This window comes from Pleurodeles waltl, chromosome 1_2 (assembly GCF_031143425.1).
Source record: "Pleurodeles waltl isolate 20211129_DDA chromosome 1_2, aPleWal1.hap1.20221129, whole genome shotgun sequence".
Classification (NCBI taxonomy): domain Eukaryota; kingdom Metazoa; phylum Chordata; class Amphibia; order Caudata; family Salamandridae; genus Pleurodeles; species Pleurodeles waltl.
In genome coordinates, this window is record NC_090437.1 from 322807244 (window position 1) to 322951422 (window position 144179).

Here is a 144179-nt window from a genome sequence, read left to right on the forward strand (position 1 = left end):
ATAAGCCTAATCTGCCCTTTGGGTTTCCCCCCTGGGTGCACACCATCTCTCATATTTGGAGTGATAAGCCTGTGGTCTAGAAAGACATTGGGGGTCATTACAACCCTGGTGGACGGTGTTAAAGGTGCGGTAATATCGCAAACAGGCCGGCGGACAAAAAAAGGGAATCATGACCCTGGCAGAAACCGCCAACAAAGACAGCCACTTTAACACACCGCCTGCCACGGCGGTACAGACAAGCAGCGCGGCGGTTACCGCCAACAGACAGGCGGGAGACAATGTACCGCCCACACTATTACAACCCGCCAATCCGCCACCTTTTCCGGGGTGGATGCACCGCGGATAAAAACATGGCGGAAACAGCTTTTGCTATGGCAAAACACTCACCTCAACACATCCCACGAGGAAGGAGGACACCATGGAGCCGGAATTACAAATCCTACATGCCCTTGTTTTTCTGCTCTTTTATGAACAACAGCTACGTAGGCGCAGAAGATACCAGTGAGTACTGCACCTACGACACAGGGAGGGGGGAGGCAAAAGTTAGGGGGACACCCACCAAACACCCCCACCCCCACCCTCGCATATCACAACATACACACCAATGCAGTCACAAAAATCACAGTAACAACCCACAATCCCCCCGGAAGAATGCAAAGACAATGCGGAATTCGGGCAAACATTGTAATGTGCCAATATACATGTCAATAAAAAATATACAGATATATATATCTCAAAATCACTCTTATTTACACATACAGTCCGAGAAGTAGTGCAGATATGTACACAACAATGTCCGTGCACCAACAGTCCAAAAATGCATGGGCGAGGCCCACAATAGATACCTGACCAAAATCGGAGAGAACACTGCCGGGGCAACAGATAGAAACACTACAGGCACCTCAGGGGGAAGGGAAGGGGGGCACCTCAGCCAGATGAATGCGAAGCCAGATCCACGACGGGGCTCCATGCCCATTGATGTATCCTGGGGAGTGCAAAGCCACAGTCTCTCAAGTCACTACAGTGAGTGGTTTGCCCACTGTGCCATCCTGGGGAGTGCAAAGCCACAGTCTCTCAAGTCTCTACAGTGGGTGGTTTGCCCACTGTGCCATCCTGGGGAGTGCAAAGCCACAGTCTCTCAAGTCACTACAGTGGGTGGGTTGCCCACTGTGCCATCCTGGGGAGTGCAAAGCCACAGTCTCTCAAGTCTCTACAGTTGGTGGGTTGCCCACTGTGCCATCCTGGGGAGGTCAAAGCCACAGTCTCTCAAGTCTCTACAGTGGGTGGTTTGCCCACTGTGCCATCCTGGGGAGTGCAAAGCCACAGTCTCTCAAGTCACTACAGTGGGTGGTTTGCCCACTGTGCCATCCTGGGGAGTGCAAAGCCACAGTCACTCAAGTAGATGCAGGTCTCCACTGGTTCTGGAGGGGGACTGGTGCCCAGACTGTGAAAGTAACTGTCCTGTCACTGTCCCAGCTGCACATGGGATAAGGATGCCTGATGTGGCAGTCCATTCATTCCTACATGGTGCATGCCCTGTTCAGCGGTGCTTTGCCATGGCGGTCTTTGCCCTGTTCAGCGGTGCTTTGCCATGGCGGTCTTTGCCCTGTTCAGCGGTGCTTTGCCATGGCGGTCTTTGCCCTGTTCAGCGGTGCTTTGCCATGGCGGTCTTTGCCCTGTTCAGCGGTGCTTTGACATGGGGGTCTTTGCCCTGTTCAGCGGTGCTTTGACATGGCGGCCTTTGCCCTGTTCAGCGGTGCTTTGCCATGGCATTTCAGGACTGTTCAGCTGTGCTTTGACATGGTGTTTCAGGACTGTTCAGCGGTGCTTTGACATGGCGTTTCAGGACTGTTCAGCGGTGCTTTGCCATGGCGGTCTTTGCCCTGTTCAGCGGTGCTTTGCCATGGCGGTCTTTGCCCTGTTCAGCGGTGCTTTGACATGGCGGTTATGATACTGACATTAGTGTGTGGCATGACGATCTCTACACTTGTGCCCTCCTGGGCTGTGACTCCGGCGGTGGTCTCTGGACCAGTGACGATACTTGTGCCCTCCTGGGCTGTGACTCCGGCGGTGGTCTCTGGACCAGTGATGACGGTGCTGGCGGTTGTGTCTGGACCGCCGGAAATGATGGCGCACTTCTCTGCCGTGACACTCACAACAGGCTGGGCAGGCTTCCTCTGGACCTTCCCCACCTTTGTTGGAGTTACAGCTGAATCACCAATTGCCTTCGATCCCCTGTCATTTGTTGTCCCACCAGGAGTCTTAAGACGGTCCTGTCGTCCACTCTCCATTTTCAGAGCCTTTACAGGGGGTGGGCTGCCAGTGCCTTGGCTCCGGGTCCTACTGCCTGCCCTGGTGGCCGGTGCACTCCAAAAACCTGGAACACGCACCACTGGTACTAGAGGCTTTTTGGCTGAGGCGCAACGACGGGACTGATGAATTGGAGGGGGGGTGGGGGCAAAAAGGTCAATTTGACAAAGGGACAGTTTCTGACGAACACTGGGATGGGTAGCTGGAGGGGGTCTGGGAGTGGAGGAAGAGGTGGTGGTTGTAGGAGGTGTAACTTTAGGTGTTTTGGGTGCAGGTACTGGAGGCTGTCGTGAGGTGGATGGATGTTGGGTGAGTGATTGCCTGCGTTTGTGTACTTTGGGAGGGGGCGTCACAGACACATTGGGAGAGGACACAGGGGACGTGTAAATGGCAGTGGAGGTGGTGAGTGCAGGTGAGCGGCTTGTGTGCTGGGTGTCCTGGTGCAAGTCCTAGTGCCTGTAGATGTGGTGCATGCAGGTGTGTGTGTAGACGAGACTGGGAGGGAGGAGGGAGAAGAGGAGGAGAGGGACACAGTGGAGACAGTGGATGTTGCTGTGTCTGTATGTGGGTGAGGCTTGCGTGAGTGCCTGTGGTGTGTGTGGTGCCTATGTTTGCTTGAGCTACTTGTGTGTGTTGACTTGTGTGCATGCTGGTCTGTAGGTGTGCTTGGGATGGGCTGGGGTACAGGAGATTGTGTCTGGGTGGAGGAAGTTGGAGGGGGAGGCTAGACACAGGGACAATGGCTGCCATCAGTGCTGAGGCCAGAGATTGCAGGGTTCGCTGAAGGACAGCCTGACCAGAATGAATGCCCTCCAGGAATGCATTACCGTGTTGCAACTCCCTTTCTACACCCTGGATGGCATTCACAATGGTAGACTGCCCAACAGTGAGTGACCTGAGGAGGTCAATGGCCTCCTCACTGAGGGCAGCAGGGGTGACTGGGGCAGGGCCTGAGGTACATGGGGCGAATGTGATGCCCACCCTCCTGGGTGAGCGGGCATGGGGCGAATGCTGAGGGGCTGCTGGGAGGGCGGTGCTGGTAGGGGGGGTGGCGGCTGTACCTGTAGAAGTGGGGCGCACAGGTGGTGCCGCCACCACAGGGGAGATCCTATCGGCGGACGAGTCCATGTCGCTGGTTGGTGATCTGGTGGCCGACGTGAAGCTCCCCTCGCCCTCCATCCCACTGGTGCATTCAGAGTCTGTGGTGTGGCCCTCCATGGCCATGTGGGATGCAGCTCCCTCATGCTCCGGTGCCACTGTACCTCCGCCTGATCATGCTGATGTACAAAAGGACAGGGAGAGCAGGAAAAGGGGGGGAGACAGAACAAAGAGAGTTTTAGTGCATGGCATGCCGCTACCGTTGGCGGACAAGACAGACGCAGCAGCCCCCTGCATTACGCCGTGCTCCTGACCTCTGCACATGCAATTTCTGGGACATGGCCTACATGGCAATGGTGGAAATCTGCGCACATGGATGCCACAGGGGCAACTATACCTCAACTTGGCACTCTGCTGAGGTGGGGTTGAGTGCCACATGGCCTACATTATGGAGGGGCCTTGCCTACCTAACTCGCCCTGGCCTAGGGACACCCACAGCCCACCTCCCCCACCCAGACCCCTCCACTGCACGCAAAGTCCGCTGAATGAGGTTGTACTCACCCCCTTGTGTCTGCTGTGATGTCCTCAAGTGCCCATCCAACTCCGGGTAGGCCACCGCCAGGATCCGGAACATCAGGGGGGTCATGGTGCGACGGGCACCCCTCCCACGTTGGGAGGCCATCCCCAGCTGAGCCTCCGCCGTCTTCTTGCTGCAGCGGCAAATGTCCTCCCATCTCTTACGGCAGTGGGTTTCCCCGTCTCTGGTGGGCCCCCAGGGTCCGGACCTCCTTGGCGATGGCACGCCAAATGTCCCTCTTCTGGTGGGCGCTGACCTACATGACATGCACAAGGAAAGAGTACCAGTCATTACCAACTGCACCGTCAATGTGAGTGGCCCCCTCCCTACTCTGACCATGTGGCCCATTCATTCCCATGCATAACTGTTCTATGTACTCTGCCCCCTTCCCTCTTCCACCCAGCCCTCTCCACCCAGGCCTAGCCCATACAACGTGCTCCCTGTGTACTAACCTGTTGGTCTGGAGGACCGTAGAGTAGCGTGTACTGGGGGAGGACCCCATCCACAAGTTTCTCCAAATCCTGTGCAGTGAAGGCAGGGGCCCTTTCCCCAGACGCAGCAGCCATCGTCGCTTCCAGACCGAGGTCACAGCAGCACTAGCAGTGTAGGTCCTCTCCTGTCGAAGGTCAGGTATCTAGTGAGTGAACAGATAGAAAATGGCAGTGACGTCCGCAGCGGTGACGTCCGCGGAGGTGCGCATCATCACCGCCGGCGCACCTGTTCATTGGCTCCTGGGACCCATAGGGTCCAATGTTAACCAATGCAGCATTGCGCCGCGGTCTACGACCGCCTACCGCGACAGTGTGCAACGCCAGCGCAGTTACCCCACAATCCCATTGTCCCAGTTTAGAGGTCAGGCAGCCACCATTTCAGGGGCTCACATGGCTTCATTTACTACTGCGTCACGCATAGCTAGGCCTATACTCAACACACATACAGGAAGGGTTTTTTGTCTGGTGTAGTCTTGTGTGTAACTTTGGGTACATACCTGGAGGAATAGTGACTGGTTCTTCGCTGTTGTCCTTCTTAGGCACCGTCAGCTGGGACATATGAGAAGATGGCGGAATCCTCCGGTGTACGGACCGCTGGTGGACCTGTTGACAATGGAAGAAAGACATATCATCGTCACCTACCGGTTTGACCGTGCCACAATCCAGGAACTATGTACCCAGTTGGAGCCAGACCTGATGTCACCAATCCGCCATCCGACTGGAATCCCCCCTGACGTGCAGGTGCTGTCAGTGCTCCATTTCCTTGCAAGTGGATCATTTCAGACAACAGTGGCCATGGCATCAGGGATGTCCCAGCCTATGTTTTCCAACGTGCTGTCCAGAGTGTTGTCTGCCCTGCTGAAACACGTAAGGAGATACATCATTTTCCCTGAGGTGGAGGATTTGCCTACAGTGAAAGGTGACTTCTATGCCCTTGGACATATCCCGAACGTCATAGGTGCCACTGATGGGACCCCTGTAGCTCTGGTCCCCCCGCAGGAGTGAACAGGTGTACAGGAACAGGAAGAATTATGATTTCATGAATGTCCAGATGGTCTGTTTGGCAGACCAATACATCTCGCAGGTAAATGCAATGTTCCCTGGCTCTGTGCATGACGCCTACATCCTGCGGAATAGCAGCATCCCTGATATGATGGGTCAACTCCAGAGGCACCGTGTATGGCTATTGGGGGACTCTGGTTACCCCAACCTTTCCTGGCTATTGACCCCAGTGAGGAATCCCAGGACCAGGGCAGAGGAACGCTACAATGATGCCCATGGGCGGACTAGGTGGGTAATCGAACACACCTTCGGCCTTCTTAAGGCCAGGTTCAGGTGCCTCCATATGACAGGTGGATCCCTATTCTACTCACCGAAGAAGGTGTGCGACATCATCATCGCCTGTTCCATGCTCCATAATTTGGCATTGCGACGCCAGGTGCCTTTTCTGCAGGAGGATGATCCAGATGACGGTGTTGTGGCAGCTGTGGAGCCTGTGGAGCCAGTGGACAGTGATGAGGATGAAGCTGAGGATGAAGAAAACGACAACAGGGAGTCAGTCATACAGCAATATTTCCAGTGACACACAGGTGAGAACATTTTCTGGTTTAACATTACATTAACTTTCACACGTCTACCTCTATCCTGTACCTACATTTCACTCACTATTTGTTAATTGAGTTGTACCCTTCCATTTCAGTTTCACAAGTGTGGAAACCTACGTGTCAACTGCTTGCATCCTTCAAGGGCTTCTGATGTGTGACATTGGTATGTTAGCCTTACAATGGGTAACCCATTATGACACTGTAATTGATAATACAAAGTTCCAAATCATAGACTGACTCAAGATTTTTTTGGCTTTCAATGGTGTTTATTTAAGTGCTAAAAAAATCAAGGAAGGTTGTAAAATGGGGATGGATGATGGTGGAGGAATGTCCATGGCAGAGTCCAGTCTATTAGTCTCACAGGTGCATTGCCCATCTGGGCATTAGAAGTGGAGCTGGGGAAGTTCCAATCTGGACAGGGTGACAAAGTGGGACAGTGGGGGGACAATCAGGGTGGTCTTATTTCCTGGCGGGGTCTTGCCATCTTGCTCTGTCCTGTTCCTGGATCTCAGGGACCACTTGCGTGGTGTTTGTCCGTCTGCAGGGGGTGGGGTGCTGGTGTGGTGGTCCTGTGGTGGGGCGTCCTGTCCACTAGCGCCGACGGGGGTGGTGGGCAGTGTGTCAGGGGCGCCTTGGAGTGCCACGGTGTCCCTCAAGGTCTTTTGAATGTCCGTCAGCACCCCTACGATGGTGCCCAGGGCGGAGCTGATGGTCCTGAGCTCCTCCCTGTATCCCAAATACAGTTCGTCCTGCAGACGCAGGGTCTCCTGCAACTTGTCCAGGACCGTCGCCATCGTCTCCTGGGAGTGGTGGTATGCTCCCATGATGGAGGATAGGGCCTCGTGGAGAGTTGGTTTCCTTAGCCTGTCCTCCCTCTGTCGCACAGCAGCCCTCCCAGTTCCCCGGTGTTCCTGTTCCTCCGTCCCCTGGACCGTGTGCCCACTACCACTGCACCCAGGTCCCTGTTGTTGTTGGGGTGGTGGGTTAGCCTGGGTGCCCTGTAGTGGTGGACACACCGCTGATTGACGTGTCCTGGGCAGGGAGGTTTGGGCCCGCTGGGTGGGTGCTGTGCTGGTGTTACCAGAGGGTGGCAGTTCGGGGTTGGGCTGTGGCTGGGCAAGGGGAACCGACTGTCCTGGTGCCCACGATGGTCCGGGCTGGTCATCAGAATCCAGTGGGGCAGAGCTGCTGTCGTCACTGTGGGCCTCTTCTGGGGGTGGAATGGTGTTGTCTGGACCCTCTGGTGTGGTGACGTTCCTTCGGGTTCCTGCAGGGGTATAAGAACATGATTATTGCATCTGTGTGTGTAATGGTGTGCAATGGTTGGGTGTGCGTGATCCCCAGTGCAGGCATTCCTGTGTGGGGGCTTGTGTGGTGATGGTTGGGGGGGTGTTCTGGGTATGTGCAGTGGGTATGCTTTAGTGAGGAGTGCCCATGCTTAGTTGTGTCATGCAGGGCTTGGTGTTGGGATGGGTGCTTGGTGTCATGGGTAGATTAGTGAGGATTTGCGGTGATAGGGGAGGGTGTGAGGGTGGGGGTGTGTGATAGCATGCAGGTAGGGTGGGGTTGTGATAGTTAAGATTTGACTTACCAGTGTCCCATCCTCCACTGACTCCTGCGAGGCCCTCAGGATGCAAGATGGTCAGGACTTGCTCCTCCCATGTTGTTAGTTGTGGGGGAGGAGGTGGGGGTCCGCCGCCAGTCCGCTGCACCGCGATGTTGTGCCTGGAGACCGTTGAACGCACCTTCCCCCGTAGGTCGTTCCACCTCTTCCTGATGTCCTCCCTATTTCGTGGGTGCTGTCCCACGGCGTTGACCCTGTCCACTATTCTTTGCCATAGCTCCATCTTCCTGGCTATTGATGTGTGCTGTACCTGTGAGCCAAATAGCTGTGGCTCTACCCGTAGGATTTCCTCCACCATGACCCTGAGTTCCTCCTCGGAGAAGCAGGGGTGTCTTTGGCGTGACATGGGGTGTTGTGTGTGATGTGTGGGGTGGTGTATGTGTTGATGAGTGTGGTGAGTGTAGTGGTATGTGGTGTTTTGTGCGTGGATGTTGTGTGGGTGATGGTGTTGTGTGCCTCTGTGTGATGGGGTTGTCAATAGCTGTGCTGTCTCTCTGGCCTTCTCTCAGAATTTCTGGTTGTAGGGGTTTGTGTGTGATGTGGGTATGTATTTTATGTTGTGTTGGGTGTGTGGGAGTGGTGTGTGTATGTGTATCAGGTGTGTGTATTTTGAATTGTCCAATGTGGTGGTGTTTTGTATATGTGTGTGTATTTTGAGCGCGGCGGTGTGTACCACCAATGGAATACCGCGGTTGAAAGACCGCCGCGTGGATTCCTGGGTCGTAATAGCATGGGCGTGTTTCTGTTGGCGTGGAGGTGGAGGATTTGTTTCCGCCAGTTTATCGCTGACCTTTGGTGTGGCGGTGTTGTGTGGGTGTCTGAATTTTGGCGGATTCCGTGATGTGTTTCATAATAGCTGTGGCGGTCTACCGCGGCGGTGTATTGGCGGTCTTCTGCACGGCGGTAAGCGCCTTATACCGCCAATGTTGTAATGACCCCCTTTGTCCCCATGTGGATCAGGGGTCCGGCATCTAAGCAAGTAGCTGCAGCGAAACAATCAGCAATCAGCATACAGTTGTGGTCATCTGGCTAGAATCTCCCTCTAACGTGTCTGGGACAAAAAGGTGTTTTTATAATAAAACAGCTGACATTCTAAGAAATAGTCCTCACATATGAGTGTGTGTTTGTTTTCTGTGAATGTTGGAGACGCAGGATACCACATTTGTCGGCAACCCTATCTGGCTGTGGCCTTGGAGAAAGCACAAAGGGAAATAAAGGTCCTACTAAGAACATAATGCTTTCCTAGGCAAAAGTATAAGGAGATAAAGAAAATAAACAGCACCGCAAATATTGCTATTGCTAGAAAAACAAAGTCATGCTGAATAGAATGTAACAGGGTTAAAGTGCACAGCAGCAGGCCTAGTTAACATAAAACAATGTGTCTAAAACACAGCTGAAATAGCTATACAACAGTTCCTAACCCTGAACATTCAAGAAAGGTCTATTAATACCAATGGTCTCCCCACTTGTTACAAGTGCTCAGTGCTGGTGTTAAAGCTATCTGCCTGAGATGTGACACAGTTCAGTACCTATGTTTCTTATGCACAATTTGGAAACAGCCCCTACTGTATATACGCCCCCCCTTGCACACATGTTGCCAGGCATGGGGATGATGTGAGGAAAGGGGTAGGTATTTTCACAATGGACTCTTAACGCCAAATATTTTGTGTGGTATATGGATCTAGGTCTACGAGAGACACATGCTTGTGAGTTATGTGACACTGATGTGTGGCATGGAGGCGCATACCTTGTTACATCCCAACCTATGTTCCAACCATCTTTGTTACTGTTGTCTTTCTTTCCTTGTCTCTGAGGTATGAACAACATTTCAATGGTATATGTAGTGGAGAAAGAGAAGACCATGGACAATCAGGTGCAAATTATTTATTGGTGATAATTACAAATATATATTATTTGTACAGTATCTAGGTGTAAAGTTCTGTATAATTTGTTGTCTCCTGCGAACTCCAGCAACAGTGTTTTGTTGTTCCCCCTGCACCTATGCTGCACCATTGTCATCCTCCTCCTAATTGGGGACATGTACCAGTTCATCCCAGGGAACATTGGTCCGAATACATATGTTATGCAAGATTGCACATACAAGTGTCATCTTGCATATCAGGCACCTGTTCCTTGACTTCAGGAGACCAAATGTCCCCTCCACTACATTTTGTATCCTTCTGTGCCCTTTATTGTATGCCCGCTCTTTCACTGTTGTCGGGTTGCCAAATGGATTCATCACTCATGGCTGTATGCCATAACCTTGGTTAGCTGCAAAGGAATGAAAGAATGAAAGAACATGTTTTGGTAATGCATATTTGTGGTTTTGTATGTTCCATGGCTGCTGTTAGTTTTAGATGGAGTAGTGACTCCAATTTGCTTCTGGTATTGTGTGTGTTCCTGTTTTGTAGTATGGTTCCATTGGTTGTGCTGATGTGGCTCAAGGACCTGGTGACTGTCAAATTAATCCAAGCTGACAGTTAAACCATGACAAATATGTGTTGTTTTGTATATAATTGAGGCTGTGTCTTATTGGTTTTGGGACCTAACACCTCCATGCTCCACAATAGTGTCATTTGTTTTGACACCATGGTAGCACTACAAAGCCAAACTCAGGTCACCATGTTACCATGTGGCACTATGCATGCAGTGCGACACTTTGTGATCCTCTGTGGCATATGATGGCTGTGCCAGCCATCATGTGCACAAGGGTGTGATTCACACATGTTTTCTTACAGACACTTTCAACATATGCACAGTGCTGGCGTTGGGAGTGGGTACAACATATTTTTGCATATGTACGGTGCATGAAATATCAGGTATCGTCACAGTACTCCTACACAGTCCTACAAAGGCATCCATTATCTTTACAGTATTGCACCTACTGTGCCCCATGGTGGCCCGTTACTTGCATACGGTGCAAACATGGTGGGGTTACAGGACACTAAGGGACACATGTGAAGTGGCACTGGACTAGGTGCAGCATCACTACTCATTTATCTGCTGCATAGTCTTTCATGGCTGGTGATGTTGTATTCCTATGTCTGCGGCACAATGCGGCAGACAGGTGAAGGTGCTCACAACACGTATGTCAGGTATGTGTAGGTGATATGTAGATGACAAATGTTGGGCTGTGCCTATGTGTTACTTTCTTTACATTGACATGGCCTATGCCACTCACATGACTGAGCTGTTCATTGTTTGGTGTTATGTGTGTGGAATCAATATTTAGGGGGTTATTACAACTTTGGAGGAGGTGTTAATCCGTCCCAAAAGTGACAGTAAAGTGACGGATATACCACCAGCTGTATTACGAGTTCCATAGGAAATAATGGACTTGTAATAGGGCTGGTGGTATATCCGTCACTTTACCGTCACTTTTGGGACGGATTAACACCACCTCCAAAGTTGTAATAACCCCCTTAGTTGTGAACCAGTGGACACTTGTAGTGGTTTGAGCTCAGCTTCTGTATGCAAAGGCGACATAGCTCCACCTGTCCTTCACTAGTGTGCCAGTCAGGTTGTGGCTGCATTACGTACATATGTGTGTACGTGTGTGTGATGCGCAATGAATGTGGTGTAGTGTGGTATGTGGCATATGTGTTGTTGTTTGTACATCTGTGGTCCTCTGCCCATGTGTGTTTAGTGTGGTGTATGTCTTGATTGTGCTTCAAGGTTGGTGTGTTGTATGTGTACTGGTTGGTAATGTGGTTTATCTACAAGTAGGCCATTGCCATGTTGCCCATCCTGGAACCGCTCGTTGATGGTGGTATGCAGGAATATGTAGGCATCATGGACGCTGCTGGGATATTTGGCTAGGATGTTTGTGAAGAGCCCACGGTGGTCCACAATGGCCTGCACATTTATGGAATGGGTGTGTTTGCGGTTCCTGAAGAGGTGTTCTGTTGCAGCAGGTGGCACAAGTTGGACATGGGTGCAGTCCATTGCACCAAGCACGTGCGGAACCCAGCAATTTGGTAGTAACCTTGCTTGGTTTCGGGCTGCACTTGCTGGGTGTTGGGGAAGCAGATGTAGTAGGGTGTGAGGCGGCTGATTGCATTCACAACCTTTGGTAGGAAGGCCGAGAAGGATGGCTGGGAGATACCAGTCAATTGTGCACCCGTTGTCTGGAATGATCCTGACGCCAGCATATGGAGTACTGCGAGGAGTTTGGTCATGGGTGGTATATTAATTGGAGTTTCCACCCTTGCAGTGATGTCTGGAGCTATGTGGTGCAGCAGGCGTACAATAGACTCCCGCTTCAGACGGTAGGTTCTGATGACATCTTGTTCCCTGAGCCCAAGAATAGTTATGCACTGTTGGAATATCCTCTCCCACCTTTTGCTGTGCCTTTGGGGCTGCTGCAGTGGTGTTTAGGGTTGCTGTGGTGGTGCTGGCGGGACCTGTTATCGTCACTGTCATCTGCGGCGTGTGCCAAGCTGGAGCATTAACAGTTCTATGTTGTCTAGGAGGTGGCCATTGCTTTTTCTGTGTGTTTTCCCTGAGTTGTGGTGTGTTGGCCTCATTTTAACGCCTGGTCTGACCAGGCATTAAAATTTTACGCAAATTGGGCTTTGCATCATTTTTTGTGACCAATTCCTTCTTGTGCGGCGTTTTTGCATCGGGCAATAAATATGTCTCTAGAGGGCTAGCATCATTTTTTGGAAGGGAACGCTTACCTTGCAGATTATTGTCGCAAAATGACCCAAGGTGGGTTGACGCTCCTAAAAAATGACATTAACTCAGATATTTTTACGCTGGACAGGTCTAGCATCAAAATATAAATATGGCAGTAGGTTTGCACAGCTTTTGCGTAATAAAATGACACCAAGCCGGCACAAACTTTTCATGAATATGGCCATATGTTTTGAGCTACTGAGCGCTCTAAAAAGTAATCCAAAAGAAATTAGAAAAAATGGACAGGAAGGGACAGAGAAGAAATCACCAACGTTTTAGATTGTTTTCAATTTATCACTTCTAGATGAGAACTTCCAAAATTGGAAAGGATTTAAATATATAGCAAAAGGAGCCTCTGTTTCATGTTTACTTCTACATGCCTTGTGACACATACGTGAGTATACGTAATGATGGTGGACCCAGTCATGCCAGCTTTATTGTGCCAATGCAGTTTGGCATTGATAGCAACCCTTCTATTTTTTACCAATGCTATTCAGCATCTGCAACAAGCAAAGGCAAGCCAAAAGGTCAGCTAACACCTTTCAAAAGCGAGACGTATTGGCATTGCCAATGCTTATTACATCAGGTATGGAAAGCGATGAGGAGAAAGCCATCTGCTCAGTATGCGTTTCTCACGCTCTATCTGCAGCTACCATTCTTCCTCCCGCCTACCTCGCAAAAAAGATCACATTTATTTTTCACCCCAGTACCGGTTTTATGGGTTGTTTTTATTGAGGCGCCTGCTATGCCCATACTAGCCTCTCACACCTGATCTAATTTTAACTCCGCTCGTCATTTCAACATACCTGGGCTCCAGATCAGAACATCTGGTCCAGCTTTTCTTCTCTCGAGGAATAACAGCGTGGAGCGCCTTTTTATACAGCAATTACTTATTACAGTCCAGGGAAAGAAAATAGAAAACAGAAGAAACGATTTTATAGCTACTAACTATGCCGTGGAGCAATCTTTAGATAATGGGGTATGTTGTGCATTCAGCATGTTTAAAAGTCCCATAGCATGGTCTATAACCTTCAGAAATAGTATTATTTTATACAAAACAACTGTTCCTTATTCATTGCATAACTTAGGGCCTCTCCTGCATTGTGTGCTTTCCTTTACTCTCAATTGTCTGGTGTATTGTGACTGTTCTGCTGACAGTGCAGGCACAAATTTCCAAAAAATAATTTCTAAGACTAAACCAAAACAGATGAATACATAACATTTTTCAACATTTTGATTGAATTTCAAGCTTGGAAAAAGCTTGGAAGCTTATAGAACTGAAATGGAATGTCCTGTCCAAAATGAAACTATATAGAGTAGTTAGAAAACGTTGGGCCAGATTTGAGAAAAGTGCAGCACCATTTTTCTTGCACCTTTAAGCGCCCCCCTAACACCACCATGTGTGTGCCATATCTAAGATACAGTGCACCATGGCAGTAGTTAGGGAACTAGCATCAAAATATTTGAACTTAGTTCAGAGCTTTGCAGGATTAGCGTCAAAACTTTTAACGCTAATCCTGCAAAGCCCATTGAGGCTCATTGTAAACAATGGTGTGCCTCCTTTTAATGCCTGCTCTGAGCAAGGATTAAAAGTGGCAAAAAGAAGGATGCAAAGAAATCTTTTAGATTTCTTTGCAAAAAAATGTCGGTCCCCCTAATGAGGGAACTCCTCCTTTGCATACAGTATGCCTGGCACAAGCATAATATAGTGCACAGTGTTACAAAGTGGTGAAGTGCATGCATTGCGCCACTTAGTAAATTTGGCGCTGCAATATTGGTCTTGCTGAGCCACGTTAGCGCAAAACAATCATGCTAATGTGGCGTTAGGAGGGGCTAGGGGATCTTAAATCTACCCCTTAGTTGCAAAAAATGTGTATGCATCAACATATTACATTCAGGATATTATGAGATACTGCCAGCAACCACATGAGCGTTACATTATATTGTTTTACACCATATTTGCAGAATAGGTTTTTAGCAATAAAAAAAGGTACAGCTAACCATTTGGGAGCCAGAACCTTCAAAGACATCAACAAAATAGAAGAGAATATCAAAATAATGACTGGGGCCTCTCAAGAACTGAGTTATATGAGGAAATTAAAAGTCTCCCTCAAACTGACAGAGTTCCATGATGAAAAATAGTAGTCACCACCAGTAATATAAAACCAGGAGTTTTTATACATATTTTATGTATAAACAATGAGAGAAAACTGCAGATTCAACATAGAAAGATCATCAACATGCATTTTGGACAAATCTGAAACTGGATCATCATAATAAGGTACTTAGCACTAGTTCATCTCTAAGAATAATGAAAAATCTTCCACTACCTTCCACAGCAAGATCAATCTGGAGATGCAGACACAATATGAAACATTCTCAAAGACTAATGCACAAATGTGCTTGCAATCTGGCAACAGAACTTCCAGCAGAGGTGTCCTTCAAAAAGTTACATCAGGAACAGGATGGAAACTTTCATTCACAATAGGTTCTCTCTAAAAGAGATATTTAGCTACGTCATGTACTGTGCTCATCGGAAGCTTTGGGGATAGAGGACTTGCACAGGGACATTGATTGGGAGGGGGGAATGAGCAGGAGCAGAATGAACACAATACTAGACACTGCATCCATTTTAATAAAATCATGTCTTCAAAAAATGTAGCATACCCAAACTATGTTATTACTCACACTTCTAGGCATTTCCATTACTTTCTTTTATTAAGTGCAACACCACTAATCCATTGGTTACAACTATATTCTGCAAACAACTATTGATATGCCAACTTTGGGGGTCATTCTGACCCTGGCGGTCACCGACCGCCAGGGCCAACGACCGCGGAAGCACCGCCAACAGGCTGGCGGTGCTTCCTGGGCCATTCTGGCCGCAGCGGTAAAGCCGCGGTCAGAAAAGGGGCGCCGGTTTTCCCCTCGCCCAGGGAATCCGCCATGGCGGCGCTGCTTGCAGCGCCGCCATGGGGATTCCGACCCCCTTCCCGCCATCCCGTTCCTGGCGGTTTCTACCGCCAGGAACAGGATGGCGGGAACGGGTGTTGTGGGGCCCCCTAACAGGGCCCCATAATGATTTTCAGTGTCTGCTTTGCACCCGTTGCACCCGTCGAACCCCAGCAACTCTGCCGGCTCCATTCGGAGCCGGCTTCATCATTGCTGGGTCTTTCCCGCTGGGCCGGCGGGCGGCCTTTTGGCGGTCGCCCGCCGGCCCAGCGGGAAAGTCAGAATGACCGCCGCGGTCATTTGACCGCGGTGCGGTCTTTTGGCGGTCTCCGCCCGCCGGGGTCGGAATGACCCCCTTTGTTTGTTACTCAAAATTGCACTTATGAAAAAACTTTTAACAGTCCCCCCTGATTATTTTCAAATAATCATTCATAACTCATTAGTAAGCTTAATTAATCAGTCATCAATTAGTAGACATCTTCATGGTTTCAGTTGTGAAATATTCTCCTCCACCATCTTTAGCTTGTTGTAAATACAAACTTTAAAATCCTCCATTTCCATTGATCTTATTTGTTTCCTTGATTGATTTTCACCTTTTCTTCATTAATCTTATACCCTCTAATCATAAACTTGACCACTTTTAGCAAAAGAAAAAGGAACATTTCACAAATCATTAAGACTATTACAGGAGTTAGAATTGACTGAAAAACATCACCACCTACATTACTTAACCACTCACCAACCTTGCCAGACCTCACTCTTTTTTTCTCTAAACAAAGAACCTATAGCTTCCCATAAGCTTGGTTCCTCAAGAGATCTAATTACATGAGTTCAAATAGTAAAATTACTAACAAAAGAACTAATATGCTTACTTTGTCAGGTCTATATGCGGAACACCTTTTTGCCTTAGTCACTCTGCAGACTCCACCCTCTTTCAAAAAAGAGATATCTAAAGCAAAACAATTTTGTATTACCATAGCCCTAATTGCTACCATTTCTTCATTTACTAGTGTAAAAGGCCCTGCTGTGCCTACAGCAAGTCTGTCTACTTCTGTAGACAAATGTCTAATTTTCACATCATTCATTGCCACTCCAATACAAGAAATAATAGCACCTAATATATCTAAAATGATGAGTCCAAAACTATGTTTGACCCTTCCCAAACCCGGTTCATCATTCAGTTCATCCATATGATAAACTATAGGAAACGCTAATGCTAAATAGCATGAGCCAACCCAATTTCATGGCAAATTAAAATAAGCAATCTTCCCACATACATAATAATTTCACTTCTGAATAGGTTCTACACAAAGCAAATAATCTCTGCTAACTTCATAAATTTTATTGCACTCTCTCTCCTGCAAAATCTACCTTACTGCTTTCTGATAAGCCTCCCCTTACAATACACAATTCACCTCTCCTCTATTGCTCCATTTTCAATCTAAGATGCAAACCTGAAAATTGAAATTCTATTTCTTACTTTATTTCCTCCATTGAAATCTTCTGTTTCTTCCCAGCTTCTCAACACGTTTAGTCCACTTTTATTATATTCTGTTATAAAATCATGCCCCTCTTTACTCAAAAGACACATAACTTTTAACAGGGTTAATATCATATCTATGTAGTGCAATCATTCTTGAATTCTTGCCATATTTAATTTCACTGTTATCTTCCCCAGTAGTCAAATTCTCTAAAGACACATTAAAATCAATCAGGTATGGAGAAAGAAATTCATCATGATTAAAAACTGTAACAAAAATATTACATGAGAAAGAATGTGAAATTGGAAACAGCATATAGGTGAATTCCCCACTCCCCCCCAGAAGATGTCGGAATGTCGGCGTGCACATATTATACACTAAACTGCATTATATCTACATACTCCCTAATCTTTTTAGTATAAACATTATCTTTCAAACCACTAACTAACTAATCCCTATGTACTGGTACATCATGTTTAAAGTATGTTCTGTAGTAGTCAATTCAACATTTGCATGAAGACAGTTGGAAATATACCCCACGGGAGTTCGTAAGCAAAACAGTCCCACCAAAAATATTAATACTATTATTAGTATGATTAGCCCTACAATTTTACAGAATTTGCTGTGATCCATCTTCTACTGAGGCCAAATGTCTTATTGTGGTGAAAATTCTAAAACAATAAACAAGTTGAATTCAAAACAATAATGTTACCACTTTTCTTCGTAGTTAATTAAAACAATAATCAAAAACAAAAAAAAAATCTCAGTTCTTCTTTTTATTGTTTTACAAGATTTACTCCCACAGTTCATTGATTCCACCTAGTAAAAGAACTTTCTGACTTGCTCAAAATTAGGACAATTTAAAAATGCCAAAATTCATAAGTCTTTATTCAGAAAAGTGTCTTCTGGCATGTCAAATTCTATTATCAAAGTGGCTTAATCATCAGTATGAATTCATTTTGATTCAACATTTAGATTTTTTGCATTCAAGGTGGTTCTTCTGTTTCTAGCTCAGTCTCTGATTAACTCTCAAATGTATACTGACACTGATTCACCAATGAATAGTTGTCTAGAATTTCATCTTCTTCTTCTTCAGAAACAGTGGGTAGATAAATCCTTTCAGTAAGGACATATTTTGATTTAGAACTCTCCTTGTCAGCCTTTTAGCAACTGGAGATTCCGTCCCACTAGTTTAAGAATCTAGTGGTCTCTCAAATTTTCTTTCTGGCTCACAATGCATCCTTTTGCAAGTTCCTTTCTTTGGAAAATCTCCCTTAGTTTTTTCTTTTTTAGGAATGTCATTTGTTTCTTCATTGTGAACAGAATTCTGCCTTGAGAACTAACTCTGATCAGCTTTGTCTTTAGCTCTCACTCTCTCTATTTGCGCTGTTCACAGTGAAATTCCTTCCTTTGGGAGTTTTTGTAATTCTAATTTTCAACTACAACTTCTCATTGCTCAGAGACTACTTCTTGCTGCCAGTCATGCTTTTGTCTTCTGCAGTGTAACAGCTCTTCACTCTGATCACTGTTTTGAAACTGGTCTTCAAGAGTTTCAGGTTCTTAATCAGAACTTGTACTAACCTAAAACTCCACTTTTTCAGATTGATTTTATTTGTCTGCACCAGTTTCAAAATGAAAATCTCCACCCTCCCCCCTCCTGATTCACGCTGCAAACTTGAGCTTGCGTTTCTACCTGACTCTGAACAGTTGGTGTGCTCTTTGCCAGATCACTCGACTCATTCACTGCGTCAGTTGCTCTCACTCTGTTTGTGTGGGCAGCTTGAATCCACTGCAGCTCATTCACACACTTTATTGCAGTATTCATTGTCAGAATCACTTGATGTGGACCTTTCCAGCACTCGTCGTGGCACCTTTTTGGATGTGCTTTCAGATTACTATCAATTACACTGGACTCAATCAATGGCATCAATGCATCAATCTTTGTAGTCTTTTGCTGGTACATTCACCTGATGAGAAACTGATTTCACAACATCAGCCAGACCTTCTCAATAATCTAGCACAATGGCATCAGTTGTTTTAACTATTGTGGCTAAATGTACAAAGCCAGTTTCATTGCTCTTGTATCTTCAGCTGCAACCTAGTTTATCGACCCGTGATGACTTCATGGGGCGAGAAACCAGTCCTTTTATCAGGAGTACCTCTCATGCTCATCAAAATAAGAGGTATGGCATCAGGCCATTTGAAATCATTTACAGCACACCTTTGCCAGCTTATTCTAAAGAGTTACATTTGCTCATTCCACAAGACTAGAAGGCTGAGGCCTGAAACTACAATAGAATATCTGATTGAAGTTGATCACTTTACAGGTTATCTGCAAAATCCAATTTTTAAAATGGGTTCCATGATCTGCCTCAATAGAAGTTGGACAAATCATGTTATCAACTCACTCTACAACAATTTGGCAACTGTAAGGCTATCTGGCCTCCTTGTGAGAAATACCTCCACCCATTTAGAAAACAAGCAAATAATTACCAACACATACGTTAAGCCATTTCAATAAAATCTGCTTGGAGTCTTGTAAATAAGCATTCTGATTTGCCAATATGATTCATAACTGTAGCTGTTCTTTTTCAATGATTGTTTAAATGGCACGTCAAATATTGGCCTACTGTTTGAAAATCATCTGCATGTGTTTGAATGTGCAGATACTTGTATACTGGATGTAACATTGAAGCAGGGAGTATATACTTTTATTCTGCATTGACATACAAATCCTGATAATTCTATGTGTAACCTAGTTGCTCCAATTTTCAGGGGCGTCTTCCTCAAATCCCTCAACTCACTCAAAGCTGCTTGCCTTGAATCTATAAAGAAACAATTTACATTGTTTGCGCTGTGGAATCCAATAATTCCTGACTCTTTGTTTTCATTTTCCTGCACAACTCTTTTCGTAATGCACAATATTGACATATTTATTTTCAAGAGTAATCCGATCTTTGCCAGATTTATGAGCTGTATACTTCACAACAGCTACTTGCTATGGCTTCCAAATGGCATTTAGTAAATCCAACATATACACATTATTTTTGTGGGAGATCCTGAAGGATTGACGATTACTTTTTGCGACCATAGCTGTCTGTGTAATCATCAGCAACATTAAAACCATGTATGTTGTCAAATTTTGTGATAGGCAGTAAGCTCTTGTAAACAATTCTGCCACTTGTGCTTAAGTCACATTCGGTTTAGGGAGGCTTCTAATGTTTTAATAGTAGTACATACTGCACATGCAGCTCTCAGTGCTCCATGTTGGTCTTTTAAAAAGGAGCCATCAACAAATAATATAAGGTCAGCCATTTCTAATAGTGTTTCGTTAATACCTAGTCTTGGTTTTGTGCATAATTTGGTCATCTAGAGACAATCTGTCAGGATCAAGGCTGCGCGCGGTCCAGGTTCCACCTGAAGGTCCACTGTGCGGATTTGCGGCGCGTTATGTGGTAAAGCTCACATAGCTGCAGGTTCAGGCCATTGGTGGTCAAGATGCACTTATCAGTGCTATACTATGAAGGGGCTACATTTCCCATGTTTTTAGAGGCAGCAGCCATCTTGATTGTCGACTTAGTACCTGGCGCTAATATACCAAATTGTAGAATCTATGCTTTATCTGAGAAAGAAAATCAAGTCCTACGAGAATATCTTGATCAATGCTTGGCCAACAAGTTAATTCGGCCATCACGATCTCCAGCAGCTTCTCCCCTATTCTTTGTACCCAAAGCTTATGGTGATTTGAGGCCTTGTATTGACTTTAGAGCAATCAATAAGATCACAGTCAAAAACAAATATCCACTGCCTCTTATTCCAGTCTTGTTAGACCAAGTAAAATCCGCAATTATCTATACCAAACTTGACTTACGAGGTGCTTATCACTTAGTTCAAATTCGAGAGGGAGATGAGTGGAAAACGGCTTTCAAAACTCGTTATGGCCTCTTCGAGTATCTAGTGATGCCGTTTGGTCTATGTAATGCTCCAGCAGCCTTTCAATACTTCCTAAATGATGTCCTGAGAGAGTATTTAGACATCTTTGTTATCGTTTATATAGACGATATATTGATTTATTCAGACTCAGAGGAAATAGATGAAGAACATGTGAAAAAGGTATTAAAAACCCTGCAAAAGCACAATTTATTCTGTAAATTAAGTAAATGTGAATTTTATTCCAAAGAAGTTGAATTTCTAAGAGTCATCTTAACACCAAATGGCATGCAAATGACTGAAAGAAAGATTCAAGCAGTATCTGAATGGCCCACACCAAAATCAGTACGTGATGTTCAATGCTTTTTGGGCTTTGCAAATTTTTATCAATGTTTCATCCATCATTTCTCCCAAAAGGTAGCACCAATCACTAAATTGCTGAGAAAAAAGGCCATTTTCAACTGGTCCCAAGAAACTGAGGACGCATTTCAAGAATTAAAAAAGGCCTTTACTACAGCTCCCATCCTAGCTCACCTCAATGTGGAGGAACCATTCATAGTGGAAGCTGATGCATCAGATGTTGCTGTGGGAGCCATCTTATCTCAACGTCATAGAGAAACAGGACAGTTGCACCCCGTCGCTTATGCATCAAGGAAATTGAATGAAGAGGAACAGAACTACACCATAGCTGAAAAAGAATTATTAGCAATTTGCAATGCTTTTAAGGAATGGAGACATTGGGCCTGATTCTAACTTTGGAGGACGGTGTTAAACCATCCCAAAAGTGGCGGATATACCACCTACCGTATTACGAGTTCCATAGGATATAATGGACTCGTAATACGGTAGGTGGTATATCCGCCACTTTTGGGACGGTTTAACACCATCCTCCAAAGTTAGAATCAGGCCCATTATCTGTTGGGAGCACAGCACACCATAACTGTATATTCTGATCATAGAAATTCACAATTTATGAGTTCTGCCAGACTATTGACTTCCAGACAATTGAGATGGATGCTATTCTTCGCAGAATTTGATTTCATAGTCACCTTTAGACGATAATCGAAAGGCAGATGCTTTGTCTAGGCAAGATTCTTCGATTACTCATATCGAACAAAAACCCATGCCTATTATAACGCCTTCAAAGGTATTGTGTTTAATAGCAGTTGAGACATTCTTTGATCTTACTCGTAAAAATGTTCATATCGCCAAGTGGCAAGAGTGGTTACAACAAGACACCAAAAGGTCCATTCAACAAGGTTTACAGCTACATGAATTTCGAGTTTTCCTGCCTACAGAGGAGTTAAGAGAAACAGCTTTTCATTGGTTACATAGTCATGCTCTGGCAGGTCATCCAGGTCCTCAAAAAACAATAGAACTCATAAAGAGGTATTTTTGGTGGCCTACATTAATTCACAATCTTAAGCAAATGTTACAATCATGTGAGGTATGTGCAAGATGCAAAAGCAAAGATAGCAAACCTAAAGGTCTACTAATACCTCTACCTGTTCCCAATCATCCAGGGGGATATATTTCAATGGACTTCATTACTGGTCTTCCGCAAATAAAACAATTTACAACCATTTTAGTGGTAGTGGACAGCCTTACTAAATATGCTCATTCCATCGCTTGCAAAGGGCTCCCAACCTCTGACACCTTAGCAACTATTATCCTAGAAAACATTGAAGGTACATTCACAACTTCAAACAAATCTCCATGAAGCTAAGAAAAAATATAAAATACAATATGACAAGAAACACCAGCCTGGTCCTCAATATACAGACAAAGATAGAGTTTGGTTGTCCACAAAAAACTTTGTATTAAAAAAATAAAAATATGTCCCATCCAAAATTCATAGGGTCCTATGAAGTTTTACGACAAGTGAATCCAGTAATATATAAACTGAAGTTACCATCGTCTTTGAAAATCCACCCAGTATTTCACACTTCACTTCCTAAACTAGCTTCGCCCTCAAGTGTCACACAACCTGCTCCTCTCTTATTCCAAGGGCACTGGGAATATGAAATGGGAGCTATCTTAGACTCCAAATATTGGGGTCTTCTCTTTGGTACCTGGTGTCCTAGACAGGATATGGACCGGAAAATGACTCTTGGGAACCTGCAAAAAATTTCCATGCACCACATTTGGTGCGGCGATTTCATCTCCTCCATCCTGAAAAACCATGCCCTGGACCTCGCTTGGGAGAGGGGTGTAATGTCAGGATCAAGGCTGCGTGCGGTCCAGGTTCCACCCGAGGGTCCGCTGCGTGGATTTGCGGCGCGTTATGCGCACCACTGGTCATCCCTGCTTGTTCCAAGAATGGCCAGCAGCGTCGTTTGCCCTGTGGTAAAGCTCACATAGCTGCAGGTTCAGGCCATTGGTGGTCAAGATGCACTTATCAGTGCTATTCTATGAAGGGACTACATTTCCCATGTCTTTAGAGGCAGCAGCCATCTTGGGGTGTGGCTGGCCTATGAAGCCCAGCCACACCCAAACTCGTGGCTCACTATTTTGAAGACTTCGAAGCAGTCAGACCCCAAGGGACCTTCCTCTGGAGCAAAGCAGAATTTCTTCAAAGGCAGCCTGGCAGAAACTCAAAGGTTCCTGTTATTCCATTTGGGAATTCAGACACGAGTAGGTCGTACTCGTGGGCGGTAAGGTCGTGAAGAGCCCAAGTTAGAAGGGAGTTGATTCTTCCTAACTTTCAGCATTCCCCTAGCCTAACGAGCATAGCGTTTTAGGCCACTTCAGTAAAGCGCTTCAGTTCACGGCAGCAAATGCGCTCAGTAAAGCGCTTCAGTTCACGGCAGCAAACGCGCTCTGTAAAGCGGTTCAGTTCACGGCAGCAAACGCGCTCAGTAAATCGCTTCAGTTCATGGCAGCAAACGCGGTCCGTAAAGCGCATCAGTTCACGGCAGCCACCGCGCTCGGTAAAGTGCTTCAGTTCACGGCAGCCAGCACACTCAGTAAAGCGCTTCAGTTCATGGCAGCCAACGCGTTCAGTAAAGCGCTTCAGTTCATGGCAGCAAATGCACTCCATAAAGCGCTTCAGTTCATGGTAGCAAACGCGCTCAGTAAAGCGCTTCAGTGCACAGCAGCAAACGCGCTCAGTAAAGCGCTTCAGTTCACGGCAGCAAAAGCGCTCAGTAAAACACTTCAATTCACGGCAGCGACGCGCTATCGATAAAGCACTTCAGTTCACAATAATAATGCGCATTGACGTAGCGCTTCAATCAAAAGGAACAAACGCACTTTGGCATAGCGCTTCAGGTCCAGAGGAGAATAAGGCGCTTTGGTCACAATATTTGAAAGCACTTCAGTTCACAGAAAGAAAAGCGCCCTTGGCTCAATACTTAAAGCGCTTTTCATGTACAGGAGAACATTTATCCAAAAAGGGTTTCAAAGATAAATAAATCACAGTTTCATTGTTTTAGGATGCATGATATGTGAGATACATATTAAAATGCTATATATATTGTTTGAATATACTTCTTTAAGTGTTTTAGTAGTCTTCTAAACTGAGATCTAATGTTTAGAGTTTTATCAATGCATAAGTGGTTTTATGATTGATATTAAAGAGAGTGTCCATGGTCTAAAACTCTGGTCTTCTTGGGGCTCTGAGGTCTCAGTTCATTCTGGTGTTGTGATTTACAGAAGGGGCTATTGCCCAACTACAAAGAGTATCAATCTGGTATTATGGAGATGCATGTACGCAAAGGCTCTAATGGTGAATTAGATTGTCATTAATGAGTATATGCATGCTTGTTCTAACCTTTTCCTTTTCAGATCTCTCTCCCAGCTGTTCCCTACCTAAATTCCCTTCCCCCCGCCTGGCTTCATCATAACTCTGTGCTATTAAAGCTTTCTGAGTCAATGACGCCGGGAGGTGGGCCTTCTTGTTCAGCAGCGTGCAGATCCCGAGGAAAAGACACCGTGACACAATCATGGTCTAATTCATTATCAATTTTATTTTAATTTTGCCTGCCTTCACAATTCATGTCTGAAATAGGAAACAGTGGTGCTGGATTAAAAATGTTACATCTCCGAATTGAAATGTTCTCTGCAACAAATATGATCTGCTCATAATGAGTCAGTATGCTGTTTATCATTTGCTAAGTTCTTATACTTGTTAAACAGATCTCAACCGAATGTGGGACGTAAACAATTAAAGTATGATCCATCACAATTTCTTCACTCTATTCAAAAGCTAACCAAAGAGCAGCAAGTGATTTCAAATAACATGGAAGACTCATAGCTACTGGATCCAGGTCAGCAGAAAGATATGCTACTGGATGCATTAGTCTTTCATGGTTTTGGGTAAGAATCAAAAGTGTACACGTATTCTTTTCATGACAGAACAAATAAGATTACATTGTAATCAGGCATCCTCAGTGTGGGCACATGACACAAACTCTCTTTCAGTTTTTTAAATGCATCAATGCATTCACCATCAAATGGTAGTGGATCTTGGACATCATTGCAAGTTAACCTCACTAAAGGCTTTGCAATCAAGGAAAAGTTTATAATCCACTGACACCAGTATCCAAAAATTCTGAGAAACATCCGAACCTCCCTTTGGGTGGCTGGCAGACTAAATTTCAGAATAACAGAAACAGACTCTTTCAAGACTTTTCTCACACCCATTTCAATTTGGTGTCTGAAACAGTTGACTTCCTCCTTACAATACTGCATTTTAGTGTGTGAAACCTTACTTTCAATATCAGCTAGACTTAACAATGCAATTGTATCAAGCTTTTGGTAATCCTTTGTCTTAGATCCAACGAGGAGGACATCAATATACTGCACCAAGACTGAATTGCATGGTAATTTCAAACTCTCTAGATCTTTCTTCAGTATTTGTGAGAAGATTGACGGACTTTCAATATATGGGATACTACACCCCACAAGAACTTTATAAGAAATTGGAATGCAAAAAAGGAATTGTGACTCTTTCTGAAGGGAAATTGAAAAAAATCAATGATATATACCACTCTGCTGCTGATGGAATGTGGAACATGCTCACAGATGGATTCAGTTCCATTGGACAACATGGGGCAACAATTTTGTTAATCATGCAGGGATCTTGTTTGATTCTCCATTTGCCATTCAACTTTTTAATTCTCACCACAGGAAAGTTACAAGAACTACCAAGTACTGTTAGACTTGACAGCCTTAGAGTGGTCATCCCCCAAATTTTTGCCTGTCGGCCTCCCTCCACTTTTCTGACACTGTTATTGCTAGTTTGAGGACTCTACGCACTTTGCCACTGCTAACCAGTGCTAAAGTGCATCTGCTCTCTCCCTTAAACATGGTAACATTGTTCATTCCCAATTGGCATATTTGATTTACTTGTAAGCCCCTAGTAAAGTGCACCACATGTGCCCAGAGCCTGTAAATTGAATGCTATTAGTGGGCCTGCATAACTGGTTGTGCCACCCACATAAGTAGCCCCTTAACCATGTCACAGGCCTGCCGTTGCAAGGAATGTGTTTGCAGTTCCACTGTCACTTCGACTTGGCATTTAAAAGAACTTGCCAAGCCTTAATCTCCCCTTTTTCTACATACAAGTCACCCCAAAGGGAGGGCCTAGGTAACCCATAGAGCAGGGTGCTATGTAGGTAAAAGGCGGGAAAGGAACATGTGTGTTTTATCTATCCTGGTAGTGGAAAGCTCTTAAATTTGTGTTCCACTACTGTGAGGCCTGCTCCTTTCATAGGATAGCATTGGGGATACCCATATATACTGTTTGAGTGGTAGATTCTCATCAGAAAGAGGTAACCATGTCATAGTTAGTATGGCCAGAATGGTAATAGAAAGTCATGCTTATTGGTGAGGTTGGATTTTATATTACTATTTTAGAAATGCCACTTTTAGAAAGTGAGCATTTCTCTGCACTTAAAATCCATCTGTGCCTTACAGCCCGTCTCTAATCAACATCTAGGCTGGGCTGGTTGACAGCTTTGTTGTGCATTTCACCCAGACTACCACAAACACAGGATACTCAGTCACACCTGCACTCATCTGCATACTAAATAGGTCTTCCTGAGCTGGAATGGTGAAGGGACTGACACTTACATTTGAAAGGCTAGTGGCCTGCCCTCATATAATGGACTGCCTAACTCCCTACTGGGAACCTGGCAGACAGACCTGTACTGAAAGGGGTTCTTGTGCACTTCAAAACCACTCTTTGAAGTTTCCCCCACTTCAAAGGCACTTTTAGGTATCTGAACTGGGTACCTGACCCCACCAAATCAGACAATTCTGGCCCTGAACCTGTAACCTGTGAAGAGGAACTGCCTGGCTGCCCACAGGACTCACCTGGACTGCTGTGCTGTAAAGGACTCCTGCCTTGCTTTTGACCTGAGGCCTTGCTGACCTCTGTCTCTGCTGAGAAGTGCTCTCCAAGGGCTTGGATTGAGCTTGCCTCCTGTTTCCTGGTCTCAGAGCCAAAAAGACTTTGGCCCTCATTACAACCCTGGCAGTCGGTGTTAGAGCGGCGGTAATACCGCCAAAAGGTGGGTGGTAATAAAAATGGAATCATGACCACGGCGGAAACCGCCAACACAGACAGCCACTTTAACACTCCGACCGCTACAGCGGTAGCAACAAACACCGCAGTGGTAACCGCCAACAGCCAGGCGGAAGACAATGTACCGCCCACTGAATTACAACCCGCCCATCCCCCAGGTTTTCCGGGGCGGTACCAACGTCATCAAAAGCACAGTGGAAACAGTACTTTAAAGGGAGACCACTCACCTCTCTACACTCAAGGAAGAACCAGGACGCCATGGAGCCCGAGCTGCAGGTCCTTCCCATGCTGGTGTATCTGCTCATATACCAGGAGCACCAATGCCGGCGACGACGACCACAGTGAGTACTGCACCTAGCACACAAGGGAGGGAGGAGAAAAAAAGAGAGTGACACACATATGCAACACCCCCAACCCCACCCTCACCCCCAACACCATACACACAAACACATGCAACAACATTACATACACACCCGTAACCCTCAGGAATAACACAAGGACAAAAGGACTGGAGTCAAATGAGTGTAATATTAGAAATACTTAGAAATACATACATAAATGAATGAACAGTATGTACAACATATACATTATAAACAAAATGAGGGACATTGTCCACACAAAAATAGTCCGTGGCCCCTGGGCCATAACACATAGGCCAAGCCGACACTTGACTCCTGCCTCAAAATGGAGAGAACACTGCAGGGGCATCAGGTCAAAAACACACAGGCACCTCAGTGGGATGGGGATGTGGGGGGCACCTCAGCCGGAAGATGGTACTATACCACTGCTCCTGGATGGGGTCCATGCCCACTGGTTGGTCCTGGGGAGTGCAAGGCCACAGTCTCTCAAGTGGGTGGTTTGCCCACTGCTTGGTCCTGGGGAGTGCAAAGCCACAGTCTCTCAAGTTGGTGGTTTTCCCACTGCTTGGTCCTGGGGAGTGAAAAGCCACAGTTTCTCAAGTGGGTGGTTTGCCCACTGCTTGGTCCTGGGGAGTGCAATGCCACAGTCTCTCAAGTGGGTGGTTTGCCCACTGCTTGGTCCTGGGGCGTGCAAGGCCACAGTCTCTCAAGTGGGTGGTTTGCCCACTGCTTGGTCCTGGGGATTGCAAGGCCACAGTCTTTCAAGTGGGTGGTTTGCCCACTGCTTGGTCCTGGGAAGTGCAAGGCCACACTCTCTCAAGTGGGTGGTTTGCCCACTGCTTGGTCCTGGGGAGTGCAAAGCCACAGTCTCTCAAGTGGGTGGTTTGCCCACTGCTTGGTCCTGGGGCGTGCAAAGCCACAGTCTCTCAAGTGGGTGGTTTGCCCACTGCTTGGTCCTGGGGAGTGCAAGGCCACAGTCTTTCAAGTGGGTGGTTTGCCCACTGCTTGGTCCTGGGGAGTGCAAGGCCACAGTCTCTCAAGTGGGTGGTTTGCCCACTGCTTGGTCCTGGGGAGTGCAAAGCCACAGTCTCTCAAGTGGGTGGTTTGCCCACTGCTTGGTCCTGGGGAGTGCAAGGCACCAGTCTCTCAAGTGGGTGGCTCCTCCACTGGTTCTGGAGGGGACCTTGTGCCCAGTGTGCTTCATCCTGCCAAGGATAGGGTGAGTGGATGCCTTCATCCTGCCAGGGATAGGGTGAGTGGATGCCTTCTTCCACTGGTCTTGGAGGGGGCTTTGTGAACAGTGTGCTTAATCCTACCAAGGATAGGGTGAGTGGATGCCTTCTTCTACTGGTTCTGGAGGGGACTTTGTGCCCAGTGTGCTTCATCCTGCCAAGGATAGGGTGAGTGGAAGCCTTCTTCCACTGGTTCTGGAAGGGTGCTTTGTGCCCAGTGATGCAGAACTTGGGGGGTGCCAGGTCACAGTCCCTCACCTGGGTGTCAGAGCCACGAGATTTGCAGTGGTCAGGATACATGATACTCCATGGAGGCAGGACTAAGTCCATCTGCCGGCAGCTACGGCTGCACAGTGGTGGTAGTGCCGGTGCTGGTGGGGGTGCTGCCACTGGTGGGGGGAGGCTCCAGCCCTTCCCTGCAGCCTCGGACGGCTGCCCACTGGGGCTGCTGCTGGTGGCAGTGGTGCTACTTTCAGTGGTGCAGGTGGAGGTGCTGGCTGCAGTGGAGGTGCCGATGCTGCCAGTGGTGGGGGGAGGCTCCAGCCTTTCCCCAGCAGCCTTGGGCGGCTGCCCACTGTGGCTGCTGCTGCTGACAGTAGTGGTGCTTGAGGTGGTGCAGGTGGTGGTGCAGGTAGCGGTGCTTGCGGCGGTGCAGGTGGCGGTGCTGGCGGTTGTGCTGGTAGCCACGAGGCCTTCACCTGCAGGCTCGGACAACTGAAGTGCCTTGGCCGGTGTTCTGTGCCCCTTCCTGCCCTTGGCAGATGGTGGTGTCACCTTGGGTCTGCCAGCTGGAGTCTTTGATGTGGCCTTCCCTGGTGGTTGTGGCTCCTTCTCCTTGCTGGATGCTGTCCCCTTCTTGACCTTGCCAGGTGGCAGAATCTTCTTGGCCTTGGCAGGGGTTGTGGCACGCTGGCTGGGCTGACGGGTGCCCCCTTAGAGCCTCTGACAGCTGCAGAAACCACAGCAGATGTGGACTTGGTGGCTGAGGTGCTGGGCTGGGTTCTGGCCACCGTGGCCTGAGGTGAAGGACGGGTGGGGGTGGGGAAGAGGTCAATGTTGGCTAGGAAAAGCTTCTTAGGGACATTGGGGCGGTAAGAGGGTGAAGGTTTGGGAGTGGAGGAAGAGGGAGTGGTTGTAGGAGGTATTAGTCTGCTGTGTTTGGGTGCAGGTGCATGAGCTGGATGCTGTTGTGAGGTGGATGACTTTTGGGTGGGTGTGTGCTTGTGTTTGTGTACTTTGGGAGGAGGGGTCACAAACACAGTGGAAGAGGACAGAGGGGATGTGTGCATGGATGTGGGAGTGGTGACTGCCAGTGATGGGTGTGTAGTGATAGGCGTGCTGGCGATGGAGGTAGTGGATGAGGATGTAGTGCATGCAGGTGTGAGTGGAGACGCTACTGGGAGGGAGGTGGACGATGAGGAGGAGGGGGACACAGTAGAGGCAGTGGATGTTGGTGTGTCTGAATGGGGATGGTGCTTGTGTGAGTGCCTGTGAGATAAAGTGTGGTGCTTGTGTTTGCCTGAGCCACTTCTGTGTGTGATTTGGGTGAATGGTTGTCTGAATGTGTTTGGGATAGGCTTTGGTTGAGGGGATTGGAACTGGGTAGAGGAAGTTGGAGGGAGGAGGCTGGAGACGGACAATGGCTGCCATCAGTGCGGAGGCCAGAGCCTGAACTGCTCTCTGTTGGGCCGCCTCGCCGGGGTGAATACCCTCCAGGTATGCATTTGTTTGTTGCAAATGCCTCTCGACACCCTGGATGGTATTCAGTATGGTTGACTGCCCAACAGTGAGGGATCTCAGGAGGTCAATAGCCTCCTCACTGAGGGCAGCAGGGCTGACTGGGGCAGGGCCTGAGGTGCCTGGGGCGAAGGAGATGCCCACCCTTCTGGGTGAGCGGGCACGGGAAACACGCTGAGGGGCTGCTGGGAGGGTGTTGCTGGTACGGGGGTGGTGGCTGTATCTGTTGTTGGGGTGGGCACAGAGGTGTCCGCAACTGCCAGGGAGCTTCCATCGCACACCTGAATCCAACAGGACCCTGCCCAGTAGTAGAAGCCCACTAATACTATTGGGGTTGGAGTGCTTCAGAGCCTGCCCAACCAGGGACCTACCCTGCCATGTTCGCCCTGGCCTAGGGGCACCCACAGCCCACATCCCCCACCCAGGTAAAACCTTAACGCATGCAAAGTAATGAATCTGAAACTGTACTCAGCCCCTTGTGACTGCTGTGATGCCTTCACGCGCCCATCCAACTCGGGATAGGCCACCGCCAGGATGCGGAATATCAAGGGGGTCAGGGTACGACGGTCACCCCTTCCTCATTGGGAGGCCAGCGCCAGCTGGGCCTCCGCCGTTTTCCTTGCCCAGCGGCACAGGTCCTCCCACCGTTTGCGGCACTGGGTGCTCTGCCTGTCAAAGACCCCCAGGATCCGCACCTCCTTGGCGATGGCACGCCAAATACCCTTTTTCTGATGGGCAATGACCTGCAGGGAAAAAACAGCAGAAAAAGGATTAGTCATCCTATCGGGACTGTCATACTAATGGCCCACCATATCCCTCCCATCCCCTTATGCACATACATTGACCACCATACATGCAGCACTCTGCCCAGGACCCCTCAGACCCCCCTACATGAGAGTGACACACACAGCACTCCATACATTCATGGCCCACGCATCATGCTCACAGTGTACTCACCTGTTTGTCTGGAGGACCATAGAGTAAAGTGTACTGGGGTAGGACCCCATCTACCAGTCTCTCCAACTCCTCTGAAGTGAAGACAGAGGCCCTTTCCCCAGACACTTGAGCCATTGTCTCTTCCAGACACAGGTCACAGCAGCACTTGCAGTGTAGGTCCTCTCCTGTTGAAGGTCAGGTAGCAAGTGAGTGAACTGATAGAAAATGGCAGTCACGTCTGCGGCGGTGCGTACCGTCACCGCCGGCGTACATCGCCGTTGGCTACTGGAACCCATAGGGCCTAATGTGAACCAATGCGAAGTTGTGCTGCGGTCATTGACCGCTGACCGCTACGGCGCACAACGCCAGTGGAATTACCTCATTTTCACTTGTCTCTCCTCAGAGGTCAGGCAGCTGCCATTTCAGGGGGGCACAGGCCATGGCATCTAACTGCCTCACAAACAATACAGAAGATTGGTCTATTAGTAGGAAAAAATCTGTCACATAAATTCCGATACAGTGAGGGTATTAGTCCCTCATTGGCAATGAAAGTAAATTTCAACATTTATTCAATTCATTAATTTGAACAACAAGGATGAAAAATCAATAAAAAACAAAGAACATTCCAGCATTTCTAGACAAACAAATATTATTGAAAATCCATAATCTCACACAGAATTCGCCATTGCTCTCCTAATTTACAAGTAATGTGGTTATGTCCATAAATAATATTATAATCTACATTAATGCGATGGTTCTACTTAAAACCACAATTTGAGTTCTTAATCATAAAGAAATGTGTTCCACAATCCTTTGATGGTATATTAAACCTTCCTTACAACCTTGCAACACCTCAAAAACAGTTGACGCGTTTCGGCCTCTTCAAATTCGGGCCTCATCAGGACTAAGGGAGACTACAATGCCTATCAAACTTCGCTAATCTTTAAAGCTGTCTCTACTGATAACACCAACTTTTCCCGTATTTAAAGGAAGATTTCTATAAGAACAATAATCCTATCACCTTGAACCTTCACTATCAGACAAGGTCTCGTACAAAATTAATTACATTTTCAGATACTTCTTCTGACTCAGAACAGGAATTTCAGGGACAACCTCTTCCTAATCCCCAGTATCCAGTGGCTCAACCTTTTTTGGGCAGAGGCATCTGACGAGGAAGGGGAGAAGGCACCCCGAGGGGACAATATCAGGAACAAGGGATCTTCCAGACTCGGAGGATATCACACAGACGATAGACATTTCCAATGATCCTATCCCTGTATACAATTTGTCTTCACACCCACTCACATCTGCTGAAATTCAAATCATGAGTAAAGGGTTATCTTTTGTACCCTTAAAAAATCCAGATCCTGTGGACAGTAAGATAGAAGTCTTAAGATTCCTACGTAAATTTAGGCTTCAAGTCTTTTTTAGTAATTCTCCCATAGAGATTGAGGAAAATACTAGTGGATCGAGACCTAAATCATCTTTTTGTCCTGATAAAAATGAAATGCCTAAGGAAATTATGGTTTTCGAAGATGTAGTATTGAAAGAATTAGATAACCTCAGTTCTAAGAGAATTTTCTTTAGAAGTAACTGTTCAAAGGCTGAAAAGGAAGCTATGTTCGTCTTAGCCAACAAACAGGATATTAAGATTAAACAGCAGACAAAGTAGGGGGAATAGTGATTTGGGATATAGATCAGTATGATCAGGAAGTGATGAGACAGTTAAACAATACAGATCACTACCGTAGCATTTGCTCAGATGAAATAATGGATTTGCAGTCCCGCATTGAGCTCATTACAAGAGAAGCATTGGACAGTAACTGGATATGTAAAAAGGAATATGAATTCCTCAATCAAAATGAGGGGAGAATACCCTGTTTTTACATTTTTCCTAAAATTCATAAAAATACAGAGAACCCTCCGGGTAGACCCATTATTTCAGCATATGTTTCGATTTTAGAAACTCTGGCTCAATTTGTTGATGTGTTTTTGAAACCTTTTGTGGTTCAAACTAAGGCCTATGTCCGAGATTCTATGGACATAATTAACAAAATGGAAAATGTACCTTTTGATGAGGAGAAGCAACTTTTGGTCACCTTTGACATAGAGGCCCTGTATACCAATATTCCACAAGACGATGCCATTGAAGTAATTAGGCATACATTAGATGCACAAGGGTTTCCGATAAACACTCTGACAGAATTTCTAGTGACTTTAGCAGCCCTATGTATTAAAAAGAACTTCTTCAGATACAAGGAGACCATGTATTTTCAAATTAAAGGAGTAGCTATGGGGTGTAGCCTTGCACCCGAAATAGCAAATTTGGTTATGGACTACTTTGAGAAAAAGTGGGTATATGCTGATCTGAACCCTTTTAGCAAGAATACTAGAAAATGGATTAGATTCATTGATGACATATTGATGATTTGGGAAGGAGACCAGGAAATGTTGACATCCTTCCATGAATGGCTTAATCAACGGACACCAGATTTCAAGTTCACAATGAATAGTGATGCCCAAAAAATTAACTTCTTAGATCTATGGATAGTTTCCAAAGAAGGACATCTAGAAGTTAGCTTATATAAAAAAACGACAGATCGCAACACTCTGTTACACTTTTCCAGTGGCCATCCAAGAACCCTGAGAGAGAACTTACCGTACGGTCAGTTCCTCCGGATCAGAAGAAACTGTAGCAATAAAGATGATTATTTTGAGAACGCATGGGAATTGATTAATAAGATGATTAATAGAGGGTATCCAAGGAAATTAGTAAAAGCTGCGTCTAAAAGAGCCTGGTACACTCCCAGAGAATCACTACTAACTCCCAAACAAAGAGCAGGGGACACCCATTTGACATGTGTCATTACCTATAGCCCCAAAGCTAATAAGAGTAGATCCATCATTGAAAGAAACTGGAAAATAGAGAGAGATCTAGGCATAGAAAAACCACTGTTTTCTTTCAAAAAAGCACAAAACCTGTGGGACTATTGGGTAAAAGCAGCCTTTCCGACGGAGCAAAGGAAAGGCTTGAGAATGATGCTATAACTCCCCCAGTTAGGGGAACACTATAGATGTACAAATTGTGTGGCATGTCAATTCACTAATGACACTAAGGACATTTTGTTGAATGGAATGGTACACCAACAAAATTATTTTTTCGAACTGCAACACCAAGAATGGTGTTTATTGTATTAGGGCCCATATTTATACTTTTTGATGCAAAACTGCGCTAACGCAGTTTTGCGTCAAAAAAATTAGCGCCGGGTAACGCCATTCTGAAGCGCCATGCGGGCGCCGTATTTATTGAATGACGTTAGCCGGCGTTAGCCGCCGGGGCCGTCTGGTGTGCGTTAAAAAAACGACGTACACCAGGCAGCGCCGGCGTAGGGGGATATCGGGCTTGGGCGTCAAGAAATGGGGCAAGTCAGGTTGAGGCAATTTTTGCGCCTCAACCCGATTTGCGCCATTTTTTTTTCACTCCCAACCCCCATAGAAATGACTCCTGTCTTAGAAAAGGCAGGAGTCATGCCCCCTTGCCCAATGGCCATGCCCAGGGTACTTCTGTCCCCTGGGCATGGTCATTGGGCATAGTGGCATGTAGGGGGGCACAAATCAGGCCCCCTATGCCACAAAAAAAAAAAAAAAAAAACACTTACCTGAACTTACCTTAAAGTCCCTGGGATGGGTCCCTCCAGCCTTGGGTGTCCTCCTGGGGTGGTCAAGGGTGACAGGGGGTGTCCCTGGGTGCATGGGAGGGCACCTCTGGGCTCCTTCAGAGCCCACAGGTCCTTTAACGCCTGCCTTTTGCAGGCGCTAAAAAACGGCGCAAAAGCGGGCGTACGTCATTTTTTTTGACCCGCCCACTCCCGGGCGTGATTTTTGCCCGGGAGTATAAATCCGACGCACATGCCTCGGAGTAGATTTTTTAGACGGGAACGCCTACCTTGCATCTCATTAACGCAAAGTAGGTGTCCACGCTAAAAAATGACGCTAACTCCATGGACTTTGGCGCTAGATGCGTCTAACGCCAAAGTATAAATATGGAGTTAGTTTTGCGTCGAAATTGCGTCAAAAAAAACGACGCAATTCCGGAGCAAACGGAGTATAAATATGCCCCTAGGTGTCCATGTGAACAGGTGTATATTGGACAAACGACACAATTAGTTAAGTCAAGAATCTTGCAACATAGATCAAGGATTAAATGTACAATTCGAGGAGCACCAATGGTATAGCATTTTAGTGAATTTAATCATAAATCAGATGACATTTGGTAGACTGTACTAGCAGTGATACTAAGAATAGAAGCAAGATTTATTGAGAAGTACGGAACAGCTAGACAAGGTTTGAATGACATGGATGAACTGTGGTCCTTGATCTAGAATCTGATCGGTGGTTATTACTCAGAACATTTGACTTCCTAGAATGGTGACTGGGACCAATGTTTTTTCAATGTTTATACAATGTTTATATAATACTTTGAATGTTGATTATACAGAATTGAGAATGAATGAAGGCATTACGCTCAGCAGCAAAAGTAATCTGTATAGATAGCTTTTTGTAAATTCTGGTTTGAACCTCGCAAGTATGTTTCAAGATTGCATAGATTAAGTGGTTCCAATTAAGTGACTTGACTGAAATGTGCTGAGAAGTAGTCATAAAAAGTATAGAATATTGCTGTAAAGTAAGCGCAAGGTCATTTTGAACTTGAGATGTACTGGCATCCCCAGAATAAATAGCAACCTCTTTATGAGAACATAGAATGAAGTTCACTAATATATAGGGTCGAACGAAGAAATGTTAAACAAGTATAACCATTGTGCCTTTTTGATACGATGACTGCTGCCCCCCCTTTTTTAATTTGTATTTATTTATTTATTTAATACAGAATGTATTTAGTTCTAGTGCGACATTTTGAGGATTAATTAGGTTGTAATAGCTCCAGTTTTATAATCAAGAAGGTGTTTTCACCGCTCGAGTTCAGTATGAGACACATTATGGTTTACTACTAATATTTGACACAGTTTCAGATAAAATATCTGTTCCAAGATGGCGGCCATTATTTGCACAGCTATAGTTTATCTGCAATATGGCTGAAACTTCCTGACGCGATCAGTTACGAATGCGGTTGGGTTTTGTAACCGTAACCGCGTTTCGCGTCGCGGAAGCAGTTCCTGTAACGCCCTGCACGCTGGAATCAGAAGTGCTTCGATTTCCTCAGTGTTGCGACATCGCAGCATATATGCCCGAGCGCGAGACCATGATGGTCACTGCAGAAAGAATTTTGTGACTAATCCAGTAAGTACGCAAAGAAAGGTTTACCTTGGGTTTAATACTGAAGGAATTATGCTGGTCTTCTTAATAGTATATAAATATTACTTCCTAGAATTTGAAAACACAGTTCGTGGAGATGAGTTGAGCAGTGAATAAGGTGACCATCTTTGATTTGCCATCTGGAGGCACTGTGTGTGGTCACTATATAGCTAATTTTAAGACACAATGAGCTGTAAATTAGGAGTTTAATTTTCACATTCACACTCAAATTAACAGAACATGTGAACCACTTTGACACCTTTTTGGTGTGATGGATTTGGCAATTTACAGTGGGGTTTCCGTTTTTCTTTTGCTTGTCTTTTCACTTGGAAGTAGTATATATTTTTTTAGTTTGCATATGGTGGAGGGATTAAAGAGACTGTTTTAGTGTCAAAAAAATATTTTTAATCTGTCATTTTGGATTTTTTTATGTTTGATAGGCATTGTAGTCTCCATTAGTTCTGATGAGGCCCAATTTGAAGAGGCCGAAATGCGTCAACTGTTTTTGATGTATTGCGAGGTTGTAAGGAAGGTTTAACATACCTTCAAAGGATTGTGGAACACATTTCTTTATGATTAAGATGAAGTGGCTTTAGAACTCAGAATGTGGTTTTAAGTACAACCATTGCATTAATGTGGATTATAATATTATTTATGGACATAACCACATTACTTGTAAATTAGGACAGCAATGGCGAATTCTGTGTGAGATTATACATTTTCAATAATATTTGTTGGTCTAGAAATGCTGGAATGCTCTTTGGGTTTTTATTGATTTTTCATCCTTGTTGTTCAAATTAATGAATTGAATAAATATTGAAATTTATTTTCATTGCCAATGAGGGACTAATAGCCTAACTGTGTCTGAATTTATGTGACAGATTTTTTCCTACTAATAGACCAATCGTCTATATTGTTTGTACTTCCTACCCAGGACTAGTAGGGTTATATGGGTAGACCTCTGTTTTTGAGTAATACCTAACTGCGTCACAGCAGACATTGGCACATCAACTGACTCTCAAATTCACATACTGTTTCTGTAAAGGAAGAGATGCATCATTATTTCAATAGATGTGTGAATATGACCCTCTGCTCACCGTTTTTCTCCCTAGAGTTCAACCGCTGAGGATGAATATGAGATGGAGACATCCTCCAGTGTACAGACCCCTGGTGGACCTGGTGACAATGGAGGACAGACACATGATCCTAACCTACAGACTTGAAATGGCCACAATCCAAGAACTGTGTGCCCAATTGGAGCCAGACCTGATTTCAGCTATCCGCCAGCCCACAGGTATCCCCCTTCTTGTGCAGGTCCTGTTAGTGCTCGATTTCCTGGAAAGTGGTATATTCCAAGCAACAGTGTCCATGGCATCAGGGATGTCACAGCCTATGTTCTCAAACGTGTTGACCAGAGTGTTGTCTGCCCTGCTGAAACACATGCGCAGCTACATCGTATTCCCCAAGGTGGAGGATTTGGCCACAGTGAAAGCTGACTTCTATGCCCTAGGACATATCCCCAACATCATTGGTGCCATTGATGGTACACATGTAGCATTTGTGCCTCCCCAGAGGAATGAACAAGTGTTCGGGAATTAAAAAAGCTATCCCTCTCTGAATGTGTAGATGGTGTGTCTGGCGGACCAGTACATCTCCCATGTGAATACCATGTATCCTGGCTCTGTGCATGATACCTTCATCTTTAGGAACAGCAGCATTCCATATGTGATGTCTCAACTCCATAGGCACCGGGTGTGGCTAATAGGTGAGCCCATGGTCCCCACCCAGTTGATGTAGGTATATGGGTGTGGGGTTATCCCTAAGGGTGAGTGTATGTCTAACTGGTATCCCTCGAATATTTGCAGGTGATTCTGGTTACCCCAACCTCTCATGGCTACTGACCCCAGTGAGGAATACCAGGACAAGGTCTGAGGAACGTTACAATGAGGCACATGGGTGAACAAGGAGGATCATTAAAAGAACCTTTGGCCTCCGAATGCCAGGTCCCGTTGCCTCCATCTGACAGGTGGATCCCTGTACTACTCACACAAGAAGGTGTGCCAAATCATCGTTGCATGTTGCATGTTGCACAACCTGGCATTGAGACACCAGGTGCCTTTTCTGCAGGAAGGTGAGCCTGGAGATGGCCTTGTGGCAGTGGTGAAGCCTGTGGACAATGAGGAAGAGGAGGCAGAGGAAGAAGATGTGGACAGCAGAATATCACTCATACAACAGTACTTCCAGTGACACACAGGTAAGGCACTGTAACTTCACTTTCCATTGCAGTTTTGTGTTGGACATTGTACATGGCAGCCTGATTTTCCATATTGTGTGGCCACTTACTGTACCCTTTGGCATCTCTATTTTCAGATCTATGTGCCCCACGCTGGCTCCTTGTGTGTTCCCTGCTGCCCACTACAGGTCATAACTATGTATACATGACTGTACAATTGAATTGAAATGTTTACAGCTTGTTAAACGAATACATATTTGAATCAATTGACAGACTCCATACTTGTATTAGTTCCAAGGGTGTTTTTTTATGTGCAAATAAGAGGAGGGGGTATTGCAATGGGCTGGGTTGATGATGGAGGAAAGTCCAGGGTAGAGTCCAGTCTATTGGTATCACTGGTGTATTGTCCAATGGGGCATAGGAAGGGGAGCAATAGCAGTTCAAGGTGGACAGGGTAACAAAGTGGGACAGAAGGGTGACAATCAGGAGAGTCTTATTTGCTGGCATGGGTCTTGGCAATGTTCTCTGGTTTCAGCCTGGATAGCAGGGACCATTTGTGGGGTGCTTCTCCTTCTGCAGGGGGTGGGGTGCTGGTGGCCTGTTGGTCCTGTGGCGGGGCCTCCTGTCCACTAGCGCTGGCGGAGGTGGAGGGCTGTTCATCGGTGTGGCTAGTGTCAGGGGCCCATTGTTATGCCACTGCCTCCCTCATGGTGTTGGCCATGTCAGCCAGCACCCCTGCAATGGTGACCAGGATGGTGTGGATATGTTTGAGGTCCTCCCTGATCCCCCAGGTACTCTCCCTCCTGCATCCACTTGTACAGTATCTGGCCCAAGGTCTCCTTTGAATGTTGGTATGCTCCCAGGATCCCTGCAAATGCCTCGTGGACAGTAGGTTCCCTGGGCCTGTCCTCCCCCTGTCGCACAGCAGTCCTCCCAGCTTCCCTGTTGTCCTGTGCCTCTGTCCCCTGAACCATGTGGCCACTGCCACTGACCCCAGGTCCCTGATCGTCCTTTGTTTGTGGGGATGCCCGGGGTCCCTGTAGTGGTGGACACACTGCTGATTGACGTGTCCTGGGGACAGAGGGATGGGCCCGCTGGGCAGGTGCTGTGCTGATGTTTCCTGAGGGGGGAGGCTCAGTGGTGGTATGGGACTGTGTCAGGGTAACCGACTGTCCAGAGGTCCCTGATGGGCCAGGTTGGTCATCGTGATCCAGGCATGCAGAGCTGCTGTCATCACTGTGGGCCTCTTCTGGGGGAGGGGGACTGGATGTTGGTGGCACCTCACTCTCTGGTGACATTGAGTGGGGGTCCTGTGGGGATGAAATGCAGTGTTATTGTATCTGCGTGTGCCATCTTGTGCATGGGTATGTTTCCCTCTATGGTTGTTATTGGCAAGGCAGCTTTGGCTTGTGCTAGTTGTGATTTGTTTGGCTAAGTGATGGTCACTAGTGTTCATGCTGTGGTGATGGATGTCCATGCAGGTCTGTGATGGGTGTCCATGCATTGTTGTTGCATACAGGGCTTGGTATTGGGATGTGTGGGTCGTGATGGTGAGGTATATGTGAGGTGGTGGAGTGATGGGGTGAGGGTAGGGGTGGGAGTTAGTAATGGCATGCGGTAGGTTGGGGGGGGGATAAAGTGGTAAATATTTGACTTACATGAGGCCAGTCCTCCTGCAACTCCTGCGAGGCCCTCAGGATGCATTATCGCCAAGACTTGCTCCTCCCATGTTGTTAGTTGTGGGGGAGGAGGTGGGGGTCCACCGCCAGTCCTCTGTACTGCTACCTGGTGTCTTGCTACCACGGAACGCACCTTTCCCGTAGGTTGTTCCACCTCTTCCTGATGTCATCCCTTGTTTTAGGGTGCTGTCCCACGGCATTGACCCTGTCCACGACTCTCAGCCATAGCTCCATCTTCCTTGCAATGGACATCTGCTGCACCTGTGATCCGAATAGCTGTGGCTCTACCCAGATGATTTCCTCCACCATGACCCTTAGCTCCTCCTCCGAGAACCTGGGGTGTCATTGTGGTGCCATGGGTGTAGTGTGAGTGGTATGTGTGAGGGTGTGTGGGGTGATGTGTTGGGGTGTGTGCTGTGAGGTGCGTTGATGATGTATTGGTGATGGTGTTATGTGGCTCAGATTGGGTGGGTGCTCCCAGCTTGTCCCTCTCTCAGTTGGCAATATATTTTTTCATTGTAAGCGATTGTGGGTATTGTGGGTGCGTGTTTTATATTGGATTGGGTGTTTGGGTGTGGTATTTTGAATTGGCCAATGTGGTGTAGTTTTGTTAGTGTGTGTTTTTTGAGCGCAGGGGTGTGTACTGCCAATGGTTTACCGTGGTTGAAAGACCGGTGCTGTGATTCGTGGGTCCTGATACTGTGGGTGTATTTCTGTTGGCATAACGGTGTGGCTTTTGGTAACGCCAATTTATCACTGATATTTGGGCTGTCGGACTTGTGTGGGTGTCTGTATAGCGGCGGATTTCTCTGTGTGGGTCATAATACAAGTAGCGGTATACCGCTGCGGTCACAGTATGTTGGCGGCCATCAGCACGGCGGTCGGCGGCATTTACCACCAAGGTTGTAATAAGGGCCTTTATCTATGCAAAGAACTCCTTGTTTGACGAAATATCGACTCACAGCCTGACGGAAACGACGCACAGCCTACTTATTGGGTTAAGAATCCCCGCATCGCTGAACTGGAACAACGCACCCTGGCTCCCTGAGTGGCAATCGACGCAGCACCAGCATTGCAACCGGAACTTCGATGCACAGCCCACTGGGTCGACGCATCGCCGAGACGGACCGACGCAGCCCGACTTCCTGTAAGAGGAATCGACGCAGCACCTGCCATGCGACATGAACTCTGGCGCAACACCCACTGGATTGACGCAACACCTGTGACTTCACCCTGTGCTTCCCGGATCTCCACGCATCATCCCTGGGCATCGAAAGACCCCGCATCACAAAGAGGACTCAAGCCTGCGTTCCGGAATTCAATGCAAAGCCCTTGCCGCATGGAAAAGAATCAACGCACTTACCATTTTCAACGCATTTCCTCCTCTGCGGTCTTCGTGTGTGTAATTTTGACGCAGACCAGGTATTTTGTGCTTGTAAGAGACCATTGTTGCTTTTAAGAACTTAAACTTCATCTTATCATTACAAAAGTGATATTTCAACATGTATTTATCAAATCTTAATCATTTTGACCTTAATTTACTCAGATAAATATTCTACATTTTTCTAAACCTGTGTGGTGTATTTTTCTGGTGTTTGCACTGTGTTATTGCATGATTTATTGCACAAATACTTTACACATTGCCTTCTAGGTTAAGCCTGACTGCTCAGTGTCAAGCTTCCAGATGGTGGCCACAGGATAATTTGGATTGTGTGTGATTTACCCTGACTAGAGTGAGGGTCCTTGCTTGGACAGGGGGTAACCTGACTGCCAATCAAAGACCCCATTTCTAACAAGTAGTTTTGGCAGAATTATAATTTTGAGCACATTACACCTCCCCACCAATGATAAGTGCAAATAGTTAATTCTTCTAAGTTCCTGACTTATAGTGCTGGGCAGTGCCGTCAAATTTAATGCAACTAGTTGTCCTAGATCTGCTGTTATCTGCCCCCGATACGTGGACTACTCAACCCATGGAGAATCCCTATGCTCAATCTCCTTAGTACATACCACCTGTGTTTTGGCAACACTCAGCTTATAGCATGAGACCATCCCAAAGGCTTTGTGGGGTCTGAGGTAACTACCATTATGTTGTCTGCATTAGCCAGCACCTTGTACTACACAACAGAGTTGAGACTTCCCTTCCAGAAGTGTGAGAGGGGGAATCAATGTAAGAGGCAAATAACAATGGCAAAGGACAGCCTTGCAGCGTCCCTCTCAAGATGTTTCCCAGCCACAATCACATAATTTGTAGCCTCACAGTGGGAGTTTGATACAATGCTTAAACAGGTTTACAAAAAACCAAGGGCCAAGCCTCTGCTGATCCTGGACTGCCCATAAATAGTCCCAAGTTGTCCGATCAAATGTTTTCTCGGTGTCAAATAGTACTAACCCCATTTTTGTTACAGTGTCTTTAGAGATATCAGATTAGGTAATCACCTTTCTAAGATGATCCACCATTCCTCTCCCTGGTATAAACCCATGTTTTGGGAAGGACACCAGAGTAGGGATGCCTCTACCCAAATGATTGGCCAAAACAGTTGCATAAATCTTTGTGTCACAGTTTATTAGAGAAATTGGTTTATAATACCCTGGATCCAAAGAGGGTTTGCCTTTCTTACTAAAAATTACAATATTAGTTTCCTCCCACAAAGAAAGGAATCTCCCGCCTTAGCTTTTAAAAAAGACTGAGGTTCCCATTATGAGTTTGGCGGTCAGCGGAGGCTGCCCGCCAAACTCATGCCACCATCAGGCCACCTGTGCATCCTGAACACCACTGGCCCTATTAGGAGTTCACCCCAGGGCCTTAACATTGCCACTGGCTCGTAATCAAGCTGGAGCCAAAGTGGCGGTGCGGCGGGTGCAGCAGCACCCGTCGCACCTTCCACTGCCCGTAATTCGGTGACCGCCAGGGTCATACTTAGGCCCTGAGTGTAGATCTAGACAAATTTCATGCCCAAAGCAACACCCATTACACGTCAATTCCACGCAAAGGGCTGTGTGTGAAGGGGTTGTACTATCAAGGTGGCATTGAGCCACAAAAAGTGGCTTAATGCCACGTTGTAAATACAGCACAAGGCATAGCACCACCGGAGCGTCACGATAAGTGATGCTTCGGTGGTGCTAGAGGCTCATAAATATGGCCCTAGATCTAGCTTCATCAGCCTTAAGGCTAGTGTCACTCGACCCCTCTTATCCCTATCATTCAGGCCACAGACATTGATAGTAAGTATATTTAGTCTGCTATCTTGCATTATAGGGTATTTTAGGAACAAAGGTATTTATAAAACACCAATTGATGGCAACTGCAGTATCCAAACAGCAGGATTGTCTTGCCACGATACCATAATACAAGAGAAAACAAAAAAGAAAAAGGCATCCAGCAATCCTACTGCTACACATCAAAAGCACCATCCTTGTCTGCTGTACCAAAATCCCGTGCCCTGTCCCTTATCAACCCCCACTACCATCTCCCTTCCCACATCCACCACCACTCCTCTGTCCTCCCCAGCCCTTCCCCTACCTCCTTATCTCCTACCCTGCCCCCTACACAGACATCCAGGGAAATTGGATCACCCAAGTCTGTAGATGGTAGAATGCCCTCCTCCCTACCTCTGATTCGCTATTGCTGCTCAAAGCAAAAACATGCCTCAACATTAAGCCTGTTCTAACCATACCCACTCAAAATAATCAGAATACTCTATAATCAGCGATCCATACCTAAAAGAAAAAAATGGATCAGAACTTGACAGTACCCTATATGTGCATAAGCCATCCAAAAACAATTATAGATCAGCAATATTTGTCAAGAGTCAAACAACCTTTGACCTCTTAGACAAAATCATCCTACAGTCAATCTGTTAAGGAACTCATCCACTTTATTTTCTGAAGTCAAGAAATTTTCCCTATCGTGAATAATACCTTTCAATTTTGCTGGGCTCAGCACAAACACTTAAGCCCCTTTATGCTGAAAAGGTTGGATCATCTTTCCTAACCACCACGGCCTCTCCACTGTAGCACAACAGAAATCTGGTCTGACAAAGAATGAGTACCCTTAATAGGTGTGCTTCTGATCTGGGCGGACAAGATCAAATATTGCCTGTCTAAGCAAAACTTTCCCAAAGTACACCAGGACTGCTCTTGGTTTGCCATCATCTTGTCACTGTTGGGTCAGTTGTTTAAACAAAAATCTGTGGGCTTTTGAACCTACTCCCAGTTCCAGTGGGCTAGTTCCAGGAAGGCACCTTTATACAATTAACAATCCTACTACATAGTTACAGGAATCAGCTCCTTATACTTCCTCTACCATCCGCAATACTCTGAGGCTATTGCGTCTAAGTCTATTCTTAAACTCTTCCAGCTGCCAGTGGATGTCAGTAATTTGACAAAAATTTGTCACAGCTTTTTGACGATGAGTTTAAACCTCCCTCTCCTGGACAGCCACTCTGCTCTCCACCTCCGTCATTCTTTGGGAAAACTCCACACAGGCCTTGGCAGCCATTGGGATGGCCCCCTGTAATTTCCTATAAGAAGTTTGAGGACTACGACTATCTGCCTAGGTTTGCTCCAAGTGGGCCATGGTGCCTTGATATATTGCCAATGTGGCACTGTCCGTATGATTAAACACCCCAGAGACCTTTTCCTCCCGCAAATGCCCTTCGATGCCAGGAATAGCAATATAATCCCATTTTAGACTAGCCATGGCACTACCCTCAGCTGGGGCCTCTTTTTCTTAACCATCAGGGAAATGTCTGTCACAGGGTTTCAGAGACTAGAATTTCACTCCCTTCATCCAGGCTGTTTACATCACTTAAGATGCTACCCAGTGATCCTCTCCTCTGGCTTCTCCCCAGAGATTCTGAATCCTCATCAGCCTAATCCAAATCATCAGAGAGACAAAAAAATATTCTCATGCTTCAGAGTCTGCCCAAAAAGGATCCTGAGAGTAACCCACATTTTTAGACTTTTCCCAAATTGTCAGATAGGTTTGGAGTTCTCTTAAGCTGCAAGCCAAAGTGTGCCCCTAAGGCTGTGTACAATCTCACCGCTATGTCTCAAGAGGACTTCAATTCAGCTCTCCAGCCAGTCCTCCACCCGCCTCCCCTTAGGACTACTATAAATAGCTGCCTATAGATCCACTGACTGGCTTATACTCAAAGCCCCCCCCCCCCATATTTGTCCAGACAGCCACCTCATTGGTAGTACCCATGATACAGTAGTCCAAAAAAAACTAATTGAGAGAACCGGCAGTGCTCTGAGTCGGCACTGGGTATAGTCGTCTTCTTGCTCCTGTGCAAGATATTGGTAAAGAGCGCTGACGGAGTGAAGTGCCCTAATTGTTAACTTACACCCGAGCAGAATGGCAGACGGATTACATTTTAAAAATTTGGGAGAAATCTTAGAATGCATACAAAAGGAGTTAGTTTCCTCGAGGGAAGATAATAAGACCCTATCACAAGAAATGGTGAACTCCAGAAGAGAAACGCCTGATTTGGCCTTAAGGATGAATTAAATAATGTCAGGAACTAGTTTAAATTCAGAAGCCTCTAGCTCAACTACAAGCTTCAATACCTCGTACACCACTCACCCAAGTCATTCACTTCCTAGCTCCATTTATTCTCTTAGTGCCCCTGGAGCGTTTTAGTGGAGACTCTCAAAAGGCTCACATTTTTCTGACACAATGTTCCCTGTATTTTATGTGCTGTCCTATGATTTTTCCTGATGCACAATCTTGATTAGACCTTTATTTTTGTCCTATCTCAGCGGTGATGCAGCATCTTGGTCCATGCCCTTAGTAACAAGAGATGATCAAATATTATGCAGCTTTGAAGAATTGAAGAAGGAATTTCTCTGGGTTTTCAACAGAAGGAAGTCAGCACACGCAACTGATGTGAACTACTGGAGTTAAAACAGGGAAATTGAGACTTAGTAGCCTATCTGGTCCAATTTAACAAACTGGTAGTCAAAACAGAGTGGCAAGAGAATTACAAGGGCAGCAATCTTCTACAGAGGCTTAAAGGACGTATTGAAGGATGCATTTACACAAATCCCTAATAGACTGACTGAAATTTCTGCTAGGTGGATCTAGGTACTGGAGATATATTTTCTTCAGAATGAAAGCAGAGGAGAAAAGAAAAGGAAATTCCGATCCAGCATACCAGGGTTTGATGGAAATAAAATGGAAAAAGTTAAGATCAGAGTAAACCCACCAGATGTGGAACCCATGCAAATAGGCACTTTCAAAGGTCCATTGTCAAAAGAAGAAAAAGAGAAAAGAAGGCAAAACAAACTATGTCTATATTGTAAGACAAGTGAACATTTTGTGAAGATGTGCCTAAGCAACTATTGAAGAAAAATATTTGCAGCACCACCAGTAGGAGGAGTTGGACTGGTGAGTACAGATCAGAAAACAACTCTTAAGCATCATCTGGTAGAGAATATGTTACATGCATTGTCCCGTCACCTAGTTCTTTCAGTGACATTACATTTTTGACACATTGTACTAAAAGAGATATCAGTGATTTTGGATTCTGGGTCACTGGAAACTTTTGTGACCTGAAGTTTGAAGATCAAATAGGATTGAAGGCCACAAGGAAAACAAAAAATGAAGCAGTTTGAGCTATTGATGGCACCAATCTTTCTTCAGGACCAACTGTAAGCCACACTGAGCCAGTGGAACTACTATTACAAGAGGGATATCAAGAAGCTATAAAATTTAACTTGATTCTTGCACCACAGCTTCAACTCACATTGGGACTTCCACGCTTGACTGAGCACAACCCAACAATAGCCTGGAGTGCAAGAACAATTGCAATGGATTGAGCATATTGCCATGAAAATTGTTTCAAGAGACGTGAACCACACCGGGAATCATATGTTGCAGCCCTCCTCTGTGAAGGTGGAGCTTCAGTTTGCATTATACAAACAAATGAGATACCAGAAGAGTATAGAGACTATGCAGACATATTTAATGAAGTAGAAATGGAGACATTTCCCCCACATAAATCTTATGACTGCAAAATAGAATTAGAACCGGGCTCACATTTACCCTGCAGCAGGATCTATGCATTGACTGAAAAAGAGAATCAACATTTGAGGAATCACATAAAAAAATATTTAGCCAACAGATTCATCAGACCATCCCAATCTCCAGTCTCCTCACCACTTTTCTTTGTGCCCAAGAAGGAGGGTGAATTAAGACATTGTATAGATTATGGAGCAATCAATCAGATCACAGTAAAGAATGGCTACCCACCACTTCTCATTTCAGTACTTCTAGACCAGATCAAGGGAGCACAAATTTATACAAAACTCGACCTTAGGGGAGCTTATTACCTGATACGATTGAGAGAAGGAGATGAATGGAAGACATAATTCAGAACAAAATATGGTCTGTTTGAATATCAGGTAATGCCATATGGGGTTTGCAATGCCCTTGGTGCCTTTCAGCATTTTATTAATGACGCCTTAGTGAATTCATAGACAAATGTGCCATCATCTATATAGATGATGTTCTGTTCTATTCAGCCACTGAAGAAGAGCATCAGAAACAGTAAGAACAGTACTTCGGTGACTTAGAGAGAACAAACTATACGCAAAATTGGAAAAATGTACTTTCACTGTAAATATAGTGAAATTTTTGGGGTTTGTACTCTCTGCTACAGGAGTAACCATGGATGAGCAAAAGGTAAAAGCAGTTACTGAGTGAAAAACCGCCAAGATGATTCCTCTCATACAACTGTTGAGAAAAGGTGTGCCTTTCAAATGGTGAGAAGAAGCTGAAGAAGTGTTCAAATCTTTAAAGGAGAGCTTCACCTCAGCTCTAATTTTGCTTCATGTAGATCCCTCAGAACCATTTTATCTGGAGACCGATGCATCATATTTAGCCATCGGTGCAGTCCGATCTCAGAGGCATAAGGAAAGTGGACAGTTACATCCCATAGCTTATCATTCCCAGAAACTGATTCCAGCTGATGTGAATTACACCATAACAGAAAAAGAATTACTTGCAATTAAGGATTCCTTCAATGAGTGGAGACACTACTTAGTGTGAGCAAAACACACAGTAACAGTATGCAAGACAATAGAAACCTGAAATTCTTGAATTCAGCCAGAACCTTAAGTCCACGACAACTCGGATGGTCATTATATTTTGCTCATTATGATTTCATCATCACTTACAGACCAGGAAGCAAGAATGGAAGAACCGCTGCCTTATCAAGGTTGGACACAAAGGGACAGAAGAATTCAATTGAAAGCCAAAAGATAATTCTAGAGTCAAAGATTATTGGAGCCACTTCCAAGGAAACATTAAAGGAACAAATAATGCAGTCCATGAGTTCCGAAGAGATGAAGGGATGGGTGGACTAAGATCCAAAGAAAGAAGTTCGGGACTAACTGCCATATTTAGATGGAGCCACTAAAGAACTACAGACTAAGGCTCTATATGAATGTCATGATAGCCCTTTGGCAGGTCATAAAGGAATTCTGAAAATCAAAGATCTGGTTAAGTGGCAGTTTTGGTGGCCAAAAAATGAACAACGACTTTCACTAGTATGTAAATAGTTACAAGATTTGTGCTCAGGGAAAACTGGAAAGACAACCCCCCAAGAGACTATTACAACCCTTACCCACTCCACCTTACCCTCGGCATACGGTGTCCTTAGGTTTCATAGTAGATATACCTTCCAGTTAACAATAAATATCATTATAGTCTGTGTAGATACTTTCACCAAAATGACATATTTTGTTGCTTTAAAAAGTATCCCAACTGCTAAGCAACTAGCTCAATATTTCAACCAACAAGCAATCCGAACTTATGGTATACCAGAGGTTATCATCTCTGACAGGAGTTCTCAGTTTATATACAATTTCTGGAGGACTTTCACTAGTAAATTGAACATAGAAACCAGATACTCGACCAGTTTCCATCCAGAAACAGATGGACAGACAGAGAAGAAGAGGACTGCCTGCTTATTTGTGGACAGCAGAGTTTGTTCCACTGGATATTCATCCTTTTATATGAACTATGGAAGACACCCAATCTCTCTGATTGAGCGGAAAGAAATACCTGTGCCAGTATCAAAAGACATAGTACACCATTTAGCACAGGTTCATCAATCAGCAGTACAGAATCAAACAGAAGCTAAGGACCGTTATCAGTTTTTTTGCTGAAAAGAAAAGAAAGAAGAAACCATCTCTTTGAATTGGAGATAAAGTTTGGCTCAGTTCAAAACATCTAAGCTTAAAGGGTGATCAGAAATTTCAACCTCATTTTATTGGACCGGACCCCATGGAAGGAATCATGAATCCCGTGACATTTTGTTTAACATTGCCAAGAACACTAGAATTGACCCAGTCTTTCATGTTTCCTTATTAAAAAAAGCTCAATCAGATTTAAGAACCAGTATGCCTCCTAAGCCATTACTAGTGGAAGGGGGAGAAGAATATGAAGTTAAAAGAATATTTGATTTGAAAGGTTTTAACAAGCATCTTTACTATTTGATTGACTTGAAGGGTTATGGGCCAAAGAAAAGGTCTTGGGGAAAAACACACAGATGTACATGCTCCTCATTTGACTAAGGCCTTTCACAAAAAAATTCCAACAAAAGCACGAAAGGAAGGATCCTTTTCAAGATCGGGCACTGTCAGGATCCTACGGAGGATCCCTATTGCAAAAATGATAGTAGCCAGCATTGTGACAGCAAAATCAGGAAGTTTAACACACAAAGAAATGAAAAACAATAATTGGAAACTGAGCTGGTAGCAATGGAAACACAAGATGACTGTCAGCCCAGTTTCTCCTTCAATGCACTAGTTGGATTTTGGTGCATTCTCAGATTTACAATTGCTGTTAGACCTGAGAAGGTAGCAAAATGCTACGCCTCCCTGAGTGAGGCATAACAAGGAGAAATATCTTTATTTATCCTTGTTGCTTCCTCTTTCTATGTGAGATGCATTCTGCAGCACACAAGAAAAGTGGAAAATGCCTCAGGATTGTTTTTGTCAGGAAGGTGTTTCTTCCTGCACAAAACAATCCTGCTTATGATGCAGGTGCCCTTTCACAATGGCGCCTGTGTTGGGCTAGGCAGCACATTGTGAGCCAGAGCAAGGAAAAGCCAGGAATATGTTGTACGATGTTAAATATGGCACATTCCTGCCATTTCCCTATCACACAGTACAGTGGAACAGGGTGCCTTGCTGTGCTGTGAAGTATGACATAATGATAAATAGTCCCCCTGTCTTGTCTTTATTGCAACACCAACCAGTGTGCAATATATGACACAATTCATTTCATACAATAAGGGCCATATGTATGAACACATTTTCCCATAGACATAGAATGGGTAAAATCCTTTGATACATGGGACACTAAATCTTTTCCTAATAAATTCAAAGGACTTGAGTCACATAGAATAAACCAATGCTTGTTTCCATCTGGCCAGTTTTAACCAGAAATTCTGCTGTAACCTGATAATCAATTTACTTATCATTAAACCGAACAACTTGGACTTCTCTTTCCGAGTTGATAGGTTTAAAACTACCACAGATTGAATTGTAGAAGGGTAGCCCTCATATAGAGCAAAATTTAAATGGATGATCATTAACTTCTCTGTCAACATATAGGCCACTTTGGTCTCCCTCTAGGATTGCTCCAAGCATGCAAGCCTCCCCTCAGGCACAATCCTTTTTAATTACTTCCTGCCAATTCATCATTCAAAATCAGTGGACTCTGTTACCCTAAATTCTGGGGCTTCCAGTCCCTCATAGTCTGGTGCATCACAGGAGCAGATGGCATTGGCATACAAAACAATTTCTAATTCTGCATATTTTGCTTTGTATTCTGCATGTTTGGAAACATCATGTTATTTCTCTCCATCTGTGAAACTTGTTCCACATTCCCACAAATCCTGGCAGGATTCTGATGACTCCCTCCTCCATACCTGATCTTCCCACAGAAGTGACCTGCATTATTCATCATTACAGCACTCATATTCACTCTATCACATCTACCACCTGTTTGCACCTGCACTTGATTCATCCTATTCATTCCAGGTTGCTCAAAGTTCATATTTAAACCCATTTGATTCTGGGACCATTGTTCAAATTTCTTTGTCTGAGCATTCATCTGCTTTTCCTCTAGCTTCTTTTGCTTAGTGTCAAAATAATCACTGCTATTCTTTTTCAGCATTAACAACTTGTCTATGCCCTTTGTCTGCCAGCATAACTTACTCTGTTGAATGTGCTTACTAATTTCTGGACCCAACACATTCATGAATGCAGATATCAAACCACTCATCCCATTCTTTTTGCAATTTTAAAATCCACTGTGCTCCTTTAAATGTGCATTAGACTCTCGTAAAAAGAATGCACTGACTACTTTGACTCATGTGAGGTTCTCAAATTCTTAGGCCTATTTATATCCTTCTCGTGAACTCATTTTGTCAAACACTCAATCATAGCCCTGTATTTATCTGCTATCTCTGCAGCAGGCGCATTATTAGAACCAATTCTAGCTGCTTCTTCTATTGGCCAACCAACCACAAACTTACATTCTAACCACAAATCTCCAGGAGACACAGTCTCAAACAACAAATTCAAATCCACCAACATTCGAGATATGAGTGTTAACTTATGTACTTCATTATCCCACTTTACTGGAACCACTCATAAATTTGGGAAATTATGTGTAAGGTGTCCAAATCAGCTCAAGTCCATGGTACATGTACATGATCCCTTCCATGAACTTCTCAAAAAAGGAAGTTCCAAAATTGTCCCACCTCCAACTGTCGCGTAGGCTCTCATTATCCTAATGAGACTACTGGACTTTTGGGCGACAAGATCGTTTCACAGTGTGAGGGACTAAGTCTGACCCACGGTGAAGGACCCTTGTCACCCCAAATCCGGGTTATGCTCCGGCTAACTAGCAGTGCCTTATCTCTCCCGAAGGGAAGGGACAATTGGGCAGCCGAGCGCATGACATCTTATTACTTCCCAGGGAAGTCGTGGTCACTCAGGTCACAACCGGTGCTCTCATACATAGTACGGTCTCATATAAAAATGACAAAGGCAGTTTAAGTTTTAAAGATTGGTTTAATAAAACAACTGCATTTCATATAGTAAGGCATGAGCTGCGATAACCAGAACGAAACAACACAGTAGGATTAAAATAGTAACGGTGAGAGTGAAGCACAAGAATAAGGCTATCATAGTGCAACTATATTAAGGGCCATATTTATACTTTTTGACGCAAAACTGCGCTAACGCAGTTTTGCGCCCAAAAAATTTGCACCGGCTAACGCCATTCTGAAGCGCCATGCGGGCGCCGTATTTATTCAATGACGTTAGCCGGCGTTAGCCGCCGGCGCTGTCTGGTGTGCGTTAAAAAAAACGACATACACCAGGCAGCGCCGGCGTAGGGGGAAAATGGCGTATGGGCGTCCACAAATGGTGCAAGTCAGGCTGAGGCAAAAAAATCGCCACAACCCGATTTGCGCCCTTTTTTTACGACGCCCATCCCCCATTGAAATGACTCCTGTCTTAGCAAAGACAGGAGTCATGCCCCCTTGCCCAATGGCCATGCCCAGGGGACTTCTGTCCCCTGGGCATGGTCATTGGGCATAGTGGCATGTAGGGGGGCACAAATCAGGCCCCCCTATGCCACAAAAAAATAAAATAAAAAATACTTACCTGGACTTACCTTAATGTCCCTGGGGTGGGTCCCTCCATCCTTGGGTGTCCTCCTGGGGTGGGCAAGGGTGGCAGGGGGTGTCCCTGGGGGCAGGGGAGGGCACCTCTGGGCTCATTCTGAGCCCACAGGTCCCTTAACGCCTGCCCTGACCCAGGCGCTAAAATCCGGCGCTAATGCAGGTTTTTTAGACCCGCCCACTCCTGGGCGTCATTTTTGCCCGGGAGTATAAATACGACGCATATGCATCGGAGTCATTGTTAAAGACGGGAACGCCTACCTTGCATATCATTAACGCAAGGAAGGTGTTCACGCAAAAAAATGACGCTAACTCCATGAACCTTGGCGCTAGACACGTCTAACGCCAAAGTATAAATATGGAGTTAGTTTTGCGTCGAATTTGCGTCGAAAAAAACGACGCAAATTTGGCGCAAACGGAGTATAAATATGCCCCTAAGTTCTCTCTAAGTTATATTATGAGCACAGCATGGGAAGCTCTAAGCCTGCCTTTCAGGTTTCCCCGGGAGGACATCAACCCTCATACCTGAGCAAAGGCCTGTAAGCTGCATCAGCATCTGCAACGGGGCAGTCAGCATCTAGTTGTAGGTTCCTGGTCGGAATCTCCCTCTGCCTGTACTAGGACTAGAAAGTGATTTTATAACTAACAAGCGGACGTTCTAAGAAGAGGTCCCTACGTAAGGACGTGTATCATCTACGAACACCAGAGACTAAACTTCTACCACGTGTACCGGCAATGTACCAGACTGTAGCCTTGACTGAAGCACAGGGTGAGAAAGAATGCAGTGTTAGCGAACACAGAGCTGAACTAGACTAAACAGTGTGATAGAAAGAATAAAGCAAGACCGTAAAACTGGTTATTATAAAATAACAGTGCGAGGCGAAATAAAACGTGTCTAGGATAAAGTGCACAGAGGCCTAATATGTAAACCTAACGTGCATAACCCTACACTAAAATGGCACTAAAAAAGGCTACACTACACCCTCCCCTTGTCGGTAGAAAGTGGTCTAAGCAAAAGCTAAAAAATGCCCTTATGTGTAAATCAAGGTTAAACTCTATCCAATTTCAGCAAGTTAAGAGGACACATAAGCATAGAATTTCGCAATTTGAAAAAGGAGCATGCGGCCAAATGCCGAATTCTAGGGATAACGTCAATTTAGAATAAGTCCAATTTAAGCAGTGGTCACAGAAAGCAGGAGATTCTCCACTTCTGCAGATGACAAAACTGGAAAATCCACGCCGAAGACTAGCAGGGAGCAGGTGTGTTCCAAAGCCTCAGTAGCCACCAAGGCGCCATCTCGGGCAGTGCCTATAAACGAGTGAACATCAACTTCCTCCAGGAAGGGTATCTCGTATTGAGCTTCTCTAAGCAAAAGCAGCCGCAGCGCACATGTCTGGTACTGAGCCCTCATCAGGAGCACCAACAGATCAGCATCAACCACTGGGGGGCGTTGCCGTGAGAGACAGACGTCTAGCGCATGTTCAAAAGAGCACCAACGGCACCGAAACACGGGCCGCACACAATCCAAAACCGGTCTGAATGACAGAGACCAGTCACACCCCAAAAGTTCCAGGAGTGTTGCTCCAAAAGACTGCATCATGCGTTCACGACACAGCTGTGCTGATGGGAGCGCCCACATTCGTCCTCGAAGCGGCGGGACAGCCAGTGCGTATAAACAACAGCAACAGTAAAATGCCGGCCAAGATAGCCAAAGTTATTGGAAATCCTCCAAAAATGCTTCCGAAAATTGAATAAATAGCCGAAGGTATTAAACCGAATATGGAAGAAAAGGTATGAATGAAACCAACACCAACGGCTTTGAAAAAATGTGCTAGTCCAGCCGTGCTGGACGCATCAAATATACGTCCCACAAGTTCACCAAAGTGGCACGGAAAGTTGGAATTTAACAGGGACTGTATTTCCCCCGATGACCTTGCCACTTGAAGTGCGTAGGTCTCGCGTGCAGATGTAAGGGCCACATGCTTCTGAAACAACAAAGCTTTCAGTCTGCTTAACTTGTCAAAATTCACCTTGGAAGTAGCAATATGAGGCCAAATATCTGCTACCTCCCTAATTCTAGTGGGGGTAAACAACACGTTCCCGCAGCAAGTAACGACCTTAGTGACCGAAACAACGTAAACTATTCCGGCTCGCATACCACAACAGTCTTCACTATTGAGCAGGACGTAGCTGCCATTTGAAAGCACCTGGAACATGCGTTTAATCAAGGGGACCGGAACACCCTTCAGATGGCAAGCCAAATTCACAACCGAGGCATTACACGCCCCATGCAAGGACAGCTGTTTACAAATCATCGAATGGCTGACTGAAGTCTCAAATTCACTACCGCTAAGAAAGACCTCTTTCATGCCATTGAGGCATTTGTACAAGAAGGGAAGTTCCCACACCTCATGGATGTAACTATCTCCAGCTTGTCATATCTGCCTACCGGAACATGTTTCAAACAAGAAGTGAATTGTAATGTAGAAATAGGCAGATTAATAACCCTGTGTATCAACCACTCTGCAGAGGGAATCTCGGCCACGGTAAAAGGCAATCTTTCAAACTTTTCAATGTGAAGCATGACATAAGTCGCCTCCTTTTTAGCCATTAGTAGTTGTTGTCGCGTCAAATTAAAGGAACAAAAATATTTCCCTGGCACTGATGTGCTGCCACGGAACGCGACCCGCCTTCAATGTCTGAAGCGTCCAACCCAACTGCATAATGGACCTGGTCTGACTCTGTCCATGATATAAAGAAGACATATCAGATTGTATAATGTCTAAAGCAGAAGAAACAATGTTGTTAATTGCATAAATCCGGTCGGACAAGGTGTGCATACCATTATCCACAACAACTAATGCTTTTTTCAGATTATCCTGATCTATCTGCCGTAACCGGGCTGCAGCTTCTTGTTGTGAAAGTTTCCAAATTTCATTGCATACTTCATACTAGAAACGCTTCCTACGTGGCACCTTCGGGCCTGACAAAAAATCTTGTGAGTCAGTGTCATTAGATAAGATAGTGAGATGTGTCTTAACTGTGTCTAGCAAGGATGATTTCAGTCATTGCTGGCATAATTTTCCAACACTATATGTCGTAACTATTTCAGCATGTTCAGGTGATATATAGCGAGGGTCTGACCTACTCGTTCGGAAACCCCCCGAGGAAGTGACAAAACCTTGATGACACCAGTTGGTATCTATTGGCCACAATAACCACCCGCCTGGACGTGTCAGTGAAGTGTTAAATGTACCATTTCGGACCCATTCACTAAGGTCACTAAAAGTTGCATTGGTGTACTTTTGGCAGTTACTAACTTTTGCAGGGACAGGTATACTGGGCATGTTTAATTCTCTGATTGTAACTAAACCCAAGCAGCTGGTCTGCTATACAGTTTCATTTAAAAAAATCATTTGAACGGGAATGAGACATGCTCTAAACAATGTTTCTCTACCCTTAGTTTGCCAATTCTTTGTTCCCCAAACACTTTTCAAATCTACATTTGCTGACCAATATTCATAACCTCCAATTGACAACCGGGAAAAAAAGGAATCCAAATATATAAATTTTGTGTTGGTCAATAACATTTGTTTATCTTTAGTCGGAGTTAATTTAAAGTAATACGACTCAGCATTCTTTTGATGGTGCCCAGAAAAATAGGTAAATTTATCAAAGTAAGTTTTGGAACTCCCATACGGGGGAGTTGGGCAATGTTCCCATTGCGTATAGTCAAATATTGTCTTGGGAATACTGCCTCTATGTATGAAATGGTGCCCATACTAATTATAGCAAAACATGTCACCATAATTGTCTCTAGACTGGTAAACATCTTCATTTTCACAGACAGTGTAATATTGCAATTCTGTCATCATTGAGTCAACTGTTTTCACATCCCAATCATCAGATACAATGCCTGGTATTGCTATATCATTCATAGACAACTTTAGCACATACGGTAATTGAATTATCTCAGTGGGACAGTATATCTCAAACATTACTTTATCCCACACAATCCCATCAGGAATTGGTACTGCAGAAATGTTCACAAAGGACAAGTCTCTTCGAACCCTATGTGATGGAAAATGTGGTTTCAACACCTCCTCCACCTGTTCAACAGCCGATCTCTCAGGAAGAAAATGACCATGTATCAACAGAAAAAAGGTAATGACAAACCCAATCCAAAGAAAAAACTCCAACACAGTCAATAAAAGCCATATATAGTTTCATGGAAAAACAAAATACGTATCTTTAAGCCAACGCATCAGCTTACGTGGACCCGACAGGTCAGTAGTTGAAGAGGTAAACAAGTCTGATAGACCATCGTCGTTGGCGGCAAAATAACCAGAGGTATTTCGTGCAAAAGGCGCTGCCACAGTCAATGGAGGAGTTGGTGTTTCTCGTGTCGGTATCGTGTAGACAGCACCATCCGTCACGTCCGTATTCATGGTGACTCGATCAAATGTTTCTAAATTGGTCATTGTTAATGGAACTAATGCGAGATCATCATCCACCCTCCCCATGCTCGGAGAGGCAACAGTGTTGGTATAAACAACTTGAAGCAAACGTCTTCTCCAGTAGTGAGAGGGATTCGGGAACTACTGGAAGTTCCTCTTGGTCGGCTGTGTAGAATCGGCCACATGTAACTTGACATTGTCAATGGAAACAAAGCAATTTTCTTTGGCACCTGGCAACGGTGGTAGAATCACAGTTCTCGTACCATGTATCCCCAACACAGGGACTGGTGCTCGATAAGAAGGGCCAAATTCTTTTTTTACTGTGACCTTTTCACACACAAGATCCCCAACCCTGGGAATCCAGCCGGTAGCTGTTACTGGCACATCCTTAATTCCAGTGGAGGCAGCACTTTCAGAAGAGTTATCGTCACGGAGCTGCTGTAATTCCTGTAAAAAAGTGACACAATCAAATATGTCAAAAGGTGTCTCCGCCGCCTCCACACCAGGACCATCAAGATCCGGAACAAACATTCGTGTTCTGAACAGGCACTGATATGAAGTATGACCTCCCAGGGACTTTCTAGGGAGGTTATTTAGTGCTCTCTGAACTCCATACAGGTGGGCTAGCCAACTACGACCCGTACCTAAGACTCTGGCTGTTAAGGATTGCTTTAAATTGAGGTTTAATCGCTCCATGACAGAATTTCCCTCGGGATGAAATGGAGACGAGTACTGGAGCTGGACCCCCAACGAAGCCATGGTGTCCCTGAATGCCCTTGAGGCGAAAGCTGGTCCGAATGGAATGCCGCAACAGCATATATTGCGACAAAGACGAGCAAATCTTTAATAACAGTCCGAGCGTCAGCTGAGCGTGGTGGCCATACCCACACAAATCTGGAGCAAGAATCAACAGCGACTAGGATATATTTGTATGCACTATCCGGTCTTAATGGACCACAATGATCCAAGTACACACATTGTAATGGTCTGTTTGAGATTAAGAGGGGTGTCTGCGGCGGGCGCTTAGCTGTTGAAACTTTAATTTGTTGACAGATGTCACAACAAAGGACATACTGCTTGTCTTTATAGAGACCAGGCCACCAGTAGTGGGCCTGTAATAGTGAAATTGTAGCTGCCACGCCTGCATGTGCAGATGCTACACCCTCATGCGCTGCTTTAATCAATCGTGGTCTTACATCATTTTTATTGGGGATGTCACGTACGCCTACGCCAGGAATCTTAACTTCAGCGTTCAGCATACTTCCCATAAAATATTGATATTTATTCGGAAATCCTTTTGGATAAGGCTTACCATCAACCGCAGCTTTTATGGCAGACAAAATCTCTGTGTCTGGTTTGGTACTCGAACGAGTCACTGCAGCTACAGTGGCAACTGCCACTGCCGACTTTGCGGCTTCATCAGCCAAAGTATTACCAGCAACGTGTATTCCAACGCGCTGGTGTCCAAGTGTATGCACAACATGGACCTTGGGTAGCGTCTCTTTCAGGTCTGCTACCTTCCCCCACAGTAGTCTGTGTTTAATGGTGTTGCCTTTTGAATCTCTGAACCCATTCAAGCGCCAGTAATGTAAGTATTCGTTAAAAGACTGGACGCAATTATGCAAATCACAAACAATCAGTGTGTACTGCGTCGGATCCGTATGTTCCAGTGCCATTAGTAGAGCTTTTAGCTCAGCCAATTGTGCAGTACAATCCCCTAAGGTCTGGGTATATGTATGTTGGGGGCAGAATTTCTCCCCCTCCATATAGCCGCTCACAACTGTACATGCAGCAGAATATTGATGTTTTGTTCCTATCGCTGGTTGCGCAGAGCCATCGGTGTACATGACTACCTGATATTGGGCAATAGGCAATGTGTCAGCGGGAACTGGATATTCAACTTCATATTGTAGAAATTCCTGAGTTTGTAACTTTGGGTTAAAAATGTAGTCTACATCAGTAGCTGTTAAGGACGTGGCCCATTGTATCCATCTCAGGTGGAGTGCTTTTGCGTTTGGGAAGCTAGCTTTTGTAACAGCCTCAAGGGCCGGAATAGGAGAAACAACAATAATTTGTTTTCCCTGGGCCAGAGGCCTTTCTTTAAGAACAGCCATCTGCACAGCAGTGAGAATTTTCTCTGTGGGTGCAAATCGTTGCTCGGCAGCGGAATACAAGTGTGACTTGTATGCTATGGGGACTGTCTCACCTTCATTAAATGTGACATAAGTAAAGCCAATGGCCCCAGCTATCACCCTGATGACCAAATGTATCCTATTGTTCCGTGTGTGTAGATGCTTCGCTGCTAGCATATCTGCTTGTAACTCCCGAAGAGTATGTGTATGTTCAATTGTCCAGAATTTACTCGAAAAATCAGGGCGTATTAATTCATATAAAGGTTTTATGTGTGTAGCAGAATCAGGAATGTACGTTCTGCCAAAATGTAGAAAGCCCAACAATGAATGGAGTTTCTTAATTGTATTTGGTGGTTGCAATTGTGCACATTTTTCTAAAAATTGTGGCGCTAGGCTCTTACCCTCACTTGACAGCTCCCAGGAATATGACGCTGAGGAAGGCAATTTTCGATTTTTTGAAGTTAAATTTGTAGCCGATTTCGGCAAATCCTACAACAATGCGGGCTACCCGTCTTAAATGTTGTAGCAACTCCTCATCTGTGAGATATATATCAATCACATATGAAAATGCTTCAGGGTCGAGCTTGTGCAAAATTTCAGTCACACGAGCTGTAAACAGTCCTGGGCTGTTCTAATACCCCTGAGGCAAACAACAGAATTTTTTCTGGGAGCCGTGTGCGCTAAAGCTGGTTAAATCCCTGCTTTCAGGGGCTATATTCTGGCAGAAGAATCCATTTGAGATATCCAATGTTGTTTTATATTTCTTCCGCACAATGTTGCTCATTAGTGCAGTGCTATGTGAATTCTGTATAGCATATGTGCGTGTATGTCCATTCAGATGTCTGTAGCCTAAGACTATCCTAGATGAATGGTCCGGTTTAGCTACAGGGAATAAGGGATTATTCATCGGTGAGACACAGGGTTCAATTACCCCCTGGTATTCTAATTGTGTAAGTATTTCTCTCACCGGTGCCCTTGCTTCATGTTTTATGGGATACTGCGGTTGTGGTTGAGGCTCACCTTTAATAGGAATTACATGATATGGAGAATCCCTATCCCACCCAACGAGATTTCTATATAATGCAGGTGCCTGTGCAAGAGCCGATTTCATAGAATAGGACTCGGCGAGTACCTCTCGAACAAGGGGCGAGAAGGAAGGTCTAATAACCCCCTCCCCAGCTGGGCAGGTGAGGACAAAATCTGGCGGCCAATCCTGTTCAGCCAGCAAAATGTCATATATCTTAACTACACGATCCCAAAAGATTGCGTGTATAGTTCGTTCAATGTCTCCTTCCAACTGTAAAGTCACTGTATACACCTTATCGGGTTCGGAGATACGCATGTCCACTGTCTCTACTTGGATGAAGTCATCAGTTGCTTTCACCTCCAGATGCTCTAGAAGATTCAGGCAAACTATTGTGACCTCTGCCGCGCTGTCTAGCAGAGCTAGAGCCCATTTCTTGTTCTTCAAGAGAACCCTCTTCCTGAGTGGCATGTCTAACTGAGACTGCTGCCACCTTTTTCTTTTTAAACTGTTGTTTTTGTTGTACTGGTTTCTCTTCCTTCTTGAAAGAAACCTCAGAAGAGCATTGTGAGTCCTGTCTCAGTTTCACGTACTCTTGCCTCCGCTCTGACCGCCCACCTCTCTCATTCCTCTTTTCTGATGAGTCCTGAAAGGAACGAGATTGGCGTGTATTAGTATATTGATATCTATCAGGCGTCTTAATATTATCCCTATTTCTGAGATTATATCTACTCTGCGGGGTCTCCGTATGCAGAGATTCTCCCCTTTCCTTTTTCGGTGTTTGTTGTTTTTTCTCCCAGCGCTTCTTAGTACCCTCAGGTTGCTGTTTCGTACTATCTTTCGTAATTTTCCCCTGAATCTGAGGTCTTTGTGGTCTAGCCCCCAGGCTATCTCGACCAATACTGGAATATGTTTCCGCTATTATTTTAGGCCGCTCCCGCTCCTGATCTTGTTGCGGAACGTCACGAAGACACATGCGCACTGCAAGCGCAACTGCTTCCCGTTTAAGATTACTTAGGATCATTGAAGAAACCGTGGCAAAATTGCCTATCAGTTGCATTCCTAAACCCAAGGCGGGGACATCCTGAATTTGTTTAAGCACTTCCGGTAGGTTAGCCAGTGTAGGTGTACCATGTGCTGTGGTATAGAGCGCGTCAAACACCGTGCCCCATGTATTACAAAGTTCTACTGTGGGAACCATCCCAAAGGGTAAACACATAATTAATATCCTATGTTTGTCCTGAGGTCCCGTATGGGGAAATACTGCCTCCAGCGTATTAATTTTCTGTGCCAGCCAAAACGGAGTCTCCTCTCGTTTGGCTGGGACCTTACCCATAATGGAATGTACAGTCACCGAATTAATACCTGGTGTTACTGCATGTGGTTGAACTGGAGCAGCACACGCTGGGTGTGTATTAAGTGTCTGCATCACAAATTGTACTAAGCGTCTATATATTGCCGTTAAGTCAGTATATAAGCGTCGAACCTCAACCACCGCCATATTCGCAGCCGCAGGATGCGGTGTATAGGTGGCCAATAAAGGCCAGGTCGGACCGTCATTGCTCAGGGGACCTAACCTTACTGGTAACATTGTATGGGGTAGGGCGCCATCAAGCCAATTATTATGGTCTTGATAAGATAGAGGTATCTCTAAATATGCATACGCCCTGTATTGTCCAGGCGCGTTCGCTACTGTATACGTATGGAAGGCATGTGTGTTCCCATCAACTGCTGGAAATGTGAACCAAGCGTAGAAAAGTTCTGTTCTATAGGCTGCGTGGGCATCCACCACAAACGTGACTGGACCACCCTGGGCCGTAAGTCCGTGTGATAGCAAATGTGCCGTGAGCGGTTGTCTCATGTTAAGAGCAATTTGTATTACCTAGGAATTCGCCATCAGCAAAGCACCATGAACTCAGAGAAGGCACACCAAAAGGGGAATTGTTTATTTCCTTTCTAAGGTTTAAGCTTGAACAATCATACGCTGAAAATAGGGTTACCTATGCAATGGTGGAGGAAGTCCTCAGTACCACAGACGTCTCCGTATATGGAACTGAGGGATCATTATATTATATGAGACCGAGATATACAAGTAGACCCGAAAATTAGAGCCTGACCAATCGTTGGCAGCGCCATGTCGCATGGACTCTCATTATCCTAATGAGACTACTGGATTTTTGGGCTGCAAGATCGTTTCACAGTGTGTGGGACTAAGTCTGACCCACGGTGAAGGACCCCTATCGCCCCAAATCCGGGTTATGCTCCGGCTAACTAGCAGTGCCTTATCTCTCCCGAAGGGAAGGGACAATTGGGCAGCAGAGCGCATGACATCTTATTACTTCCCAGAGAAGTCGTGGTCACTCAGGTCACAACCGGTGCTCTCATACATAGTACGGTCTCATATAAAAATGACAAAAGCAGTTTAAGTTTTAAAGATTGGTTTAATAAAACAACTGCATTTTATATAGTAAGGCATGAGCTGCGATAACCAGAACGAAACAACACAGTAGGATTAAAATAGTAACGGTGAGAGTGAAGCACAAGAAAAAGGCTATGAAAGTGCAACTATATTAAGTTCTCTCTAAGTTATATTATGAGCACAGCATGGGAAGCTCTAAGCCTGCCTTTCAGGTTTACCCGGGAGGACATCAACCCTCATACCTGAGAAAGGCCTGTAAGCTGCATCAGCATCTGCAACAGGCAGTCAGCATCTAGTTGTAGGTTCCTGGTCAGAATCTCCCTCTGCCTTTACTAGGACTAGAAAGTGATTTTATAACTAACACGCAGACGTTCTAAGAAGAGGTCCCTAAGTAAGGACGTGTATCGTCTACGAACACCAGAGACTAAACTTCTACCACGTGTACCAGCAATGTACCAGACTGTAGCCTTGACTGAAGCACAGGGTGAGAAAGAATGCAGTGTTAGTGAACACAGAGCTGAACTAGGCTAAACAGTGTGATAGAAAGAATAAACCAAGACCGTAAAACTGGTTATTATAAAAGAACAGTGCGAGACTAAATAAAACGTGTCTAGGATAAAGTGCACAGAGGCCTAATATGTTAACCTAACGTGCATAACGCTACACTAAAATGGCACTAAAAATGGCTACACTACACATCCACTGTATCACGTGCAACACTTCTTACTGTACCTTCATCATTTTGTTATTTTTGGTCCCCTTTTTCGATCTTTCTGGATATGTTTTCAAAGCACTCCAATCTCTAGTTTTTGTTTGATTAAATCTTTGAAATGAGTACTTGGGCTAATTAAACCCATTTCCTAAACTTCACCATGTGTCAAATACTTTGTAATTTTACTTCACTTTTTTTAAAATTTTGCTGATGTCAACTTCTAATTCATCAGTCTGCTCCTCTAGTTTATCACGTGCCTCATGTGCACATCTGGCTGCTTCTTTAATCAAATATCTAATTTCATCAGCATTGTAAGTCAAAGGCCTATTCAAATCTAAGTTAACCAGAAGCATCTCACCAGATTCAGTTTCAAAATGGCTATGCTAATTTGTTTAGGAAGAACCTGAACCGTCACTGCTCCTGCAGGTGCAATAACTTGTGTCTGAGTTTCAGATGCGCGTACTAAGTACTGCTGTCATCCCCATCTCTGTTGGTGCACTTAGAGGCATATTTATACTCTGCACTGAATTAGCGACATTTATTTTTACTCTAATTCGGTGCAAAACTAACTCCATATTTATACTTTGGCGCTAGACCCGTCTAGCGCCAAATTTATGGAGTTAAAGTCATTTTTGGGACGTGGAAACCTACCTTGCCTTAATGAGATGCAAGGTAGGCGTTCCCATGCAAAAAATTACTCTATGGCCTTAATGGCATATTTATACTCCCTTGCAAAAATGGTGCACGGGAGGGAGGAGGGGTCAAAAAATGGGGCAAAGCTTGCTTTGCCCCATTTTTTAATGCCTGGGTCAGGGCAGGTGTTAGGGGACCTGTGGGTCTATTTCCATGGTGGAATACCATGGAATAAGCCCACAGGTGCCCTCCCCAGGCCCAAGGGACACCACCACCCACACCAGAGGGATAGCAGAGGATTGGGGACCCCATCCCAGGTAAGTACAGGTAAGTATTTTATTTTTTAAAGTGCCATGGGGACCCTGAAATGGGCCCCTATACATGGCACAGGGTGCAATGGCCATGCACAGGGGACCCTGGTCCCCTGTGTTGGTCATTGGTGTGGTGGGCATGACTCCTGTCTTTTTTAAGACAGGAGTCATGTGGTATGGATGGTTTTTCATCAGAAAATGACTCTAGGCAGGTTAGAGTCATTGTTTTTTACTCTGACCTGCCTAGCGTCACTTTTTGGTGCAAAACCCCCTTCTCCATACCGCCAGCCCCACCGACTAATGTAATTTCTTTTGACACTAGCCTACCCTTTGCACCGGCTTGCACCATACATAAATATGGTGCTCGCCTGGTGCACAGAAATGGTGCAAGCCGGTGCTAAACTTTTTGGTGCAAAACAGCATTAGTGCAGTTTTGCCCCAAAAAGTATAAATCACGGCCTTAGTACCTCCCCAGTAGAAGTAGGAGTTTGTATCCCGCTTTATCTCCCCTAACTCCTACGTCCACTCCCTCATTAACAGGAGAAACACCTCTATATTTAGGAGGCCTAAACTTCTAACCTTTACTTATGAATTTATCATCATCATTAGATTCATCTGCTTGTTCAATTTTGTTTACTTCTATCTTGCTCTTCTTTCTCTGTAATTACAGAAGGGAATGTTTTTACACTTTCAATCACTTCCTTTCTCCAATGTTTCTCCTGTCGATCCATTTGACTTTCAAGCCAATGTCTAAATGAGCTCTTCACCTGCTTTGCTGCTTTCTTTCTCTCTTTTTTTCTGTAGCCATTCAATCCCGTTTATTAAACGCTTCAAACTGTGTAGGTTGGATCCCAGCTTCGTGACATATTTTAAAGGTAACATCCAGTGAAAATTGGAAAACTTCAACATGTACAATGTATTCATTCCAATCCGAAACCCAGGTACATATAAAGTACCCACTCTCTTTATCATTTTATAGGCTGGTGTTCCTTCTGCGGGTAATTTCTGACCCTATGTAGGTACAACATTAGCCTTAGGCTTTACTAGCAAGCTTCCTTTTCTTCTTTATACTTAAACAGACCAGAAATCAACTAAAAAACAAATCAAACAACCTAGCAAACAATAACCAATTACAGCACAGCTCTATCACAGGTCAATCTACCATAGTGCCTCTTCATCAGCAATCCACCAATCTGGGCACTACTTTATGGTGACATCTCACCATTTTCAGCACTGCTCCCTAGTTGAGCAACCAATCACAGCACGACTTGTACGTGAGCAGGAAAACAACTACAAAATGGTAACTTGTACATAAGCAGGAAAACAACTACAAAAAAACTATAAACTCTAATAACTAAAAATCTCCTTGCCTGTTTATCCTAAGAATCAGAGAAAAGTCATTAAACCAACAAAAACAACTCAGTCACAAATCTTGGAACTTGAGGAACAATTACAAAGTCCAAAATTAAGAAGGAAGCAATTCCCCAAGTACTAAGAATTACACCAGGTAGACTCCCATCCAGCAGTAACCCACTTGCTTGCCCTGTGCACCACAGCACAATATATGAACTGAATTAGACATACAACCTTAGCAAATAAATTTGTTAATTCAGAATACTTATCAATGTGTAATCCACACCTCCCTCTACACACCACAATTACAAACAAGTACTATCAATGTTTCTCTAGATCTTGGATTTTGACAAATTTTCTAGACCAACCATCCAATAAACCTGTAAAACTTCAAAAGTATTGCAAATATAAATAATACATCAATACAACAGTCATCAATTCACCAATTGAACCCACAGCCTTCATTGCATAACCAAACAATTCATAACAGAAACAGAAATCCATCTCACAAACTCATACTTCAATATGCTTTGAAAGCTGCAGCCAAGTCACAGCAAACAAAGGTCCTGCTGTCAAAAAGCAGAGTTTTCATCTCTGTTTCCAGCACACAGGTATGCGTGCAGGGAAGAGAGATACATGTATTGCTCCAGCATCCTGAGAGTTGCTGTTAAAAGCAACTGTCTGCTTGCTGGAGCAATGGGACTGCGGGGGAGGCCTTGAGGCTCCCCCCACAGTCCCTGGTAGCCCATAAAGGGATAAAAAAAGAAAAGAATTACATAGCTTAAGTGTGAAGGTCCCAGGCCTTCACACTGAGCATTTAGTGTTTGAATCTAGGCATACCCCTTGTAGTTTCCCTCTTTTTTTGTGGCTCATACTGAAAGGTGATTTTAATCTTTTTTATTGACAAATACAAATGTCTTTTCAAATTGGGCAGAAATATCCATTCTAAGTAATTTACCTATTAACGCCTGAAATCTCTATCTCTCACCCACTCACTTTCTTTCTCTCACTCTCTCTCTCTCTTTCAATCTCTTTCTCCCACTCACACACTTATGCACCCACTCACAGACCCGCTCAGACATCCACGCACCCACTCACAGACCCACTCAGACCCTCCTGCACCCAATCACAGCCTACTCAGACACCCACGTACCTACTCACAGACCCCCTCAGACAGTTTCACACCCACTCACAGACCCACTCACAGACCCGAGCACTGACCCACCCACTAAAATACTGATCTATGCATTCTCACACCCAGACATTCTCACAGCCATTATTACCCACAGACACACCCTCTCACACCGATTCTCACTCCTGGAATGGCTGTGGTCTATTCCCACTGCTCATGCCCAAAGGGCTGAGCACAGCATGGGATTGGGTAGTTAGAGGATGGCCGCTGGGTTTGGTTGCAGGCCTGGTAGTGCATGCAACTTCCGGTGTGCACAGGCGAAGGCTGTGCACTTTGCAAGGTTGGGTGCTTATAGGGGTTGGCCTCAGGGCCCGGCCACAGGCCAGGCCCCTAGGCCATGCATGGCGGTGGTTGGATTAACGTATAGTAATGAAAATGACTATATGTTAAAAACAACATAAAAATTCACTGAACAAAACATGTTACAGGAACGTTATAGTTAGGCTTACATTTTAAACACACAAAACCATAGAAATTCACCAGTTATAGTTAGAGTTACCTCAAGTAACTACTACTTGTTCCCTAATGCAACTATAATTCACATTCTTGCCATGCACAGATAACTACTCCACATATTACATCAGTGATAACATATTCTATGCCATGTTTCATACTCTCACTGTAACACTTGCAATATACTTATTGATGAGACAACTGTGCATGACAAGGGCACGAGTTATAGTTACCCTAGGGTGCGAGTTTTAGTCACTTGAAAGAACTCTAACTGTAACTGCTGAATGGTTTTGTACAAGTAAATTCAGAATCTAACTATAACGTCCCTTACAGTGTATATATATATTCCTAACCTAAAATCCCCATTTTATAGCTGCTGCTGACATTGCACAAAGACCCTAAAAATCACCCAGGCAGGCCCATATTTTCTTGGATCATTTTTGGAAAACACTTCCAAATACATTGACCATCATCTGAGACCTTTTCTCTCTAGCCTTACTGGCATATTTGCAAGATACACCCCATTTCTTAACCATCATTGAGGGCATACACTGGCAAAAATACTTTTTCTGGATGATCTTGGACTTCACTAGCCTTTACACTTTAACATGAGGCTGATATACAGGCATGTAGGCATTTCATGAGATTTAGATCCTTGGTATACCTGGTACACTCTAAAAATATTGCAGACATGATTGATATTTTCCCTAAACAACAACCTTTCATATTTTATGATAGGGTATACATTCTGCTGTGATGGGCACCTGCTTCACCCCCAGCTATGCAAATCTTTTCATAGGCTGGTGGGAGGAACAGGTGGTCAGCAATTTACCTCAGTTTGAGGAGCATGTTGTACTGTGGATTTGATTTATTGATTATCCTTTTGCAATATGGAAGTGTGACCAAAGATCAGCTGTAGGCTTTTTTGAGTGCTTAAGCAATAATGAGTTCAATCTACAGTTCAGAAGTCAGACCAGCAAGATTACCATAGAATTCATGGATGTTGAGGTTTTTGTAGTAGAGGATAAACTGGAAACTAAATTGTTTAGGAAAAGATCTGCTAGCAACAGCCTTTTGTTTGCCACATGTCCCTTCCAGCTAGCCTGATCTACAGTATCCCATATCGGGAACTACTGTGATCCAAGGCAACTGTGGTACTCCTGAGACATTTGAAGATGAAAGTAAGAGAATGGCTTGTAGGTTTCAGGAAAGGGGATGCTCTATCAAAATCATACGAAAAGCTAAAAAGAGAGTAGATCAGGTGTCTAGTCAAAATCTTGAAGACTGTGAAGTCTTCCAGTGTGGAAGAAGGGAAGTTAAGATTTATCACCACCTTTTCAAACCAGGCACATTATGTCCGAAAAATGCTTAAGAGATATTGGCATATATTAACAATAGCTGGTGTATTAAGTCTGAGCATATCTCCTCCAATCACATTTAGGAACAGTTGCTGATTGAGGGACAGTCTAAGCAACAATCATATTGCAGGCAAAGAACCTAAAAATATAAGTAAGCAAGGACGCTTCCTCTGTTGTAAGAACCGTAAAGCCTGTATTAACAGCTTAAAATATTGACGGGCTGCGGCTGGTTTTTAATCTTCACATTGTTTATTTTTTCACTTACGCTTGCTGTACATTGCCTGGGATGGGCAGTGGTGGCAGATACGTTGCTGTTAGACTATGAAGAAATTGTGATGATATGAGGAGCACTTCTAAGTTAAAACACTTTTTGCCTACATGGGCTTTATTTGCGAGCTTTAGCCCATGGTTCCTCTGGAATATAATCAAGATCTGGTGAAGACTACAGCACAGGTATCTGGGTATGCCCATTTGAATTTGTAACATTCTTTGTCCACATGGGCCATATTATAAGCTATAGCGCATGGTTCATTGGAATATAGTCCAGAGTTCACTGCAACCCACAGTGCAGAAAATTGGGCATTTCTATCATGTCATGTATTTAATATGTTTGCCATGCTAGTTCAATGTTTTGCCATGCCAGTATAATGTTCCCTTCAAGATACTGTGTTGGTGGGTATTGCTGCACAATACACAGCGGGACTCTGTCTCACTTACTTATTAATCTGCACCACATTGTGTATGTGGGTAATTCCTCATGATTCATGCCAATGGTAATTGTATACACCAGCTCTGAGGGAATCATTATGATCAACTGTATTTAATTTAAGTCGATATTTCGTTATGTACTTTTTGACCTGATCATGTATGGGGGCATTAGTTAGCAAGTGGTCCTCATATTACTTCAATAAATTAGATTAGGTAATAATTGTATTTCTGTGTGGGCTAAAATTGATGCAAATAGAAACTTAACCACTGTGTAACCATTATATATATATAAACCATAAGAATTTGGGGCTGGCATTGTGGTATAACGTGGAATTCCTTCCTATTGTTTGAATTCATATGTGTTATTTGCTATATTCAAATTTTTTATGAGGGTCTTTTGTTTGATTTTTGCCATTCTTATCACTACGCTGATATATTTTGGTGCTCCAGAATGGAGCCATAGCTGTGTGCACAACATATATTTAATTTTTCTTTTTTCAATTTTCCTGTGGACCATCTGTATGCAATAACAATTCTGTGGTATTTAAGTAACATGATTGTTGTTTCTTTTTCTTTGTATTTGTTTCACTTGTTTATGGTTTAGCTTTTCTGTTTACATGATCGAATGAAACATTACAATATGGCATTGATGTTTGCTGCCTTAGCACTGGGCAATGTATCAACTGGTCCTTCTTTTGTATGGTACATTTCACTGAGGGCATTGCTTCACTTGCACCAACTGTGAGAAAGGCTTTATGCTGAAATGCGTCGGGGGGAAGCTGTGTGTTCAATAAAGTTCACTTTGCTTATCATAGTAGAGTCTAGGTGTATCTTTCCTGGAATATGTGAAGATACTGGATTTATTAGAGGCTGTCAAATCCCCACTCACACCACCGCATCATCAGTATCTGCAGATTCCAGTAACTTGTGCTGTAGGATATATATACTATCGCTCTCTCTTTCTCTCACTCTCTCTCCCTACATATATATATATATATATATATATATATATATATATATATATATATATATATATATATATACATACATACATATATATCACATGATACTTGGCCCTAATAATGAAACTCATCTGTAGTTGAGGATTTTGCATGAGCTGCATTGGCTGGCTGCAGCCTGACAGGAAAGTTGCAGTTTCTATTTTATTTCATTACGAAGATAAGGCCATGAAGACCCCCTTCTCGCCCAGGCGGCAGACAGACTAGCCATCGTACACAATCCACCCTCCGCCTGACAAACAACTGAGAAGAACACTTACCCCAATGGAACATCTCCACTTCCACATACATGCCACCCCCAAGTCAACCTTCCACGGCACCCTCATTTACAGGCCACTCGGCCCCCAACCAGCCTTCAGCGACTCCATTGTCAACATATTTTCTCCTCATGCTCTCACCTCATCAAACTACTTCCTCCTCAGCGACATCAGCTACCACATTGACAACAGCAACAACACAAACACTGCTTCCCTGCTCGACAACCTCACCATAGTAGAACTAAAGCAACTGGTCATCTTACCACACACATCGCTGGACATACACTCAATGCCATCTTTTCCACCAGTACCAACATCACCGTCGACAACACCTTCACGTTCCACTGGACCAACCACTACTGCATCCATTTCACCATCACCTCACCGACTATCCAGAAAATGGAACCAGATCACAGAGGAAAAGCTCTCCAACTCTCTCTGTGAGTCTCTCCTGCCCCACCACAGATGCTAACATCTCAGCATGGAACTTCCACCAATGGCTCTCCAAATGTGCAAACACCCTAGCACCTCTCTGTAAGAGCTCAACTAAATACCACCTCAAGAAGGCCAGCTGGTGTCCCCCGCATTCCAGGCGCATCTGCAGACAGCTAGAGAAAAGATGGAGAAACAGCAAATCCACAGAAAATTTTGAGGCTTTCAAAGCTGCCACCAAATCCCACCACTACCTCATTAGAGTAACCAGGAAAGCCGCCCTGCAGGACCACAACGACATCACCGCTCATAACATCAAAGAGCTCTTTGCCGTTATCAAAGAGTTTGGCAAACCCCTATCGGAAACGGCTAGCATCCCACCATCTCAAGACCTCTGTGACAGACTACCCAAATTCTTCCACTATAAAATCAAAGACATATACGACAGCTTCAGATCCGAAGACCCTCTGAGCCCTCCAACAACCCCCCCGCTCTGACTCTTCGAACCATCACAGATCCTGCACTGCTGGACCACCCTCACCACAGACAAGACCCACACCATCATGAGCAGCATCCACTCTGGAGCCCCTACAGACCGCTGTCCTCATCACATTTTCAACAAAGCCAACACATCCATCGCATCCAGCTCTGCTACACCCTCAGCTGTTCCATTGAAACAGCCACTTTCCCGGTGGAAGCATGCTGGGATCCGCCTACTCCTGAATAAACCCACGGCCAACCCCATGTACCTCATACATTACCGCCCCATCGCTCTGCTGCCTTTCCCAGCCAAGGGCATTGAAAGGGCCATCAGCACTCAGCTCCATAGCACACTCAGGACAGCAACATCTTTGACACCTCTCAATCAGGCTTCAGGAGCAACCACAGCACAGAGACCTCTCTCTTCGCTGGCACAGATGACATCTGCTCGCTCCTCGACCAGGGCCATACAGCAGCCCTCATCCTACTGGGCCTATTGGCCACCTTTGACAGGGTCTTGCACCTCACTATCTGCTCCAGACTCCACTCCGCTGGCATCCGCTGAAGGGCCTTACAATGGATACACTCATTGCTGTCTGGAAGAACACAGAGAATCAGACTCCCGCCTTACCTGTCAGAACCTACAGAGATCAGCTGTGGAGTGCCACATTGTTCCTCCCTCACTCCCACATTCATCAACATCTACATGGCCCTGCTTGCATCTATTGTCAGGAACTATGGGCTGAACATCATCTCCTACACCGACGATACCTAACCGATTATCTCCCTTACCAAATACCCCACTACTGCCAAGATGAATTTCCACAATGGGGTGGAAGCCGTTGCCACCTGGATGAAGAACAGCTGCCTCAAGTTCAACTCTGGCAAGACCGAGATCCTCATCCTGGGACCATCCACATCAGCCTGGGGAGACTCCTGGTGGTCATCCACCCTCGGAACCCCCCCACCCCAACAACCCATGCACTCAACCTCGACTTCATCCTGGACTCATTGCTCACCATGACCCGCCAAGTCAACTCAGTCACATCCTCCTGATTTCACACACTCCGACTTCTCAGGAAGATCCACAAATGGATCCCAAAGGACTGCCTCACAAACGTAACCCATGCTCTAGTTACCAGCAGACTCAACTATGGCAACGCCCTCTACCTCGGCACCAGCTAGAAGAACCTGAAGAAACTACAGCACATCCAAAATGCCTCCCAAGGCTCATCCTGGACATTCCCCGCCGCCAACACATTTCGAATCACCTAAGAGACCTCCACTAGCTTCCTATCGACAAAAGAATTAACTTCACACTCCTTGTCCATGCATACAAGGCCTTCTATGACCTTGGACCTGCCTATCTCAACCACAGCATCACCTTCCACTCCCCCACAGACCTCTCCACTCTGCTCAACAAGCACTAGCCACTATACCCTGCATATGGAAGACCTCAGCTGCTCGAAGATCCTTCGCCTACCTCATGGCAAAGAGCTGGAACACCTTGCCCCTGCACCTTAGGTAGTCCCCATCGCTACCTCAATTCAGGAAGGACTTTAAGACCTGGCTGTTGAACTGAAGCTCAGAGGACAAACCCCCTCAGCGCCTTGAGACACATGCAGGTGAGTAGTTGAGCAGAAACTGTTTTATTTGTTTTATTACTATGTTTCCTGGATTTGTCTATTTGTGGGCAAAACTGAGTTGACCAGTTCCTCTTCTGCCTTAGGCAAATGTTTGAAAATACAAAGACAGTGCATGGGAAAGGTGTCATTAGTTTTCCAAAGGTATCGTTCATTAGGATTTCCAAACTAACCCCTGTAATTGTGCCTAGGTCATAGCCACCACAGTACACAATCATAAGTTCTGGATGTTGGCAATCCTTAATGTTTCAATCAAAGGGAGTAATTGATGCCACTTTAAACCTTTCTGGTCAACCCAAGCAATTTCCACATTAGATAAACCCAGGTTCCTGTCAATACCACTTCTTTTTGCATGTTCTCTGGCCCAAAACACAAATCTGTGTCCTATAATCCACACTCTGAGCATGTTGGAGGTAATCTGGAGAAGCATACAGAAGATGGCTGCAGTTGAATGAGGGTGGTATGAAATGAAATTCAGTTAAAATAGAGGGTATAAGGTAGAATGTGAATGAACAGATTTAATTGTCACTTGGAGATGCATTTGATGGTGGAGGAAGGTTGTGAGATTATATGAATTGTAAGTAAATGTTGAACTGGCTTTACAAAAATTGGAAAACAGTATTACTAACTGTGATATATGTATTGTGAAAGTTTCAACCACAACTGCTCTTGATGGTTTAAAAGTAAGTATGCTCCAGTCAGAAACTTTTATAATCTTGTGAATTGATGTAGCAGAATGTTGCAGACTGTGTAACCATGGTAACACAGCTACAGGAACATGAGAGGGAAGGGTATACAAAAAAGACTAAACTGTGACTTCATTGTTGCAAATGTAGAACCAATAATAATTAGCAATAATTATTTGCTGTTTAGATTGGCCTTTGTGTGTTTAATATATTAAAAAAATATTTTTCGGGTTTCCCTGCAAAGCCATTTGCAGATTTACATGGGGCCGGATTGAGCTCTGCAGTGGATCCACAGATCCAGCAAAAATTACTACCAATTTTGGCTATGTTATGATGAGTGTCAGATAAACTTGAGAATATGATTGGTTTCCTAACTGAGCAACCTTGAAAGCAAAGTACAAAAGGTTGCCACCTCATGGTTTCCTACTCTGAGAGTGGATTTCCATTCTTTAGTTGTTTTTCTGTGCATTTTTCAATGAGAAGAACTTCTAACTGATACTGGAAGGCAAACACACACAGCAACAAGAACTCTTATCAGGTATGTGTAGTAAAATGGATTTGCTAGAAAGTATTTGTAAAGGAATGAATGAATGAATACTATGTGAATGCAAGTCAGTAGTTTGTTACCAAAATGTCATCACAAATATAGATAGTAGGTTTGTAATTGATATAAAAAATTATACAAATGAGAAAAAAAATGATTAAAGGATTCAGTAGAAATTAGAATAGGTGCTTTATTGACATATCTATATTGTTTCATTATACTAAACTGACCCCTGAGCTGTGTTGAAGCTAGTATACAGGATGCAGTGATTACTTATTAAAGCATTAAAAATGTTCTGCTTAGTATTAAAAAGTGAAATGTCTGTGCCTATACTAATATAGGTATTCATAAAAGCAATGGAGAACTCATAGAGAGTTACATATATATTGAGAAATTACAGAGATTGTTGCACTACCAATTAGAGAGAGACATACATGAACCATCCTACTTATAAGTGTAACTGTGAATATTTACTGTTATTTTCAATTAGTATTAACAAATCTGCTTAGGAAGCCTTAAAATGTTCTTTGTGTAATGGTGAGGCTTTAAGTGAGATGGAAATAGCTGACAAAACTTCATGTTTTCTTACTAGATCATGAAACAATGTTCTGAGTTTAAGTGAGATATTAGCTCCTATGCCCAGGTATATATTTACTATACTAAAGATAAGGTACTTATGTAGCTAAATAAAGAATGGAGCTACTAACACTACAAGCCAGTTGATGGTTACACTGATGCATCTACACCAACACTCCTGTATGCACTAACAGACCCAGGCAACTATTGATGCATACAGTAACAGAGCTAGGTAGAAACCGATGCATACACTGTGACACCCAGGCACACAGTGATGCACACACTAACAGATCCAAGCATGTACCAATGCATACTCTGACACACCCAGGTGCATATTAATGTATGAAATGAGACATGCTGGCTTAGATAGATGTATACAGGAACACATGCAGGTATGCACTGAAGCATACACTACCACAGCCAGGCACACAATCATACACACACTGATACACCCAAGCAGACACTGAAGCATAGATATATATACATAGGTAGACACCGATGCATACACTGAGACACCCAGACAGACACTGATACATAGATTGACAAAGCTAGATAGGCACTGATGCACACACTGATGCATATAATGACACAGCTAGGGACACAATGATACAAAAGTGACACATCCAGGGAGATTTTGATGGACACATCCAGCCCAGACTGATGAATACAGTTATACACCTAGGTACACACTGATACATTCACTGACACATCCAGGCACACACTAACATGTACACTGTTACACCTAGGCACACATTGCTGCATACACTAAGACAGGTAGGCACTTACTGATGCGTATTTTGAAAACCCATGAACACACTGATGCACATACCGACACACCCAGGCACACAATGATGTAGACACTGGCACACCCAATTACAGACAAATGCATACTGTAATACACCCATGTGCACATTGATGAGTGAGATATCCAGGCACATGCAGGTGCATACAGTGGCACAAAAAGGGGACACTGATGCATACATTATCACATCCAGGAACACAGTGATGCATATAGAGGTACACTTTCATGCACATACTGATGTATGCGGACAGACAGTTATGCATAGACTCATTCACCAATGACAAAGCAATAGATACACTGATACACTGAGGCACACATTGATGCATACAGTGACACACCCAGGCATGTATTGACGCAGTGCACGAGTTTATATTTAGTAAGAATGTAATTTTGTATTAGAAAATATTCTTCTTTAGTTGTTTTTTCTGTAAAGCTAAATGCAGTGTTTCTTTGTTTTTCAGATACATACTTCCAGCTATATAAGAAGATTTACAATGCCTAACAAAACACAAAGAAGATAAAAGCAGAAGCAACAATACTACCTGGTTAAAATAGTGAAAAGGAGATAAGGTGGGAAATGGCAAGAGAAAGAAAACACTCACTGGTATGAGAACTAAGAAATGTTTGAAAAAAAAATATGCCATACAATTCAAAATGAGAGAAAGACACCAATCAAAAATAGAACCTTGAAGCATAATGAGAAAGAAAAGCAAATTAAAGAAAATTGTTGAATCTAAGAAAAAAACAGAAACTTTCAGACAAAAACGGTTTACGGAATTAAGAGTAAAAATGTTTCAAAACACAATAGTTCAAAATTTATGGAAGGAGGTGAAGAAGGATATGAAAATAACTGTTATTCTAAAGCAAAAGCATCATATTGAAAAATGAATTGAGAAAGCTTTTGTGAAGAGGAAACTTTTTATCTTCCTATTGAACAGAATGAAGATACTAGACAAAATAGTAATGTGCATGAGAAAAGGAACATTGAGAATAAGACATATTAACAAAACCATGGGGCATATTTAAGATCACCTAGTGCCACCAGAGCGTCACTTTTTGTGCTTTGCGCTAAGCACTGCTCCATATTTATAAGGAGGTGTAACGCCACTTTTTTGTGACTTAAGCTTCCTTGCTATAAAAGACAGCATTCATTGTCCAATATTTCCAAACTATCTAAAAATGTTGAATGAAGAAATTGAACAAAAGAAGATAATACAACAGAGATTGAAGACAGACTATGATGTACATTTTGGAGGAAAGCATGTAATTGTTTTAAATGATTTACTACAACTTACTTCTTTGAAAGGACAGCCTATATTTAAGATACTATGAAACAAAAATCACAATACATTGTTCCGAAAAGAAAAAGACAGGAGAACGAGAACAAAGGAGTCCTAATATTTAGGAGCAAAAACCTCACACACCCAAATGGGTGTCATGCTTCATCATCGGCGTTGCTCCTCGTCAGACCGGCGCTGCAATGTCTGACGGGCACACCCCAAAGGGGGGCTCTTTGCCGGAGATCTTTTCTCGATGATGCCACAACTCCAAAAGTGGGTTCGAGAAGGTAGAAGAGAAAGAAATACAATAGGATAAAATTGGCTCACAATCCTAGTCTCAGAGTAACAGATTTATTAGTCCATACAGGGTATGGGCCAAGATTAAAAACGATAGGGAGCGTGCACCCGAAGCAATGATCAGGTACTCTCAATCACACTTGTTGCAATTTAGGAAGGCCAGGCACTACCACACCTTTCCTGAAAAAAGGGTCGACATGTTTCGCGTCTCTATGGTCCAGCCGGATCCCATGACGCTTCTTCAGGACCAAAAACAACATAAACTTCTCCTACCACAACTTGCTGAAATGATAAGGTTCCTATAACTTACAACCGTTAGTTATAATATCTCCAGTCACTTACACAAAGTCTGAGGTAGCATAGAATTTACTAATCCTAGACGTCGCCCCCTAATTAGAGGAACGCGCTTCATGGGATTGCATGAGCCACTGGTCGGCCGTCAGAATTATTGAGCTGATGCCAAACCGCGTGGGGTGACCTACCCCTGGCAGTGCTCCCGTATGGGAATATTTAAGATACTCCTACATGAAAATACTTGCAATTCATTAGGGAGCATTGGAAATGTAAACGTTTGTTTGTATTTCCAATACAAAGAACTAATTAGAAACATGCTTCAAGCCTCTGATATGTATTGTGGAAATATTCTGAAGAACATCAGTGTAGGAATACTGTCAGTAGAAGGGAAACGTTATTTGGAAACATGACTTATTGAGGAATATATTTACTTCCAAAAAATCTGCAGCACAGCTAATGTTTGAATTTATTCAACAAGAAAAATCCACTGTGTGGCTAATGCCTACTCTTCAAGAATGTATCTCTTTCAATGAAGAACTGCTGCAGTTGGTGAAAGAACAAATACTAAGGCCCTCATTATGACCCTGGCGGTCCGAAGACTGCCAGGGCTGCGGTGGCGGTCTCACCGCCCGCAGGCCAGAGATGAAGACGCCATATTACGCGGTTGTCAGCTTGGTTGAAGCCAAACTGCTGAATCCCCACCTGTCCCACTACTTTCCTGTGATCCGCCATGCTGGAGGTGAGCACCTCCACCACAGAGGGCCCCGCAATACTTACGAGGTGGGAGAATGCCAACATTTTCCTGGCGGTCGCACCGCCAGAAAAATGCTGGCAGTCTTGCATCCTGGTTACAGGAATAAACATTCCTATCACCATGAAACACTCGCACACACATCAACATACCTCCACGCATGCACCCATGAAAACTCGACATACACGTCCATTCACACTCAGACATACACCGCTGCATGCATGCATACACTCTCCCCTCCACAATGCATTCATGCACCCCACTCACTCACGCATTCACACAAACATACACATACCCCCCTCAGCCCCGCATTCATACATTCAAACACGCACCCACACTCAGCCCCACATTCATACATTCAAACACGCACTCAGACATGCATGCATTCAACACCCCCTACTCCTGCATTCAAACACACACGCAGACACCACAGACATTCACTCAAAAACCCCTCCCCTGTCGGACAATCAACTTACCTCATCCATTTGAGGTCGTCTGGGAGGGGACAGGTCCATGAGCTTCCACCGCCGGCAGTGCCCCACCATCAGGACACCGCCACGCCATATTACTGGTCATAATACGCTGTGCATTGACCTTTTGGTGTGGCGTGCCGGCAGTGGGACCGCCTCTTCAGCGCCAACCTCCAGCACGACTGCTGATGCATTTCCACCTGATTTCTGGTGGAAATCCCTCAGCACTTGTAATATGGCGGTCTGAAGACTGCCAGAACTGGCAGTCATCTGGCGGCCGCGGCTTGGGCGGTCTTGAGAAAAGAGGGCCTAAATCTTACAGCAGTTGATAAAATTGGACATCAAGGAGCAACAATAGTCTCAAATGAAAAACTGCAGTCTAAATTACATTCTTTAGAAAAGTCTGTTTCAAAAACTGCGGGATTAGAAAAGTGTCTACATGTTTGTGAGATCTGCAGGGTGATTTTGGTTGAAATTTAAATGTTGAATAAGGACTAGTTCATGGAGCCATGGGAAAAATAATTGATTTCATTTTGTATTAAAATAGAAACAAGGTTAAATACTTAGCAATTAAATTTGATGATGTTGAAAGTGTAAAATGGATAGCAAGGTCTGCTGTGCGTTTCTTGCTTGTGAAAGACATGTATGTTCGCAGAAAGCAGTTTCCAATTTGTTTAGTATGTGTTGTAACAATTCATAAGTCTCAAGGCCTATATGTAGACTCTGTATTTATTAACATTGGTACTACTATATTCAATGAAGGGTTGTCATATGCAGCTTTATCACGGGTTAGAACTTTGTCCAGTTTGTATCTAATAAAGTTTGATGACAGTAAATGTTGATTCAAGCTGCATAATATAGTATAAACATTTGAGAAAGCTGTATGCACCTCATTTAGGACAGTACTCAGTCTATGAAAAACCTGGATTATTACCAAAATTAAAGATTTTGAAGGATCATGGTGATGTTCCTGAAAAAAAGAAACAAAAACCAAACAAAGAAATATTTATATAGACCTGTCTAGCGCCAAATTTATGGAGTTAAAGTAATTTTTGGGAAGTGGAAACCTACCTTGCATTAATGAGTTGCAAGGTAGGCATTCCTGTGCAAAAAATGAATCTATGGCCTTAACGCCATATTTATACTACAGTGAAAAAATAGTGCACGTGAGAGAGGAGTGGTCAAAAAATGGGGCAAAGCTTGCTTTGCCCCATTTCTTAACGCCTGGGTCAGGGCAGGCATTAGGGGACCTGTGGGCCTATTTCCATGGTGGAACACCATGGAATAAGCCCACAGGTGCCCTACCCAGGCCCCATGGACACCCCCACCCACACCAGAGGGTCAGCGGAGGATGGGGGACCCCATCCCAGGTAAGTACAGGTAAGTATTTTATGTTTTAAAGTGCCATTGGGGGCCCTGAAATAGCCCCCCCTACATGGCACTGGGTACATTGGCCATGCCCAGGGGATCCTGGTCCCCTGTGTTGGCCATTGGGGTGGTGGGCATGACTCCTGTGTTTTCTAACACAGCAGGCATGTGGTATGGATGGTTTTGCAGCTGAAAATGACTCTAGACAGGTTAGAGTAATTTATTTTACTCTAACCTGACTAACATCATTTTTTGGTGCAAAAACCTCTTCTTCCATACTGCCAGTCCAACCTGACTAAAGTCATTTTTTTGGCACTAGCCTACCCTTTGCACCGGCTTGCACCATTCCATAAATATGGTGCCCGGCTGGTGCACAGAAATGGTGCAAGCCAGTGCTAAACTTTTTGGTGCAGTTTTGCACCAAAAAGTATAAATCAGGGCCCAGGTATCTTAGAAGAAGAGATGGTACCTAAGTTACTCAATGCAGCATTGCTTCTTTTCTTCAAAAACAGACAAAGGGCCTCCTTATGAATCTGGCGGTCAACAGACCACCAGACTCGCAGGGCAGTCATGACCACCACCAGTTTGGCAGTCTAAATGCCAAATTAAGAGTTTGGTGGTCGGACTGCCAAACGACCTCCGTCTCCACCGGGAACAATGTTCCTGATTGGCTGAATGTGGTGCATATTGGAATCAGCCAGGGCAGTTCTTAACTCAGCACCACCCTGCTGACTACAACCTAGTTCTCCATCACCATGAAAAAGCTAGTGGAGAACAGTGCACGGGGCCACAGGAGGGCCCCTGCACAGCATGGGCCGTGCAGGGTCCCCCTGCCCAGGACCCTCATAATGTGCACTGTTTGCTGTGCAGATGGTGCACATTACGAGGGTGTTGGCGCCCCCGGCTAGCGGCAGAATTATGAGCCGGCAACACTGCCGCCACCACTTTTCTGCTAGCCTGACGGGCAGAAACCTTGGTTTCCACCCATCAGCCCAGCTGGAAAGTCATAATGTGGCCGGAAGGGAGGTCACCAGTAAGGCAGCAACCTTCTCGTTGGAAGATCGGCGGATGGGAAGACTTGGAATTGGCTCCATAGATTCAGAACAATTTACCTACTTAACTCTACCAGTGTGTAAAACTGTCTGTTTTATCAAATTGTTTAAAGATGCATCACAGAATAATACCGCAGAAAATGCAAGTCCAATCTGCTATCAACTCTGAACATGAGAATTGGCAACTATATCATCCTAGTGCTACAGCATTGCAATGCAGATGGAACTAAGATGGAAACACTAATTACAAATTTTAAAACAGGACATATTTCAATTTTTTGTAAAACATATACCCGGACAGCCATTGTTTTCCATGAAGGTGTAAGTGTTACATCTAGACATCACACCATCTATATAAAAAACACAACAGTATATACAGAGCGTAATGACATTAAACTTATATTTAAACAGAGATTACCCTATAAACTACCAAATTCTTACCTTCGGTTTCTTCAACTAACGTTCTAAGGAGGATTTTGTCTGGTTTAATGCAATAGTACCTGTGTGGCATCTTTTATATGATAAAATAAGACATCGTATGGCCTAACAGGGCTGATGTCTTTCTAAAGAATTGTAAATGTTCAAATGTTCTTACTCTTGGATGGAATAACAGTCATATTAGTAAACTAGAAATGGAGATTAGAAACTTTGAACTAGAACAAACAACTACAAAAGATTCAAAGCAAGACTACTAAACTCCTGGCTCCAGAACTACTAGAAAATAATTAAAATAAGAACACCAGAGATATACTCTTCTGCTCTTCAATGGATTACTGTACTTGATAACATCATACAGCCTACCAAGGGTGATGTCTTTAGGCACCTTTTTTAGTACTACTATGATTCATACACATTAATTATATTATAAAGATACAACATACTTTATAAAACTAAACATGTAGACCTAAAAAAAGTTTGGATAATATTTGTAGTGTGTGTCATACAAAGTAGTGATAATAGTAGAAAAACTTGTTTTAGTAACTGAAAAATAGGTAAAATAATTTAATAGCGGTCTTTACTTTTACATGCACAGTGATTATATCTACTGTTTTTTTAATAACAAGTTCTAGTGAAAAAGATATATTTTGCCGAGCTGGAGGACCCAAAGAAAAAGATGGACTTGGTGCAGAAGGATCAGCAACTTTCTTCTTCATGTAATTCAGATATGTTCGCTCATGGTAAGTTTCCAAATTTTTTGGTGTAGTGGAAGTACCTTAACTGTACTTTTTCTCTGTGCCTCTAGAAAGGTATTTTCCACATAGAGTGCACTCCACATATCTGGCACAGGCTTTGTTCTCAGAAGTAGGGGTGGTGGATATATGTATATCATACATAGTCATTCATTTTAAATAACGTGGTAAGTAGTAATGGGTGTTTTTAAAAGTCAGTGTGACTGTTTCCCCCCACTGTTTAAGGATGAGTATCTATATGCACTTAATTTATAGCACCAAAGTATAGAAGCTGAGAACAGTGGAGAAGCAAATGAGAAATGCTTAAGTAAAGTTTGTTATTTTTATGTAGAATTATAAAACCCTTCTGTCTTGCAATTAATTATATTATTTGTATTATAGGTTCACAATGTTTAATACATAAGTTATCAATATGAAATGTTAACTTTTATGTATGTGTTCTCTTTTTATACAGATTAGACAAGCTATTTACTGTGCTATTGTAAATAACTAATTATATCTCACACACCCAGACACACACTGATGCATACAGTAACAAATCCAGGCACATACTGATGGATGCACAAATACATTCAAGCAGACACTGATGCATACAGTGATACAGCCAAGCACACATTGATGCATACACTACTACACCAAGGCACACACTGATGCATTTGCTTTCACACCTAGGCACACATTCATGCATACACTGACACTCAGGGACATGCTAATGTGTACACAAACCCATTCTTGCATACACTGATGCATAGAGTAACATATGCAAAAACACACTTATGCATACACTGACATATCCAGATAGACACTGATGCATACACTAACACAGCCAGGTATACACTGTTGCCTTCACTAGCACACTTATTCACACACTGATGCGTACACTACCACACCCAAGAACACATTGATGGATACAGACACATACCTACGGACACAGTAATGCATACTCCAGCACATCCAGGTAGAAACTGATGTATACAGTAAGACACCAATGCATACACTGACGCATAAACTGACGCATTTATGAACATACTGATAAATACACGAACACAGCCATACACACAATGGTGCATATACTAACCCATTCCTGGACACACTTTGCATACACGACCACATACCGAGATACACTAATGCATACACTGACACATCCAGGGACAACACATGCACACACTGATAGGTTCAAGCACACACTGATGCATACACTTACAGATCCAGGCACACACGGATGCATACACTGACACAGCCAGGCATACACTGCTGTATTCACTGACACACCCAGTCACACACTGATGCATTCAATACCACACCCAAGTACACACTGATGCATACACAGGCACACTAATGCATACTCCAACACATTCATGTACACACTGATTTCTACAGTGACACACCCAGGGACGCACTGACACATACACAAACATACCTAGCAACACACTAATGCATAAACTGACACAGCCATGCACACAATGATGCATACACTAACCCATTCATGGACACACATATGCATACATGACCATATCCAGACACACTCTGATGAACACACTGACACTTCCAGGGACACAGTCATGCATATGCTGACAAATCAAAGCACACACTAATGCATAGACTTAGAGATCCAGGCACCCACTGATGCATACACTCACAAAGCCAGGCATACACCGATGTATTCACTGACACATCCGGTCAAATACTGATACATATACTACAACACCCAGGCATACACTGTTACACTCATGGACATACCCAGGGACACACTGATGCATACACAGACACAACCAGGAAATACAGTGATGCATAAACCTACACAGCCATGCACACAATGATGCATAGATTAACCCATTCACAGACACACTTATTCATACATGACTACATCCAGTGACACACTGATCCATATATTAACATATCAGTGCAAACACTGATGCATACACTGACACACCCAGGCATACACTGACACATACACTGACACACTGGGGTACACATTGATGCATACACTAACACACCCAGGCACACACTGATGCATACACTGACACACCCAGGAACATATTGATGCATACACTGACACACCCAGGCACACACTAATGCATACACTAATTGACCTAGGAAGACACTGATGCATTCACTGACACACGCAGGTACACCCTCATCCATAAACTACAAAAACTAAAAACACAGAAGCAGCTCTTTGTAGTAAATATGGTGGTTCTAAAAAGAACCTTTTTTTACATTTTAACAAAAAAAAACTTTTTAAAAAAACTTTTGGGAAATAGCTTTTGTTTTTTAAAAGAAATGGCTTAAAAAACAACTTTCATAAACAAGAAACTATATGCAAAATTGTTGCATATTCAAAAAACTTGTTTTACTAACTGGAAAATAAGCAAAACAAATTAACAACTGTGGCTTTTACCTTTTTCAAGCATGGTAATTATGTCTGAATTTTACTTGCCGCAATGGATGACCATCTCTTTGAGCTTGTTGCACACTGGTGGAATAAATATATTTGGCAGAGCTGGAGCTCCAGAAGTAGTAGATGGTCCTGGTGCAGAAGGATCAGTAGCTCTCTTCCTGATGTAACAGAAACATAAACACTCACGGTAAGTTTAAAAATGTTTCCACATAGTGGAAGTACCATAGATGTACTTTTTCTCAATGCCTATAGAAAGGTTTTTCCACACAGAGTGCACTCCACATATTTTGCACAAGCTTTTGTCTCAGAAGTAGGGATGGTGAACCACCTCCACACACCACTTTCATATCTATGATCTCCATGCACATCTTCATCCTGTTACTCCATGCTTGCAGGCCTGCCAGGATCTCCACCTTTTGCCATATCAAATCCCAAATAGCAAAATGCACCCTTCCTCATCAAGAGAGAACAGTCAAATGAATGTTGGGTGTGGTTTCTTTGAAAGGCAGGCTGTGGTTCTTATGAACCAATGGAAAGGTAGAAATGTATTTTGTTTTTCCAGCGCATTTGCAGTATTCTCAAACTTCGTTAATTCTATATAAAGAAATAGTATTAGCTTTTATGAGGTGTGGAATATATATAATGTTATAGTATATTTTAATTTACACAGTATTACATGCACAAAATATTTACAACATAAATCTGTGAATCCACGGATCAGAATAAAAACTAACACATGGTCAGAGGAAAACCTATAGAGTTAATTCACTCAGCAGGTTGTGGGTCCGCAGAAAATCCGTGGATCCGAACTTTTTTCACAAATGAAAAATTAAACTTCATTACTTTTGCATTTTGTTTGCAATACCTTTAATTTAGTTGCTGTTTTCTACCAGTCAAATGATACACAATACATTATGTTATATTAGTACAGGTTCATTATATAATTTCAGAAAATAAATAGATATGGAGTCACCATATTTTTCATGACCACAGCAAATACATTTAGTAAAAGAAATGAAAAATTACAGGATGGTTATAGTTAGAAATTTGCATTGAAAAAAACATAGAAATTCACTGAAAAAAACAAAGTTTACAGGGATGTTATAGTTAGAAAACATAGAATTTTAAAAAACGTAGAAATTCACTGAAAAAACAAGCGTTACAGGGATGTTATGGTTAGGAAATACTTGTAAAAAAACCTCAGAAATTCACTGAAGAAAACCAAAGGTTGTAGGGAGGTTGAAGTTAGGAAATTGAGTTAGAAATTCACTGAAAGAAACAAAGGCTTCAGGTTATGGTTTCATTCTGAATTTACTTGTATAAAACCTAAGAAATTCAGCAGTTATAGTTACCTGAGCTAACTATAACTCGTGCTCTCGTAATGCACTGCTTATGACCTCACGTATTACATCACTCATGGCATGGTCAGTGACTTAACCGATGGCATTACTGATGACATCATCCAAACAAACATTCACACACCCAGGCATTTGCTCTTCTATACCCACACACACATACCCACATCTAATCACATACCTATTCACAGATGCATAAAACTATTGACATACAGACACTTATTCAGTCAGTCACTGACACAACCACTTAGGCATGCATACAGTACTAACTAAGGTATTCACAGACTTATAGAGCTACTTGCACACCCACTCATACACCCTCTGACACACCCACTCATACACCCATACAATCACTCACAAAGTCCATTAATAGATCACTCTCTACTGACACATCCAGTCAATCAGTTGTATAACCATCACAAACCCACACACTCACTCATACATCACTGACACAGCCAGTCACTCATCAATACACTCACTTACACACTCATTCACTCAACTATACAACCATTCACATACCCACTATCTCACATGAACAGGCACTCATAAACTCAGTCTCCTATGCAACCACTCACACACCCACATCCACTCACTCTCCCATATACAAACTGTTGCACCCACTCACTTTAGGATACAGCCACTCATACACCCACTCACTCTCCCATACAGTCACTGACACAGCCAATTATACTTACAGCTATTCATACACCCACTGACTCACCCATACATTCACTGACTCAACTGGCTCACCAATGCGGTGACACCCATTCACTTACCCAGAAAAGCACTCTCACACCAACTCCCTCAACCAAAAGCAGCCACTCACACAGTCACCCATACACCTATTCACGCATCCACTCACTCTCCCATACAGCAAATTATTGAACCACTCATTCACCCATGGACCCAGTCACACACTAACTCACACATCAATACAAGCACTTACACTCACTGAATGATGTCATCAGTGATGTAATTTGAGATGTCATCAATGATGTCATTGATGATGTCACTAACCATATCATGAGTGATGTAATATGTGAGATCATAAGCAGTGCATTACGGGAGCACAAGTTATATACATAAAACCTTCAGACAGTCGCCAGTAGGTATTTAGGACTCAGTTTCCACAGAAAAAGCAGTTTTTGACTTGGCTATATATTTGGCACTGTTTGAAAAATCTTCATGTAATTTTCCAAAAAACGGGTCTAGTGTTTTGTTGTACATGGAAAGTTTTGGGGTGATCCGTCAAGCACGGGCAGAGAAAAAGGGAGGTAAAAAAAAGTAAATTTCCCATGTTCAGTCCCAATTAGATTTTAGACATGACTACAGCCCAAACTGCAAGACGAAATTAGACCAAATTTGGCAGAAAGGTAGCTCTTCACTACACTACACTACACTACACTACACTACACTACACTACATATTCAAATCAGGCATTTGCATTAAAACAAATCCTTACAAAGAGTTGGCATATTTTACAGATGGAGTCTACTTTAGATACACAACTTACCAACATGCCATTGGTTACTTTCCGCAAGGGGAGATCTTTAAAAGACAGTTTGAGTCAGCATGTGGGGATGAATATTTATGAAACAAGAATACCATTGGTTAATCCAGTTGGTTTTTACTGTTGCACTCGATGTAAGGCTTGCAAATTTATTAATAATTCCACAGAGGTGCCAATTAATAATGGATACAGGACACATTTGATCAAAGGCCATTACAACTGTAACACAGACTTTTGTGTATACTGTTTGAAGTGCCCCTGCAATAAGTTCTAAGTGGGGAGCACAATACACAAGGCCAAAAAGAGAGTTATAGAACATATAAGAGCTATCCGCAACTATGATCACAATTATCCCGTGGCCAGACATTTCCATACACCACATAAAGGGGATGAAAGACTACATAGTTTTGTAGTTATTGATCAGATTAAGAGAGAGAAAGTTGAGGATTTTGGAATCTAAATTAATCATTAAATTGAATACCAGGAGCCCTTTGGGTTTAAACTCGAGAGAAGAAATGAATGTACATTTGGGTAAAATCAAATAATTCTAGATGGACATACGTTTTTACAACCTCTAATCACTGAGATTTGTATGCACATTAGGTGTTTATGATTCTTTTTCATATGTTTGGGGTTAGGTTGTTTTGATTTGTCATATTCAGTGAGGCGTGGTTAGGCAAATTTGATTTTGTAAATTGATTTGTATTACTTTAAGTAAATGGTGTTAATGTGTTTGTGGAAAATTGGGGCAGAGTATGGTTCACTTGGCAATAATGTATAATTAGAGAGAGATTACAAAACATAAATATAAGGTGAGAACTTGACTATGGCGACATAAGTGTACTTGAATATTACTGCATAATCCAATTAATATAAGATAATATAAATATATAAATATAAGATGTTGAGTGCAGGACCGTGCAGGTAATTGTGATTAAGGTATATACAGTTTAACAATCATATATCATATATATAATCAACAATATCCTTAAGAGAATGTGTAAATATAAGTAGGACTTGATATCCCAAGATGGCGGCTGCCTTTCTGTGTTTTGTAGAGATATTTGTGAGTTAGTTCATCGTTTATGTTTGTGTTTGAAATGGTATTTAATATGCAAATTAAAGAGCCATCCCATATGTGACCAAGGCTACGGCTGAAACGTGTTGTAAGGAGGCATTGTTTTTACTAAAAACAACGTATGCAGCTACATACGTTGTCCGAGCATTTCCTTTCAATTTTAAGGATGTGATGCTGTATATATGTGGGTTTCTGGGTCCACGCTCGGATCCCCATGGAGGTGAGCCGCGGGATTCCGGTAACAGTGTTATGTCAGAGTAAACAGTTACCGAGGCCTACACAAGCATTATTATCTTCATTGAATGAACAATCTTATTGGAAGTGAAGCTGACTGGATAGTAATTTGGTTGCTGCCCAGAATTCGGACCCAGTGGGCACCACAAATACGCTGACACGAGATAAACAAACAATCGTGCTTGGAGCGTTTATCTTAAAAAAGCTCTAAGTTTGTCCTGGGGGGGGGGCCAACCTCCCCAAGTGAAATCCCTGGTGTCTAGTGGTGTTTCCTGGCCCTGGATCATAGCTGCACTGCAGTCGAGGGCTAGGAAACCCGTTCAGGAAACTCGCCTCCCCTTTCAAACGAGGGAAGGCCGTTTGGGGACGTTTTTCCCATCGGCGCAGGAAGCGGCCGTCACGAGCCTCGTAGTGCACTGACATCACAAAGGGGCTGGTGAAGATCTTCCATGTCTCCCGGGTTTAAAAAAATTAAAAATCCTCAGGTGGGATGCACCCGAGGATTTTTTAACCCCCTCCCTGGTGTCGCCCACTGGTCATGACCTGCACCAGGGAGGTAGTGTGGGAGTCAGCCAGTGGCCGATGCCCGCACTAAATGGGTTAAGGAAAATGGCATGCATTAAAAAAAAACAAAAAATAAAAACAGGCTTTATTTAAAAGCAGTCACAGACATGGTGGTCTGCTGTCTCTAGCAGGCCACCATCCCTGGGAAGGCCGCCATTCACAATGGGGTCGTAAATTGTGACCTACCCCATGAATGTTCATGAGGTAGGTCATTTGCGACCCCATTGGGATCGCAAACAGTGTAAAGTACACAGTTGTACATCCGGTTTTGCGACTCGCAGTTTGCGAGTCGCAAAACTGAATCTTTGTACATGTGGCCCGTAGTTCTTTGCCTATGATTCTGTCAGTTCAGATGCATTAAGGCCAAACATTACTGAACTGTTCCCTATTATGTCATTGCCCAGTGAAGAAGACCAAAAGATGCTCCACGGATGAAGATATCGCTGCTTGCTGATCCATTTAGGAGAGATATAACAAAATGTGCATTTTGTCTTTCTTGCAGATTTTTATGTTTTCTTCTTTTAAAAGACCTAACCGCTATTTTTGGTTAGCGCCATGGTCACATGTTTTCCAAATTAATTTTGATCTTCTTTTCTTTTTGCATGAAGTCCAAGCATGCATATCGAATCAGAGTAATAGTTAAGGATGTCAATTCTAAATTCAACTGTTTCATATAATTTAATTGTGAACAATTCATCTGTGTTAACTAAATATATTCTGTGTTTATCATTTCTCTGTTATTGTTATTATTCTGCATGGTGGTTCTTGAATGTTTAATGATAAATATTCTGCCTAGCCTAAGATTCTTTCGAAGCTTGGTCAGTCTGTGTTATTCTTTTACTTTATCATTTGGTTTTGCATTTGATTTACATGATCTTAGCATTGTTAATCTAAAGGGCAATAAATGTTTCAACGTTATTAAACTGGTGTGGTGATTCATGGCCACATAGGTCATGGTGTGTATAACTTACTGACTCGAGTATTGAAAGAGATGTTTATTGATTTGATCTTATTGATGCTGACTGTTAGGATGATATCTCACTCCTATCTGAGTTTAAATATTCGTGTCGACCTCTAAGGGTAATTGAAGGTTACCCTATGTGTGTTACCTTATAAATAAATTATCAAAAGAAATAGAAGGTTGGGCACGCCCACAATAGCCAATGCCATGTAGTTTCAGGTGACAAATTCAATGATGAAATGTAAATATATTTAAATTAAATTAATGCATTTGTATAATGCTATAGTCTGCAAAATGACCTCCTCAAAGTGATAATGGAATGATGCAGGTGGGAGAGTTGACATTTTTCACTGAAAGGCATTTAAAGTCATGGAAGTAACTGCTATCATAAAGGTATACATAGGTAACTGGATTGTTTGGTTTTGTGTGTTGAGTTGCAGAGGCTGGTTAACAAATTAGGCATGTTATGAAAAGGTTATTGTTCAAACTACTGAAAACATGCATTCTTAATTTCAGAGTGCTGCTACTTGGTTGACTGGAGAACCAACTAAGACAATCCATATTGCAAACCTTATTGCGTATGTTAGAATGGCTGTGATATGAAGGTAGCAATTTAGGCGAAAGGTCCAAGCCAATAACACAGAACACATGCAGATAGTACGCCACTATTGGCATCTTCTGTAGAAAATCCCAAATAATCTACCAATGTGTGTAAGTGAAGACACAATCAGATACTTGGAGCCTGATGCATACTTTTTTAGCGCCGGATTTGCATTATTTTTTTTTGCAAAAGCGGCACAAACTTACAAAATTCAATTATATTTTGCAAGTTTGCACCACTTTTGCGTAAAAAACAACGCAAATGCGGTGCTAAAAAAGTGTTAATCAGGCCCTTAATTTATAAGCTATCCAAAGTGCTATGAGTATTGGTAAATATTAATGGAGGTCAGCATGATCATTATCATTTACAAGGTCTTGTAAATTATATTTAATACTTTAACCTTTAATACAAATGTATCAAATATAAAATGGCAATTGTGAAATGGTAATTGGGTCATATCTAGAGCTGCAGCAGCTGGGGGCTTTCAAGGGGCCCTGACTTGATGAATATTTAGGGACGCCTCATAAACATACTCAGTGACACATTAGAACTGCAAGGGAATAAACTAGCCAGAATCTATATGTCTGAATGAAGACATGGTTAAAGTGGTTTTGTATGCAGCCTTTATGACAGAAGACCACTCCTACATTGTCATAGAGGGGTGTATTTCCGAAGAGTTTATAATTAAACTTTGAACATTTCATCTCTACAATTAAACATCTAAGGTATCTTTATTATAATTAAACACAACTCTCTTTTCTCTTACAGACTCTTTGCAGTTACAAAGACAGTTCTGCCGAATGAAAAGAAAAAAAACTGTCTTCATATGTTAACATATAGCTGAGCATATAATGCAACCTGCATGAGTAGATATGTTTTTTCTAAATATTATTTGCAAACTGTGACCTCTACTTCATTTTGCATCAATTAAATTCTTGATAGGTAGGATAGGTAGCTGGAGTGTATGGTCTGCCTACTAGTGCGAACATGACAAAGGGACAGCTGAGAAGAAACAAAAGTCATGACCATGAAAGTCCCATGGCTCTACGACTATTCACATGGAGGACCATCATCTGACTTTCTGTCTCATGGCGATGAACAGCTAGGCACATGGACTGCCCAGCAGTAGCTTCTACATCTCATTATTAGTGTTGAGAGAAGAAGAATGGACTTACCACAAGAAGAAATACATTCTTATTAAGAGGAGGAGAAAATCAAGGATCTGGTATTTAACATAGAAGGAAAACATCAGAAGAAGCCAATCCTACTTTATTCCTAGGCCATGCCACAACAGTCCACAGGCCACTTACCAAGACTTGTAAGTTACCTTAAGAATAAGGAATGAAGGAAACAAAGGATGTCACTCAGAACACCTGGATCTGAGACATGACCGGGTGATGGGAGTGATGAAGGAAGGAAGTAGAGGGGTGCATCCCTATGTAAGTGAGACCTTTAAAACCCACATAGTCTTTCTGTTTTTGTTTGTTGCCTCCTGGTAGTTTTGTCATCCAGCTCCCTATAGATCCTCATAGAAGCAAATATCACCTCCTAGTACTGTCTGAAGTGGGTCACACTAAGGAGGACAATCTACATGCAGGCCTCTACAGAGAAAGAATGCCACATTGCTTTCCAGGGTACTCAGACAAGGCACCAGACTTCTTATCAATACTCCTCCAAGACAGATTTGGTCCACCTCATTGTTGTCACTCTAAACATATTATGACCTTACCACAGACTCAGACTGTCCAGTCATATTTTCAATTTTCGATGGCGTATCTAGACCTTCATGAAATATGTTACTTGCTCCTACCTCTTTGCAAATAATGTGTTGCTTTACGGGATGAAAACACAGCATTCATGTACTTCACCTCTGATGCATTCTTATGACACACACGTAAACTCTGCAACTGCCATTGCAAACGTCTTTAAAAAAATGCCGGAAAACTTAAATGCTAACACATTGTTGCTGGCTTTCGTCTTTGCCAACAGCTGGTTGTGAAGTAATTTGCCTGTCTGACACGTCTGTATGACTTCTCTTCGGATTTGTCATGTGCTACCCAGACAAAATTGTAATGGTAGAACAAAAATATTGATTGTCAGCACAGAAGTCTCTGCCATCCCAGCAGTCCTTTTTTGAACAGAAAAATCTTTGCAATACACTGACTTTTGCGAAATGACCAAGGCGTCATTAGCTACTGTAGCATGTTAACTCTTTGCAAAAGGGTCACCTGTAATGAAAGGTTAAAAAATTCTAAAGTCTACAAAAGCCTGCTATTGCTGAAGTATTTACAATTAGTCAGCAAGGAACATCTAGGAAAAGGAGCAAATGCACAGGAGGTTTTAGGACTATGATGTCCATTATATTTCAATAATACATCCATTATTTTGCAAATGCTAATGTATGTATTAATTTTGGTGTTATAAACTGTATCCCTTTGTCAATTAGGTAGCATCCACGCCTTTACAAAAAGTGCTGCCTACGGCCCATGTCACTCACTTCTATTCTTGCTCTTTTGTCATATTTCTACCTATTCAACACCATCTCTGCTGTGCAAATTTTGCCATATGGATTAAGGGCCTGCTCTAACTATTTTCACTTTTTTGGTGTACACACCCTGAGCATCTCCGTGCCCTCATGACCAGTCTGATGTTGTGTAGCTGAGTATATGTATACATCGTTATTGTAGTTATAATTTTTGTCTATCTCTCACATACCTCCACCCATCATACCGCCAGCACAGCTTCCCATAAAATGGTAACCCTACCTCAGTGTGCATCAGAAACAACTTGAAAACACTTCACACATAAGATCAAAACAAAAGCAACACCCTTCAAACTAACACTGACACAATGTAGCTTGCTCTCTGTGTGAGTAAGTGTTTCAGTGACCCACAGAGGGGTAGTAAGTACTATATAAATATTATAATACAGTAAAATACAATACACTACAATTTTGAATGGTAATGCATACTTCCAACTAAGATAGTGTAAGTTGTCCTTGGGCAGTTAGGTGGAATATGTGTCCGCTAGTACACAACTCACCAAAATCGTCCATTAATTTTTTTTTTAACTAAATGTTATTAGATATGAATCATCCTCTCACTGATTATGATATCACTCAGGGAGTTCCACAAAACAGATCCGGTTATCTTGCATAATATCCTTACCACACCGTTCATCTTTCCCTAAAGCTATGCACAAATTGAAATCCAACTTTTATTCACAATAGCACTGTTATAAGAAGTAGAGTGACAGATGGGAAATGTTCATTACCACCCCTTGCATTCAGACCCACAATTTAAATCTTTCACCCAGTGCCTAGAGGCAGGGCTCCCCTTTATTCTCTTCCAAAAGCAGTGTTAGATGCATTCGAGCACGCAAATTATGAGCCTTCAGTCTAGGAGAGCATAATACATCTCTATAACCTTTTGGGTCACTGTAAGGACTTGGGTTGTTGGTTCCCTGGGGTGTGAGCCCTGGTCAAGCAGCAACCACGATCCTTGTTGGGGCAAGGCACAAGCCATCCCTAAATTAACCTTCTCTCAACTCTCTGGTAGTTTGGCACAGAGCAGTCAGGTTCAACATAGAGGCAGTGTGTAAAGTATTGGTGCAACACTTCAAAAGTAATATTAATAAATAAAACAAGACTAAAGTTACAAAAATCCAATCAGTGGAGCTAGAGATTTGCAATATTAAAGATTTTTGTAAAAATAGCATCAAAAAGCACGAAACACTAACTGTGGATATCTGGTTGCACCAAACCAGGACAAAGTCACATATTCAGGCCAACTGCTATAAAGTATGGGAGTCTTCAGAGACACAGTTAGCCACGCTGAACGAAGTACCTTAAACCCTGCTTTGTGTACTGTTGCAAGGATCCACGTAGAAGACGCGTTGCACAGCCGAAGTGGTGCATTAATTATGAGATGCTGTGAGGCTGCAGTGCAAGGTTCTGTGTTGTTATCAAGGATCCTGATGATGAGGGCTTTCTATAGGAAGTTCAGTGTTGAAGATGTGTTGTGCATTTGGCAATGGGTCAGTTCCGAGGAGCTGCAATGCTGTGGTGCAGAGTCCGTCATCATCATCAAGGCTGCCATTGACGAGGGATGCAATGGCCTTCACTCAGAATGCATCAGACTATGGCGGTTCCAATGGGCTGCGATGCAGTTCTTAGTGATGGATTCAATCCACACAGCAGCAGTGATGCTTTGCTTCTACTCAGGTTTGTGTAGCACAGCAGAAGAGATGTGCCAGTTACCCTGGATCACAATCGCTGACAGAACACCTTAAGACCACTTCCAAGGTCCAGGACTGGGTTGGCACCACTTGCCAGAGTAGACTAACAGATGGCAGAGTCCAATTGCAGGAGCAATGTTTTTGGATGGCAGTTGTGTCCCTTAGGCTTCAGGTTTAGGAGGCCAGCCAACTAACCCATCAAGTCACTCTGGGGTTCTGGGTTAAAAAAATGCAGGTCCAGTTCTTCTCACCCAGGCAAGAGGGCAGCAGGTCTGCAGTGCAGCAGTCCTTCCAAGAAGCAGTCCAGCAGAGTAGCAGTCCTTTCAGCAGAGTGCAGTCCTTCTTCCTGGGAGAGCATTCACAGGTCCAGAACTGTACTGAAGAACTGGTGTCTGAGGTCCAGTATTTATACCCATTTGTGTCTTTGACATGGGGAGAAGCTTCTAGAGACAATCCTTTGAAGTGCACAGCACTCGCCTTCCTGGGGTATGCAGCCTTTTGTGTGGAGACAGGACACAGTTGGGCCCAGCTCCTCCCTCCCACCCTTCCAGTTATGGCCTATCGAGTCATGCCAAAGCTCCCCATTGCGTGTGGCTGCCTAGGAGATATTCACAAAGCCTCACTGTCAACTACACCCAGTCATGTGACCCAGAGACAGGCCTCAGGCACTAAGGGGGTCATTCCGACCCCGGCGGGCGGCGGGCACCGCCCGCCGGACGGAAACCGCCCAAACACCGCCCCGCGGTCAGATGACCGCGGGGGGCATTCCGACTTTCCCGCTGGGCCGGCGGGCGATCTGCAAAAGATCGCCCGCCAGCCCAGCGGGAAAGCCCCAGCAAAGATGAAGCCGGCTCCGAATGGAGCCGGCGGATTTGCTGAGGTGCGACGGGTGCAGTGGCACCCGTCGCGATTTTCAGTGTCTGCCAAGCAGACACTGAAAATCTTGCTGGGGCCCTGTTAGGGGGCCCCTGCACTGCCCATGCCAGTGGCATGGGCAGTGCAGGGCCCCCCAGGGGCCCCACGACACCTGTTCCCGCCAACCTCTTCCTGGCGGTTTACACCGCCAGGAAGAGGCTGGCGGGAAGGGGGTCGGAATTGCCGCCATGGAGGATTCCTTTGGCCAGGGGAAAACCGGCGGGAAACCGCCGGTTTCCCTTTTCTGACCACGGCTTTACCGCCGCGGTCAGAATAGGCCAGGAAGCACCGCCAGCCTGTTGGCGGTGCTTCCGTGGTCGTTGGCCCCAGAATGACCCCCTAAATGGCTAAGGCAGGAAATGTCAGCTTTCAAAAAGTGGCATTTTCAAAATTGTAACAAAAAATCCAACTTAAATATAAGTTAGGATTTTTTTCATTACAATTCCCAAGACACAAAACATGACCTATTTACCTGTTCCCATTTGGAAATTACACTTACAAATGTAATAAGGTAACACCAATGTTATTCTATGGCAGAGGGAGGGTGACTTATATGGATTACAAAAGAAGGTTTGGGCTTGGCAAAAGATTTATTTTGTTGGGTCAAAACAGCAGTTTAGAGCTACATACACAGGCTGCAATGGCAGGTCTTAGACATGTTTAAAGTGATACTTAAGTGGGTGGCACAATCAGTACTGCTGGTCCACTAGTGGCATTTAATTTACAGGGCCTGGGCACACGTTTTGCCACTTTACTAGTGACTTATAGGTAAATTAAATATGTCAGTTGGGTATAAACCAGTCTTATCAAGTTTTAAGTAGAGAGCAGAAGCACTTTAGTACTGGTTAGCAGTGGTAAAGTGTGCAGAGTACTAAAACCAGCAAACATTATGTCAGCAGACAGGAGGGTCGAAGACAAAAAGTTAGAGGGTAAACCACACCAAGGATACAAGATATAACAGTCACCTATAAATTTGATGGAGGTAGCAAGAACATTTTGGCAAGATGGTTGTCAGTAGTGGGTGTTTTGAAGGTCTATAGCTAGACACAGTGCTTATGGAACATGCAGAGTAATAATGTGGACATCTAATGTTAGTCAGTGCAATGTCTGGGTTGTCATTTGATTGAGCAGTTCAGTTTTCTGCAGTTTCCTGAAAAGTAGGTTATTCACTCAATTCACTATCAGTGCTGTGGGGAAGGACATTCTAGAGCCCTAATGCCCAGTCCGTGCGCTTTAATGCTTTCAACATATGAGTGGAGGTGATCTGTCTACTGATTAAAAGTAAGCTCCTGGTCAAATGTGGTGTTTTTTCCTTTGTCTGTGTTTTATGTGTTCTTCTCCAAGAATACCCTTCTCCAAGTGTATTGAGCCTTGATCTTGGCTTCAACCAGGATCTAGTCAAATACTTTCAAATTTGACCTGTTGCAGTTCAAATCAAATTAATGCTCAAATTTGCTACTGGCTTTTTATATGTTGTAGCATATTAATACATTTCTTGGGCAAGTCAGAGTAAACCGCACTGCAGTAGTCAAGAGGTGCCATGACTAGTGATCTGTTAATCTTCACTTTATGCTCTACACTCTATTTAAAGAAATGGTAGAATCTTGTGAACCATTAATTGATTGAAGTTGAAAGATGATGTGTTTAATTATTCTATATATAGTGTGACTTGTACTGTTAGCAAGTCCTTTAAACACAGGCAAATTGCTCATAGCCAAGCAGAGAGACTTTGGGTTCAATAAATGTAAAAAGTGGCTCTGCCTCATAGCACCATATTTGCAACCTAGGAACTTATAAAACATTAGGGCCATATTTATAACTGGGGTTGGATCACTCTTACACTACACAACATGATGCATGCCCAAAATGTGGCTTGCTGCACTGCCCTGTGTCACAATTCTATAAATATGCCCCTAAGGGTATATGGAATGCACCAATACACCTTCCTTGCATCTCTGTATCTCACTATTGCTGCCACTTATAATTCTGTGTTCTTTGCTTTGATGAGGTTAGTGGTGAAGTGGCAGGTGGATACGGAGGTGGCGGGCACAGCATTTCTTAAATGCTTAACCAGTTTCAGTCAGAAACTTACTGCAAAAAAAGTAGCAAAAATGTTCAGCACAAGTGCTCGGTATAATTGTTTCTACATATACATTTGATAGGAAAATAATGAACATCTGACAAGCTGACTGCAGTGGAAAACCCACTGTTTCCACTATAATAAAGTCATTACGGAGAGTTTGGGTAAATTAGACAATTGGGACACTTTTAGCTACCCTGCTTGCAGCAAAAGTTACCAGCTAAACTTGCTATGCAAGAACAAACTTCGCTTGGAAAAAATTTTAAGAAAAGCAGCTAACTCTGCAATTTTTAAAGAGCTATTAAGTCCACCAAATTTCCATCTGAAAAAATTAAGTACAGCAACCACCTGAAAATGCCGTTAAAGAATGAATAAACCTGAAAGAATTGGAGTGAGTGTTCTCCAAAGCCTCCTCGAGAAGTTCACAAATATGTGGATGAATATATGTCTGTTAGTTAAAATATATTCCAGTCTGTTCATAATTCCTAGTCTGCATGGACATAGATGGTTTGAATGGAGACATTATTGAGTGAGACATTGGTGTCAATGACTCTTCCTTGGTTTGAAGACATTTGTGATTTCAGCAGTAATTATGCTAAGTCTGGTGCACAATGAAGCTCAAAGACCTCTCTTAACGATCATAGAGACTACAGGTTGCAAGCAACTAAAGTGCTCTACCCTTACCATATTCATGAAAAATAACAAAAATCTCAAAAAAGAATGTTTAAGACTCATGAGATGTATAGCCAGTCCATTATTGGAAAGATTAATGCTGTAATTAGTTGCTAAATATCTGTATATTTGTGAAGGCCGGTTGTAAGTGGTGCAACAGAGAAAAGGCTGCTACCTTTGACGTCACAATGTTGATCTACACGTGACCATACTGAAAGTATAATGTGTGAATTAATGGAAAACTAATTATGAAGTGGTGCACTTGAAGCCCACATTGATGTGCAATTACTGTAGTGTTAGAAAATAAATGTGTGTGGTATAACCATATTAATTGAAGTGCAACTATTGCATATGATTTTACAACAATCCTTATGTAGCTAGAGACTGTTTACCTTTGAAACTATAATGATTTTCTTAATGTGTGCATTAATGATATAGGCTAATATTGAAGGAATTCTGTTCATCATATTGACTTACATGTATTAACTGTTTAGTTTGTTTGTATTTACTGTAACATGAAGTTCAAATGGGAATATATTGAACAATTTATAATTGCAAAGCTGTTCTGTTCTGAATAACATGCATAAAATGTGCAATTCTAATTCTGTATTACCTTAGCTATGCTACGTCCAAATTGCCATAATGTGGGAAACTGTTTTCCACTTCTGCTACTGTGTCATTTCTTTTCAGGTGCCTTTCACCTGAAATGTTAGTTTGGAAAAAGATGCACTATTGTCTTACACATAGTGAGCCTGAGAAAGCAACCTTGAGGACGGTACATAGGCAGACCGAGAATGTGAACACTAGTACTATTCATTATGTTGCAAATTCATATAAGAGACCAAGGACAGCTTCTTTACCAGGACAGTCTTGGGAATATCCATTCATGTTGCAAAAGTCTGCTGTGTAATGTGAGGAGATTGGACAACGTAATCTTCCGATCCTTGGGTGTTACTAACGGACTGATCATGGTTTGAACTAGGACTTTCCTGATTGATTCCTGAGAGTTGCATAGAGATTCCCTTGGACTTTGAGCGGTACAGACCTCTTTTCCCTTGCCTCACATTTTACCAATACTTGCTCAGAGCACTCAGATTTACTTTGACCCATGAGAAGACTCTTGCCTGAGCTTCTGGTATGCTGACACCTTCTCTTTTTACCTACTTTTTGCCTGCCTTAGTTAGCTTCATTTTGCCCCAGATGTCTTTTTATAGGTTCTTTTTGTCCTTTATTTTCTTTTTACTTTATGCACCATGTTTCCTAGTTTAGCTCGTATCAACTAGTGGCATGGTGTTTAGGGAGTTTTCCCTTTGTCCCAGTTAGTGTATTTACATGCATTTGAATTGCACTAATGTGTGGTAAATTGGAACACTGTTTCTTTTCCAGACACCTGATTTAGTTGTTGTTATTCTGTATTGCTGTAATAGACTGCCTAGTTTGTTTGATGTTCATTTGCTTGAATTTCTTTGGGCACTTTGGACATCCTATACCTTCATATCTCGTACCTTTACAGCATACTTTTGAGAATTGTTTATATTAACCTTAGTATTAATTTGTAATAAAGTCCTTTAACTTTATTTCGAATTTGGGTTTTTATTGTCTGGTCAAATTGGTCATACTGTAAATTAAACATTGATTGATGTCATGTTAAATTGATTCATACCCCTCCCTAGGATGAAACGATTCATCAACCTCAAATCAGAGCATAAAGAAATGCTCCAACATAAGTGTATTTGACAAGAGAGGCATGCTTCTACAAAGTAAGCAAAATCAGTAGACATAGGATCTCATAATGAGCTCCATATTCCTGGTGGAATGGTAAATGTGCATGCAAAATGGATGTTATAATGTGGTAACACTCCATCAATACTGCACAACTAAGAGTTAAACCCCATTGAATGGGGAATTACTGCCTGTAGCTGGTTATACTCGTCATAAAGCCTAGCAGAATTCCCAACTCTAGTGGGTTCAATGCATACATTTACCAATTGCGTACAGCAGGTGGTAAATGCATATGGGGGCCTCAGAGGGGAGTAGGTGTGGAGGGAGAGGGTTTCAGGGAGGGAAGAGGCTAATACATTTTAGCAGGAGGGAGGATTGAGAAAGCTGGGACGGAGGCTGGCTGTGCTACATCCAAACCCTTGTATGATTTCAACAGGCTGAGTAACTACCTTATAAAATCAGGTTTGATGTTCCAAATCCCATTCGTGGCTCACTCCTATTTAAAGGGGCGGAGCAGGTGTTGCACGTGGGAAAGGTGGTGAGCAGGACAGGGCACCTTTAAGAAAAAAAAAGAAAAATAAAGAAAAAAAATGTTCCTCCTCTATTGCCACCGCTCCTCTGTCCCTCGGCGCTCCAGCTGCAGGCACAGGCCCCCAGCCTGACCTGTGGCCAATCCTGACACTGCTCAGAGCAGCATCAGGATTGGCTGGGTGTGCCTAGCCAAGGTGCTCCCAGGCAGACTGGGAGCCTGTGCAGGCTCTCTCCAGCCCGGCAACTGTGTTTTCAGGCTGGAGAGAGCCTACTGCACATGTGTGTTTGGCCAGCCCGAGACAGCCGGCCAAACACACATGCGCTCTGCTGTCATCCCCAGTGCCCCGCCCCTTTCACCACAAGGGGATAAGAAACCCTACTTTATTATCCCTTCGGGGTGAAAGGGTTGCAGCTTCTGCTGCTGGTGAGGGGGCAACGGAAATGGAGGAGCCGCCCCTGTCAAAACCCAGGAAAATGGCTACAGGACCACTAGCCCACTAATGATCGGGCAGAGAGAAATTTCACATGGTAATTTTGCTTCACCATGCACATAATCAGGGCCATAGAGGGCCACTTAGCGGTAAGTAGGGAGCTCTACAACTGGAAAAATTATATTTTGCCTGAAGAGCTGAACACTTTTGTACCTATAGCACTTGCACTACAGTTCGCTGAAGAAGTGGTCTAAACCCGCCACGAGACTGAATTGCAGAGAGAACACACTTTAACTCACAACATGGCAGCCTTTAAAAACAAGCAACAGTATCAGAACGCTGGAATAGGCTGCATCATAAATACTTGAAGATATGACATGCAGATTTACTTCTGTATATCCCCAGGAGGAAGCTGAAATCCAATGGAAGCCCGCTGATACTGTGGAAGGAAAGGATCAGAATGCAAAGGTAGGAAAACCTTTAAAAAATGTTTTCGTTGGTACAACGTATTTATCAGGTATGGGGTATGCTCCGTGAGTGTAAATTCTTTCATCTTTATTTAAATAAGGTTTTGCATATGATTTGTTTCTGTTTAATAATCCTCTTTAAGTGAAGCAATTAGTTTGTATACTGAGGTTTCAAAATGGCATAGCACTGGAGACGAAAACTGTCTTAAATTTACTAATCCGTCGAGCTAGTTTGCCCAACGTATAAAATAACACTAATCGGGTAACAAAAACATAAGCCAAACGGACTAAAACTTTTGCACTTTTTCAGTTAATTTAATCCAAAAAGTCTAACAACTGTAGCACAGCCAAAGTTAACATCTGCAGTTTGGCTTGTACATGCCTTGCTTGTTGGCACTAGCCCTGTGACCACAGCGGCTTCTATTACTCAGCTATTTTTGTGGGTTGGCACCATTAGCTTCCCTTGGGTGCAATGGTGGGACAAGAGGGCATCCTGTTATCCTGTTTGGAAGCCAAGTAATTATCCAAGTGGATGCCATTTCACAGGCCAGGAAAATCTAATTTACATTAATGTCACACACTGTGTCTTTAGTAGCTTGATGCCTATTTCTGAAAACTCGAGTAAAAGCAATAACACATTTATAAACCCTGCTGTAAAACAACAGAGTATATTACCTGGAAACAAATAAATAGGAAGCAAGGTGACAAAAAGAGGAACTGTAGAAGGAAATCGAAGGAAGATGAATGTACGTAGTGTTAAAGTCAATACTAAGAAACCCAAAGCTAGCCCACCTACATTTTGAAGGGTGGCACAATCCTAGGTACATACTATCTGGGTCATAGATTGGATACCATAGCATATATAGAGGCAGGTTTAGGTATAGTGACACCTTGGCCATTTCATTGAGTGGCTGTATTTTTCTTTGCTATATCTCAGGAGGGATAAATGCCTCTCAGGAGACATACCGTCGCATCTTCCTCTTGATAACTGTCCTAGATTGGCACTATATTACAGAAATGGTACCATGCACTGGTTTGTGCAGTGGAGCACTGTGTAGACCGCAACCATGTGCCAGTTAATCAAGAAGATATTTTTCCAGCAGAAGTGTTTTTGTGCATGTGAATAGTCAAATGTTTATGTCATCAACAAGCTGAGTGCAGCCACAATGTATCCTCTCTCATTTATTCTCCAGGGCCGTCTGAGGTTCGGATGTACAATGACAAATACGGATAATATGGTCTTTAGTGCAGTTTTAGTCTCTGCAAGGTGGGATCCTCTGTGTTCCACTTAGAAGAGGCCAGGGTCACCCCATATCGAACCTTTACAATGGTTGCCAATATCTGCGAGGATGGAGCTAGCTGCAAATCAATCCTTGGGCTTGACGTCCACAGGAGTTTGTCGCAAATAATGGTCACAAATTGTGCACAAATTGTTTGTGATCTTAATCTGATTTTACTATGCAACTTATGTACTAATAGGTCATTTTAAAAAATCCCCTGTCACAGGGGTTACCGAACTACCTGCCTAGTAACTATTAATTAGGCAGTTTTCTATTTACGACCTCCTTTGATTGGCTATAAATACACAGAATGGGCCTCGAAGGAAGGGCAGACGGCCATCCTTCTCTATGCGATTCTAAATGGAACCTTTTTCATGAAAGCAGCCACTGTTCTTTAAAGGAACCCGTTTTGCCTTATAATTTAAACAAAGTTTCCTGTTTGGGCAAAACATCACGGGAGTGGTCAGGAGCAGGCAGTGGTCCCTTGGGCCATTACCTCTTCCACCTGAGCCCGCCGACATGATTCACAAAGGGGAATCATTTTTTAAACTGTAAAATGGCCTTATACATTTGTTAAAGCAGTTTTATGGTTGGTGTTGAAAAACACCAGTATGCCAACTGCAACTTTTTACATCAGAGCCCTTCTCCTTTCACAAGATGCAGTGATTCCAATGATGAATCCATGGCATTTGATGATGGACTCAGGGGCTGCCTAAGATTGTTATCGGACCATTGTGCCTAGTCAAGCAAACTAAGAAGTATAGTATGATACCATCACAAAGTCTGAAACGTGAACTTGACCAAGAAAATATAATGCTGAAATAACGTGCAAATATAGTGATGCTTAAGATGTGAATAAATGCAAACTTGTAGTAGGCAATCATACCTAAATGTGCTAGGCCTGTAATATTTCTACACTGACATGTTTTATTTAACTAAGCTAAAGGAAATTGTGGAGATGGCAGAAGGCCTGATAGTGACCTTTTTAAGGATTAGTTTTTCACAATGAACAGTTGTTGCACGTTTTTTTCATTTATACAGGTGTTTCTACCTCTAGAAAGGACTACTGTTAGCTAATGAATAGACTTGTTTTTTAGAAGGTTAGAGATGAAGTTTTGTATGGAAGGTAATATCATGGAAACATTAATGCAGTAGTTACACAATAAGACATAGTTGCATTTTTAGAAGTTGCTGTTTGAAGATATTGTGTTCTAGTGAGAAGGCATTCCAATAGGCGAATCAAAGGCTGATTGGTCAACTGAAGAAAGAAGAAGCAACATGAATATGCAACATCAATTTTGTCTGTCTATAACAGGGCATGTTCCTAGAGTATGTTGCCTTATTACACCTCTTTATGCCTCATTCCTTACCACATGCCGCATATCTCATTCCCTCATGATTCCTTTTATGCTTGTATTAGCACGTTCCTCACATATCTCAAGCTTCTCTTCATGAGAAGTCCTGCTTTGATTAATTATTGCATTTTTGAACTGACTTTTGATGCTGAAGCATTATGCTTTTTGATTTCTCTCAAATTCAGAACTCTTTATGGGTTTCTGAGACTGACACCCTATTTCCTTCTCATTCCTAGAATATGGATTAATTCCTTAATGGCATTCACTTAATGCATTTATTATGATTTATTGATTACTTTGATTATTGACAAAAACAATTACTGATATTGATACATTTGTATGCTGATTCTAATAAAGAGGATAAATAAAACTGTTTAACTCAAACTTAAATGTAATTATTGACTAAAATAATTTAGAGATTGTGGTGATTATTCAAAGCGATGTACAGCTCCTGATTAATGTTAGACAACATTAAAAATCCATTAACCTGAGGCATCGGGGTTAGCCCTGATGATTGTTAAACCATGGTTTAACCTCAGATATAGGATGCTTGTGAAGAATTGTGTCATCGATGTGTGACTTGCCAACAGATGAATGTAGAGAAAAGAACACAAGTTCAAGTGAGTCACATAGGAAGAGCAGGTGGTCCCTTTAAATGAATGCAGATGGTACTTTATGAAGATGCCTGTTCCTAAGAGGCCGAGATAGGTCCTAGTTATGGTCTGGATTTTCTCTCCATGGGTGGAAGTTTACCCAACACTGAAAAAATGACAGTCTCACTGTAGCTAAACTGGTGTTATAAAAAATTAATACCCAGGTTCTGATTACTGGGTCCTCTGGAGTTAGATCGTGGAACTCATTCAACAATGAAGTCCTTTGAATTTTATGTGCAGCTTTACTGGTGGGACCGATGTCACATTATAGCTACAGACCGGAAGTTTCTGGAAATGTTCAACAGCTCAATGGAACTATAAAGTCCTGATTGACAAAAGTGTGTTTTCCTCTTCAATGAAATGACCATATGCTTTGCCTTTGGTATTTGGGAGCCTATGAAGTACTCCTGACAGGAGGACAGGATTATCGCTGCATGAAGTCCTATTGGGGCATGCAATAACACTGCTTGCTGTACCTGGAAATGTACTTGTGAACATCACAGATGACATGATACCAGATTACTGCAAAGGATTAGTTGACGTGGTGCATTCTGTCTCTCACCAGGTCGAAGCTGCATCCTCAAATCCGTATCAGGAACAAAGTCATAACCTTAGTCCCTGTGACTAGGTGTTGATCAGGTGTTTGGGCAAAATATCGAAAAAAATATTGTACTACTGAAATATTGTGTCAAGAATATCAGGACTTCAACTACATTGTGGGCATGAATATCAAAGGTAAAACAATTTATTTTGTGTTGGCAAAAATATAAATGTAGTACATATTGTTGCATATATTTTTGTATTAATGAGCATGTAATGCATTATATTTTTCTATTCTAGGAGTTTATACTATTGTATTTTATTTTCATTTTAATTAATTGGATAAAAAAATTAAATAATAAAAACTTTTGAAAAATAAAGAAAATAAAAAAAGTTTTACAGTGGAAACATATCAAACATTTTAAAAAAGTAATTGTGTATTGTGCTATTTGAATGACATGTAACTGTACCTTTTAAAGTTTGAGTGGTAGAAAATATTTTTGAAATGTTTGAAAATGTCATTAGTAGTTAAAACGTACATTTTAAATTGTATTTTTTTAAAGGTTAGTAGTTTAAATTAGTACATTTTAATATTACATTTCTTTTTAAAGTGTGAGAATGTGTAGTAATAATTGCGTATTTTACATTTTATTTTAAAATAATAGGTAAAACGTTTATTTTGAACTGGTTTTCTAACATTTGAAGTTTTTAGTTTTCCACACCTTCCCTAAGTCGGTTTAGATTGGAGTGGGAATAGTAAATGTCATCCCTTTAGTGTCCAACACCTTCCCTAAATTGGCTTAGAATGGATTGGGAATAGTAAATGTCACCCCTTTAGTGTCCAACACCTTTCCCAAATGTGTTTAGATCGGAGTGGAAATAGAAAATGTCACCCATTTAGAGTCCAACACCTTCCCCAAGTTGGTTTAAATAGTAGTGGTATTTGTAAAGTTTTACCCCTTTAGTGTCCAACACCTTCTCCAATTTGGTTTAGATATGAGTCGGAAGAGTAAATGTCACCCATTTGGTGTACAACACCTTTCTCAATTTGGTGTAGCGTGGGGTGGGAATAGTAAATGTCACCCCATTTTGCCCAACGCCTCCCCCAAACTGGTCTAGATTGGAGTGGAAATAGTAAATGTCACCTCTTTAGTGTCCAACACCTTCCCCAGTTTGGCATATTTGAGTGGAAATAGTAAATGTCACCACTTTAATGTCCAGCATTTCCCCAGGTTTGTTTAATAAAGGGGAAATAGTAGATGTCACACATTTAGTGCCCAGCATCTTCCCCAGGGTGGCTTACATTAGACTGGAAATAGCAGATGCCAGACCTTCAGTGTAGAACACCTTTCCCAGGTTGTTTTAGATTGGAGTGGGGATAGTAAATGTAACCACTTTGGTATCCAGCACCTTTCCCAAGCTGGCTTCGATTGGAGTGGGAATAGTAAATGTCATCCCTGTGGTGTTCAACACCTTTCCAAGATGGTTTAGATTGAAGTGCGAATAGAAAATGTTACCCCTTTGATATCCAACGCTTTCCCCAAGTTGGTTTAGATTAGAGTGGGAATAGTAAATTTCACACCTTTGGTGTCCAACGCCTTCCCCAAGTTGGTTTGGAATGGAGAGGGAATAGTAAATGTCATCCTTTTAGTGTCCAACATTCCCCCCAAATTTAGGGTCTGATTACAACCTTGGAGAAGGGGATTACTCCATCACAAACGTGACGGATATCCCGTCCACTGTATTACAAGTTCCATAGGATATAATGGAACTTGTAATATGGCTGGCGGATTATCTGTCACGTTTGTGATGGAGTAATCCCCTCCGCCAAGGTCGTATTCCAGCCCTTAGTATAATGAAAAGATGTAACATATTTTTAAATTTGTAAAAATAAAAATAATTATAAAGTAACATAAGCAAAATAATGTTTTAATTGTAAAAAAACAGAATAAATCAGATTTTATACGTATTTGTATGATGTACATTTTCAAATGTTATTTTTCATTGATTATAATTTTTAAGCATTTTTAACTTGTTCTTAAAAACAATTCTTTAAAATTATCTCAAGATAATCTTCATTAGTATATATTAAAGAATTGTATATACTGCATACTATTATACATTTTAGACTTTTCACTTTTTAGAAACTTTTCTGCAACATTGTTCAAAAAGTTTAACATTATTATTATTTTTTTACATTTTTGTTCTATTAAATAGTTTCATTTGGTGGCCATATTGTTTTTACTGTTAAATTCTATTTTGTAGTCAGATGGTGTTATTTTGGATCTTTTTTTCCAGGAACCAAGTCACGGTTAGGTGCTGGTGTTCGTTGGAACAGGTGAGTCTTTTTTTAAGGATTTTATAAGGGTTTTAAGGGTAGGAGGATTTAGGGTGCATGTTCAAAACATGGGGACACTGTTAAGAGATTTTAGTGTATTTAGATGTGTTTTTGTTAGTGTTTTGCACTATTTTCTCATGTCTCATTTTGTTAAATTGTTACATTAATTTATGAATCTGTTATGTTAATTTATGTGATGTTACTTATGTTTTGATGACTAAGGTCCTCATTACGAGTTTGGTGGTCAGACTGCCAGACCACCATGTTGGCGGTCCCAAAAAGACCACCATGTTGACGGTCTTCCAGATTGCCCTATTACAAGTTACACAGACAGGAACACCGACCACCAAGCAAAAAAGGCAGTGATGTGGAGGCCCGGATATAGGCTGTTTGAACTCCAGCCCTGACATCCCCACAACCAACCACTGACCATATTACAACTTCAAAGTTGCAGTGGATGGCACTCGTGGTGGTCAGCCAATGGTGGTCCGAACCATGGCGGTCCGCGGTCACCAACGTAATACACAACTGCACATTGGATGGATTTGAAAACAACACAGCTGATACACATTGCCACACTGGACACACCTGCAAAGGACACTATAAGACACAGTCCTTCACACACCACAATCCTCTGCTTTTTCACAGAAATAGCCAGAAAAACAGAGAGCTTAAAAATGTTAACTCCATAGAATAGGCACCCCTTCAATTATTTTTACCATCCCATACCACACCCTGCGCACATTTTTGTCCAGTCGCACCCTTTTGCACTTCCCCTCTTTAGTAAGTCACTGTCACCTGTAATATATGTTTCTTTTTTTTTCAACCATGACACGTATCACAAATGCACGTTTTACTGATGAAGAGTTAAGAGTCATGGTGGATGAAATCATAAGAATAGAGCAGCAATTGTTCATAGCCCAAGTCCAGCACACTACTCTCAGTAGGAAAATGGAAATGTGAGATAGGATAGTTGACAGAGTGAATGCAGTAGGCCCCATCCTGCATACAAAGGAGGACATCAGGAAGAGGTGGAAGGACCTCAGGAGCAAGGCCCTTTCCCTGGTCTCCAAGCACCAGCTGCAGGCTAAGAAGATTGGCGATGGCACTCCCACTTTTCCCTTATAACTTCATCCTGGGAGGAGAAGGTCTTGGCCATCCTGCATCCTCAGGGCTTGACAGGAATACCTGTCACAAACATGTTAGGACACGCATGCCCATTGCTCTCCTTTTGCCACCTTCATTGTCACTCCACGCACTAGCCCTGTGTCCACCTGTTGAAAGACCTCTGTCTGACATTTCACAATTGGAGTAGACTCACCTGGGTGGGAACAACATCTGTGTATAGTGTGTATAGTACGGGGACTGGCATGACTACAACTCCCAGCATGCACTGTTCATGTAACTACAAAAAACAGACCTGTGTCCTCTGCTCCAAAGACCCCTGTTTGTCAACTCCCAATTGAAGTGTACTCACCTGGAAGGATAACTTTTGTATAGTGTATGTAGTACAGGGACTGACATGACTACTAAGGCCAGGATGCACTGTTACTGTTACTCAACTCAGCCAGGCCAGTGTCCTCTGGTCCAAATATTCCTTTCTGGCATCTCCCAATTGAAGTAGATTCACCTGGGAGGATGAAATGTGTATAGCATGTGTAGTACAGGAGCTGACATGACTGCAGAAGCCAGGAGGCACTGTTACTGTCACTCCTCTCAGCCAGCCCAGTGTCCACCTGTCCAAAGAGCCCTGTTTGTCCACTCCCAATTGAAGTGTACTCACCTGGGAGGATAACATTTGTATAGTTTGGGGACTGACATGACTGCTAAGGTCAGGAGGCACTATTATTGACACTCCACTCAGCCAGCCCAGTGTTCTCTTCTCCAAAGACCCCCGTCTGGCATCTCCAAATTGAAGTAGACTCACCTGGGAGGATGATACTTGTATATTTGTGTAGTACAGGGATTGGCATGACTAAAACTGCCAGCAGGCACTGTTTCTGTAACTCGAAAGAACTAGAACAGTGGTCAGTTGCTCAAAAACATCTGTTAGTAAACTCTCAATTGAAATGGGCCCACTAGGGGGAAAACATTGGTCAACTGTGTGTACTCGAGCGATTGACATGACTGAAACTCACAGCAGGCCCTGTATTTGTAACTCAAAGACACAAGCACAGTGTTCTCTTCTCCAAAGACCACTGTTAGTTAAATTGCAAAATCAAGTTAACTCACCTGAGGAGTATAACCTTTGTCAAGTAATGGGGAGTAGTTAGAGTGACAGGACTGCAACTCCCAGTAGGCACTGCTCCTCCAACTTCAAACACCAGACCAGTGTTCTCTCCTCAAAATATCCCTGTGTCTTAACTCTCTACTGAATTGTACTCACTTGGGAGGATGATATTTGGATAGTGTGTGTAGTACAGGGAGTTACATGACCGCAACTCACAGTTGGGTTTCTCACTGTCACTCCAACCATCAGTATAGTGACCTCTTCTCCAAAGACTCCTGTTTGGGAAATCACATAAGAAGTGTACTCACCGGGGGATGACATTTCTGAAGTGACATGGCTGCTAAGGCCAGGAGGCTCTGTCTCTCCAATTTCATACACAAGCCAGGTGTGCATTTGTCCAACTATCTTTGTTCGTTAACTCACAACGGAAGTTCACTCTCCTGGGAGGATCACATTTGGCTAGTGTTGGGAACTAGTGGGAGTGACCTGAATGTAAAGCCCAATGGGCCCTGTTTTGCTAACTCCAATCACCAGCCCAATGTCCACGTGCCCCAACGCATTTGTTAATGAACTCACAAAGAAAGTTTACTCACCTGAGAGGATAACATTTGGCTAGTGTTGGGAACTAGGGAGTGACCTGAATGCAACTCCCAGGGGATGTCCAAATCATCAATGACGGATCACTCTCAAATTATGTTTGCTCACCTGGGAGGGACCAAGATACAGGTCATGTTCGACTCAGACATGTGGCTGGCCACCTAGCTCAATCTTGAACTGCTAAGCCAAGATGAAACTATTGAGGACAGGGAGGACAGCTGAACCGAATGTGCAACATAAATGAACAAAAGGCCTTAAGATACATCACCAGAATGGTATTGGCAGCAGACACATTCACTGTGCACTGACAACATGATGACTCTAATCACATATACAGCAAACTCCTGGGTCAGCCTGCAGAACAATCAACTAGGCCTCAAAATGGTACAAACCACATCCTGCCCAGCCACTGCTTTCCCCCCACTGGTGGCAAGGTGTATTTCTCTGCCCATCCTCCCAAGTGCTAATGAACTGGTAAATTCAGCAGCTGCTTGACTCAAATGGAATTGGCGTACTTCACAAATGTCAGGTCAATACAACCAATAGCATGGGTACCGGTCACAATAGGATAACCTGCAAATTAACTATGTACACAGGCTTTGCAAAATGTCACTGTACACCTTTGCAAGTAGATGTTACAATGCAACCAGTAACATTGCATTTTTCACATCAACAGGTCAAGCTGCCACTGGGCACACCTAGCCCACAGAAGAGACTGCCACTACCCCCTTGCATGAAGCTCTCAGTGATAGCGACACTCCTGGACATGGAGGACAGTTCAGACCCATCTAGACAACCTGGTCAGACCCTTACAGTAAGACTCACTGTGGCCACATCAACACCTCCCAGCCCATTGCCTCAACCTCACAGGCAGCCATTGGCCCCACAACCTGTGTCCCTAAGACAGTGGCAACCATCTTGTACCCCCAATCCAGGAGCCCGATTCACAGTACATCTTGGATAATGATGGGCCTGGAACCAACAGTAGGGGGCACCCTATGGCAAGGGCACATGCCCATGGGGGTAGGGTGCATGGGAGGGATGTTGTGGGCCACCGGGGTGAGGCCACTGGGGATGCTCTTGGCCAAGAAACCATCAGCCAAGTCTTAGGGGACCATCAGGAGTCCCAAGGCATGATGGGCCTGGTACTTTCTGAACTCCAGAAGATGAAGCAGCTGCCGAGGGACATCCATAGAGATATGATTCAACAGTGGGAGGCCACCAATACTAACCTGGCCTTCCAAACAGGGGTGTTGAGGGACATTAGCAGTAGCCTGATCAGAGATCATCAGCAACACTCTACCTGTTCCTTTGTCGCAGCAACAGCAGTCCCTTCTTCATCGGTGCCAACCACTGGAAGAGAGGCCCTGAAGAACCCGGCCCAGAAACCCTGCCTCTGTAGCAGCAGCTCCCCCCCCATGCAAGTGGGGACATCCAGCTAAGAATCAAGGAGGTGCAGATGGCCAGACACCAACCACTACCAGCAAGTGACCACTTCCTGAAAGAACTCCTTTGTGTGGCACATATTCCCTCTGTTGATTGTTCTTCAACCACCTTCCATTTCCTATGAGAATAGTACACTGGACTTTGGACTTCCAATGCTGTCGCATCTACTACAATGATTTAATCAAGCATGGCTGAAGCCTTCACTTTTCTGTACCGTCATGTCTCTTATTTTAATTCCATGCACAGATTCACAATAAATACCACGAATCACAAAGTTTGTGTCTACGTGCTTCTGTTTCAGTTGTTGCTATGTAGAGATGTAACATTTGAAGCAAATGATGAAGATACAAGATACTAGTGCAAGGAGGGATGTGTTTCAGGTACAGTGTCCTGCTAAGGATTGATACCAACACGCACAAACACATTGGTTCAAGTGTCTGGTTACACCATTCATTTTATTTAACTCTACAGCACATAGGCTGTCCTTATGTCTAGACTGTCATAGCCAAGAATGGATGACTCATATTGTGTCAAAGTAGATGTATGGCGGTACAGTCTCCCAGATCACAGAATGGAGGGCCTTGTCAGACATTGTCTGTAGAATAGGCAAACAGAGAAGTGAATGGTATCACCAGCTTGATCCTTATCACATACCAAAACCAAATAATCCAACATCACATAAACCAAGATACCGACAGAGGGCAGCATAACTGTCCCTGATCACAGGTCCATCATAATCCGACGTCCATGCATCTGGTTGTATGACACACACAAATGTCGGTGTTGTGGCACAGGTACTGTGGCCTGCAATGATGAAACATATCTACAGCTATGCACAGGTCGTACAATAAGAGTGTTTAGCCTCTGCGAAGGGTGACTGCCTGGCTTGAACTTGATGACAGCATATTTCATGCCCACATAATCACACACATGATGCAATTGGCACAACAAAACATGCACATTGTGCATTTCAGACCTTCCATCCAAACACTGTTCAAGGTGCCTTGGCACAGGTCTCACACACACCTACTCTTTGACCTGCATTACCTGGAACAATCCATGTCAATTTCCTGTGTCAGAACAGCATCAGATACCTGCCAATGTCACAACTCTGAAATGCCCACATGAGAATGTCATGATTCAGGTACCAAACAAAAACAAAGAGTATCGATTTGAAAATATACCTATTACACAAATCACATAGCAAGCATCTGTAAATGTGGTCACATTGAAATGAGGCTGACACAAATAAAGCAGCTTCATCAAGGTGAGGATATGCCAAAGGTTAACTCTTCAAGCACTGTTTGGCTGAAAATTGTAGAGCATTAGCTCCCCAGAGTTTTGCCAAAGCACTCTACTCTATACATTCTGACAACTACAGTTATTCGTACAGTAAGTCATTATTTCACATGACATACCTACGCTCAAGAAAAGTAGTTGTTGATGAGATCTTCCCGCAAGTCAGCTCCTTCCTCTTTACCACTGTCATCCTCACTTGGCATTTCAGGAGGCTCACCCAGTGGCACTGCAGGCTCCCCCTCCTCTGGGATGTATGGGATATTCCTCTGCAGAGCAATGTTGTGGAGCATGCAGCAGGTCACAATGATGTGACACACTTTACTGGGTGAGTGAGGAGGGCTCTACCAATGTGGTCCAGACATCTAAATCTGGCCTTGAGGAGCCCAAAATCCCACTCCACTGCCAGTCTTGTTCTTACATGGGCCTCATTGAAGCAGACTTCCTCTGGCGTAGTTCCTTAACGGCATCAACAACCAGGGACGGTTTGAATATGCAGAGTCTCCTGCTAAGAAATGGGACATATGTGCAACTATGAGTCCCTCTTATCATAATTGTTGCACCAGACATGGCACACACACAAACAGGACAGATGTTACTTACCAGCCAGCCAGGCCCTCTCTGGGTACATTCATGACATCAGCTGGGGAATAGTGCTGTTCTGCATAATGAAGGCATCATGGACTGAATCCGGTAATGGGCACAGACCTGTGAAATGTATTGGTCCGAGAAACATCAACTTGGAAGTTGATGGAATGAAAGTTCTTTCTGTTGCGGTATACTTGTTCATTGGCATGCGGTGGGACCAAGCCAACATGTGTGCCACCAATAGCCCCCATCACATGTGGAATGTGTGCAAAACCATAAAAGTCAACCTTCACATCAGGGAAGGGAAACTGGATGTAGCTATCAATGTGTGTCCACATTGTTCAGAGGACATCCTTCAACACCAGACTGAATATAGGTCGGGACATACCACCAAGTTGGGCCCCTGTATGTTGGAAGGGCCTTGTGGCTAGGAAGTGCAACACTGACATGACTTGTTCAGTGGGTGATCTGCTGGCTAGACAATAGCTGGCATCAGATTTGGCCCCAACTGACAACATAAGTCCACTATTGTTTGCCGATTCAGACGATAAAGGAGGATTATGTGTTTTCTTTCCATGGTCTGAAGGTCTGGCAGTGGACAGTAGACAGATGGTTGTCACATCCTCCCTCTCCCTTGGTACCTGTATATGATGAGAAATGAGTTCTGACATTAGTCATTGTGTCTACAGAAACATACATTATGCATGTCAAGGATAGCATGTGACAAGACAATTAAGAAGGGATGGACAAGACAAACAGTACACATCACAGCTGCTAATGACACAAGGGTCACGTTATCCCCTTGGTTTGCCACACCTGTGTACACATTTCATATCTGGACTTAAATCAAAATTGTGCATCACAAATGCTAGTCAGAATCTGACTGGATGTCCTGGGTGCAAAAATGACCTTTGAAGGAGGTGGACTGTGCCCACTGTTAATTGCAATCTGTGCCCTGCAACATGTTACAATGGGGTTTGAGTAGTAGGACCAACATGACAAGACAGGATATATTTTCTGATGTGTGATGCAGTTTTAAAAGCCCAGTCCCACATTTCAGGCCGCTAAAATGGCAGCTGTGTAACCTAATACACTGGACATTAGGACCCACCCGTGACTGCTGGCGGAAGGCACCATGGCGGTAGGCAGTTGCAACTGCTGTGGAAACAGCCATGGGCCAATGCTGTTGCCAGTGGTGGTCACGGGCCAATGACTATGTCTGCCGGCGGTGACGACTGCCATGTTTTGCAAAATCCCTCACTTGACTCCTGACACTGCTGCCAGCAACACCTCCACTACCAAGCTGCTGCTCATGGAAGGATCACCAAATCAACTCCTCCCTGGGCGCTACTGACCGTAAGTACACACACATACCTGTATCATTAACCTTAAAAACAGATCGTAGTGCCGTCGTCTACATCATATGGGGGGCACGCCCTGGGCATTAAGTACATGTTACATCCTGTATACATTCTGAAAGATACATTAAGACAATACACCCACTTTGGGCAGCCAACCTACACTGCACTTCAACACTACACAAACAATCATAGCCATACATCTCAGCACAAGGACAGTGAAGCCTACACAACATTGTCTGACACATCACCAACAACACACAAACATGACATATACAAACAAAACTCACATACTCACATTCCTCTCTGGCCAGGGACTGTCATCACATACAACACACATATGTATTGATGTCGCACAGAACACAAACAATACTATCATTAAGCAGCCCTGCAATGGACACACATTGCAAAACAATAGGAAGGACAATGGGATGCACAATACACAGAGAGACAAATATATAAAGCTCACAATGCAAACAGCTCCTGCACAATAGGGATGGGGGCATCAGGAGCACTCAGGTATGGATGCTGCCCTGGGACACATTACACTTTGCACATGCCCCTAAAACAACATTTGCAGAGGAACTGGCCCTTTGGGTATCTCGGGATCAAACAATTCTAGAGCCAAGTGACATACCTAGCTGCACAATGTGGAAGTGCAAGTCAAGAAAGCACATGCAACTGCAACAGCATGGGGTGTACATCTAGATGAAGTAGCTGCAATTTAAACTCAGCAAATAGGACACATGCACAGACAAATACTAAGGAAGCTAGCACAATTTGACACCCTCTATGTCTGCACAAACCAAACTCGAGCTCCCACACATGAGAGAAATGTACAATGCATATCAGAGGGACAAGTCTAATACCAGACATGCTGACATTAGACAACTCAAAATGAAATGCCTACCATACACATATCTGTAAATTCAACATCTACCTTTGTCTTGGGTCACACCAGCACTGCCAACAAAGTCAGATTTTGCAAACAACAGCAAATGGCTCAACAAGCAGGCTGAAACACACAGAACCATAGGCAGAGAACGCAAGTTACTCAGGTACAACATAAAAGTAGAAAAGGAATTGCAGGACAAATATGTACTAAAATAACAACTGTTTGGCTTTATTAACAGCCAAATTCAAAATGTCAAAGCCAATTGGCCAGTCCATTAGTCTTTCTTTGCACAGTACTGTGCCAACACAAGACTCCTATTCCCGCCAGAGAACCTCCTCAGGAAGGGACATCAAGTGGGCAGGCAGGCACCTCAGGGATCATCCTTCGGGGTGGTCGGATTTAGGATGGGTGAAGGGGTTGGGGATTTGGAGGTCAAGGGAGTGGCTGTCTTGTGTGTTGGTGTTAATGTCTTGGTTGTGTGTGTGTGTGTGTGTGTGTGTGAGGTATGCTTATGTTTGGGTGGTGTCTGATGCCTGTGTGAATGTAGGTGTTTACGTGTCTTAGGGGGCTGGGAGGTGGAGGTGCTGGGTGATAGAGTGGTGGATATGTGTGTGTGTGTGTGTCTGTCTTTTGTGGTGGTGTCTGCATGTATACTTGGAGTGGTGGATATATGTGTGTCTGTTAAGATGGTGTCTGCAAGCATGGTGGATGTCAGTGTGTCTGTTGGGGTAGTGTCTGCAGGTATGGTGGGTGTGGTGGGTATGTCACTGATTGTTGTGGTGGTGCCTATGGGTACGCTTGATGTGGTGTGTGGGCTCTTGGGGGTGGTGGGGGTCTCTAAGGAGGTGGTGGCTGATGTGTGTGTGAGTGTATGTTGAGTGCTTGTGTGCCAGTGTGTTTTGTGATGTTTCTGTTTATGTGTGCTGCTTTTGTGTATTGAGGTGGGTGCGTGCAAATCTGTCTGTGTGCTTGGGAGAGGTAGAGGAATGAGGATTTGAATTGATAAGAGGGGGGTGGAGGGGGAAAGGAAGGCGGGCTGACTGGTTGCTGTCAGTGAGGAGGACAGAGCCTGAAAAGATCTCTGTAGGCTAGACATGGCACTACGAATGCCTTTCAGGAAAGCCGTGGTCTGCTGAAGTTTGCAGGCCAATCCCTGGGTGGCATTCACAATGGCAGTCACAACCACATAGATACTTCTCAGGAGGTCAAGTAGCCTCCTCACTTAGGGCAGCAGGGGGAACAGGGGCTGGGGCAGAGGTGCCTGCAACCATGGTGACACCCACCCTCTTGGGTCAGTAGGCACGACTAACTTGGTGGAGGGCAACAGAGAGGGTAGCAATAGAACTGGGGGAAGCAGGCAAAGATGGTACAGGAAAAGGTCCTGATGGGTCTGTCATCACTAGGGGGGAAGAATCCAATGGTAATGATGTAGATCCAGTCTCAGCCGTGGCACTCCCCTCACTCTCAGGGACACTGGGTCCCTCTGTGTCGGTGGTGTCTTGACCCGAGGTCCTGCGGCCAGATGCTTTCCCACTTGGCTGTGCCATGTATCCTTCACTTGCCTAGGCTTATGCTGCAAACACAAAAAGAAAAAGAGTCACCACATGTCACTGATCACACTTGAACAACAGCTCTGATTAGCAAATATTACCATGATGTCATGTATGCCCCTTCAACAAACTCCACTTAAGTGGCTCCTTCATGTACCATACCATATGCATGCATGCCATCTGAACTGTCAACAGTTGCCTAAAGGAAAATCAGGTTTTAAGACAACTACAATTGCATGGCTGAAGTAGTGCAATCAACGAAACCATTGATCAACTAGGAAACCACATTACCTTTGATGCTTAGCCTTACGGAGTATTTATAACTTACCTGTTGTCATACAATAGTAGGCCAATGCCAACTCCATTCCCACAGATCCCCCACAAGGTGAGGCAGACATGTATTTGTCACATACACAATACCGTAACAATAAAAAATGATGCTCCTAGAACATGCCATGTTGCTGGCAACAGTACAATAGCCTAGAGAAGGTGACATGGAAATACTCGTGTCACACTGGAAACATATCCACAATGCACACTTCACCACGTGAAATTTGTCCCAGTGGAGTCATGGAGGAAGTACCAATGGTGCTCTGATAGGCCACACATTTGGCATAGAAATGTACACTGTAGACATCATGTGCAAATTGTCAGGGAGATTTGTCGCTAAAAACAACAACACAATGAATCAGCAAGCCCCATGCAAATCACCACTAATGTCTAGCACCCCTTACAATTACATACTCTTATTGCATCAGTGGAAGACAGTAGTCATTTGTATGTTGGAGGGACAAAATGATTTGCAAGTACCTGTAGGATGTCCTCAACATGTTGCCAAATGGAAAGCTACAGCAATGTCTTCATTTTGGTCATGCAAACCCAGATGTGTGTGGATGAATGGTTGTACCCCAACACATGTGATTTCAACATAACTGCAAGACATTCCAAGATGCATGCCAACAGTCAGGTAAAAAACCTTCCCCATTTCACATATACCATGCACTTTGCTACATGATGCCACATCAATGGCCTGAAAATGTACATTGTGGCTAAAAGATCTAGTCATACACATCTTATACCTCATTGCTAGTGCAGTTGTACATGTCAAATGACATGCAATGATGGATGAGGCTATGTGTGAGCCAACAATCAATGGTGACACTCTCATGTCTGTGGCAGCACATGAAATGTGCTCCCATTGCAAATGTCCTATTCCAAACACAGGTTGCATGCACATATATGTGAGGGAATTCAGGAATATCCTATGTACACAGGTAGACCATGCATGAAACACCAGTGTACATATTTTGTCAAAAGAGAAAGAGACACTTGCTAACATGTAGGCACAAGGAATGTTGGCAAAGGTGATGGCACACAAATCATATTCATCGACATTCCCTACTTACCAAGGGAAGGTATTGATCCGTAGCTGCACCCAAAGATAAATGTGTGCTCTGTCACATGTATGATGACCATCTTCACATTATAGACAGTAGTGAGGCATCAGCACCAGTCACAAGCCAAAGACAAGTAGCTTCTGGATGCCAACATACTCCTATAGCCAGATACATGGCTGAGGACAGTGATCTATCACTTTCATTACTTTGGCCTGTAACATTGAGGAGTAGGGGGTCTGTTGCATAGAATTTACAACCGATACAACAACAAACAGTACTTGATTGATCAATGTACACAGCCATATGTTGTCCCTCAAGAGCAAATTATTTGTGTATTGTACACAGTTGTATCATGGGTCCTTGGGCCAATAGGCAAAGCATATCAATATGCACAAAATTACATATCTACACAAACAGTCACTCGTCTACTGTTTCAGACATGGCATATCCCTAATCATCAGGGGGAGATGACAGAACCTAACACATTAATATGCAATGTGACAGGCAGGAGAATGCCCTGTACTCACCCCTTTGTGGCTGCTGTGCTCTGTTAAAATGTCCATCAAGGTCTGGGTACGCCACTGGCAGGATGTGTGACATTAGAGGGCCCATGGTCTGATGTGTGCCCCGCCCACGTTGGGTGGGCAGCCCCAGGTGGACCGCCACGATCTTCCAGGCCCTGTGTCTAAGGTTCTCCCACTTCTTACGACAGTGGGCACTCCACCAGATGTGGACCACCAGTTTCCGCACCTTTCGGGTGATGGCTCTCCATATCCCCTGCTTCTGATGCGCATTAATCTGCACGGCTGAAAGAGACAAATTAGGAGATAACAATCATAAATTGTGGGACAATTTCTGCAATATGGCCAGGCTACTGCGTCTCATTTCATGGCTTCCCAGGAATCAACACACTGCCTGCACTGTGGAACTGTTATCCGTGCACTTAACCTGTACAGGACAAATCTGACTTCTGTGAAGGTAACAACAGAGCTGTGGGAGAAAGGGACCGGTCATTAGTCAAAGCCACACATTGACTCTGATGCAAAATGCACATATGGATTAGTTCATTGATTTACCTCAGTACCAATTCCTAATCTATCAATAGACTGAGGCATTCAGGGCAAGTGTTGCCCCTAGAGCACCATTTTGCCCACATGACAGGATCTACTGGTGTGCAGGGAGTGGGTACAGTGCCACTGTTGCATTGCCACAATGACTCTACCACAGCCTGGACTATGTCCCATACTGTGAGATATATTGTACAGGCCCTGTCTCCGCAGGCTGAGCATACAGAACCTACATGTCACTCCATTACAATCATTTTCATGCATGGTAATACATCATGTGGCCATCAGCAATTTGGCATGTGGTGTGTGTGGCTACCTGAAGATCAGAGAGAGTCAGAATATGCCTTCCAGACTACAGTTTGCCAAGGCCAGATGTGGGGTGAAAGAGCTGTGGGACTATACACATTGCTTACGAGATAATCAAATGACACATACAAAATGCATACAAAGCTCATGCTGTCAAGCACGTAGATGTTGTCTAACATTTACAAACATCTTAAAGAAAAATATGGCAGTGGATGGCAGTAAAGGCTCCTTACCTAGTTATGTACATCCAACACAAGGAGACCCCAAAAACCTCACACAACACAATGTGACAAACTTAACCTATGTTACTGACCACCAATCCATGCACCATTTGCATCCCATTGATGCAACACAGACTGCAACAAAAGGCACACAAGAAGTCTAACTGGCACACAGGGGCATATTGTACCCTGGGAGGAGAGGATGATATTTAACAGTATTAATTGTGCCTATGAGATTCCTACCTGCTCCTCTGTTAAGCCACAGAGCAGTCCATACACAGGTAGGACCTCATCAACTTGCTTATCCAGCTCCTCTGGAGAGAAGGCAGGAGCCCTTTTCAATTGATGGACATGACATGATTGCTCACAGAGGTGGCACACAGCAGCTCAGGTCATGGAGGTGTTGCTGGCAGCAGTGTCAGAGTCAAACGAGTAAATCTGCACAACATGGTGATCACGTCTGCCACATACGTGGTTGTCACTGCCGACGTACACAGCCATTGGCCAGCGACCGCCACAGGCAACAAGGTTAGCCTATGGCTGTGTAGCAACTGCCTACCACCATGGCGACTTCCGTCAGCAGTTGCGGGCAGTTCCTAATGTCCAGTGGAGTAGGTCAGGCATCTGCCATTTTGGCAGGCTGAAATGCTACTTTCAGCTTTATAAACTGCATCACACCTACAATATAAGTTTAGTTTCAACACAAGTATCTTTATTCTGTCTTATCATTTAGGTCCTTCTACTCAACCACCATTTTGTTGCAGGGCAGAGATGGCATCTAACAGTGATGCACGGGCCACCACCGCAGATGGTCTTTTTGGCAGTCGGAATATACAGTCACATTTTGAGGGGCAATTGTGTAGCACATCTTTGAGTTTCCTCCAAATCCATGTTGTAGACACATGTTTTGAAAACCACTGGGGCAAAATGTGACCCTTGTGTAGTTCCCAGCTGGTATGTGTGCTGGGTGTCATGTCTATCCATTCAGAAATGCTTTTTCACATTATATTGTTGGCATGCATTATGTATGTTGCTGCGGACACAACAGACTCAGGGGGTCATTATGAGGTTGGTGGTCTTTTGGAAAGACCACCCTGGTGGCGGCCGTCAAAGGACTGCCATGTTGGCAGTCATCCGACTGTCCTATTGAGAGTCACACTGTGAAGTCCACCAAAAAAACAGCCAAATTTCAGCAACCACCAGGACACAGGAGGACGGAAAAGAGGCGGTCCCACCACCAGGCTGACAAAAATTCTCCCATTATATTACGATCCACAAATCATGACAGCGGTTCTTCCATGGTGGAAAACCGTTGGTGGTGTGAACCGTGGTGGTCTTAACTCACATCACACTGAACACAACACCACATTGGATAGTTTGAACACCCGACAACTGACACATATCCACACACCCTACATTCCTACACACTGCAGTACAAACCACAACCATACAACACACAATCCTTTGCAAACAAAACGCCACACACAGCCACAAACAAACAAAATTTTCGAGAGATACAAAAAGCAAGAATAGGCACCTATTTACATTACATTAAGCACACATCACACACCTGCACAAAATACACAATATACATTTTCCAACCACACACAATCCACAACAACCGTCACCCACTCACATCACATCGCCTACACCTCACCATTTACCTTTTTTTTGCCGCCTTTTTCTTTGAACACTACCACACTGTCTTTACCACCATTACCATGTCCCCACAAAAACACCCACGTTTCACGGATGATGAGTTGAGGGTCATGGTGGACGAAATTGTCAGGGTAGAGCCACACCTGTTTGGAGCACAGGTCTAGCAAACATCAATTGTCAGGAAATTGGAGTTGTGGTAAAGAATAGTTGAAAGGGTTAATTCTGTAGGCAGCTATCCACACACAAGGGAGGACATCAGGAAGAGGTGGAATGGCCTCATGGGGAAGGTACGTTCATTGGCATCCTGGCACCAGCTGGTGGTAATGAAGACTGGTGGTGGGCCCCCACCTCCTCCCCCTACTTTCACATCTTGGGAGGAGAAGGTCTTGGACATACTGCATCCTGAGGGCCTAACAGGAATACCCGGGGGTGTGGATTCGGGAATCTCACCATAAAATCCATGTCACCCAATTGTCATGTCCTGTATGCTCCCTCACTACCTTGACCCACCCCAATTAACATACCACCCACTACACCTCTGTCCAAATGTTCTAATACCCATCTCTGGCATGACACATGTATACTAAACTCACCTGGCTTCCCAGCCCTTGGAAATGGCACGTGAAGTACAGGCAACTCATAGCACTACTACTCCCAGAATGCAATATCTCACCATTGTGAAAACCTGAACAGTTCACCAAATATGAGACGTCATGCATGTGAAACAAACTACCAGTCTAACCCATCTTGTATGTGCAAGTGTGAAACGCTGAGGCCCTCATTATGACAATGGCGGTAAATCCCACTTACCGCCACGCTGACTACAGCCAACATACTGCTGCCGCCGTGGATATCCATTCAACATATAATGACACACACACACAGATCCATCACAATTCAGACACAGACACAAATCCGCCACACCAAAGGTCAGTGATAAACTGGCGGTATCCAAACTCACACCGTTATGCCAACAGAACAACGCCCATCATATTATGACCCACGAATCACCACGGTGGACATTCCATGGCGGTAAACCATTGGCGGTACATACCGCCACACTCAAAATACACACATTCAAACAAAGCAACACCACATTGGACAACTCAAACTACCCACACCTGACACTCATACCCATACCACACCCATACACCCACACCACTATAAAACACACACCCACATTACCCACAGCCCTTTACAACTACAAATAATTGCCACGAGATAGACCCCATGACCACAGACAAGACCAGAGACATAAACCACCATCACCTATACACCACCCACGCACCTTACAACACACACCCCAACACAGCCCCATACACCCCCTAACCCACACTACTCACACAACACTCATGGCACCACAACAACACCCCCGATTCTCAGAGGAGGAGCTAAGGGTCATAGTGGAGGAAATCATCCGGGTAGAGCCTCAGCTATTTGGAGCACAGGTGCAGCAGATATCCATTGCTAGGAAGATGGAGCTATGACGTAGGATAGTGGACAGGTTCAACGCCGTGTGACAGTACCCCAGAACAAGGGATGACATCAGGAAGAGGTGGAACGACCTACGGGGGAAGGTATGTTCCATTGCAGCAAGACACCAGCTCACAGTACAGAGGACTGGCGGTAGACCCCCACCTCTTCCCCCACAACTAACAACATGGGAGGAGCAAGTCCTGGCAATCATGCATCCTAAAGGCCTAGCCGGAGTAGGAGGAGGACTGAACTCTGGTAAGTCAGCTCTTTATAACTTTAACCCCCCTACTTGCATGCCATCACATACCCTCCACCCTCACCCTCACTCCCATCACTCCGCCCCTTCCCACACACCCCACCATCATATCTGACTCATCCCAATGCCAAGCCCTGCATGCCATACCAATGCATGGACACCACTCACAGACCTGCATGGACACCTATCACCAAAGCATGCACACTACAGAGAATCAGCTATCCCACCACATACCAACTCTCACAAGTTAGAGCAGCCAGGGCAAATAAAACCACAGAGGGCAGGCCACCCATGCACAATATGTCACACACAGAAACAATAACACTGCATTTACATCCACACAGGTATCCCAGCCAATATCAGTTGAGAAGAGGTGCCAGCACTATCCAGTCCCCCCACAGAAGAGGCCCACAGAGATGAGAGCAGCTCTGGTCGCCTGGATCTGAATGACCAACCTGGCCCATCAAGGACCTCCGGACAGTCGGTTACCCAGGCATAGTCCCACACCACCACAGAACCTTCCCCCTCAGGAAACACCACCACAGCACCCACATAGCGTACCCATACCTCTGTCCCCAGGACACGTCAATCAGCAGTGTGTCCACCACTACAGGGACCCCAGGGCACACCTCATACCCAAGACAATCAGGGACCTGGGGTCAGTGGAAATGGGCGCACGCTTCTAGGGACAGAGGCACAGGACAACATTGAAACTTGGAGGACTGCTGTGTGCCAGGGGGAGGACAGGCCCAGGGAACCGACTCTCCAGGAGGCACTCACTGAGATCCTGGAAGCATACCAACATTCCCAGGATACGCCGAGCCAGATCCTGGACAATGTGCTGGAGAACAGGTGGCTGCAGGAGGGACAGTACCAGGGGATCAGGGAGGACTTAAAGGCCATTAACACCACCCTGGTCGCCATTGTAGGAGTGCTGGCAGACATGGCCAACATTATGAGGGAGGCCCCTGCCACTAGCCAGACTACTGAACTGCCCTCCACCTCCGCTGCCACTAGTGTACAGGAGGCCCCGCCACAGAACCAACAGGCCACCAGCATCCCTCCCCCTGCAGAAGGAGAACCACCCAGCAAATGTTCCCTGAGATCCAGGCAGACACCAGACACTTCTGCCAAGACCCCCTCCAGGAAATAAGACTCTCCTGATTGTCACCCTTGTGTCCCACTCTGTCACCCTGTCCACTTTGAACTGCCATTGCTCCCCTTCCTATGCCCCCTTGGACAATGCACCTGTGCTACAAATAGACTGGAACAATACCCTGGACTTTCCTCCATCATTACCCCAGCCCATTGCACTTCCCCCTTTTCTTCTTAGCACTTCAATAAACACACCTTGAAAAAATACAAGTATGGAGTATGTCAAATAATTTAAGTATGTATTCGTTTAACAAGCTTCAAACATTGCAAATCAACTTTACAGTAATGTGCACATAGGATAGATCTGTAGTTGGCTGCAGTGAACACACCAGGAGCGATAGTGGGGCACCAACATCTGCAAAAAGAGTTGCCAAAGGGTACAGTGAGTAGGCATAGAAGCGAATCACAGCCTGCCAGTGACAATGTTAAACAAAAACAATGACAATGAAATGTGAATTTACACTGTCTTACCTGTGTGACATTGAAAGTACTGTCTAATCACTGCAGTTCTGTTGTCCTCATCCTCATCTTCTGCCTCCTCATCTTCACTGTCCACTGGGTCCACTGCTGCCACACGGCCATCTCCAGCCTCCTCCTCCTGCAGAAAAGGCACATGGCGTCTCAAGGCAAGGTTATGCAACATGCAGCATGCCACGATTATCTGGCAGGCCTTCTTGGGTGAGTACCACAGAGATCCACCTGTTAGATGGAGGCACCAAAACTTGGCCTTCAGGAGGCCAAAGGTACATTCAATGATCCTTCTTGTTCGCCCTTGTGCCTCATTGTAACATTCCTCTGTCCTTGTCCAGGATTGCTCACAGGGGTCAATAGCCATGATAGGTTTGGGTAACCAGAGTCACCTGCAAATATTGAGGCACAACATTTGGCCACACACTATCCCTTATGGCCCACACCATACCCATACACCAACATCCACTGGGTGGGAACCAGGGCTCACCTATAGCCACACCCGGTGCCTCTGTAGTTGGCCCATCACATTTGGGATGCTGCTATTCCTCAGGATAAAGGCATCATTCAGAGACCCAGGATACTTCGCATTGATGTGGGAGATGTACTGGTCCGCCAGGCACACCATCTGGACATTCATTGAGTGAAAACTCTTTCGATTTCTGAAGACCTGTTCATTTTGCCTGGGGGGGGGTGGCAAATGCAATATGTGTTCCATCAATGGCCCCAATGATGTTGGGGATATGTCCCATTGAATAGAAGTCAGCCTTCGCTGGGGCCAAATCCTCCACCTGGGGGAAATCAATGTAGCTGCACATGTGTTTAATCAGGGCAGACAACACTCTTGCTAGCACTTTTGAGAATATTGTCTGTGACATTCCTGCTGCCAAGCCCACTGTCACTTGGAAAGAACCAGTTGCCAAGAAATGGAGCACAGATAGCACCTGCACAAGAGGGGGGATCCCAGTGGGGTGACGGATATCAGATATCAGATATCATGTCAGGCTCCAGTTGGGCACACAGCTCTGTGATTGTGGCTCTGTCAAGTCTGTAGGTGAGGATAATATGCCTGGCCTCCATTGTTGCCAAGTCCACCAGGGGTCTGTACACGGGGGGTATGTCTCCATCTCCTATTCATCCGCAACGGTTGTAATCTATGGGGCAAAAGAGTGAGGAGCTGGTCATAAACTGTCACATTGTAGCTACAACAGTACAATGATGTTAATTTGAAATGCATAAATAGCATTTGTCCTATATGTACAATTGTGAACTGTGACGCAGTTATTATTCAGGCCTCCCCACCCCCCAAAATGGCCTCCGCCTGTCCTGTGTGGAGGGACAGGTGGAAGTGAGGTAATTCTGCTGACGTTGTGCGCCATTGTGGGAGGCAGTCGGGATCCGCCGTGCAACGCCTCATTGGATAATATTGGGCCCTATGGGGTACAGTGGTCAATGGTGATGTACGCCGGCGGTGACGGTATGCACCGCTGCGGACATCACCGCCATTTTCTATTTGTTCACTCACTTGCTACCTGAACTTCAACAGGAGAGGACCTACACTGCTGTGACCTGTGTTTGGAACCCACCATGGCCCGTGTGACTGGGGAAAAGGCCCCAGCCCATGCCTCGGCAGAGTTGGAGCGACTAATGGATGGGGTCCTACCCCAGTACAGACTGCTGTATGGGGCTCCAGACCAACAGGTGAGTACACTGTGAGCATGATGCATGGGGCATGAATGCATGGAGTGGTGTGTGTGAAGGCCTCGAGTAGGGGGGGTTGGTGGATGTCCCCTGGGCGGTGTGCAGCTTGTGTGCTGGGCCATGTCTGTGCAAATGGGGATGGGAAGGGGTATGGTGGGCCAGAGTGTAACAGACAGGATGGTCTGACTAATACCTTTCCCTGTGTTAATTTCCGCTGTAGGCCAGTGCCCATGAAAAGAAGGATATATGGCGTGCCATCGGCAAAGACGTGTGGACCCTGGGGGTCTACGGCAGGCAGAGCATCCACTGTCGGAAACGGTGGGAGGACCTGAGATGCTGGGCACGGAAGACGACGGAGGCCCAGCTTGGATTGCCCCCCAACGAGGAAGGGGTGCCTGTCGAACCCTGACCCCCTGTTGGCCTGCATACTGGCGATGGCCTATCCGGAGCTGGATGGGTGCCTGAGGGCATCACAGCAGCCACAAGGGGGTGAGTACAGTGCCCATAATTACAACTCACACCTGGTGGGGTGGTATCCAGGTGGGGGATGTGTATCTGTGGGTGCCCCTAGGCCAGGTCCCATGTTGGGCAGGGTTCTGATGTGATATTCCTCCTACATAGCTTGTAGGCATCAATTACTGGGCAGGGCTGTGTGGGTTCCAGGTATGCTGCAGTTGGCGGTATGTGTCCCACCCCATGCCCTGGTGACTAGCATTGTTACTGATAGTGCATTGCATACTGCGTAGGCCAGTTCCCTGTGTGTGAGGATGCTGTGCATGCCAATGGTGGTGTTGGTGCAGCCATTGACCAAGTGTATCCTTTGTCTCTTCCCCCCTTTTTGTTTTGTCATCCTGTCCTTATGTGCATTAGCATCATCTGGCGGAGGAGCAGAGGCACCGGTGACAGAGGAAGCTGCATCCCACAGTACCCAGGAGGCAGAGTCCACCCATAGTGAGGGCACCAGTGGGACAGAGGGCGAGAGGAGCACCATGGCGGAGACAGGAGGGGACAGTTTGGGCACAGATACCTCCTCCGATGGAAGCTTCCTGGTGGTGGCGGACATCTCAGTGCCCACCCCAGCTACAGATACAGCTGCCACCCCCCATACCAGCACTGCCCTACCAGCAGCCCCTCAGTGAGTTCCTTGTGCCCACTCACCCAGGAGTGTGGGCATCTCCTTCACCCCAGGCACCTTAGGCCCTGCCCCAGTTAGCCCTGCTGCCCTGAGTGAGGAGGCTATTGACCTCCAGTGATCCATCTCTGTTGGGCAGTCAACCATTGTGAATACCATCCAGGGGCTTGAAGCCCAAATGCAACAGACCAATGCATTTCTGGAGGGCATTCACACTGGCTTGGTGGCCCAACAGAGATCGATCCAGGCTCTGGCCTCCTCTTTGATGGCAGCCATTGTCCCTGTTTTCACCCTTCCCCCACCAACTTCCTCTACCCAATCCTATTCCCCTCAACCACAACCTATCCCAAGCACACAGGCAGACCAGCATGCACACGGAACAACACACAAGAGTGGCACAGGCAAACACAAGCACCACACTTCATCCCACAGGCACTCACACAAACACCATCCAGATGCAGACACACCAACATCCTCTGCCTCCAATGTGGCCCCCTACTCCTCCACCTCTCTCCCAGTTGAGTCTACACTAACACCTGCATGCACTACATCCTCATTCACTACCACCATCACCAGCATACCTATCAGAACACACACCTCACTGGCAGACACCACCCCAAATGCTATGCACACGTCCCCTGTGTCCTCTCCCACTGTGTCTGTGCCCCCCTCCCACTGTGACTGTGCCCCCCTCCCAAGGTACACAAATGCAAGCACTCAGACACCCAACAGCCCTCCACCTCACAACAGCATCCAGCCCATGCACATGCACTTGAGCACAGCAGACAGGCAACTCCCAATACCACTCCCTCTTTCTCCACTCCCAAACCTTCTCCCTCTTCCCACCCCAATGTCCCTAAGAAGTTTTTCCTCTCCACCATTGACATCTTCACTACCTCTCCCCCCCCGTCCTTCACATCTGGCCAGGGTGGGTAATACCCAGACAAGCACCTCAGCCACCCAGTCCACAGGCCCAGTAGTGTCCACAGCAACTCGTGGTGGGAAAGAATCAAGGGCAGCAGGCAGCCTCAATGAAAGGGTGCCTGCCCCAAGTGCTGGCCGGGAGGACAAGGAGCCATCCCCAGCTGCTGCCCAGAACGGCAAGGGGCCTGCACCAGCTGCTGCTCTGAAGAGCAAGGAGCCATCCCCAGCTGCTGCCAGGAAGGGCAAGGGGCCTGCACCAGCAGGCAGGAAGGACAAGGGGCCTGATACTGGGATTCAGTCAGAGCCTACCCCCACAACCACCACCACCAGCAGCAGCACCACCACAACCTCCAGTGGGCAGCCGTCTGAGGCTGCAGGGGATGGGCTGGAGCTTCCCCCCACAACCAGCAGCAGCACCACTATCACCAGTGGGCAGCTGTCCGAGGCTCCAGGGGATGGGCTGGAGCCTTTCCCCACAACACCACCAGCAGCAGCACCACTACCACCAGTAGCCGCCATCCGAGGGTGCAGGGGATGGGCTGGAGCCTCCTCCCACAACCATCAGCAGCAGCAGCACCACTACAACCAGTGGGCAGCTGTCTGAGGCTGCAGGGAATGGGCTGGAGCCTCCCCCACCACCAGCAGCAGCATCAGCAGCACCACCACTGAGCAGCCGTCACCACCGGCGGACAGTCTGTAGTCCTGCGTCCATGGGCTGTTGTGCGGCCTGCCCCCTGCAAATCCTGTGGGTATCACACACCTGAGAGACTGTGACCTTGCACTCCCCAAGATCTGTATCACGGGCTCGATGCCCACCTCCAGAACCAGTGGGTATGGCAACCACTCACCCCATCCTCCCCAGGATGAATTTCATAGGGCACGATGCCCCCTCTAGAGCCAGTGGGTATGGCACCCATTCCCCCCATCCTCCGCAAGATGAAGATCACAGGGCACAATGCCCCCTCCAGAGTCAGTGGGTATGGCACCCACTCGCCCCATCCTCCCCAGGATGAAGATCACAGGACACGATGCCCCCTCCAGAGCCAGTGGGCAAGTTACCCACTTGAGAGACTGTGGCCTTGCACTCCGCAGGACAAAGAGCACAGGGCATGTTGCCCCCTCCAGAGCATGTGGGCAAGTCACCTACTTGAGAGACTGTGACCTTGCACTCCCCAGGACAAAGAGCACAGGGCATGTTGCCCCCTCCAGGACCAGTGGTGTTGTTCCATCTCCCGGCTGAGGTTCCCCCCGTTCCTCCTCCCCCTGAGGTGCCTGCCTATTTTCGAACTGATGCCCCAGCAGTGTTCTCTCCATGTTGTTGCAGGTGACAATTGGGGCCTTGGACTTTGCCATGTGGCCTTGTGGCCCACGCACAGTGAGGACTGGGCAGTGTCTCTTGAATTGTACATATGTATATACATTTAAATTGGATGTACGTATTTTTACTGTATTTATATTATTACACTCACTTTCATCCATTCTTGTAGTCCTTGCATTATTCCTGAGGGGTACAGGGTAAATATGTTTTCTTACTGCATCTGATTGTGTGTATGGTGCTGGGGATGGGGGGTGTTGCGTGTGTGTGTCACTCTCTTTTTCCTCCGTCCCTCCCCTGTGTGCTAGGCGGCTATACTCACCATGGTCGTCTTTGCCGTCGCTGGTGTTTGCGGTGGAGCAGGGTGTAGAAGATCATCGGAAAAATCTGCAGCTCAGACTCGATGACGGCGTGGTTTTTCCCTGAGTCTCTAATGGTGAGTCCTTTCTCTTCTGTGCAGTGTTTCTGCCAGGCTTTTGATGTAGTTGGTACTGCCCCAGAAAAGGTTGCGGATTGGATTGTCATAATACAGTGGGCGGAATAATTACTTCTGCCTGGCTGTAGGCAGCTACCGCTGTGGTGCCTGTTGTTTCTGCCCTGGCGGGCGAGTGTGGTAAAGTGGCTGTCTATGGGAGTTCTCACCACCATAGTCATAATTGGGTGGTAATTACCAGCGGCCTGTTGGCGGTATTACCGCCACTTTATAATCGACCGCCAGGGTTGTAATGAGGGCCTTAATGCCAATGACAGCAATGCAATGACCCACTCCCAATATCATCAAAAGCAAAACACAGCTATAGCTGAGTGCCCAATCCTAATGCCCTTAGAATAAAGATTTCAAAGATTGAAATGTACTCACAGGTGGAAATCTAGGCCCCAGAGTGGATGCACATGCAGTACATCCAGGTACAGGCCAATGTCTATTGCTTAATTCCATACTGTGTCCCTACTGTGACACTATTGTGCATTGTACAGCTCTTTTTGTGCCATGTATCATGTCAGACACTTCACTAGGCAACAAAGATGAATATCCATGCCAATAATCAGACAACAAAAGATGGTATCAGCAGTCCAATCACTACCAACAGTGTTTAACAGCTTCAAGCATGTTGTATGGTATTGAAATTACAGAGTCTCATGTTGTAAAAAGTAAGATTGTGCAGCAGCTGTCATTGTCATTTCTGGGAATCATGTTAAGGCACTATCTGTGTTAGACCTGGCATCCTTGGAGTGGTCTCCCCTAACTTTTTGCCTCTGCTTCCCAGGTTGTTGACTGTGTTCTGGACTTTTGCTGTTTTTGTTACTGTGCGCACTTTATCACTGCTGACCAGTGCTAAGGTGCAAGTGCTCCCTATGTGAAATTTTATGTATAATTGGCTTTTCCCTGATTGGCATATTTGTTTTACTAGTAAGTCCCTAGTACAGTGCACTAGAGGTGCCTGTGGCCTGTAAATCAAATGCTACTAGTGGGCCTGCAGCACTGATTGTGCCACCCACATGAGTAGCCCTGTAAACATTGTTCAGACCGGCTATTGCAGTGTCTGTGTGTGCAGTTTCAATACTGCTAATTAGACATGGCAATTGTACCCACTTGCAAGGCCCAAACCTTCCTTTTTTATACATGTAAGGCACACCTAAGGTAGGCCCTAGGTAGCCTGTTGGGCAGGGTGCAGTGTATGTTAAAGGTGGGACATGTACCTGATGTGTTTTACATGTCCTAACAGTGAAATACTGCCAAATCCGGTTTTCACTGTTGCAAGGCCTATCTCTCTCATAGATTAACCTGGGGACTGCCTTTAAATATCCTTAAAGGACAGTTTCCCTTTGAGAGCAGCTAGAAATCTGGAGTTTGGGGTCTCTAAACTCACAATTTAAAAATGCATCAATTAGTGAAGTTGGTTTTTAGATTGTTAGTTTGAAAATGCCACTTTTAGAAAGTAGACACTTTCTTGCTTTAAGAAGTCTGTGACTCTGCCTGTTTGTGGATTCCCTGTCTGGGACAAACTGACAGTTGGGCTGTTTGTGAAGCTCCTCTAGACAGTGACACAAAGGGAGCTGGGATGTAGCCTGCATATCCTGATGAGCCATCTGGGCTAGATAGGAGGGAGGAGTGGCCACTCACACCTGAATGGGATGTGCCTGCCATCACGCAATGCAGTCTCCAACCACCTAGTGTGTGTCTGAGGCCTGCCCTGGACAAGGCAGGATCCTGTAAACAACAGAGACTTTCCTTTGAAGTTTGTCTACTTCAAAGGCAGAAAGGGGTATACGAAGTGGACTCACAACCCCAGAACACTTCTGGAACCAAGAGGAACCTCTGCCAAGGAGAGGTGCTGAAGAGCTGAGGAGAAGTGCTGCCCCTGCCTGTGACTTTGTTTTGTTGGGTTATCCTGCAGTTGCTGCTTCTGCCTGTGAAAGGGGACAAAGATTGGACTTTGTTGTGTTTTCCTACTTGAGAAGAATCTCAATGGGCTTGAACTGACCTTGCCCCCTGTTTTGAGGTCTCAGGGCCATCAAAGACTTCCTCTACCAGCACCAGGACTCTCTGCTGAGACTCCTGCCCTGCCAAGTGGTGCCCTATCCAGTTCCTGGGCCCTTTAAAGGTGAAGCTGGCAGAACAAGGACTGAAATCCAGGCACAGAACACTGTGCAGGGAAATTTTTGACGCACCATCTGCAACACAGCTGATAAACGATATGCCACACGCTTCCGCTAGCTTTTTGGCTAAAATCGATGCTCCCCCTGCATCGTGACTGGGAAATCGACACATCGGGGCTGGAAGCAACACAGCACCCACTTGCGGCTCATGACAATGAGCAAACCCCACGCAGTGCAGTTTTCCAACACCGTGCGACCGGATTTCACACGCATCATCACTGGGCATCGAAGTCGTTATCAACCTGCGCAGATCTGAGGTGCCCCATCCGGAAATCGCCACATCACTCTCTTGCGAGGGAGAAAAATGACGCATTGTCAACCCGACGGGTAAAGAAAACAATGCACTGCCTCACTTGCGAGTAAGGAATCAATGCATCACTGACTTTTCCTACGCACGCTTGCCCGTTCTGCTTTATTTTTTACGCAAACCAGGTACTTTGTGTAAAATCAATTTTTATATTGTTTTTTTATGGAGTAAAACTCTTATTCTTTTGAAAATTCATATCCTGACTTGTGTATGTTGGATTTTTGTCATTTTGGTCTTGTTTGATTTAGATAAATATTACCCATTTTGCCAAACTGGTGGGATGTCCATTTTGTAGTGTTTTCACTGTATTATTGTGTGTGTTGGTACAAATATTTTACACATTGCTTCTGGGTTAAGGTTTTCTGCTCATGCCAAGCTACCAAGGAGGTGAGTAGGGGTTAACCAGGTGTGTTTCTCCTTTGCCCTGACCAGAGTGAGGGTCCTTGCCTGGACGGGGGTATTCTGACTGCCAACCAAAGACCCCGTTTCTAACAGTCTGCATCCCACACAACATCAATAACACCCTAAATGTAACAGCAACTCTGTGTTCCTCTTCTCCCACAGGTAACCTTGCCAATGTTACCATGAACAGGATACCAGAGACTGTCACTACCTATCTGGATGAAGGCCCTAGTAAGGACAACACCCCTGGATGTGGAGACACTGAAGACGAAGCTGGCCTATCAGGGACACTTGGTCAGTCAATAACTGTCAGTCTCACCCTGTCCATATCTTCTCCTCCCGGCCCTGTTGCATCAACATCACAGGCAACCATTCGCCCCCCAAACCTGTGTCCTAAGGACTGTCTCATCCATTGTGTGCCCAGAGCACAGATATCTGATTCTTCTCCTATTACCCCTGACAATGATGGTCCTTCCACCACTGGGAGTGGGCACACTGTGCCAGTGGCACAGGCATGTGGGGGTTTTGTGCGTGGGAGGGGTGCTATGGGCCAGAGGATGGGGGCTCAAAGGGACAATACTGACCAGAAAACCATCTCCCAAGTCTTGGGAGCCTACCAAAATTCCCAAGGCATGATAGGTCAGTTAATCACCATGATAGGGGAAATCCAAAAGTTGCAGAGGGACAACCACCAAGAAGACATGCAGCAGTGGCAGGCACAAAATGCCATCCTGGCTTCCATTGCTGGGGTGCTGAGGGACGTCAACACTATCCTGAGTAGGTCTGCCACACAACATCAGGCCTCTTCCACTAATAATGTCTCTTCAGTCCCTTCAACATCTGCTGCTGCTAGAGGAATTGAGGCCCTGCCAGGGGAAGAACCTGTCTCAGACACCTCACCCTCTCTAGCAGAGGAACCCCCCGCAAACTTGGACGTCCACCCTGACATCCAGAAGCAGATGCCAAGACCAAGCCCACTGCCAGGATGTAAACCTCTCCTGACTGGTTCCCCTTGTATGCCACAAATACACCCTGTTGACTGTTCTGAAACCTATTTCCATTTTCCTATTGTGCAAGGACAGTGGACTTGTGTTTCTTAATGGTGTAGCAGCTACCCTGATGATTTCAGCCACTATGACTGAACTCTTCACTCTTTAATTTGTGTTTATTTAGTTACTAATCTCACATATTGTTTTACTGTCCACAATAAATCACAATTAAACAGAGGTCCTGTGTAAGTCTCCTTTTTCAACCATGTACAACTGTTATGCATGCCAACTCTAGTATCAATATGTCCCTCTGTATTGTACAACCTTTGTTATGGACATCGCACGTAGACTGTATCAGAAGGAGAATCTTTACATTGGGATTGTAACATTGACAGATTCTAAAACAGGTGTTAACTAGATCCACACACATTTATTGCTAGATATGCAAACAGCACATAGATCATAATTGATAGTAACAACAGGATGTTTGCTAGGGTCTCATATACTACTAAACTACAGGATACAGACGTTCAATCAATCAATCAATCAATCATAGTATTTATAAAGCGCGCTATGTACCCGTCAGGGTTTCGAGGCGCTGAGGGGGGGGGGGGAGGGGAGCGCTGCTGGTTTATCGGTCGAAGAGCCAGGTCTTGAGGAGCCTTCTGAATGCGAGGAGGTCCTGGGTCTGGCGAAGGGATGTGGGGAGAGAGTTCCAGGTCTTGGCGGCGAGGAAGGAGAAGGATCTGCCGCCGGATGTCTTGCGCTGGATTCGGGGTACGATGGCGAGGGCGAGGTTGGCGGATCGGAGTTGACGTGTTGGGGTGTAGAAGTGAAGTCTGGTGTTGAGGTAGGAGGGTCCGGTGTTGTGAAGTGCCTTGTGAGCGTGGGTCAGGAGTTTGAAGGTGATCCTCTTGTCTACCGGGAGCCAGTGGAGTTCCTTTAGGTGAGGGGAGATGTGACTTCGGCGGGGTATGTTGAGGATCAGTCGGGCGGAGGCATTTTGGATACGTTGGAGGCGTTTGATGTCTTTGGTTGGGATGCCTGTGTAGAGTGCGTTGCCGTAGTCAAGTCTGCTGCTGACGAGGGCCTGGGTCACCGTCTTTCTGGTTTCTGTTGGAATCCACTTGAAAATTCTGCGGAGCATTCGGAGGGTGTTGAAACAGGAGGAGGAGACGGCGCTGACCTGTTTGGACATGGTGAGGGGGGAGTCCAGGATGAAGCTGAGGTTTCTTGCGTGGCTGGCAGGGGTGGGTGGGGGTCCGAGGACGGAGGGCCACCATGAGTCGTTCAAGGCCGAGGGAGTGCGTCCGAGGATGAGGACTTCCGTCTTGTCGGAGTTGAGTTTCAGGCGACTGTTGTTCATCCAATCGGCGATAGATTTTAGTCCCTCGTGGAGGTTTGTTTTGGCGGTGAGCGGGTCTTTGGTCAGGGAGAGGACGAGCTGGGTATCGTCGGCGTAGGAGATGATGCTGAGATGATGTTATCGGGCCAGTTGAGCGAGGGGGGCCATGTAGATGTTGAACAACGTGGGGCTGAGGGAGGATCCTTGGGGGACGCCGCAGATGAGGTTGGTGGCTTTGGAGCGGAAAGGGGAGAGACGGACTCTCTGCGTTCTGTCGGAGAGGAAGGATGAGATCCAGTGGAGGGCTTTATCTTGGATGCCGGCTTCCTGGAGGCGGGTCAGTAGGGTGCGGTGGCAGACGGTGTCAAAAGCGGCTGATAGGTCGAGGAGGATGAGGGCTGAGGTTTCGCCGTTGTCCATTTGATGTCTGATGTCATCTGTGGCGGCGAGGAGGGCGGTCTCAGTGCTGTGGTTTCGTCTGAATCCGGATTGTGAGGGGTCCAGGATGGAATTGTCTTCGAGGAAGTGGGTGAGCTGAGTGTTGACGATCTTCTCGATGACTTTCGCTGGAAAAGGGAGGAGAGAGATCGGACGGAAGTTTTTGAGGTCGTTGGGGTCAGCCTTGGGTTTTTTGAGGAGGGGTTGGATTTCTGCGTGTTTCCAGCTGTCCGGGAAGGTGGCAGAAGTGAAGGAGAGGTTGATGATCTTGCGGAGTTCGGGGGCGATGGTGGCGTTTGCTGAGTTGAAAACATGGTGGGGGCAGGGGTCCGTGGGGGAGCCTGAGTGGATGGTGTTCATGGTTGCTATGGTTTCTGCCTCGTCCACGTGGGTCCAGGCGGTGAGGCGGCAGTCGCGGGGGGAGACGTCGGGGGTGGGGTCTGGCGGTGGACCGGTGATGAAGCTGTCGTGAATGGTGGTGATTTTCTGGTGGAAGAAGGTGGAGAGGTCGTCGCAGAGTTTCTGGCAGGGCGGGATGTCGTTGGAGTTGGCTTTCGGATTGGAGAGTTCCTTCACGATGCCGAATAGTTCTTTGCAGTCGTGGGCGTTGTTGTTGATGCGTTCGGTGAAGTGGGCGCGCTTGGCGGTGCGGATCCGTTGGTGGTGTTCGCGGTTGGCGTTTTTGAGGGCGGCGAGGTTGTCGGGTGTGCGTTCTTGGATCCATTTCTTTTTGAGTTTCTGGCAGTTGCTTTTGGAGGTGGTGAGATCGTCTGTGAACCAGGCTGGTTTTCTCTTTCCTTGGGTGGTGGTGGGTTTCTTGAGAGGGGCAAGGGTGTTGGCGCAGTCGAGGATCCATTGATGGAGGTTGATGGCGGCTGTGCTCGGGTCGATTGCGTCGGGTGGAAGGTTGTTGACGAGGGTGTTGGTCAGTTGTTCTTGGGTGATTTTGCCCCAGCGGCGGTGGGGAGGTAGCTGGATGCGGTGTTGCTCTGTGGTTTTCTTATAGGTGAAATGGACACAGTGATGGTCAGTCCAGTGGAGTTCGGAGGTGTGGCTGAAGGAAATGTGGTTGCTAGAGGTGAAGAGGGGGTCAAGGGTGTGTCCGGCGATGTGGGTAGGTGTGTTGACTAGCTGGCGGAGACCGAGGTTGAGGAGGTTGGAGGTCAGTGACGCGGTGTTGACGTCGTTGGCATTTTCCAGATGGTAGTTCAGATCTCCCAGGAGGATGTAATCCGGGGAAGCGAGGGCGTGGGTGCTTGCAAGGTCGGCGATGGTGTCGTTGAAGGGGGGTCTTGGTCCTGGAGGGCGGTAAATGAGGGTTCCTCTGAGGGTCGTGTTGGGGTCCGTGTGGATCTGGAAGTGGAGGTGTTCGGCTGTCCTGAGGATGTCGTCCGAGTGGGTGTGGATTTTGAGGGTAGCTTTGTGAGCGATGGCTATTCCGCCGCCGATTCCGTTGGTTCGATCTCGTCTGGTGATTTTGTATCCGTCCGGTATGGCGATGGCGATGTCCGGAGACGAGGAGTCGTTCCACCAGGTTTCGGTCAGGAAAGCCACGTCAGGAGCAGTGGTGTCGAGCAAATCCCAGAGCTCGATGGCGTGTTTCCGTGCGGAGCGGGTGTTGATGAGGATGCAGTTCAGGTGGTTGGGTTTGGATGTTTTCGTAGTTGGATTGGTCGTTCTGATGCAGGAGAAGTTGCAGGTACGGCAGGAAAAAGGTCCTTTAGTGTGCTTCGGGGATGCCCGGTAGCATTCAGTGGAGGGGCCGGGGTTGAAGGCGCGGAGTTCGTTGATCGAGTAGCGGATGCGGGGGGCGCAAGGGCCAGGGGGTGTGGCGCTGGGCGCGGTCCAGGCGCGGACGGGCGCAGACGGGCTTGCCTCTGCGGCGCGGACGCGCAGCGCCAGCCATTAAGAAGGGAGGGGGGAGGGAGGAGCAGCTGGGAGGCGGGAGGCGGGAGGGAGCGGCAAATGGGGGCGCGAGGGGGGCGGGGCCGCAGGGAGGCAGCGGCAGGGAACGGGGAGCGCACAAGGGGCAAAAACACTGAAAACGATCAAAAAACAGCAGTTACAATAAGAAAAGCACACAATCAGAAAAAACAAAATGGCACAATATACGATCGGGGAGACAGCAATCAGGGGGGCACAAAGGGGGCAGAAGCGCCGGCGGCGAGGCGCTGAAAAAAGCGAAAAAAAACTAAAAACACTTACGGGACGGCGGAAAGCGGCACACGGGTCAAGTGAAGCTAGTCAGAGCCCACTAGACCCCAGGGATGAGGCGCAGGAGGATGCCTGCGGGTGGAGGAGGGCCTCGAACACGCAAACAGCAGCGTGGTCAGGGGACAGAGGCAGGAGGCAGCAGGTTGGTGCTGCGGTCGTGGGGGGCGAGCTCAGGACCTGAAACAGGTCAGAGGTCGCTCACTCGCGACGCGCAGCGCCAGCCATTAAGAAGGGAGGGGGGAGGGAGGAGCAGCTGGGAGGCGGGAGGGAGCGGCAAATGGGGGCGCGAGGGGGGCGGGGCCGCAGGGAGGCAGCGGCAGGGAACGGGGAGCGCACAAGGGGCAAAAACACTGAAAACGAGCAAAAAACAGCAGTTACAATAAGAAAAGCACACAATCAGAAAAAACAAAATGGCACAATATACGATCGGGGAGACAGCAATCAGGGGGGCACAAAGGGGGCAGAAGCGCCGGCGGCGAGGCGCTGAAAAAAGCGAAAAAAAACGAAAAACACTTACGGGACGGCGGAAAGCGGCACACGGGTCAAGTGAAGCTAGTCAGAGCCCACTAGACCCCAGGGATGAGGCGCAGGAGGATGCCTGCGGGTGGAGGAGGGCCTCGAACAGTTAGGGGCATGTCAGTCTTCCTGCAAACCAGGAGGCATACAGATTATTCCTTTGTGTCACCTGGTAAAGCCTTATCAGATACCCATACCTTAGATTCCTAATAATCATACTCCATGGCAGAGAAAGAGATCAGTACTTATGCCCCCAGACCGGGCATCATTCACTTACATTGGTCAGTTACCAGGAGGCTTGCCACTCACCTATGTCAGTCCACAGAGGCATGCACATTGATCTGCAAAGTAGGAACACACTGACAGCTATGTACAAGGTAGATTATATCAACAGAAACCATTGTTATGGTAGAGGCTATGGTTCTACATTTTCACGTGTCAGACACATATGGACACACAAATTACACCATGTGACCACCTCCAGAAACCTACATGTCATCTTGATGGGAAAACACATTTCCACCCCAGTGTCCTGACAGTCTTGCCATGTTAGTTATACTCCATAGACTACACAGACTCGTGGCAATTAATACCTTGCTTCAGCCATGTCCACTTCTCATGCCTGCCTGTAATTCTCATCTGCTTCTGACACTGTCTGTGACTTGCCAAGCATAAAGAGCCAAACTGGAAAATGGCAAATCTATGACAGACAGAGATACAGCATAGCAGAAAACATGTATCAATTCAGACAAGTCATGTTCACAAGTGTGACTTTGCATGTACATTATCAAATCATGACAATGCTGACCACTCTGTTCTGTGAAAAATGACAAATTACAATTTGCATGCACAATTCACTCATTGGCATTGCAGCTATCTAAAACCTCATAGATGATGATAAAAGAGGAAGTGACATGCTACCCATCAACTCTAGGTTACAAATTGAAATCTCAGCACTAAGGAGACATCACATACCTGGAGTCAGTTGAAGTACTGATTGATCAGTGCTGCCCTGAAGTCTCCAGCTTCATCTTCATGACTCATCACTCAGGTTGTGGAGCATGTAGAAGGCAACAATTACTTGACATACCTTGTTGGGTGAGTAGAGGATGGCTCCTCCTAATCTGTCCAGGCAGCAAAATCTTGCCTTCAGGAGCCCAAAAGTCTGCTCCATGACACACCTTGTCCTTCCGTGGGCCTCACTGTAGTGGACTTCTGGCGTGGTTGGGTACCTCACCGGTGTCAACAACCAAGGACGGTTTGGATAGCCAGTGTCCCCAGGAAGGACAGAGGTAGAACAACACTTACATATATCAGATACATGCACAATTGTGATAGCAGGAGATAAACTTCGCAAACACATATGTCAAATCAGGCCCTCTCTGTGTAGAGTCATATCATCAGCAGTGGGATATTTCTGTTCCGCATGATGAAGGAATCATGGGCTGTTCCTGGATACTTTGCACTGACTTGTGAGATGTACTGGCCTGCCAAACACTCCACCTGAACGTTGATGGAGTGGTAATGTTTCCTATTCTTATATACCTGTTCATTGGCACTGGGGGGAACGAAGGCTACATGGCTGCCATCTATGGCTCCAACCACATATGGAATGTGTCCCACAGCATAAAACTCTGCCTTCACAAAGGCCATATCGGCACGCTGCGGAAACCTGATGTAGCTGTCCAGGTGTTTCAACAATGCACACAGTAGATCTTTCAAACTCAGACTAAACATGGGCTGAGACATCCCTGCAAATAGGGCCACTGTATCATGGAAGGACCCAGTGGCCAGGAAGTGCATCACTGACATGACTTGAATGATGGGAGGTATGCTATAGGGATTGCGAAAGGCAGGTATCAGATTTTGCTCCAGCTGATCACAAAGATCCATGATTGTATGCCTATTTAGGCAATATGTCTGTATGGTATGTCTGTCTTCCATGGTGTGCAGGTCTACTAGTGGGAGGTATACTAGAGGTTGTCTTCCTCTCCTCATGCCAGGGAAACTATGTGGAAACATGAAAATATTGTATGTGACATTAGCAATGCACACATAATGAATAGGTACATTAACAAGTCACACTTATCTGCAGTCAAGGCCAGTTACAACATCTGACATCTACAGTACAGCATATTGCTATGCATCCTATGATACTCCCCTTGGTGCACATTCCCTGAATAATCTAATGTACTATAGATGCATATTTAACTGTGACTGACAGTGTTTGATAGTCCAACCTAGGTTACATGTGAAACACATTGAGTAACACCCAATCTACATTAACAACGCCTATGGGATGTTTAAAATATGTGTACATTTCTTTCACCACAAATCCCTCTGTTACACAGCTTTTACTACGCACATGCACAAATATACTACTAATCCATTAAGGTTGTAACAACTGATATTTAGCACAATATAGGAAATCCTAAATGACTCAGATTCCAAAACATTTCCATACATGAAATGTGCTCAAATTAGCAGGGGCATGACCTACTTTTAACTGGACATTTGGAAGTGACCTAACTCCGCCGGCACATGTCATCATGGCCGTAGGCGGCCATAACGCAGTGGAAATTGCCACTGGAACACATTGCTGCCTTTGGTGGACTTGGGCCAATGGTAATGTCCTTCAGCCGTGCTAGTCCTGTACATAGTGGACGTGACTACCATCTTGTGCAGTATTGGTCACTTGACTCCTGACACTGCTGCCAGCAAGACATCCACTACCTGAGCTGCTGTGTACTGCTTCTGGGAGCTATCATGCCATATGCTGCAGGTGAAAGGGCCCCAGCCTTCACCTCAGAACTGGCCAAGCTCGTGGAGGAGGTCCTACCCCTGTATGAACAGCTAAATGGTGTACCAGAGGAGCAGGTGAGTCCAATGGTACACAATGTGAGATAGATGTGGGTGTATGATGGTGTACCTGAAATGTTGAGTACTGAAGGCTTTGCTCCTGCAGATGCTAAATTGTTCATATGTG

General features: G+C 44.8%; 2 long non-coding RNA genes across 2 annotated transcripts; both read left to right on the plus strand.

Annotated features, from left to right (window-relative positions):
• The first annotated feature begins 36698 nt into the window (after nt 1-36698).
• On the plus strand, nt 36699-101540 carry LOC138300067 (uncharacterized). The gene is made up of 5 exons (XR_011204871.1): nt 36699-36835; nt 77123-77231; nt 83238-83351; nt 85775-85951; nt 92836-101540. It is a non-coding gene; the product is annotated as an uncharacterized lncRNA (long non-coding RNA).
• A 5566-nt stretch (nt 101541-107106) lies between these two features.
• Nucleotides 107107-113219, plus strand: LOC138295549 (uncharacterized). Its single transcript, XR_011203623.1, has 3 exons — nt 107107-107144; nt 109248-109287; nt 112791-113219. It is a non-coding gene; the product is annotated as an uncharacterized lncRNA (long non-coding RNA).
• Nucleotides 113220-144179: the final 30960 nt, after the last annotated feature.